This window comes from Gobius niger (genome assembly GCF_951799975.1).
Source record: "Gobius niger genome assembly, chromosome: 13".
Lineage (NCBI taxonomy): Eukaryota > Metazoa > Chordata > Actinopteri > Gobiiformes > Gobiidae > Gobius > Gobius niger.
Window position 1 is genome coordinate 10,794,121 of NC_136864.1, and position 115,746 is coordinate 10,909,866.

The 115,746-nt window shown below is 40.5% G+C and overlaps 4 protein-coding genes across 7 annotated transcripts; 1 reads left to right on the plus strand and 3 right to left on the minus strand.

The window, feature by feature from the left end:
* The first annotated feature begins 60,135 nt into the window (after window positions 1-60,135).
* On the plus strand, window positions 60,136-62,397 carry LOC306973191 (Krueppel-like factor 2). The gene is made up of 3 exons (XM_079570048.1): window positions 60,136-60,464; window positions 60,678-61,566; window positions 61,694-62,397. Exons 1-3 carry the CDS (start codon window positions 60,393-60,395, stop codon window positions 61,867-61,869), a joined length of 1,137 nt encoding a protein of 378 aa, XP_079426174.1. The 5' UTR covers window positions 60,136-60,392; the 3' UTR covers window positions 61,870-62,397.
* Window positions 62,398-66,889: 4,492 nt separating this feature from the next.
* On the minus strand, window positions 66,890-97,145 carry LOC306972961 (epidermal growth factor receptor substrate 15-like 1). Of its 4 annotated transcripts, none has more exons than XM_079569708.1 (24): window positions 97,100-97,145; window positions 96,678-96,719; window positions 96,503-96,592; window positions 96,390-96,437; window positions 96,210-96,305; window positions 96,058-96,123; window positions 95,827-95,952; window positions 95,680-95,739; window positions 95,222-95,488; window positions 92,645-92,802; window positions 91,850-92,012; window positions 91,188-91,250; window positions 88,094-88,179; window positions 85,548-85,620; window positions 83,556-83,717; window positions 82,601-82,798; window positions 81,509-81,673; window positions 81,110-81,227; window positions 80,672-80,811; window positions 79,598-79,661; window positions 75,835-75,917; window positions 74,564-74,624; window positions 70,325-70,392; window positions 66,890-67,045 (listed from the first exon to the last, which is right to left on the minus strand). In XM_079569708.1, exons 1-24 carry the CDS (start codon window positions 97,124-97,126, stop codon window positions 66,893-66,895), a joined length of 2,577 nt encoding a protein of 858 aa, XP_079425834.1. In that variant the 5' UTR covers window positions 97,127-97,145; the 3' UTR covers window positions 66,890-66,892. The 4 variants fall into 4 exon arrangements, with proteins under 4 accessions (XP_079425834.1, XP_079425833.1, XP_079425835.1 ...); XM_079569707.1 differs by having other exon boundaries at window positions 91,188-91,253; XM_079569709.1 differs by lacking the exon at window positions 91,188-91,250.
* Window positions 97,146-98,562: 1,417 nt separating this feature from the next.
* calr3b (calreticulin 3b) lies at window positions 98,563-101,926 on the minus strand. Its single transcript, XM_079569821.1, has 9 exons — window positions 101,744-101,926; window positions 101,386-101,487; window positions 100,928-101,131; window positions 100,751-100,845; window positions 100,403-100,612; window positions 99,850-99,963; window positions 99,623-99,766; window positions 99,451-99,543; window positions 98,563-99,311 (listed from the first exon to the last, which is right to left on the minus strand). Exons 1-9 carry the CDS (start codon window positions 101,829-101,831, stop codon window positions 99,108-99,110), a joined length of 1,254 nt encoding a protein of 417 aa, XP_079425947.1. The 5' UTR covers window positions 101,832-101,926; the 3' UTR covers window positions 98,563-99,107.
* A 7,166-nt stretch (window positions 101,927-109,092) lies between these two features.
* LOC306972368 (retinal homeobox protein Rx2-like) lies at window positions 109,093-111,475 on the minus strand (the record flags this gene model as incomplete). Its single annotated transcript, XM_079568958.1, has 3 exons — window positions 109,093-109,530; window positions 109,624-109,877; window positions 111,181-111,475. The coding sequence occupies 3 exons, from the start codon at window positions 111,473-111,475 to the stop codon at window positions 109,093-109,095; spliced, it is 987 nt and encodes a 328-aa protein (XP_079425084.1).
* Window positions 111,476-115,746: the final 4,271 nt, after the last annotated feature.

The following is a 115,746-nucleotide window of genomic DNA, read 5'->3' on the forward strand; positions in this document are numbered from 1 at the left end:
AGAGACTGCCCTGCCCACATACAGCCCACTAATGCGGCAGATTTTATTTTAGCTATTTAGCTATTAGCTATCAGCTATTTTAGCTGAAACAACCAAGTAACTTCCTTTAGTTTGGTTTATTTGAGCTGTTTACATTCTTGTTAGTTAATGCGGTCCCTGGACCAACAGCATCAAAACTTGGTCTCTAAAGATAAAACATTTTTTCTGATACCTGCTTTCAATACTTTTATTTTTTCCAATACCAGTAGTACGTAAACTACTGGTACTGTACAGGTATTGTTCAACTGTACCCAGACCTAATCAAACGTGCTCTTACGTGCACTTGGAAGAAAACAGAGATTTGTTATTTACAAAATACCAACTGAGTCTAGTCACTGATGCTGGTGAAGAGGAGGGTGAAAATCTGAAAGGGCTGATGGTTTTGCTGCAGTGGATGCACCACATTGTTGAAAGAGCAAGATGATGGAGTTAGTTCATATACAGTAGAGCACGGTGGGCGGCACAGTGGCGCAACTTGAAGGCCTGGATGTGTCTGCCGAGGTTTCCTCTAGCTTCTCCAGTTTCCCTTACCATTAAAAACATGTACAATAGGCCAGAATGAATGAGAGTGTGTTTGAGATTGCGATTATGGGACAACGGATGGAAATGAACCCAAGGCTCTAATCTGGCGTGGTTGTTTACATGCATGACACCCATGTATGTTCATTGACATGCATTGTCCCAACCAAATAAACAAATAAATCACTAAAATAGAGTTTAAATGCTTTCCATTGTGTGGCCTCCTGAGCTCAGAAAGACATCTCTGTACAAGTAGTTTCCCTGAACTGATTCTTGAATAATATGTTTTATGCATGGGAACATAATACAGCTTAAGCAAAACTTATTCTTTGCAGGCCACAAAGGCATGGATGTAGGTCACTCTGCTGTGGAAAAACTTGTTGGTCAGCTGTTCTTTTCCTCAAATAAAGTCGTTTACAAGAAAAGGGCCAAAGTCATTGTCGTGCAGCTTTGACTGAGTTCAAATTGCTTATTACTGTATTTTTGAAGAGCAAATCTAAAGAAGTGCTTATCTTCAAGGAAAGCTGACTTCTTCACAAAGTTTTGTTATGTCGCAAAGTAAATCTTTATTATTTTTATTTACTTGGTTAAGGTTAGAATCAGTGAATAGGGCAAATCCTTCTGCTTAAAATTACTGTCAAATACTGGATATTATTAATGGCTAAAGGGATGAGCAGTTTTAAGTTAATTTAAGAGACTTCATTGGCAATAAATTCTCTTAACTCATTTATGTCTTTTCTCTTTTCCCCAGTTGCCCAGCTCGATCCCTCAATCATCCTACAATTCCCTAAGGACCTAACCTCCCCTTGCTCCTAATGTGTATTTTTCATTCTTCTCTCGCTGTTGTATTTCCCACCACAGTCCCTCGCTCCGACCTCCAAACTGTTGTTATGACCTCCTTCGTGGCCGCTTCAAGGTTTGTCCATAAAGCCTACGTCTCCGGGTCGTCATGTGGTGAGTCCAGTCTCCATCATCCCCTCAAAAAGCTACTATTTTTTCCTTTTTTTCCCTCCTCTATCTCCTTTAACTGGGGTCGCGTAAACACCCGCGCCAGGCCTGAGTGGGATCAAAGTAGTCATTAGCGAAGCCCACAGCCCTGAAACATGGCAGACCAAATAGCAGACCAAATTGTGGCGGGCAAAAACTAAATTGGGAACAAGGGCACGCATTCACTTCTCAGGAATGGGGTGTCTTAGGCAATTCCCATTGAGCAACGACAGTGTTTCATAGCCGCAGTAACAAACACATTTAATGGACGCAGCAGAGCAAGTTGGTCCTGAAAACTAAAAAACAGGTTTGGAAAAAGCAGCCAGACTCAACGTCCTGCAGTTTGTACAGTGGGTACAGTATTGTAGTTTATGGTCAACATGATCCAAGATACAAGGGGATGTTTTGCAGAAGGACAATGGACACGAAAATGTCCAATGTTTGTAACTCTTTATGGTGGATTGCCTTTCAATTTCATGTCATTTGTTTATCAGGACATTTACTCTATTTAATCATACGGAGCTCAACAATCCAGGCTCTTCACTGGAAGTAAAAATACCATTCAAAATCCCCTTTTCAAATGAATATTAAGTGCTTAAAAGAATGAGTTGGAGCAATTAATCAGCTACAGTGTGTAGAAACTCATGGACATAAAACACACAATTTGAAAAAGATTTATCAAAAGCTTCAAAAAACAAGTTGTAGAAGCATTTCAGCGTATTTTCAAAGTGTTTGGTATTTTCTTTCTTTTAAGATATCTGTGCTATGGTCAGTAGAAACAAAAAAGGGACCAACAAGGAGGTATCTGGGCGAGACTCACGGCTAAGCCACACATGCCTGCTATTGTAATGGACGTTTACTGGAGAATAAAACAGATTACCTGCTAAACTCTTCCCAGAAGATGGTGAAAGACTGTTGTGGAGCTGAGGGAGCTGCAGTAGGAAGAGGAAGGAGGAGGTGAAGGAGCTGACCAGTGCAGGACACCACGCTCTGAAACAAGGACGAACCCAGAGGGCGCTGCACCGTTTTAGAGGATCAGAGGAGACTGAAGGCAGCCGGTCAGGTTTCCTCCGGGTGCTACGGTTTCCTCTACCTCCAAAAACATGCTGGTCAGGTTGGCCCACAATGGCAGAGCGGCTCAGTCGCAGCGGCTCAGGACTAAAGCCTCAACACTATTACTTTGTTTGCTTGTTCAATGACAAATAAAGCACTTACTTACTTACTTATTTACTTAGTTAGCATGTTTTTTTTTTTTTGTCTCCGTCCTTCATTTAAACTATTAATATTCTATGGAGTCTATGGAGAATGTGAATAGAATTTATATTTCTGGCACTGAGTAAACTGTTTAGCTCTATACGTAAGCCTGGAATAAACCGAATATGCTCACTCTGTCTTTAGGGCGTGTCCAGACAATATCCATCCATCCATCCATCCATTTTCTTCCACTTTTCCTTTGCCTTGTCGTGGGGGCAGCTGTCCGAGGATCATTCGGGTGCTCAAACCCCTCCACCACGTTAAGGTGGCGATACTCGGTGTCTGCTTCTCTGAGGGTTTCAATTTTCAACAATTATCTAAATATCTTATGTAATATCAATCAAATGGAATAATAAAAACCCCAATGTACAGTACAAAAGCTGTACATGTCATAAAATACAATCCGTTTTTGTTAAAAAGGTGCTGATTTGACGACATCTCACTTTTGGACGCTTTTTCATCCAATGTTGATCCAAAAGTCTAGCTGTTATCGTTCCCTAATCTCACAATAATTAAGTGCAAAGAACAATGTTGCAACAATTCCTTTTTATCGTTAACGTCATATAAATAGTGTGCTCGCCAGATGTTTTACGAAAGCAAGTGTCCCTAACCTTAAAGTGTGCAGTTAATCAGCCCTATCTGCTGCAAACCGAATCTTGTATCTTCCCTCTCCTTCTCTGAGTAAACCACGCATTAATTATGAACCTATCAAACACTTTAATTTCAGAGATGTCACTTTTACAAGCGCTTGGCGGTGAAGTATGTGACGTCAGTGAGGAACTTCTCTGAACTGGCGCCAGGACAAATACTGGGTTACAGTGTTGGAATCTGCATCAGGTGTTTTTGGCTTCACCGAGAGTGAAAGCATTTTTAGGACACATTCAAGACGGTACATGTCTCAAATCACATCTAAATAGTATCATTTTCTGTTTGTGTTTGTTGTTTATTAAAAGAACAACTGTTGGTAGATTTGTACATGGGGAGTTTTTTTTCCCCCTACAATGCACGATCTACTATCCTGTCCAAAATCTGCGGGCCTACGAAAGCTGCAGGTCCCGTATCTGCAGCGAACTAAAGTCATAGAGCACATGTGCATTTGCAAAGTTAGCAACTACACAAAAGTCTATTGTTAGAACATCTGCATGTATTAAGTTACTCAAAGGTTAAGTCTTTAATGACAATAAGAATGTGCTAAAGCAGGTTTAGTTCCACAAAACCTCATTCCACAGCACTTTGACACTTTGAAACGGTTCAGTAAGGTATAACAGTATCATTAGCTTATATATCACTTAAGCCTCTTTGCACAGGATAACCGAAGCCTGAGATTTTACAGGAAAAGTTTCAAAGTTTTAAAGTTGCTAGTTAAAGCAGAACCAAGTAACTCATACCCCTAGAGGCCATGAGCGCCACTGCAGGTGTCGTTGCATGTTGCATTTTTTTACTCATTAATTGTCCGTGAGAGTAAATACTACGCTGAAAGAAAAGACAAAGGGAGAGAGGGATATTGCATCCATTTACACAGTGGAGATCTTTTTTTTTCACTCAAACTTGGCTGTATATACCACTTTAAGTGGTGCTAGCCCGCAGTTAGCTTTGCCCGTTAGCCTGGTAGCTTCTTCTTCGTTCCATCAGTGTGTTTTGGTTGCTCCGACCCAGAAGCAGGAAAGTTGCAATTGTGGTTTTCTGACCAGAGACACCAGGAGGAGACAATCATCCCTTTAACACTTGTATCACCCCCAGAGGGACTACGGAAAGGATTTATTAAGGTAAACAGGTTACTTAGTACTGCTTTAAGTTTTTGAATTAACTTTCCCTTGAGTAATTTGTGAAGCCTATTTTAGTCTTTTACATTGAACAATTGTCCGTAAATTGTATTTGTATTAATGATATTAACAGTAGTAGTAGCATTACTCACAGTATAATAATCATCTTTCATTTAACTACTGGTTGGTTGCATACTTCATCAATCGACTCGAGGAATGAACCAGTGAGAGTTGATGCTAAAAGTATACTTAGCCCAGTGCTGTGTTACTGAGCCTACTGCCAGTGCTAGCCAGCTGTAAAACAGTAGGCTACAAACAAACAATGATTCCTACTACACACTTATATTGCTCCTTCTCTTCAGCCTTTTCTTTTTGTTGCCGTACGTTACGGCTGATAGGGTTTTGCTAGTCCGGGACCCAAAAGGTTTTCCAAACACTCCAATGCCGCGGATCTGTCCAAATCAAAGAGACGCCTGTTCGCATTGGATTAGTATTATCACACAAGGTAATGCCTTCTGCAGAATCCACGGGCCAGGTCCAGTCGACTGAAGAACAGTTTCATACTCCAAGCTATCAGGAAGCTGAACTCCCTCCTTTCCCTGCCCTCCCTGTGCTTCCACCCCTTACGCCCAACACCCTGCTCCTCAACAAGGACGAGAGAATGAACAATTTCCATTCATTGTGAAATGAATTGACAAAAAAAATCTTATCACAGGACCTCGGAGTTCATCAAAATATCAGCTGCACCCGTAGGCCATGCATAAAAGCAACAGATTAAAAACTAGAACAAAATCAATAAATAATAGACAGTATAGTGAAAGCAGCAAATAGTTTTCCCTATTTTTTGTGATCATTAAAACGAGGGCTGGGAGGAAGCCTGTGTCCGACGATAAACATTTTGTACAACTTTGTGTGACTTTTGACTTTCATTTTTCAAAACACCGTGCGCACAGGGGCTTACCAGCGCTCTCCTTTCACCCCTTTCTGCAGTTACAATAAAACAAACAGTAAAGATTTCACGGGTGGTCTGATTTTTATAAGTCGTGTGCAAGTATTTAATGCATTTTTCCACATCGCACCTGGAAACTGTGAGGCTACACGCGCATGATTGACATTCCTGCACTCGCTGCCCTTGTAACGGGGCATAAATATCTTAGCAACAGCGAGAAAAAAAGAAAAGAAAAAACAAAACCAGACCATTACAATTTACATTTACTCGTGTTTTTGTATGTTTGTCCCTATTTGGCTCCACCTGTGTCCACACTTTGCACCGTCCTTGAAAGTGGAAAAAGAAAAAGGCCTTCCTTTCATTGCACACGTCATACGCGAATCAACAGACTCATAAACAAGAGCGGTGGGTCAGCCGCAAAAACAACATACACATATATGGAAAGACGTGCATTAGCGCTCATTTTCATACCAGCGAGGTGTCATAGTTTCTGCTCATTTAACGGGTTTCCGCCAGCTGGGCCCGAAATAGAGGAGACAGAGGGGCTGGCGAACAGAGGGGAGTGTGTACTGCGCCCGCTTTCCCAAACAGCGGCCCGATTCACAGCTGATTGGTATCTGTATGTTTTTTCGCTCTTAGCGGCGTGCGACGTGCAGCGAAAACACCTTTGATGTGGCTCCCGTGAGCGAGGGTTTTCTAAAGGGCTCAATCACTGTAATGGTAACATTTGCTGGAAAAGGGGGGGACAATGGTTTCTCCAGTTCGGGCCGAATCCCGAAAAAAATGTGCGGCGTAAACAGACGCAAGTGAAACAATCTGGACTCTGGTGTTGATAGAGAGTCGGAGTGTTTGAAAGACATGGCCGCTACGATGAAATGAAGACTCGCTATGACATTATTGAATGGCAGTCAATATGTTTGTTAGGGATTCAAACCCTGCTCGTTCCACTGAGAATAGCTTGTTGTTGTGTCTTTAGGCAAGACATTTCTGTATATCAATGTCAACTCACGCATCTCCTCTTAAATTTCACAGTGATTCTGATTTTTTTTATTGTGTATTTTGTCTCTTCTCTGGGAACGAATAGCCCCGTTCTGTTCATATTTTTAGTTTCAAACATTGTGAAGGGGCACAGGGACGTGGTTAGACAAGTTGATGTGTACCTGTCTGGTCTTTGTGCGTGCCCGTGGAAGAGCTTTGTCGCTTCTAACTTCACCACGTTTGGAGCCATAGGAATATACAAGGAGAGGCCAAATGCTAACAACATCTTCTGTCTTTTTGTGTGACGGAGGGCACACAGTTGATCCATACTGTGATATGTTCTTACCTGAGCTTAGACGAGTTGATACGTACCTGTCTGGTCTTTGTGCGTGGCCATGGAAGAGTGTAGTAGCTTCCAACTTCACCCCCGTTTGGAGCTATAGGAACACACTGGGAGAGGCCATATGCTAACAACATCAACACACAGACAGGTACGCATCAACTCGTCTAAGAACATATCTCAGTATGTAAAAACGGTGGCCTTACCTCTTAGCCCCGGCTGAACCGAGCGCATTATCTCCCCTTCAGCTTTACCCAAATCAAAAAGCTTTTGGGCTGGAGAGTAACACTTCATTTGAAAGCGAAGACCGACAAAAGTGATAGGAACTTTGTTGTCACATTGTCGCCGTGTTTTTGTCACATTTTTTAGTTTTTGTTGAGCTTTTGTTACTAATTCATTGCTTTCTTGATGATTTTTTGTTGCATTGTTGTTGCTTTTCTTGCTGCGCTTTTGCTGCGTTTTCATCCTCGTTTTTCACTCAATTTTGATGCTTTTTTCCGAGAAGCTTTTAGATTTGGGGAAAGCCAAACTTGCTCGGTTGAGGTGGGTTCAAAAGGTTCAAAAGATAGAACAGCAATGCTTCCAGCTGTTTTTTCTTTATTGCATTGGTAACAGTTCTGAACAGCTGTAATCACGAATAGATCACAGAGGCCACGAAACAATTCTTCTCGATGTGGAGGAGTAGCGACTCTACTCTGAGCTCCTCTAATTAAGGCCTTCACTATATCTTTAAGGGAACGGCCTCCCACCAGTGAACATGCAACTCACTTTGCCAACTTGAAATCTCACTCAGTATCGCTTGTGACGGATCTGGACAGTCTAAGGAACCACCACAGTGAGTGCATGTGGAAGCAGAGGCATAGAGAGCAAGGAAGGGAGAGAGTTCAGCTTCCTGACAGCCCAGTGCATGACTCTGCACTTCAGTCTGCGCATTCACAAGGTCTAGTGATTAAGATAAGATAAGATATTCCTTATCCTTATCCTGATTGCACGATTATATTCAGAACCTAAGAAGCCATGCCTGATCTCGCTGAAAACATGGGCTGTTTGATTTATGAATGGAAATGGACCAGAGAGCGAGATAAAACCGGGAAATGCCAGACACCGCGAGGACATGTGACTGTCCGAATCACAACAGACAAATTAACAGAGAGTCAAATTATTCAAGGACACAGTGTAACCAGAGATGATATTACCGTTTCTCATGACCAAAACAAACAGCAGAGCACATGTTTACTTTGACGAGTGAAACAGCGATAAGAAGCTATAGGTAAACTTGTTCTATCATCTCACACATTGGATTTCAAGTTCGCCAAACATCCACAGGAGGCAAGCATTAAGATCTGATAAATACAGTATCTGGATCTTTCTTTCTCCTTTTTGCGGTGCATGACGTGATTCGAACAGTCCTCCCCGAGCCGAAAAACGCGTTTGATGTGGCTCTCGTGAGTGAAAGTTTTCTGAGGGGCTCAATCACTGTAATGGCAACATTTGCAAAACGGGGGGACAATGGTTTCTCCAAAAAGGTCTCAAGCATAAACAGTGGCAAGTGGAACAATCTGTGCCCATGTGTTGATACGGATTTCTATTTGTGTCTTTGTCATTATGGCTTCCCCGGCGCTCACTCGTAATTACAGGGCCACTCTCCGCTCCGCGCTGTACGGTTCTTGTTACAAATGCGGTTATCGACATGTGTGCCAGAAAAAGAGAAAGAGAGCGCACGAGGCAGCTCACTCCATTGTGGATAATCAAATATTAAAGCGCCATATTTCAGTCACAGAATAAAATACAAGCATTTATATATTTACGTCTGTTTTTATGGGGTGGAAAAATACATGTGTCTTTACTGTGAGTGGGCTCGCTTCTCCTCAAACCTGAGGAAGTGGGACCTCACATTTCTCCATGCCTTTGCTTTCACTACAGGTAGCCAAATATGAGCTTTGCTATACTATGTTCGATGAAGGTTCTTGAATCATCTTCTGTACTCTGTAGTTGAAGTGACGTTTCGACTCTCATCTGAAAGGCTTCGTCAGCAACATTAACGTTTCCAGCTCAGACTGCGGACTAGATGAAGACCAGTGGGCGGGGTTTAGCTTGGCACAGTCCCTCCTCTCTATTAACGCCTACTCTTACCTGTTGGTAAACATACTATATGGTTGGTTATTCCATACTGTATATTAGGTCCACTTCCAAATGGTTTACTGTGACGCAGCGGCTTGTGAAGGCTATTGACCATTTTAATGATCTTCCAATTTGGGGAGATTGCTCGATTTGTGTGAAATGCAGCTCGATGTGGTCGGCTCGTTTGATTCCCAGACAAAGCCTTTCTGTGTGGAGTTTGCCTCATGTCTACGTAGGTTTCCTCTGCGTAGTCTGGTTTCCCCAGCACTAAAAACATGTACAGTAGGTCAATCCTTCAGCCAGGTCATTTGAGCGCCTGCCTATAGGGAGGATCGCTGTTTTTGTTTATTTCCACAATTTTCACTTGATGTTTTGGTGACTGGTTGACAAATAGCTGATTTTTCCGAGCTTGAAGAGCTGTTTATTTAAATCACAGATCTTTTACAGCTTCCATCTTTTCACAGAAGCAATGCTCTGTTTGTGAACGATATTTTGACCCACCATAGAACTATTATTATCTATTAAATAAATTTGCTTTGCCCATCAGTGCCTCGGCCGTGACGACACGGCAATCCCCCTAATTGAAGTTGCCCTCTGCTACTACAGGTCGCCCCAGAGACATTGAAGGATGGGTCAAATGCAAACGAATTTCCCTATGAGGATCAGTAAAGTATGATTTAACTTAACTTATGCTCACAGAATCACAAAGACATGATGTCAACTTTTCCTCACTTCCTCCTCCTGTTGGTCAGCCTCCAACATGTGGATTTAACCAATCACAGTGAAGTGAAAGTCACGGATTAAAAACTGAAATTAGCATGTAAGAATCATATAGCATATAGTAGCATGTAAGAAAGTTCCAGTGGTGTTGGTTGGCCTATTTCACTTTTTATTTACCTAAAATAACACACACATCGAAAGAGGAAGAGAATTTCAGTCATACTTTCTTGGCACACAAAACAGCACAGCGAATCCTCTGCTGGAACAGAGGAAGTGAAACTAATATAGGGCTAAAAACAAGAGCTTTCCACTCATTAGCAAGACATGATTTGTAGCGGGCACCGTTTTGAGAGGTGAAACTATGAATCTGGTGAAGGTGTCTGGACCCAATCATCTCACATGGCGGAGGGAGGGCGTTTTGAGCTCTTACGAAGGAAACAGACTGAATATGAAGGATAAAGGCATACAGTAAATGGAAAAAACACAAGGAATAATAATATTCCTGATGCTTACAGTGTGTTAAAGTCTATTTATTCAAGACTTTGGGTGATGTATGGACCATGAGGTGATGACAAGGGAATTGTTTGTCTGGGTTGAACAATACATGGAGCACTTCATCAATGTCAGATTTAGACCAACTTCAAATTAGTCTCCAGGACCACAGACTATTACTACTGCAGCTATATGGGGACATGTACTGTGTGTTTAACCAAAGCACAACCGGTCCAAGACAATGGACAAAAGAGTGAAGAGAATGAACCATGATGGGAAATGGTAAGTAAAGGTTTCAGTATCTGGAGCACAATAATGCAATTGGATTGGACTAGTACTATTGCATGTGTTTTATGTCGCAATAATGGCCAAAATGTTGAGATTGTTCTTTAATTTTCTCCAAATGCTGCTGCATCTTTAGATATCTTGGCTCTGTTCTCACTTTTTTTTTTCCGATACTGGTACTTTAATGATACTTGATTAGGCTTTTTGATACCGACACCAGCCATTTAGAACCATAAAACATATATAATGTTAGTTCATTTCTTTTCTCCTTCCATTTAATTTCTTTTACATTTGTATCATTTGTTTGAGGTGAAACAACCAAGAAACTTCCTTTAACAACAAAAGGGCAGGGAAAAAACTTTCCAGTTTTTTTTCTTTTTTACCCCAAATTAAAAAAAAACAACAAATGTTCTAAATTTTACCCAATTTTTTTTTACGTGTGTTTTCCCCAATTTTCCCAAAATGTTCACATTTTTCCCAAATTTACCCCCAATTTGTTCATTTTTTTTCTCTCCAGTTTTTCCCCACATTATTTTTTTTCCCCCAAATTTGACCACATTTTTCCACTTGTTTTTTCCCAATTTTTTCATTGTTCATTTTTTAACCATTTTCACAATTTTTCTACAGGTTTTTTCCCCCCAATTTTCCAAAATTCGTTTTTTTGATTGACCAACAGCATCAAAACTTGAATATAAAGTCTTTATATTCCTTTTCAGTACCTGCTTTCGATACTTGGCCCTAGTTCTCAACCAATAAAAGGGCTTTTTTTATCATCAAGTCATCTTTATGAGGATTCCACAGAGTTGTTTTTTTCTCTATTTTCCCGAAAGTCCCTTATTACAACAAGGCGACATGATGTTAAACTGGCCTGCTGCTCCTCTCCCAGCTCTGCTCCGGCCGCTCTTTGGCAATTTAGAGAAAGATGATCCAGAAAAGTCCTCCAAGACCTGCCCACACATTCACCGTAAATATACTAATTAAAAACAGTTGTGATTATTATAAAAAAGAGGTTTTTCCAAACAATACGCCGACCCGTGTCTAAATTAATAATCTTGACATAGTTTATGGTCCTCAGGCGTCATTATTAGCATTTATGAAATAGAAAACAATGCATATAATGTTTTGATTTTACACGACTCTCAAAGAGGCACACTGACGATAGCATTAAATCACATAGTATGAAGTGTGATCTTTCTAGTATCCATAAGCAGTATATTCCTCTGTAGGTATTGTTGTCTCTGTAGCTTTGAAGGACGGGTCACATGTCAAGAACACATTAAACTTAGATGGTTGAGGTGTTCTGTACTATTCCTATAGGACGATTTATCATTTGACCTATCCTTCAACACCGCAGGGGAAACCTATCTGGCAATCGAGCTTGAAAAATTAGCCTGCATGTTTTAATTGAAGGGGGACACCGGAGTCTCTGGAGGAAACCCTGACATGGAGAGAACACACAAACTCCACACAGACAGTCCACATAGTATGTTCCGGGAATCGAACCATGAGCCAATTGCACCGACCCCTCAGCCGCCGCGCCGCCCCGTTCCTCCACATTGAACAAAACTAATCCAAACATTCATTCATGTTTCACTCAGAAACCACCGAAACCATTGCCATCGCTGCTGCACTGATTGTTGTGATAAATGTGTGTTCTCTTTCAAACATCACCACATTAGTCTGCGGCCTCGGTCACATTCGATTTGAGAATGGGGAATTGAAAAGTTTACAAATCTGAGAATTCAAAAAGACGATTTGTCAAGTTGTTCGGCTTGCTTACTTTTCATAAAACTAAAGGTCAGGCTCGGTTGAAAGATTAGCCCGAGCGCTCTTTCCAACTCAACACTGCCTTTTAGCTTCTCTCTCTTTTTTTTTTCTTTTTTAGGGAAAACCACATTTTTACTGTGGAATTTCAACTCTCCGGAGAAGTCATCCGTCAAACACAACTGAGCAGTGTTGTAGTTTTCGTAAAGCTCTCGAGATATTGCCAGCGACCGTTCATTTTAGGTGTAGATAGAGAAATTCCCCCGTTGGCTTTTGGACGTGCCTAACCCCAAATGATGAATTGGACCATTCAACCTTTGCGCCACACAGAACGGAGTGTGTTTTGTCACTGGAAAACATAGGGCTGCCTCTTGTGGCGCTGGACCAGAGCCGTATGTAAAAAAAAAAAAAAAGGAGAGAGGAAATAGCTGTAGAAAAAAGGTGTCATTTTTCTTCGGGAGCGTGTGCTGGCCGAGTGCGTGAGAAACACACAGAGGGAGAGCGAGCGTGGATTCGCTGATCTCAGCTGATTGTTTTCCCGTCCAGACAAGAGACATTCCTTCAACCTGCTGCACCACCGCGAGGCCCCTGGGTGCTGATTAGCATAAGGCAGAAAACCTCATACGGGCATTTGTTATTGTCAGAGCTACTCAAGTCAGATAAACACCTCAATAATTGCTCAAAGGGACGATACGGCGTTTAAAAATGTTAAAACTAAGTCTGTCCTAATGTGTAGAATCTCAGACCTGTTCACCACAACTGCCTCTAAAATCCTGCACTGTCACTCAAAAAGGTGTTAATTCGGGTCCGAAGTGCCGTCACGCACAAGCTTGATATAGAAGCTGCAGTTACGCGTGAGACCTGAGGTGGCAGTAGTGAGCGTAAAATGACCAACTTGCATCTAGTCCCTTTAACTAAGTGTAGAAATGTCGAGGATTTGGTCAAAATTCTGCTTAAAGGTGACATCATATATTTTTGATATGTCTGCTCATCAAAAACACATCCAAGAGTTGTGTTTTGAGCTTTAACACATGTTTGAGTACTCTTTGAATCTTTCTCCTGCGCAGTTTGAAGAGTGTGTTTGAAATTATTACCAAATACATGAATAAGCAGAATTCCTCCACTATTGAAACTTTGCTACTACACTTTCGGGCATAAAACGTTTAATTATGTTTCAGAAATAATCAAACTAACAGACAAAAACCTAGTTACTCTAATCTGACAACTTTTTTCAGTAGCGAGTAATCGAGCACAATACTTTTTAAAGACCAGCAATCATATTAACCCCTTAACCCCCACTTGAACTGAACCAAGCACGTTTTCTCCAGTTTGGCTTTGCCCAAATCTAAAAGCTTCTTGACAATAAGCATCAAAATAGCAACGAAAAAGTTACACAATAATAAAAGCATCCAAAAAGGGACAAAAAAACAAAATGCAACACACACACATACAATGAGGAAAAATGTTAGATATGTTTTGGTCTTAACTTTCAAATGAGGTGTTATAGGCTATAAGCTCTCCATACAAGAATCTTTTAGATTTGGGTAATGCGTAATTCGAGAAAATGTGCTTGGTTAAGGTGACGGTTAAGAGGTTTAAGTTACTTTTCCAAGTCACTCTGAGTGATGTATACTCTTTTTTCCTCCGTCTCGTGGAGTGAAGTAACATATGCAACAAGTCCCATTTTCAGCATGGAGGCAACTCACGACATAAACAACAGAGTTCGGGAAATTCCACTGTTACCATGGAGATCCGCCATCTTTGCAGCTGTTAGCATACATTTCCATTGACTAACGTTAGCCGTGGAACAACTCCGTTAGCTGCTGAGTTACTGCTGGTAAATACATCTGAGTCACTGTGGTGTCCAAGTGTTTTAATGTGAACAATAACTCCAGTATGTTAACTTTTAAAATCTCCATTAGTTTGCAATGGCTGCTAATCCCATAACGCTTAGCGACATGACATCACATATCCCGAACTCAATTCACCGTATTCCGCCCCGCCCACTTTTGCCACTTTTTGCCTTGTCTCTGCACTTCCGTTGTCCAGACACTTCCGGTCGAGCGTGAAGCCCGTTCATTTAAACGGAGAACGAGGGAAAATCTGATGTTTAGTCGATTGATTTGTGTAAAATGGCCAATGTTCATTTGCACCAACATGTCAACACTGCACCGTTTCTCTGCGTGGCCTGAAAACGGCTTTGTTTTCGTGTAGTGACTGATTTTATCTGGACTTCTCCAGTCCCATGTTAACACATAGGAGAAAAGGGGCGCGCACAATTCATGGCGGCGCCCGCGCGAGCCTCCGGAATAAGGTGAATAGAGGAGGAGATAGAAATACGTCACTATTCTGAATCTATGGCAGCATTGTTGATTAAAGCAGTACTAAGTAACTTGTTTACCTTAAAAAATCTTTTTCGTAGTCCCTCTGGGGTAATACAAGTGTTGATTACACACTATTAGAATCACAACGAAGAAGCTAACAGGCTAGCGGGCAAAGCTAACTGCGGGCTAGCACCACTTAAACAGTATATACTGCCAAATTTGAGTGAAAAAAATATTTCCATTGTATAATTTGATGTACAATATCCCTCTCTCCCTTTGTCTTTTCTGTCAGCGTAGTATTTACTCTCGAGAACAATTAATGAGTAAAAAAACGCAACGTGCTACGACACCTGCAGTGGTGCTTTTGGCCTCTAGGGGCATGAGTTACTTAGTACTGCTTTAAAATGCTCTTCCAATAACGCGTGTATTGGCAAAGCCGCGAGTAACTCATTTTGAGGGAAGGGGAGGTGACGTTGGCAGCTGATTTATGTAACTAATAAAGTAACTTGTAGTCTAGCTTTGTTACTTTTAAAATCAAGGAGAGGCAAAGGATCTGTGTGATGAAACAGTCAATGAACTTGAGTCAATGTTACTGCAAACCATTGGCACCAGACAGAGAGAAACCCAACAGTCTCACAGACAACCTTGTAGACAGGACAGGGCAGAGTGGAAGGGGCCATGAAAGCAGGTGGTGGGCGTCCCGAGGCAAAGGCGGTCGAGCGAACCCGAAGAAGAGGTTAGAACACATTGCAAATCCAAACCAAATGAATTCAGAGGGCTTCGTCTGCATGAGTTTCTGTAGCCAGTATTTTCTTAGACTGACAAAACTTCCCCAACGCGGTCAAGATTTCAAAAGAGAAGAAAATGTATCGGTTATGCTAATGAAGTCAAGGCTTTGGCTAAACCCGTCTGACCCCGTTCTGTAATTCAACCTGGAGAGACTTTACCAGACGCAGACAAATGTTGGAGCTGGAAATTGATGAAAAGACAAACTGAGGGTGCTTAGACTGATATGTCAGAGATGCAATCATGAAGGAAGGAATAGGTAAGGCACACTTTATAATCCCTGTATCGAAATTCCTTCTCTCCATTGACACATCCTTCAACGTCACTCAAGCAAACTGTCTGGAACAGGAAGCAGCCGGAGTAAAACGCTTTGGGACCCCTTACTCCGTAAGTTCATGGTCTGGAGGACCTTGTAGGGGAGAGGATATGGAGAGGTTGTGGTGGCTAAAGGTTCTACTGCTGCTGTAGTGGAGATGTGCTCATGTTGAAAGGGACGACAATGCATTATGTAAATCCACTCTCCCTCAGTCAGTTCATGATGGGTATAAGCTCAAACTATATAGACATATTAGTAGAAATAAACTGGATTTAGGTTAGATAATAGTGTGTCAGATCTTAAAACATTAAATCCATTATATCAGTTTATTGTAAGTATTATTGTTGTGTGTGTTTTGATTTATTGTGTTTTGTGAATGTAATGACCACATCTTCTGTCAGTGTCGTACGATATTAAACACATTTTGAAAATGGGAAGATGAGATGGGGTTGAAGGGGGAAGGTAGCAGATTGTGTTTGGCTGACAGTAACAGAGGCAGGAAAGACAAACTATTCAAATGTGGTATGTTTTTTTTTGGTGGATGTCTTTTCTTGAATGAAAACACTACAGGTTCTGTTCAAATTACTGTTGCTGACTTGCTTTGTAATTATATCAGCTTTATGTGGCTTATTTAATGCTTTTTCAACAATAATTTGTGGGAAAATTCCATATTTTACTTACTTACTTATAAATTACAAATTCAATTGGGTGTTGGAGGCAACATATGAGTGACAAAAATATATAACTTTTTTCAGTAACTAAGGAACATAACATATTACTGGAACAAAATACATGAATATATTAGTCATTACGATTCAAGTAGCTAATGTCGTCTAAACAAAACACGAGAGAATGGGGATAATCAGTATTTATTACTATTTTCAGTTTCTATTTCGCCAAAAGTAACTTAAATGTAACTCAAAGTAGTGTAACTCAGCTACATTTTGGAAACAGTAATATGTAAAGTTGTAACTACTAATATAGAATATATTACAATTTTAAAGTAACTTGGCCAACACTGGTTTTGAGTCATGGTTTGTAATCCTATTGTGATGGTGGGTCTCAACCAGTGTTGCCAACAGCAGATTACTAAAGTTTTCCACCACTGTAATTACATTACTTTTTAAGTAGTAGAATTGTTTTATCAAGTAACTATTGATTGCTTTGGTCCTGTCCCACCAGTTGAGGAAAACAACCCAAAACTACGACATCTGGCTGGAAATCTAGACATTGTTTTGAGTTTATCTTGTCTAAAGCAGAGGAGATTGGTGTCCATTGCCGGTTCGGTGAGAAACAAAATGTAGAAGGAGTAGTTAGTAATCAGTGAGATTACATTTATGGAGTAATCCCAACACAAGTTGAGAAACACTGCTCTAGTGCTTAAACCACAGTCATGCTTTTCTGTCAATACAGATTCAGCCCCAACATAAATGGAGAGGTTCAGAAAGGGCATCTGGCATTAAATGTGCAAAATACTGTAATAAAATATACAATCGTCACTGCACAGACAGCCAAAAAGGGGAAAAAGTAGGATTTTACTATTGTTACAAACTAACCAATGAAAACATGTGTCTGGCACCTTCCACATACTTCTCATATTTGTTTATTCTGGTCAGTGACTTGGCTTTATCCCGTCTTTCATTTGGTCGATCCGCAGTGCCCCTCCAAAACCACAGCATTGGGAGCATATTTCTCAAACTTCCCTCCATGTCTCTCACAGACAGACCCGGTGACTTCTGCTTCTTCTTCCCAGTGCGGTTCGGCGTGTTTACCCTCCTGTGAAAACTCCACACGGGCCGAGCCTCGCATGCGTCCGCTGCTCTAAACACCGGTTCGGGCGACGGGAGCGGATCTGTTCTCATCATCAAGAGGCGTGTGAAGAAAATGCCACTTGGTTTACACTCGAGGAGGCACGTCTACAAGCAAATCCCTGCTGTACACAAGGTTTACAGAGACGCGGGGAGGGAAGATTGGGTGTTTTCGAGAAGGGCTTTGATTTTGTTTTGCTTCGTAATTTGTATCTGACAAATATCTGAACAGAAGCGCAGAGAGAAGAGCTTCATGTTGCCAGCATTAGATCAGACATGGACTGAATTTTAAAGAAATAAAATAAGGAAATGTTTATATTACATGGCAGAGTTGGCTGAATTTATAATAACAAGATATAGAAATACACGTTTTTTGGTGAAAGTTTGGAGATGAACTCATGTTTTCCATCTGTTCATTTGACCTTTTATCAGCCCTTTTACGTGACTCATGTTCCTGTGCGTTGAATATAGCATGTTATCTGATAAAAAGAGGATTTCATTCATTTCAAGCGCCGTCAGAATGACCTTAAAAACATTAATGAGGTCATGCACTGATATTAAAGCGTGGGGGGGTTACGTTTTTTGCATGAACGTTTGGTTAACTGTTTATATGTTACATTTAGATTCCAGTCTAGATGTGTTTTAGTCTCAACGGGTCAAAAGTGTCAAATATAACTGGTGGATCAGTAACCAAGGGTTGGGACGTGGGGTCTTTGCCAAAAATAACTGGATTGTTTTGATAGTTTTCTATATCATCCGACCATGGCTCTATATGCTTTTATTAACCTCTTAAAGGAACAGGCCACCATTCTTCCATTATGAGATATGTTCTTATCCGAGCTTAGACGAGTTGATACGTACCTGTCTGGTCTTTGTGTGTGCCCTCAGTCACGCAAAACGACCAAAGATGTTGTTAGCATTTGGCCTCTCCCAGTATATTCCTATAGCTCCAAACAGGGCTGGAAGCAACCACACTTTTCCACGGGCACGCACAGACAGGTACGTATCAACTCGTCTAGAAAAATGGTGGCCTGTTCCTTTGTGTTGGCTGGAGAGCAATAGTGTAATGTCCCATTCGAAAGAAAACTGATTGTTGCTTTTTTGGCACACTGTTAATGCAGTTTTATCACGGTTTTGAAGCTTTTTTGTCATGTTTTTGTTTATTTTTATGTTGCGTTTTCGTAGTTTTTTTAGTTGTTTTTGTCTTGTTTTTGTCACTTTATTGTCATGTTTTTGTTGTGTGTTTGTCACTTTTTCTCATGTTTTTGTGTTTGTCATGTTTTTCTCACTTTTTTCTTGTGTTTTTGCTTTTCTGTCATGTTTTTGTCACTCTTTTGTTGCTGCTTTGTTGTTGTTTTTGTCACTTTTCTATTTTGTCAATGTCGCTTTTCCATTACGTTTTTGTCGGTCTTTTGTCGCTTTTTCGTCGCTTTTTTTTTCATCACTTTTTTGTCGCTCTTTTGTCACATTTTTGTTGCTTTTTCATCCTTGTTTTTGTCGCTATTTTTAAGCTTTTTTAAAGGGGCTAGATGCAAGTTAGCCAAACTCACTACTCACTACTGCCACCTCAGGTCATACATGTAACTGTAGCTTCTATATTAAGCTCGTGGATGCCGGCACTTCGGACACCTTTTTGAGAGTCACCTTAGGACATTGTTGGAAAATGTAGGGGGAGGAAAATACTTAATTTTAACATTTTTAAACTCTGTATAGTGTCTCTGTCTCTGTCCCTTTAAAGCTTTAAGATTTGGGGCAAAGCCAAACTAAAGAAAATACGCTCAGTTCACCTGGGGGTTAAGAGCTTCAGTCAAAGGACGGACATCATTAATGTACAGAGTCTTCCTCCTCCTCTGGGCCCGTCAAACAGGAAGCCGAAGCGTCCAGAGGGAATCCACTTAAACTCCATGGACAGCACGTGACAATAGTCCATTTAATCTTTGCCAGTGTTTCTCAAATGGTGTTGCTTCGGGACCCAAAGAAAATATGAATTTCCACTTTTATGTTTGGCCATTTTGTTTATTTACTAGCAATAGATTGTCATAATCCAAAAAATCATCATCAGGGCCAAAGATGTGGAGTCCCATTAGACGGTAGAGTGAGCATTGATGAGAGCTGCACACACACACAGGCAAACAAGCCGATATGTCCTGTTATTTTGTCTATTTTAATGAAACTGATGATTAAAATACATTGTTGCCTCTGTTCAAACAAATGAACCAGTATTAATCTTTAAACTGAATCCATCTCCTACTACAGAACACCGCTGAGCCTATTTGGTAGTGTCCACTCGAGGCGCTGCTCTCCGACTGACTCACACCAAAGTCACACAAAACAACACTGCAGTCAAAACAGTGAGGGCCGCCTCAGTTTTTCCTCCATCAGGGCCACATAGGTCAGACCCTCCTCCCCCTCTCACCCCTGTCCTCTCCCCCCGTCCACACTCTTACTCTATCATCAGGAAACATCTTTCACACTAAAGGAAGTCTCCCCATCTAATTGGCCTGTAGTGATCCGATGAGCCAAGCGCTCTCGGCCAATGGCGCCGCGGCTTATTTTAGGAGGCGGTATATAAACCCGCGAGGGCCTCTTCCAGCAGCATTCAGAGTCGGTTCTCACACACAGAAACGGATGACAAGCCAAAGTTTTTTCGCTGTAACTTCTGCAAAATACGGTGTTAAGGGCAGAGACGCATTAGTAAGCACATCTGGTTTCATTGTTGTTGCAAGAGTGCCATAAAACCGCGAAAGGAACGCGGGGGAAACCCAGAGTAAAGAAAAGGGGAGAAAAAAAAGTATTCAAATTCACTCATTATGATTCCTGAGTCTTGGCAAGCTCAACAGGACTGACAGTATTTGTGGAGAAATGAGAAAGAGGGATATACTGAGCGGGACGTATAGCTTTTGTGTGTTGCAAATGAAAATGAACGGCGTTTTGAGTTTGGGCTGTGGCCAAAATAACTAACCAGGAGTGAATGTGTTACTTCCACTTGGATTAAACACTGATGTAGCACTCACATCCTGGAATCGGACTCGTGACATCAAACTGAGGACTGTGGGACCAGGACAGACTTGGACTTAATTGATTTAGCTTTCAATTTACGGACTTCTGAATATGTTTTTAAAAGTGTCAGACCCTAAAATGTCAAAAGATTGCATTCATTTTTCACTAAGATCTTGTATTGATGATGGGTGAGTGCGACCACTGCGCAAATGCTTCTCCAGCACGTCCCAGAGTTTGTCAACATGGCTAAGATTTGGACTCTGTGATGGCCAGTCTACAGTATATGTGAAAATGATGTCTCATGCTCCCTGAGTCACTCTTTCAAAATGTGAGCCCGATGAATCCTGGCATTGTCATCTTGGATTATGCCCGTGCCATCAGGGACGAGGAAATCCATTGATGGAATAGCCTGGTCATTCAGGATGTTCAGGTCGTCGTCTGATCTCATTCTTTGAGCACATAGTGTTCTATGTTCAGCAACATAGACCTGAGATTAGAACAGTTGGTTAAATCCTGTATCAGAATTCATACGACCGTCTATTAAAAACCTTGGACTATGGATATTTAAAGACGTAAGATAAGACTTGGACTGGCCCTAAGTGACTTGAGAACACCTGTGCGGGATCTAACCTCTAAACCCTCACCGTAACCAATTTTCTCCAGCTTTGCCCAAATCTAAAAGCTTACAGCCTATAAGCCAGTGTAACATCTCATTTGAAAGCTAAGGCCTTCAAAACTGATCTAAATTGATCTTTTTCCTTGCGTTGTTGGTACTCTGGTTTCCCCTACCACTTAAAAACATGTACAATAGGTTCCCCTCTGGGGCCAGGACTCCACTGAAAAAGAGATTCTTAATCTTAGTGGGACTTTCCTGGTTAAATAAAGGTTACATAAATAAATAAAAATGTCATTGTCACTTTTTTGGACATTTCTTTTCATTGTTTTTTGTCACTTTTTTGTTACTTTTTCGTCACATTTTTGTCACTTTTTCATCATATTTTCGTCACTTTTTCATCATATTTTCGTCACTTTTTCATCATATTTTTGTTACTTTTTTATCATATTTTTGTCACTTTATCGTCACTTTTTCGTCACTTTTTTTATCATATTTTTGTCACTTTTTCGTCACTTTGTGTCACTTTTTCATCATATTTTTGTCACTTTTTTTCATGTTTTTGTCACTTTTTCGTCACATTTTCATGACTTTTTCATGACTCTTTTGTCATGTTTTTGTCATTTTCATCCTCGTCTTCGTCTCGTATCTGTCGCTATATTTTAAGAAGACTTTAGATTTGGGTAAAGCCGCACTGGAGAAAATGCGGGGGTGAAGAGGTGAAGATTAGATTAACATGGTGTGATGGACGCTGACTATGCTGAACACATGCTCCATATAGCAGACATTTTATTGACCACTAGCCGTGTTATTTCAAATCGTAAATCTTCTTACCGATAAATACTCAATCCAAACCAACATACGACCACACTTGCCTTACAGGAGTCGAGCAACACACTCAAATTGAACATATCAGCGGTGGTTTTGTTTTCGTAACCATAGACATTAGCCCGACAAAGATGTCTGCGAACATTTGTCATGCTTTTAATTACCAGCGTCAATGCCTTGTTACACACACTTACGTTTGCCGGGGTGGCGTGTCTGCTGACGTAAGAAGGGTGTAGCTGTCCTGAGAAATGGGGCCCTCGATGTGTCCCATGTAAGATAACATATCCCCAGAATAGGCAATGGAAGCTCGTGATCACTGAAATGACATACAGTATTATAGTAATGCACGTAATTCATCTCCATTAGAAAGACAAGACAAAACATTCCTTACAAGGCATTTAGAAATCCAAACATGGTGGCTGAGGATACACATTTTCAGGTTGAATTCCTTTGGTGAATTTATTGCCAACATTTTTGTGCATTGTCCTATTACTGTAACACAATGTCACCATTATGGATTTCAATTGCAGGTGCCATCCCTCTACACAATGTGAAACAGCTGTATCTTTGTATGGGGGAAGCCTTCTGCCTCACATCACCTCTCATTTTAGCCCCATACATACCAGCACTGATTGTTCTCTGCAACTTTTAGCATTTGTTTTTTTTTTTTTTTTTGTCCCTGCTTGCTTCATGCACGAGGCATGAGAGCACAGCCAGAAATACCATTGTTCGTAGTGACACTGTTAGACGAGGGGGGGCAACGATGACGAAGTTTGCTGATTAGTGACTTACCAGGCCTGGACAAAGGGGCTGAAATCACAGGAAGCAGAACAATCAAAGAGACTTTCCAAGAAAAGCAGGCGATAGAGGCTGAAGGAGTCTCCGTATCTGATCCGAAACGGACAGAACTATGGATTTATTAAAAAGAAAGTTCACCGCCAACCATTGAGAAATTAAGTGAAAGGTATGGAGTTGCGTCAGCAGGAGATGGTATCGGTGTGAGCAGATGTGGAGAACAGAAAATTGAAAGGATAAGGGAAGTTTGAACAAGCGTCGACCCTAATTACAAGCTCTGCGTAGAGGTTTTTGAGTGATACTGACAGGTAGATGACCAAAACCTCAAGGGAGAAAGTCAGTACCAAAAACCACTGACGTTTAAACAGGGAGAGTCAGCTGCTGCAGGGAATACAACTGATCATCTTATAAAATTGTGCCAATGACCAAAATGGATTAAAACGAAAAATAGTAACATAGCTTGAAAATTAAATGAGGTCATATAGTCAGGTAAGTTAAGATTTACACAAGAAAGGATCAGCAACCAGCCCTGGCTAGGTCTGATGTTAAAGTGCATTTGACACATTAGACACATTTTTTGCTAAAACATATAGTTAGCTCAATTATACTAAGATTTTGCTAAAAAATGTACCCAGTTTTGGTTAGTTCAACATTTCTTTGTGGCGCTTGTTTGCCTTCCTTATTGGACACTGACAGGAAGTGACATAAATAGATGTTAACAACTATAAACTGTTGCCGTACCAACCATATTAAACCAATGAGATATGAGTGAGTCAGAATTTGATGGAACTTTCCCTCAGATGGCATTGCGTCATAGAAGGGGGCGTGGCTTCGCCGAGGGGGAAAAGAGAATATTTTGGGAAACACAATTTTCCACTCTTTATAGCCATTTTCTGGTGGAATATGAACTTATTTATCACACATAAATAAAGTCAAGGCTAAATCAGGTCCATATGGATATTTTTTCACAGCAGATTGTTCAGCAGAAGCGAAAAAATGGCTGTCGTAGCTAGCACTAGCTAGCGTTAGCATTATAAAGCATAATGCTAGCATTCTCCGTTATTTATGTATTTATGGGCTGTTGAACCACTTTACTCTTCCTCATGACTTTGTATCTTTTGTATCCAGCTTTAGTAGAAAACTATGTTCATAATTCAGCATTTGCTAAAATACTTTTTGAATAATTAGAGAAAGTTTAGATTTTTCTCAAAATTGTTTTCCCCCTCAACTGTTTTCAAACATGACCATATATGGGCGATTCCAGAGATGCTGTCTGCATCTATAAGTTAAAAATGTCACTAAAAATAACTTTTCTTCCCTACTTTTCTTCATTAAATTGCTGCTTCACTGAAATAAAATTGAAATTATTATTACAAGAGATGTTATAAAGTGTTAAAACCGGTCATATGTACTTCAAAGAGGTAGCCTAATTGTGATTCACAATGAGATCCTGGTTCAAAATACATAAAAGAGAGATTGGTTTCTTTTTATTTAATATTTACAGAAAGAAAATGGTAGTACGTTTGTTCAAAATAATAGCAATTTCAATTTGATACCCAGACCAGGTAGGGCCTTCAGTCTGGAGGTTTTGTACGTATATGTTTCTTCCTGGTGCTTAATTTCCCCCCAACATAATATTCTGGTCATTTGAATTGAAAGTAAACTCCACATGTAGTAAATGACGTAAATGTGCCTCTGTTATCAGCTCATGGTATTTACATTAAGTGCATTGGCGACACAAACAGTCACATACTTCCGGGGGAAAACTTGTGTCACTGCAAAAACTTGAGTCACTGCAAAAACTTACACCACTATCGCTCTACAGTGCATGTATTTTAGAATAATTTCAACACGAGTTCGTCTTGCTTCTTTAACCTTCTGACAATGTCTTCTTTTACACTTACAAACCTCAAAACCTGTGGGGTCCCTCGCTCCCACCATCCCGCTCGCACCACACAGATCATTAGTCCTATTCTGGAGGAAATAACCATCTCCTTCCTCAGCCCCAAAATGGCCGTTGGGTTTCCACAGCGCTGGTTTGTTGGATTAGAACAATTCCCCACCAGCCCATAATTTGTGGGCTCCTTATAACTGCACCACGCCCTGCTATACATTTCTATTATAGCCCCATTCAGAGGATATTTAGGGATTTGAAGGACGTCGACCCTCTGCCATGAGGAGGCATGCTTTATAGGTTAAGATGGCGGATTTCTGCTCATTTGTCGGGGCAGGTGACGGCAGGGTATGAGGGGACGTGTGGTTGGAGAAATGCTGGTTCAGGCGCACATGAAAGATCTATTTTAAAGTGAAAAGTAATGTTTATGAGCAGTGGGGAGCCTCTTCCCTCCACAAACCAGGACCACTTCTCTAAACTGTGGCTCTGCGGCGACCAAAAGGATGCACATCACTGATTACACGGTTCAAAGTCAGCACACAGTCAGAGTAAGTATTCGAGATGAGTAAATGATAAGCAATGCAAGTGATACTCATTTTGAACTCCGGGGTACAAAGAAGCGGATCAAAACAAAACATGAAAATGAAATATAGCGGCTTTTGCTGTATCTGGGATTTCTGATCATTCGTTGGGATATACAGTACCGTCAAAAGACTTTTTTTTTTTCTTCACGGACAATCACACAATGTAAAAAGTGTTGAAAATGAAGAAAATGCGATACAATGAAAAACGTTTCTAAACATTTCGCGAGTACTGTACGGTTAAAGGAACAGGCCACCGTTTTTCCATACTGAGATATGTTCTTACCTGAGCTTAGACGAGTTGATGCGTACCTGCCTTTGTGCAGTTACATCTTCACTTTACTGCGCGGACATCAAAGTACTCATAAGGTATTATTACGCCTTACAATATAGTACCCCTTTTTAGCCGCTTAGAAAATAGACATGTTTATTGGATGGATGGATGGATGGATGGATGGATGGATGGATGGATGGATGGATGGATGGATGGATGGATGGATGGAGGATGGATGGATGGATGGATGGATGGATAGAAAGATAGATAGATAGATAGATAGATAGATAGATAGATAGATAGATAGATAGATAGATAGATAGATAGATAGATAGATAGATAGATAGATAGATAGATAGATAGATAGATAGATAGATAGATAGATAGATAGATAGATAGATAGATAGACTTCTAACTTACTTCACCCCCGTTTGGCCCCATAGAGGAGAGAAGGAGAGGCTAAATGCTAACGACATCTTTGTTCTTTTTGCGTGACTGAGCGCACGCACAAAGATCAGACAGGTACACATCAACTCGTCTAAGCTCAGGTAAAAACATATCTCAGTGTGGAAAAACCATGGCCTATTCCTTTAAGAGACGGGGTGTGATTGGGCATCACAAATGCTGATGTTTCCCGACATAGCAGGGGAACATGGCTGTGAATCTGCGTGTGTGACCTTGCTCTCCACCCCCTAATCTGGGTGAAGTGTATTGCCCAAGAACGGCATGCAGTTGGAGCTGGTATCAAGCCTCAAACCTTTGAGGGCGATCACTCACTGAGCCACTGACGCTTTGTTTTGTTGACTTCAGGCCTCTGCGATACGGCACAGACACTCCTCCCCATTTACTCCTCTTGTTGGTCAGTCTCAGAGTCATGCGCCGAGTGAGTGGCAGAGGGATTTAACCAATCACATTGCAGTGTTGGTTTAGTTAAATTACCTCTAAATGGATGGAATCAGACACATGCAGATAAATCGTGGCTGACTTGACTTCCTCCGAGACTTGTCGATATCTTAAGAGACATGTTCACTTGTTTATCTGCAGAGCCATATACACTATCAATGATTTATAGCTGTGCAACGATTGACAATAAGGTCCACTGTGGCTGAACGCTCTGCATAAAACTATGTGTCCCGTTTTTCTTACACAACTTTTGGTCCGAAACATGATCTGAAAGCATGCTATAGAGAACCAAACAGGCTGCGATTGCTCCGAATGTTTTTCCTAGGCTAACCTCATATCGCTTTGGTTGTGCAATGAAATAGGGCGAGGGGGGAAAAATGCCAGATGAGTATAAATCCTCGCGCGGCAGACCTCAGACTCTACAATAACAAATTAGCTCCTCTCTCTCTCTCTCTCTCCCTCTCCCTCTCAGACACACAGTGGATGCACAGAAGTGGCGTACATGTGTTTCTGTTAATCCCTGATTTGAAAGACAACATTGAAATGGTCAAGAATGTGCTATCTGTGCTGCAGACTGTGTGCGGTCCGAGGCTCCAGATCAGGGCCGAGATACTGTGAACTCCGTTTGACTCGAGAGGATGCTTCGATGCGCCGAGAGGTGACAGATTTAAAGAACAATAGAGATACTGAGAGATAGGACTCTAAGCAATAAAATAATAATGTAACTCTGTATTTGAGGGGGGCTTTGGTATGTCAATATGAGGCCCCTATTACAACACTTACAGCAACCAGACCAGACAAAACATTGCCTAAGGTCTAGAGCAAAACGAGGAATAGCCCCATGTCAAATACTCATCTTTTAACACATTTATGTATTTGAATTGTAGATACTGACTAATGTAGCTTTAGGACCCGCCTTTCAACTATTAAGACAAGCAGCGACCCAGTGACGTATCCAGACTTTTTTTCTGGGGTGGCCCGGGGGTGGCCCTTGTTTTTTTCTGGAGTGGCACAAAATGTCAGGTTATTTTACAGCTTTAGGTCCATTTTCATACATGTTGTGTTATGTGCTGAAGACAAACTTAAAACAACAAGCAGACAAAAGCAGCACAACAGAGTTTGGATCAAAGCCAACCAAACCCCAAGCTGCTAATGCTAACACCAAAACAAGATGGGTTGGATTTTGTTAGTAACAAAGTGCCAGTCAGCATTACTTTTTGCTTAGTAATAGTAATGTTCATTGTGCCGACTTGCACAATAGCATCAATATTCATTTTATTTTGTATTCTATAAAGAAACTATAGTCTTAACAATCAGTGATTAGTGCTGCCTAACAAAACTCTTCTTCTGATGAAACACTGCCACAAATATTCTTCCTCATGCTTCCTCAGCCCCCCTGAGTGGGGTCGCCCAGCAGAAATGGCCACCCCCAGACACGCCACTGCAGCTTTATATAAAAACTTAAATCATTCTCTTTCACAAAGTTCTGCTGTTGTAGTTCTGTTGATTCAAGCGTCGAGCACAAAGCTGACTTTTAACCATTAAACAATCAATAAACCTTTAGTTTTTGGCAAAGGCCTGTGACCTGCTTAAAGTTGCCTACTTTTGGGTCTCATCCCATAAGATGAGAAGCACTGCTCTAGATAGATATTAAGCCATTTCATTGATCAATTGAAAATATTAGATCTTACTATATCGTCAAGAATCAGGGGTTTGCCAGTCAAAAGTAGCATCTAAACTAAGATGTTTAGGGTTAAGCATTTTAGTTAGGCCATGCTAGTTTCATGTGGCTTTATTGGTCAGCATCTTCATTAAAACTATGCCAAACTTTAGTGCATTCTTTGAAGAACTTATACATAAGTATTGTACACCACATGTCCTTTATTGTGCACAGCCTGCCCTTCATAACATATATTTAAAAGTACTTGGAAAGCCATAAAACAATGCTTCAAGGCGCAGGTTGTTTGCATAACTGACAGAGGTCTTCCAACCCAACAGGTGCACTGCAACCCTCTTTCAAATGACAATACAGCAAGGCGAAAGATCAGTTAAACTCGCCCTGGCGCTCGCTGTGCCCTGGAGAAGAGAGAAACTGTGATTGTTGATTGCAAACATGAAAGCCGCGCTGGGTTTGCATTAACCGTATACACACATACACACGTGGCCGCAAACACACTCTGCAGGAAGCGCTGGCCAAACTGTGACAAGATTCACGCTTCGAAAAACAGGAAGTGGTTTGCAGCTGCATCAAACCAGAGAAATACTCACACACCAGGCCAGGCAAAAGCATTCAGCGAGAGCCCAGCAGCAAGAGCACGAGGCGGGAAGCAATGTATTTCATTCAAATTCAGTATAAGCTTTGAAAATATTGTGCTTTTCAAGTCGTACCTAAGCCATTACTTTTACTAGATGAACAAGAACTGTACTTAGTGCAATAACCCTTTCTGATTCTTATTAAGGATGTACTTTTTAAGTTGTATTCTGTACAATGACAATAAAGATCTATCTTTCTAATTTCTTGATCACTCAGTGCCACAGCTGCCCCTGGACAGACTGAAGAGATATGGCTTCTTTCACTTAACTAGTACATTACACATGTTTACCCACAATGTGTCTTTCCCAAAGAGGCTAAATCAACTTTAATTCAGCCTGGATGATAACCGCTATTTAAGCTTTGTTTCTTTCTGAACATATACATGCAACAATATGAGGGTGAAGTGAAGTGAAGTGACTCTTGAAAAGGCTCAAACTCCTCAGTCTAAACTTTATAGTCGCTTAGTGCGGAGGAAGGCTACCCAGATCACTGAAGATCCCTTACATCCAATCAATCAATTGGTTTGTATAACCCAATATCACAAGAGTCGCCTCACAGGACTGCACAAACATTAAAACAATGAAACAAAACAATAAACAAGACAATGTAAAGTTCAGACAAATGAAGTATCCACACATAATGTCCAAATAAGTGGGGTGGTGACGCGTGGGTGTACCTAAATAAAAACAACAACAACAATTACAACAGTGGGACAAAAAAGAAACCTCGGGGAGAACCACAAAAGGAGAGATCCATTCCCATGGACGGAAAGGCGATAGATAGACCCAGCACCGATGGGAGTCGCTCAGTAGACGGGCCAAGACAGCAGAATGTCCAGTCCTTGTTGGATCTTCAGTGCTTCTTGTCCTGTCCCTGTAGGCAGGGGTTCATCCACAGATAGGGCTGAAGACCAGGCAAACCATCCACTTCATAGCTCTTTCATGCTGCTCCCATGAGGTATAGGCGCTAAGTCCCTCTGGCCCAAAAAAACACACTTGAACAGCCACAAGTAAGTGTCCTGCTGTACACTTTTGTCACGTTCATTTTAAATGTTTTATGAATTTGTGCTTGAGTCTGTCACCTTGTTGGACAGACAATACATTTTATCTGTCTACTGCATCTCTGTCAGTAGCAGACCATTTAACTTGAACACCATCCAGTAAACACCTCTCTGTCCCTTTTAAGAGAAGAATGTCAAAACTGCATAATATGTCAGGCAGGTAGCTTAGCATTAGCGGCTTATTGTCCTGAGCTATGTCTGCCCGACTAATTGTTGTGCCTCTGGTAAAACATGCAGCTGTTTTTGAAGAATGCCATTCATGAGTGCAGGGAGGAGGGGCACTATTTTTAAATGAGCGGCCCTGAATTTGTGGATCAAGTTGTGTCTAAACCTCTTGGACGTTTGGAGATGAAGTGCGACGCTCAGGCATGTTAACGGCTTAGGCTTTCACAACAAAAACAACAACACGGTAGTTAAGGTGGTCATTTTGAGATTAGGAGCCAGTTCGCAACCTTACTTTGCGATGGCAGCGGTTCAGGAGCAAAAATGTGGTGGTGATCACAGCTGAAGTTGGCACAGATTGTCTGTTTATGTCATGGCAACTGTGGCCACCATTGGAGTTTACCACCACTTTCGGGGAGATGAATATTGTAGTATATGGTAGCTTGAGAACCCAAAAAGAATGATATTACAACTCTTATGTATTTATGTTTTGGAACAAACAATGTTTCCTCAGAAAATTGTAAATGTAATAATTTTACTACTAATCAGACATTGACACTAAAGTAACATCCACAATTTCTGGATGTAACTATTACTATAACTACCAGGCTATTACAATTACTGCCACCACTACTACTGTTGTTCCTACTACTACAACTACTACTTCTTCCTTTACTTCTTAACCCCCCCTCCCTCCCCCCTTGAACCGAGTACATTTTATTCAGTTTGGCAACAATATGAGCCAAGAACGAGGATGAAAACGCGACAAAAGAGCGACAAAAACATGGCGACAAAGTGACAAAAATGCAACAAAAAAAGCAACCAAAGAATAACAGAAAAGTGACAAAAATGTGTGACGACAAAAGCAACAAAAACACCATAAAAGAGCAATAAAAGTGACAAAAAACGCAAACAAAAAAGTGACAAAAAAGCAATAAAAAAAGTGACAAAAAATGACAAAAACGTGACAAATATGAACCCATACCATTAAAAGAAAAATACTGGTTTTCACTACTTTTTATATTATGTTGGCTAGTGTTTATAATGTAATCTATGGACATTGTTGTCATTGAACAACATTGAATTGATCCCCTCTCTGAACTCTACTCATATTTCTCATGTTGTTGTCTCGTCTATTGGACGGTCAATGGTATCTGTGAGTCAGCAAAAACTACAGCCTCACCTGTAGTGTCTTACCCTAATCCCGTCATTTACTCGGGACCAAGTGTCAAAGGCTCAAAGGACCAAGCAAACAAAGCTTGTGAAAACTGGCTCTGACAACTGGGTTAAGCCGAGATGGTGGAGATACAGACGGGGCAGTGAAGGTCAGTCAAGGTTAGGACTTCGGACTTAAAGGGGGGATTCAGAGTCGGCTTTTAGGGGCAGACACTCACCTTTAACCTGGAGTAGTGTCTCGAGTGGCCTGAAGATGTGAACAGAGAGATAGCAGGTAATAAGTGGGTATTTGGCTGAAGTGGTCTCAGTCTGTCTAGAGGTAATTTGAGAGGACGTGAAGCTACAACAAAAATAGCCATTAGCCATATAGGTTTTGGATTGTGGCCTAACAGACAGATTAAAACAATAACATTATGAGACCTGTGCAATGATATAATACTGAAATTTACTTCGCGCCAGCACAGAATAAGCAGCAAAGAGTGAGAGAACATTTAAGTACATGCATTTATCACATGTTTAGTGATATGATGTTTTGAGAGTTGCAGCATAATTCAGGGGGAGTCTAGGATTGAGTAAAGGTCAGACATACCAAAGCTGAACAGCCTTTTCGTGTCAGCTTAAAAAGAAAGAGAAAAAAAAGAAAGATACTGGTCTCTCACATACTTTAGTGAATATTATGCTTCATCAAAACAAACTCTATGTCCTAAAATAACACTCTAGCCCTATTTGGACAGTTGATTCTTACCAAAATACAGCCCTGCTTATGTACCATTTGGAAACATATCATCCAATTTTTGTGGAAGTTCTCAGTGGTACACAAGTTTACCAGTGTAGACAATGGTTCTCAAGCCGCCGTCTATACTTGGTTCTTTTAGTGCTGATGTTTCACCTCTCTCCTCAAGAGGCTTCATCAGCAACTAACGGTCATATATCAGCAGGTTGTATTGAAACACTGAATCTATTGGGGTAGGGGTTTACCTTGTTATCAGTAACACTTAAAAAATGGTAAATGGTCTCAATAGGCGATGGTGGCACAGACAGTAGAGTGGGTCGTCTTGTGATCGGAGGATCGGCGGTTCGAATCCTCGTTGTGTCCTTGGGCAAGATACTTCACCCACCTTTCTGTGCACACATGGTGTGTGAATGAGAGTGTGAATGGGTGACTGGTTCCTTGATGTAAAGCGCTCTGAGTGCCTAAAGCAGGTAGAAAAATGTGATAAATGTGTCCATTTATTTGGAGGTTTTCTACCTTCATTAGGCCTTTATAGGAAAGGAACTCACCAATACGAGCGATCGCTGTTATTGTTTACTTCCGCAATTTTCGCCGGATGTTTTGGGGAATGGTAGGCAACAGCTGATGCACACAGACCTCTAACTCGGTTTTATAAAATGATAGATCTGTTACAGCGCAAGAGAAGCAATGCACAGTTTATGGACATTGTTTTGGCTGATTATAGGATTTTAATAAAATGTTTATCAAATCTGAAAATGTAAAATGCCTACCACGGCCAACGGATGTGACGACATCGCGATCGCTCGTATTCCTACTCTCATTCATACACCAATATATGCAGACACTGGAGGAAAGGTGGGTGGACTGTCTTGCCCAAGGACACAACGACAGTGTGCATCTTCAGAAGATGGGAGTCGAACCCCCGACCTTCCGATCAGCTCTACCAACTGCACCACTGTCTTTTAGAAGAAAGCCCTTCCAAGTAGGTTTGTACAAGTCCAACCTGCTTGCTGAAAAAGCCTCTTGAGCTGAGACAAAACAACCCCTACAGATGACTAATAAAAATTGTCTATGATTATTCCACTATTACTCATTACGTCACTCAGTATTAACCGTTTAGTCTCTATAGATCAGAACATCCCGAAGACAAAGAAGCCACAGACGTTCGGGTCCGGCCTCTGCTCACTGCACTTGTCACTCGCACCTCAGTGACAACTCTAAACGGCCACATGCTTTACAAACAGCGGAGTGACGAACACCAAATATCCATCACACAGCACCACGGCGCAGTTACATCAACATTTCTGTCTGTAGCAATAACCTCAGCCACACGCAAATACGCCTAACCTTAACCCTATAGCACATTACAAAAACACCCAGGCCGGGACGGGACGCTAAACAGATCGCTAATAACGACCATTTCGATGCGTGTCGTCCCCACTGCATTTACGAGCCTGTGCATTTCTCGGCTGATGCAGTCCAGATCTTGTCTCTTGCTTTTTAAATTACAAAAAAAAAAAAGACCATGAATTACTACAGAGAACCCCCCCCCCCCCCCCTATTCAGGAAGTCTACGGAAAAGCCTGAGATTACAGCGGAGATAGGGAGGATTTGAAGGAGTTGAGGCAAGGGCCAGTTTGAAGCGAACCAGTCGGGTGAGGTATACCTAATTATACCCCTATAGCTGAAGTGTTAAGTGGTGCAGCAACCTGTGTTTTCGGAGGCCCTTTATGGAAGCCAGGTGTTGTAAATAAATCAATTAGGGTTAAAAGGAGGAGGGTAAAGACGGTCCCCCGGGGGCCGCGTGTCTCTTGTAATGTAGGAGATGTCTGCGTAGCTTCAGTTCTGGTCTGATGGTAGAATACACAGGCAAACGGTAACGTGCAACTATTTCAGATAATTGCGCAGCTAATTGGGCTCATAACAGACTGCAAAGTGTTATGTTATGGTTTAAAGAAAAAAAGAGTGTGGGTTTTATGCTAGTTGTTAACCAGTCGTGATGACTAGCTTACATTTTGTTGGTTAGAAAATGCTTTATTGAACTAAAATAGCTTCCATTGACTATCGTCCAGGTTTTGACCATAGACCTTCATTTGCTTTCTCAATGAATTATTCCTTTAGCCGTTAGCATTAGCCATTAAACATCGCAAATTCTGAATGATGTTTTCAGCTGTTGTCAACCCATTTAGGTGATATCAAAGCCTAGTTAGAAATCATTAAAGCAGTACTAAGTAACTCGTGCCCCTAGAGGCCATAAGCGCAACTGCAGGTGTCGTAGCAAATTGCGATCTTTTTAACATTATTAATTGCCCGTGAGAGTAAATACTACGCTGACAGAAAAGGCAAAGGGAGAGAGGGATATTATACATCCAATTACACAATGGAAGTTATTTTTTTCACTCAGACTTGGCTGTAAATACTGTTTAAAGTGACGATAGCCTGCAGTTAGCTTTGCCCGTTAGCCTGTTAGCTTCTTCTTCGTGATTCCATTAGTGTGTAGTGAAAGACCCACCCAATCATGCCATTAACACTTGCATTACTCCCAGAGGGACAACAAAAAATATTTATTAAGGTAAACAAGTAACTTAAAGGAATTGTATTGCTTTAAGGAATATAATGACCTTATGAGATCTTACTTTAAATTAGCGTAAATGTCCTCTGAGCAGACATTCAGTTGAGTTTTTGTTTTTTGTGGGCCACACTAAACATCATGTTTCAAACTGTAAATGATAGAAAAACCACAGACATTGTACTGTACTGGTGAAAAGATTGGAAAAGTACTTTTGGACACACTTTTTATGTTCTGGCTTTTTACATTGTGTGATTCTCACTGAAAGCAATGAATGAACACATGGAAGGAAAATGGGGTGAAAAAAGGGTGAAATAACTGCATTTTCTGAATGAGCTTCTTAAGGCAAGTCACCTGAAATGGTTTTCAACATTTCTGTGAAGTCAAAACCATTTCTGGAGATGACATCGTGAAGCCCTTTGAGGAAAAAGTCAAAAGTGTGCAAAGCAGTAATCAAAGCAAAAGGCTATTTTGAAGAATCTATTTCAACTTTTTTTTGTGTTTAAAACTATTCCACGTGTGTTCATTCATAAAAAAAAACAATACATAAATAATGTTTCAGAACTTTCAACCTGAAATATCATGAATCATGAAGCATTCCACGTCACACTTTAATATAAGGCCTGGCTTCTCCATTCACTTGTATGGGGATCGAGCGCTCAATTAAAACAGGTCCAGTACGCCGATGACTAACTAAAAACCGCCTCAGATAGATAAAGGTATGATTTATATGGTTTTGACATCATGCACCTGTGCACATTGTTCGCTAGTGGAGCATATAGATTTAAACTCACGTGCACTTTGTACCAATTTCAAATCAGGTTACACCGGTGGATTTTGCATGCAGCCACAAAAGAAACTGCAGAAAGTTGGGGAGGAAACCACTCTCTCCTCTGAGGTAGCACACACTTCACACATGAGCCATCTGTACTGGTTATACCCACCTGTTTAACCCTCTCCTCCCCGCGCAGCACCGCTTCACAGCTCTTTCGCACTGTTATATTATCTCAGAGTGAAACTATGGCCAGCTCAGAACCCGAATGCAGCGCGTGCCGCCCCATCAAAAAGACACAGGAACTCGTTTGTTTGTCGACCGCAGTTTGTAATCGGCTCAGTGTTTTTGTGACCAAACCCTCCAATCTAAATTACTCAGTGACAAGATACACCCCGTGCACCTGAACACTCCCTGTAACTGTCTGCAACGGTACAAAGAGGAGAACAGTCACACCCTGCGCCTCACGTGGGATTTGCATCACAAATGCCCTTATTAGCCATTATCATTATCACTAGTCTATGTTTCTTGTTGCAATCATCTCCTTCGCTTCTGCTATTTTGACCCCATAACATACCCAGTGCTGGCTGAATCTTACACTTGGGTAATCCTGAGCCAGATTCTGACTCTTGGAGCAAATGTTCTCAAAATTTTCAAACTAACATATCTGGAAGCCGGTGTGCAATGTAAAATTTCAGGTCCAAAACATGTTAAATCTAGCAAAAGAAGGTCCTTTGTTCTGAATCCTCTGGTTCCTCCAAAACATGTGCATCAGGTTGGCCCATCAGAGAGTTTTCCTTTTGAAATGACCTGTGTTGCAACATTAGGGCCCCAAATCTGATATGTAAATGAAAGAAAGGGAGTTCAAAATGTAAAAATCACTGATCAACCTTTGCTCGTTCTTTGCTCTTGTTTTGCACGTGAGCAAACGCTTGGTAAAGAACCCCCTCAATAAAGTTTTGCTGACATGAAATAAACAAGGAAATCAATGCATTTGCAGGCTTTTGTGCATGTTGGTACTGCAGTTGGGTGTGTTCCATTCAAACATAAACAACAAATGTTAAAGTAGGTTTTGCGGGTTTTCTTAGCAAGCAGCGAACCCACAGTTATTGATGTGGCTTTGGTTCTCGCTTGCTCGAGAGGAAAAAAAATATAAGCACAAGAGCTGTTTGCAAAGGACCGAGAGGAAGAGCGCGTATCTTGGTCTCAACAACATCATAAACAAAACGTAAGAAAAACATGTCTTTGAATATCGTGCAGATTCAAACAGTATTTGGCGAACGTTGCTTGAACATTTCTTTTGTCGACTTTGCCAGATTACTTCTTTCAACTTAATGCATTCTCAAGCAACAAAGTCTGCTGAGTTGATATACAGTAGAGGCGCTCACACTTTTCTCACCACGTCATAAAATACAGTATAGTTCCACCAGGCCTAGATCAAGACCAAATCCGGACTTAAAAGGATGTAAGATAGTTATAAAAACTGTCTAAATTGAGCATAAATCAGGTCTAAATGAGGAAAATTACCTAATTCAAAGCTGTGGTAGTAACTATTTTCCTGTAGTAGAGTCAAATTCATTTGGTACGGAAACTCATTGCTGCCAATGTGAGTGAAACATTTTTGACTGCGCTTTCTCGTTCGAACGTAATACCATCTCGTTCGAACGTAATACCATCTCGTTCGAATGTAATACCATCTCGTTCGAACGTAATACCATCTCGTTCTAACGAGTTGCCAATGTCGTTCGAACGAGTTGCCAATGTCGTTCGAACGAGTTGCCAAAAGCCCAACGCACACCAGAGCGCAGCGGCACATCATCTGACGCGCGTCCATTTCGGCACAGGCGGCGCGTCAGGGCACTTCAGTTCAGAGGCTTTTCCTCAAACCATGTGGTGCTTTAAACGCGTAGTTCATACATTTATCATTAATAAAATAAAACACGTATGTCCGTGTTGCGAGAGAGAGAGAGAGAGAAAACGTGGCTCTCTTTTGCAGGTTAATGGGGGCTGGTGAGTTTAACATGCTCCACCTGAGCCCTGATGATGGTTCTGTCTCCACTGCTTCTATCATCCCCTTAAACAAAGTGTACGGCGGTCTCCCTGTTTGTCACAGCCGAGACCCGTCTGTGCCTCTGCAGCAGGTCAAAAACGTAGGCCTAGGTGTTTACCCCGCGGCACCGCGTCTGAGGAAAAGCCTCTGAACTGAAGTGCCCTGACGCGCCGCCTGTGCCGAAATGGACGCGCGTCAGATGATGTGCCGCTGCGCTCTGGTGTGCGTTGGGCTTTTGGCAACTCGTTCGAACGACATTGGCAACTCGTTAGAACGACATTGGCAACTCGTTAGAACGACATTGGCAACTCGTTAGAACGACATTGGCAACTCGTTAGAACGAGATGGTATTACGTTAGAACGAGATGGTATTACGTTAGAACGACATTGGCAACTCGTTAGAACGAGATGGTATTACGTTCGAACGAGAAAGCGCAGTCAAAAAAGTTTCACTCACATTGGCAGCAATGAGTTTCCGTAATTTGGCACCATAGATCAACATTGTAAATTCAGAAAAACAGACCATGTGCGCTGTTGTGTGTCAAAATATACCACATTTTTCTCCAGCGTGAAGGAGGAAGTCAGAGGCTAAATTAGCACAGTGTTAGCATTGGTGCTCCGCTCTGTTCACATTTGGGATGTGTGGGAGGGTCTGTGAGAGATAGTAGCGCATGAAGGCAACAACTGAGAGATTCTACAGCTTAAAACATCAATCAAATACTCAACAGTACACGTCACACAAAACCACTGATATAGAGAAGTATTGAGTCCTACATTGTTTCTATGCTTTACTTTTTCTTATTTGGGGTCGCCACAGGAAAACCAGCTCACTGATTTGCATGTTTTGTGTTTGTTCTTTCTGGTCTCAGAAGTCACAGGGATTTTAAAATATCGTCAAATGGGGTGATTGAGTAGAGCTTCTCTCTCAAGAAACTCTCACAGTCTTATATTTGACAACAAGAGCTACAATTACGGTGTCCTCTATGTCTGTGTGCTCCCACAGATACTATCAACAATCGTCATCTCTCTGGCTCCTGGTTGTTTTACGGCTGTTTGACTTCTTTGCTGCTTTGAGATACAATCTCAAATTTAAACTATCTTCACCATCTATACCACCATCTCTGATGTGGGAAGGAACCAGGCTGACCTCCAGTCAACTCTACTGCTCTGTGTGTCTGTGCTTCAGGGCAGGGGTTCTCAACCTATGGCTTGTATGGTGGTATGTAGTCATTTTCTACTGGACTGACTCATGAGAGATATTTGCAGCTCAAGAACTAATCTAACTTGGGGCCGGAGTTGTGCTCAGTAACTGGAAAGTCGGTATGCTTCCCGGAGGGTTTTAGCATTTTTGGTCTGCATACCAAAAAGTACAGTATCGGTCAAAGGTTTAGAAACACTTTTTATCTTTCGGCTTTTTTCACATTGTGTGATTCTCATTGAAGACATTTAAACCTGGATAGACTCAAATAGACAAAGACAGTGATTAGAAAGATTTATTGACATATATATTTGTGTATATATTTGGCAGTAGACACTGATATATGGATTAAAGTTAGTGTGGATAGGTAGGTTAGCGTTCAGGACACTGGTGATGTGGGAGAACGGCGAACGATAGAGGAGATGGTGAAGTGGTGGAGGTGGGCTGTAGCACAGCTGGGAAGCGGACAAGTCATGAACACTGGAGGCTTAAATATGGGACCGAGGGCTATGATTGGCTACGGAGGTGTGGCTCTGCGCTGATAGGTTAAGGTCTAAGTGGGACCTTCGTAGGCACAATCATTGGCTGAAGGTAGGAGACGCTGAAATGGGTCTTCCAGCTTCATTAAACTATGAATAAACACATGGAATTATGTAGGAACTGTATATACTGTATATATAAATTTACATTGTATAGGGAGAACATGTAAAGTCCTCACATGAAAGGCAAGAGTGCTTGCTATTCAGCCACTGTGCCTCCATTTTAAACATAGGTCATGGTTTGATTAGAAGTTCAGTTTTTACAAAGATATTACACAATATATTCTTGGCTTTAAATCTGATTTAGTCTGATTCGTTTCTTGCTTATTTGCTTTCCAAGTTTTCAGCTCTTGAAAAGCCAAATGTTTTCAATTCTTGCTGGGAACCACTGCAGGGCACAAGACGGTGGAAAACTTCACCTGTGTGGACTTTATACTCAAATTACACTGTGCCGAATGGTATCCAAAGTACAAAAGTCAGCATTTCACTTCGTTTTAAACATAATTGCGCATCTTCATCTTAAGCTTCGACTCTCATAGTTTTATAATCCGGTCGTATTCCTGTCATACCAGACGGTCTCTTCATTCCCAGACACTTGAAGAGTTTTGACCCGAAAGTGACTCTACTTCTGCCTTTGTCACTTTCTTCAGAACTTTACAGAATTTCATCATTTTACATTGAGTAACTTAAATTAGGCTATCTATTCCATCTGCATATTATTACATGCAGTAAATAAAGTAAAGTAAAGAAAGAAAATGCTGACTGAAAAGTGTTGACTGAAGAGTATTTGTTTACATCTCGCTCATCCAGGTCACATACAGGTTAAGATGAAACATGTATCCTAATCCTTTTGACGTTTTTTCACTGATGAAAGACGTCTGAGGCCTATTGATGGGTTTCAGCGCATGACTTCATCCGTTATTAAATGAGTTTTGTTTAATAAACTTGTCATAGCTGAAAGACTTTTTGTTGTCTGGGAAGCTCCTTTAAAACACCTTCAAAATGATGTTAATAACAAGGCAGGGAAATAGGTGCAACTTTAACTGTTTCAACTTTTAATGCTGTTGCAGTGATGTGAGAAAAGTACATTTTGAGAGGGGGAAGGCCCTGATAGGACGTGCACCAGATTTAGTTTTTTACTCATAGTGAAATCAAATTTGTTTTGTCATCCTTTCATGTATTCAATATGCAGTGGTTTGTGGGAAAAAAGGCTGATTATGTAGTTTGTATTGATTGGCTAGTTTTTGTTATTAGTGTAATGCTAACTTCACTTCACATTTCTCATTGCTGAAAAGTGAACCAGTTGTGAAACATGTTGATAGAAAAGGGAGTTTAGAAATGTGTCAGGACAGGAAGATGAGTTTGGATTACAGCAAACAATTCAAAATGTTAACTGTAAACAAAAAAAAACAGGTATGGGGCCTTTACATTTTCTATCTCATAGTCATTTTGTATTGTTAAAATGGCAATAAGAGAAAACCAATGTGTTTCCTACAAAGCTTATTTTTACATGTGAGTTAGGCAATTTAGAATCCATGCAATTAAGCATCTTATTGTGAAGATTGGGCAATGCCTGTCCAGTTGAAGGTTGAAAGCCTGTAGTGTCACTTCTGTAAAACGACCGGTTTCCAGAGTCCGTCTTTCATGATTATATTGTTGTGGTGGAACCTTGCACATGGGCAAAACAATCACAAATGGTCGTTATAACTGGGCCAGCTGTAAAGTTCTTAAAGTGTGTTGGTAAGTATGGTATGGTATGGTATGGTAAGGTATGTTATGGTGCGGGAAGTTGAAACCATCATTCACCTGTGCTGATAGTCAATGTGTCCTTGGGCAAAAATACTGAGATAAACGGCTTTATCTTTAGGCCAACCCTTTAGACGAGTGATTTTACTGATAACAACGGGTTCTCATATGTTTCCTCCAGAACTCCATGAGGGAAAAGCATTAATTCGCTCAGAATAAAAGAAATGAACTTGAATGCTTAAAGGCACACTGTGTAACATTTTGGACTACACTGTTGCCATCAGCACAAAACCTGCTCCCAATGACCTGCTCGACACAGAAAATGCTGTTTTTGCAGTGGGTAATCAAAGAATGGATTTGCATGAGCACCTAAACTGTTTTAATCTCAAATTCTGCTGACTTTAGTCACATCTCCATGGAGACGAGCTGGAGACGTCCTGGTAAAGTTACAGTCATGTCTTAGGAGAGGTGAGCAAAGGTATGTGTTTGTACATTTATGAGGTATTTTACAATTATAAAAACATAGTTTAATAGTTTATTTATTCAGAAAAACAGGGACAGTGTACAATAAACATCAACCTCAATGGTAGAGATGCATTGTACCAGGTTATAGCTCAAGTGCTCAGTTCCACCCGCAGTCCCTGGGCAGGCTGATGTAATAGTAAAATACATAAAAACATCATGCATACATGGATAATGGCATTTACATTGACCAAGTTCATAATAGTAAAAGCAAAACTTTCACATACACAACAATCAGATAAAACACACACACATACATCCGGTCACATGTGGGCGCAAGTTTGATTTGACAAGAGCCATTTCTTTGCCAGGCGTGAGAACGTGTAAGAGTTTGTGCAACTTATTCCACTGATGAGCGGCCGCACAAGAAAAAGAGTTTCCAAATGCTGTCTTTCTGCCATGAAATAAATGCTTGTATTTCAATTATATTTATTGGGTAAAATTCTGCGCGGTGTGGCTTTAAAATAAGTAACTTGAAATGAAACCCAAAAAAAGTAAAAGACAAGACAAATCTGTAGTTAGTTAGTTAACAGCTCAAACCTACTCAAAATCAGAACAATTTCTGATCATTCAAGCATTTTTAAGTCATTTTTCTTAGATAGTCTTAGATAAGATTTCATTGTTGTGTTTTATTTTATGTATTTATCTATTTTTACTTAGGTAGGTTTGGACAGCCTTGAAATAAGATTGCCAATGGAAAAAGCATCAATTCTCCTAAAAACGAATATCATTCTTGCTCCATTGTAAAGAACATAGTCCACACTTGCTCAAAATCAGCACAAATTCCGATAATTCAAGCATTTTTGTCTAAAAGATGAGAGCATTTTTCCACTGAATATGAATGTGCTGTGTGGGTTGACACAGAATTGGTCTTTCTTGCTCCTTAACATAGTCACTTTTAGATACGAGATCAGATGGTTTACTGTCAGGAGGCAATTGCAGATCTCACAAAGCAAGTATTCAAGGATATATAGTCCTTTCAAGTGTCAAATGCTCTGACCTGCTCTAATGGATCCATGTTTTCGAGCTCATGCTTTTAGCCCCAAAACACAACACCATTGACTCTGTAGTACAGGAGCCGCCTGTGAAAGGGCAACGTTTGTGTGAAAAACAGAGCCGTGCACTCAAGGAATCGCGGGCCAGGTGCGCGGGAGGAAATACCGACAGCATTCCCGAGCTTCAAGAATGTTTTTATTAGGCCTTTTTACAAATGTGCCCATTTCGAGGTGTGTTCACTATAAAGCGCTGCAGCCCGGATCGGTCCATCAGGAGCAGTGCGTGGACTCAATGGAGAAGCTGTGTCCAGAGCGCTGTGGTATTTAAACAGCTGGCACAGTTTAGCCAGGCATGTTCGGATAGCGCAGGTATACAGAAAAAACACAGGCTTTAGAGGAGACTGCGCTGCTCTCGCTGTCACTTAGTCATTTTTGATACAGATATGGTGATGAGCAAAGGCTCGCCATTAGCTTTCTTTCAAATATTATCAGACAAATGGTGCTTTTACTAATGTGATCAAAGTCAGTGGTTTGAAAGAACTATTGGCTTTGGTTTGGTGTAGAAGATATCAAGTATTCCCTGTTTAATAATCTTGTATTCTATAAAGTGTGCACATGGTAAAATGTATATTTTTGAATTTTAGCTATAAATAAAACTCGCGGCTCGTGAGAGAAACAGAGTGACCTTAACTTCATACTACTAAATCCAGAACCAGGAGTTAACATCTAAAGCTGGTACGGTGACACTGTTTGATGTAGGGGTGATGTTGAGTTACTAAACTTGCCGGGTGCTGGGTCACACTTTGGCATTTGATTCTCAAATACACTCTCTTGCCTAAATACAGATAAAATGGCAACAACTACTACTACTGTGCGGGGTTTGGGCTTGGTTATGTCTGTGGGTCAGATAAGACGGGCCGACGTCTGATCTAAACAGGCAGCAACCTCCCTCACTCTGGTACAGCTGCATTTTTTTTTTGCATTTATTTGCGAACTGCATTGTTGGATGCTTTTGTACGTCTTGCCGTGTTTTTGTGAGGATTGGTGGATTTTGTCTCTGTAAAGAGTCCATAATGGTCCTGAAGAGAACACCTTTTTAAAAGTAAACAGCTAGCTTATCAGCTAAACCCTTTTGAGACCTACAAATTTCTTCTTCTGAGACACTGAAGAGGCACCAAGAGCCCTCCACCTGCTGAGGTATCCGGGCAAGACTCACAACTAAGCCACACATGCCTTATTGTTCTGGCTAATCGACGTTACCTGGAGAATAAAACAGATGAACTGCTACGCTCTTCTCAGAAGATGGCGAAAGACCGTTGTGGAGCGGAGGGAGCTGCGCAGGAGGAAGAGGAAGGAGGAGAAGCTGACCAGTGCAGGACACCACGCTCTGAAACAGGGACAAACCAAGGAGACGCTGCACCGTTTCATAAGAGCAGAGGAGCAACTGAAGGCAGCCAGCCAGCTTAGCTTTTTTTGGATTATGCTTATTCAAAAACCTTTTTTGGGGGGGAGGAAAAGACAATATTTAACAAGTCTACACAAAGTCATATTTGGGTGTGACGTGATCGTGGGTCCTCCAGGTGACAACCACTGATCTACCGGATGTAAACTGAAGTATGACTAACTTTATTGTGAAGGGTATATGTACAACGGGATCCAGAAAGTCACTTTGTATTGGGCATCAAACATGAGTCCTTTTCCCTGCCTCTCACAAACATTTAAAAAAGTAGCAACATGAACATTGTGGTAGGCGGACCTGCTCAATTATGGTGCCTTTCTGTGCAAACTGGCCAACTCACACCAACATTTCTTCAGCGGACATGGGCAGAAGTGCACACAACAACCGTACAAATTCAGAAGTGAACAGAATATAGAAGGGAATAAAATCTTGCAGTTGGAACTAGCAAGTAACTATGGCGTATTTGTGATTGGTATGCCTGTCTTTCTGTTTTATTCTGCACTTGCTTTGCTGTGATAAGCCATTATAAGGTGGTTAATGAAACGGAGACGATGGCCGATTGGTCTTCAGCCGACGTAGCCTATATGTTTCGTGATATATAGAAAGTATATGGAGAGGATACAAAGTTTGCACATGGCCCTGCTGGTCTGGGAGTTGAACTCGGGCTCTTCTTGCTCAGGCAGGAGTGATCACCGCTGCGCCACTGTGCCACAACACCGAAGGTAAAGGGGGGAGTGACACTACAGAGCGCAGAACGGAGGAAAACTTTAGCGCACAGACTTGTTGACCGTCACCAAAAGTAATTCTCACACTTGCGTCCAGCTGCTCAGAGCCAGATCCACAAACAGCTCGGACCTGCCAGCGCACGTTAAAGTTTAATTAAACAAAACACTGAAATTGCTCCATTTTCTGTTTCCCTTTGTACACGAAACGGCTGTCCAAAAAAATCCTCCCAAATGTAAAACTTTCCAGAGTGGTCCCCTTGAAGCCCCTAAGAGCCTGCCCGTTCTCATCTATCACACAAAAAGCACCTTTCTGAGCACTTTTGAGGGAAAAGAACAACATTTTCGCAGGCGCTGAAGTCGTGTGACGAGGGGGGGGGACTGCGCCGTGATTCCTGGTGTTAACAGCTAATAAATCTGGGCCCATCCCCCTTGTGCGGCGCTTTGGCTCGATTATATCCACATGTCGCCATTATCCTGCCATGTTCTGCCTTCAGAGCTGCATATTTGGAGAAGGTGGGTTTCCATAACACGGGCTGGTCGTCTGGATACAGGAGAGACCGGGTTTTTTTTAATGTAAATGTAAAGAGAGAGGGCTCCGGTCAACGCGGACCGAGATGTGTTTGGAAAGTCTCACCTTGAACATGAGACAATAAACAGATTAACAACATCGATAAGGCTCGCGTAGTTTATGATTCTGGCCTGGTTTACGGCGGGAAGGCGGAGGTAAAGTGAGTTCACCTGTAAAACATTTGGGGCACTTCAATTAGGTAACAAGATTGTATATTTGTTGTGCAATAAACGTATCTATTCTCAATTCTTCACATTAGTGACTTCGCAAATCTACTCGGAAACAGCAGATCAGAGATGTTTGCCCTCTGAAGGTTTCTAGGCCAAAACCTGCTTCATTGATTGAACCGTCAGGGCTGGGGTGTCCAGACTTGTTTCAATGGGCCACCCCACTCCATTCATATATTTAACACCATATATTTTAGCATTGTGGCATTAGTTTGCGCTTATTCAAAGCTACTAACACATTCATTTGATCTATTTTCTGATATATTTGATCAATGGAACAAGTGTCAATCCCACTTGAAATATTAACTTTTACATTTAAAGCAGAACTGAGTAACTCAAGGGAGGGATGGATATTGTACATTGTGCTACAACTCAATTACACAATGGAGATACATTTTTTTTCACTCAAACTTGGCTGTAAATATTGCCAAAGTGGTGCTAGCCCGTAATTAGCTTTGCCCGTTAGCCTGTTAGCTTCTTCTTCGTGATTCTATGAGTGTGTATTGCGCCTCAGACTCGGTGGCAGGGAAAGTTGCAAGTGTGTTTTTTTGGACAGTGACACCAGGGGAGGATGAAAGACCCCCCAATCATCCCATTAACACTTGTATTACCCCCAGAGGGACTACAAAAAGGATTTATTAAGGTAAACAAGTTACTTAGTTCTGCTTTAAACTTGATATTTGTGCGTATTTGACCTTGTAGTGACCCAGCAGCTGTATGAGTGGTCAGCATTACTTTCGATCACGGTGGTCTCTACAACGCTCCAGGATCAATTGTTCCGTAGGTTTTCTGGTGATAGGGTCTGTCAGCAGTGAAAACCTTCCAAACAATTGATCCTGGACTGTCCTAGCATTGTAGACACCACTGTGATGGAAAGTAAAGACGCCATGTTGACCACTCACACAGCTGCTGGGTCACTACAAGGTCAAATTTTTTCACACATAAAAAAAACACCTTTAAATGTGTGTATTTTTAACTGTTTGAGTCTCATAACTTATGTTCACAAAGACAATGTTCGTTCAAATCAAATTCTAGTGTAAATACAATATAGTTTCAATATTGCATGTCAGTGTGCATTTTAACATAAGCTTACATAACATGAGAAACGTGCAAAATCTTGTCTTTTCTCTGTCAGGTATGAAAAAAACACACTGGTCTGGCAGAAAGAAAAGGTCTGGCCAAGTTAAACGCTCTGAGTCCTATAGGCGGCCCATACTCGTGCATGACATGTTCAAAGGTATAGTCTCAGAGCAGCCCACTTTAAAAGCCCTGAGCTGCAGCGCTCTGTAATGACGTGGTTTGATTAAATGTTCCCTGTCCTTTCCACACAGGGGTCAGAGGCCACTCTCCAGACAGTCTCCTCTGGCTCTGCCCACTTCAATGTCCTGCACATGTATTTTCACTCGTCAAACTCCCCGTCTGCTGCTCCAAAAGGCAGACCCGGTCGAGCTGCTGAGCGTTTGGCAGAAGGGGAAGCTTTGAAATCGACCCGTTGGTCAAAGTGGACTCGTGGATGAGCAATATTTCCAGAGAAGCCTGTACGTAGCCTGCTTCCTTTTAATACGATGGGGCAACACAGAGCAGTGTTTCACAATTTCACTGTAGTTAATGACTGCTGTAGTGTTTCTGGCTTATCTGCGAGGCTGTGCTCCATTTATCAACAGGTTGTCAAGGGGCGAGAGAACCTATATTGTTGACATATTGTTGCAAGTCAAACAAAGGTACAAAATCTCTCGAAATGTTCTGTTTTCTTAGAGAGCACGCAAGCCAAAGTGAACCGCGACTTTCCCATGGGCTCGCGCAGTAATGCGATGAGTATTGGAGGTATCTTTGTGTTTTCATAATCGTGTTAAAATCGAGTGGCGCCTATGGGTGAACAAAGAAAGGTGTGTCCTCCGCTCAAAACATGTACAATACTCCAGGATGAATGAGATTGTGCTTACGAGTGCGAGACAACAGATCTGGGGTGTCCTGAGGTAAAAATGTGAAAAATCTGGAGGGGGATTTTTACTTTTTGCCTGAAGAAGGACTGCTGGAGTTTCCAAAACAAGTTTGACAGTTTGTGGGAGTTTTTTCACAGTTTTACACACAAGCTTTACGCATTACTTCAGCTGTGCACCTGCTGTAAGAAGCAGATGTGCAAAGTGTCGGCTCTTCACCTGTGTGGGTGTCGTAAGATCACATGGGAATGGAGGGTCCTGCTCCAACTAATCATGTTCTGCGGGCCGGATTGAAGTGCTAGGTGGGCCACATTTTGCCCCGGGGCCTTAGTTTGCCCACCTCTGCAATAGAGACTTCATAGAGTATTTATGATCAAATGACCAGTTTTGTTAATCCCGTTACTTAACAAGTAATCTGATTAGAGACTGTTGGTAGTCTGAGAAGCCCTTTTCTGTAGGTTATAATGTTTAAATGAATCCACAAAAGCCCAATATAGCACCATGAAAAAGTCATTTAAAAAGGATTAATCATTGTTTAAAAAAAAAAGATGTTTAGTCACTGGTCTAATGCTATGATACGTAATGATAGCAATGATAAGGCAAAATCGACACTATCATGGTGACTTCTAAAATCTCTAATCAATGAAAATGTGTCAGTTATATAGTTATATTAGTCACCAGTGGTTTAGTCGATATCAAAACTGTCATCTGGATCCACAACTATTCACCCTCCTTTTAATGACCTTCCCTGAGAACTTCATGGGAATAATGAAATTTTAAGAAATGTCATAAAAGCTACATATTTTTCCCACTTGGCCGCTCGAGCACATTGGCATTTACAGTACTGTGGGCGAGCGTAAAGACGAACATGCCCTGTGACATGTTTCCATGACAAAACGCGTGATTTAATTTGTTTTCACACCAGAGGCATGCATCATGTTTGTGTCAAGTTTCTCAGAGTTTCGTCATTGCGGTTCCACTCCGGGACAGCTCTGTTAGTAAGCAATCTGGAAAAAGCCAAAAGCGAGTGAATGTGTGTGTGTGTGTGTGGATATGTGTGTGTGTGTGTATGAGTGGACCCAGCGCTACAGGCCTTTCCGCGGGACGTCCTGCCTGAGCTGCACTGACTGAGGAGGAGCGGGAGAGAGCGAGAGCTTATATACCCCAGTTATTTTTAACCACCGCCCCTCGCCTGCTACACGGTTTCCCCCTCGGACCACTCAGGAAGCACGTTTTGGCCGCTCTTCCTGCTCGCACGCCGGGCCAGATTCAAACACAGCATCAGAGAATGATAGCATTGAGGGCCCCTCCGCCAGCCTCCCTCCCTCCCTCCCTCCCCCGTCTTTCTCCTCACCCCTGTCCTGTCGTGGAAAAAAGTGTGCGGGATAACAGAAAAGAAAGAGTTGGCACAGCACGGCTAAAGCAAGATGTTAGAACTACATTGGATCAGGGCCAGAAGTGAAGAGTAAAGGCCTCTTTTTAACCTCTTAACCCCCACCTGAACAGAGCACATGTTCTCCAGTTTGGCTTTACTCAAGTCTAAAAGCTTCTTGGGGGGAAAAAAAGCATCTAAATAGTGACAAAAACGAGACCTAAATGATGAAAATGTGACAAAAATGTGACTAAAAAGTGACAAAAATTAGACAAAAAAGTGACAAAAAAGTGACAAAAAAGTGACGAAAAAGTGACAAAAATGCAACAAAACAGTGACAAAAATTGGATGAAAAAATGACAAAAATACAACAAAAAATGACAAAAAAGTGACAAAAATGTGATAAAAATGTGATAAAAAGTGACGACAAATGCAACAAAAAATAACAAAAAGTGACGAAAAAAGTGACAAAAATAAGTTGAAAAAGTGAAAAAAATGAAACGAAAATGTGACTAAAAAGTGACAAAAATTATATGAAAAATTTACAAAAATGTGATGGAAAAAGTGACAAAAATTCAACAAAAATGTGACAAAAAAGTGACAAAAAAGTGACGAAAAAGTGACAAAAATGCAACAAAACAGTGACAAAAATTGGATGAAAAAATGACAAAAATACAACAAAAAATGACAAAAAAGTGATAAAAATGTGATAAAAATGTGATAAAAAGTGACGACAAATGCAACAAAAAATAACAAAAAGTGACGAAAAAAGTGACAAAAATAAGTTGAAAAAGTGAAAAAAATGAAACGAAAATGTGACTAAAAAGTGACAAAAATTATATGAAAAATTTACAAAAATGTGATGGAAAAAGTGACAAAAATTCAACAAAAATGTGACAAAAATGCAACAAAAACAAGCAACAAAAACAATGCGGGAAAAACTTTTAAAAAGTAATTGGAACAGTAAGGAAAAAGATCCATTTAGAGAAGTTCTGTAGGTCTTAGCTTTCAAATAAAGTGACATACAGGCTCCAGTCGAGAAGCTTTTCGATTTGTGTAAAGCTGAACTGGGCAAAATGCGCTCGGTTAAGGCAGAAGAACAGAAAATGTCAGTAAGTTACTACAGTGTTACAATGTTACATAATCAATGTTTTTGTTTTTCAGCGGAAAAAAATCTGAATCTTTCTCGATCAATTCTTCTCACATTTTAGGTTCACTGATACAAAAACAAACTTTTCCAGCAAAACTATTTCCCTTCACACCACTTTTCATAATATGGACTAAGAGTTGGCACCATCCGGTCCTAAATGCTATACTGGCATAATGTATATATTTTACATTCCTATTCTATTTGATATGTTTATACATATTTATCTTATTTTACATGTGATCTGCTCTTTAGACACTTGAATATTCTTCTTGTTTGCTATACGGAGACGAAAAGACATTGCACAACATATGCCTGCTCTTATCTTATCTTCGTGTCATTATAGTTTTCCATCGTCTAAAGCAGTCCAGCGACCAGAAATGAAGCAGTCCACATGACCATATCCAGACACTCAATAACCGTGTAATATCATATGTCGTGTTTTGTATTGTTTGCACATTTATCACGGTATTGTTTCATGGTCTGGTGATTTTCGTATTCGACGTAGTTGTAGAGGTTGTAGTCCAGCCGTGGCTCTTTCCCATAGCAGAGAAAATCATGTGGGATTGAAACGGGGATAGTTTAAGAGAGAAAATGTTGGCACGAGCCTCCGGTGCTTGACATTCTTAGTATATACCGGACTATATGGGCCTGCTCCGATTTCACCCAAACCTCAAACATTTGTGGGAATAAAACTGCAAGGCATTATAGAAGGTCTCTCACCTGACCGACATTAACATTTCTATACTTGGAGTTTCGATGGAGGGGATTGGTGAGTCTCTACATTCATAACACTGGGTAATGAGCTGCAAACGTTTGAATAATGAGCAGAGACGTTAACATGTGTAAACTGAGTGAAACTGCAGCACGAAAGAGACAGGTTCTGTCCACAGCGACTGGCTCTATAGTATGTTTCATTTAGTTCTTTTATTAATAATGGAATTTCTCATCCAGAAGGTTTTTTGTTGTTTTAAACTTTGGCATCTGTGAAAGAAAAGTCATTCTAAATACCAGGATACGGTGTTAACTTCTTAACCCCCACCTTAACCAAGCACATGTTCTTCAGTTTGGCAACAAGCATGAAAACACAACAAAAGAAGTGACAAAAATGTTACAAAAACATCACAAAAAGGAACAAAAAAGATACAAAAACATGGCAGAAAAGCAACAGAAAAGACAGAAAAACATGGCAAAAGAGCCACAATTTTTTTTTACAAAAACATGATTAAAAAAGCAACAGAAAAGATATAAAAGCAACGAAAAAGCCACAAAAATATGGCAAAAAAGCAACAAAAAAGAAGCAAAAACATGACAAAAAAGATACAAAAACATGACAAAAAAGATACAAAAACAGGGCAAAAAGCAACAGAAAACTGACAAAAAGGCAACTAAAAAGTTTCAAAAAAGCAACAAAAAGCATACAAAATAGGACAAAAAAGTGATGACATAGCAACAACGTAAGGAAAAATCCTATCTCAGTTTTACAGGTCTTAGCTTTTAAGATTTGGGTAAAGCCGAACTGATGAAAATGTGCTTGGTTACAGAGGGGGTTAAAACAGATTTCATTCCTTTATTTTAATAATGAATAAGAGAAAACCCTTAGTTGTCCATTTAAATTCTCACATCCCATGATTTAGCCTCGATAGTTTGTCTTGGTTTAGAGCATATTTCATCCTTGCTTTTGATTAACTTTAATCTGGCTTTAATTTGAATTAGTCCAGACACTGATTAGATTTAGGCCTAGTTTAGTTGTTGAGTTTCGTGGTAACTTCATGTGAAAAGAAAATCAACATCAGCAACCGTGTGGTCAGATTTCTCAACAGTTTTGAATGATCTCAATTAAACAGTATTTGTTTAATTGTGGCTGTGAATGTATACGAGTTAGTCCACAGTTAGTCAGACCCAGGAGGAGTCTTTCTCTGTCTGCTTCTGCAAAAGAGACTGGATTAAACTGGATTCAAACTGGCTCTTAAAGGAACAGGCCACCGTTTTTCCATTCTGAGATACACCTGAGCTTAGACAAGTTGATATGTACCTGTCTGGTCCCATGGAAGAGCGCTGTAGCTTCCAACTTCACCCCCGTTTGGAGCCATAGGAATATAATGGGAGAGGCCAAATGCTAACAACATCTTTGGTGTTTTTGTGTGACTGATCGCACGCAGACAGGTACGCATCAACTCGTCTAAGCTCAGGTAAGAACATATCACAGTATGGAAGAACTGTGTGCCCTCGGTCACACAAAAAGACCAAAGATGTTGTTAGCATTTAGCCTCTCCCACTATTCCTATGGCTCCAAACGGGGTGAAGCTAGAAGCGGCCAAGCTCTTCCACGGGCACGAACAAAGACCAGACAGGAACGCATCAACTCGTCTAAGCTCAGGTAAGAACATATCTCAGTATGGAAAAACGGTGGCCTGTTCCTTTAAATCAACATTCCTATGAAATGTATGATATTACGCAACAATTTCTACCATATAAGTTCATCGAAAGAAGGTAAACTATGGGCTAAAACATACTCAGCTTTTTTTTGCACAAAAGTTCCCCATTTTGTCCGATTCTGTTTCCTCTGATGAAATGTTTGCAAATCGTCATGTTAAAAGTTACTATTTGGGCTTTAAATATGGCATTATAAAGCCTGTGTAAACACTGCATTAGGTTCGGTGTATTCGCGCATTAGTTATGCCGTCATTTCCCCCAATTTCTAAAACTGCATGACGGCAAAATAACCTGCAACGACACGAAAACCTTTGTCACACTTAGTACACGCTGTTCACCTTTGTTAAGCCTTGCACTTTAATGTAATCACTTGGACTTACTTTCTTGTCCCCTGCCTGTACCTACACAAGAGCAACAGCTGTATGTTACCTTATTTTACACAGAGATAAGTCCTCTCATCTAAGTAGTAAATATATCAGTCTTAGCGGAGTGGTTAGTTAGTTAGAACCGAACAGTCCAAACACAACCATCCGTGGCTTCTCCGGCTCCGACCGTTCATCTCAAACGTCTCAGGCACAGACTTGCCTCCGTAATACGTCTTAATTCGGGCCTTGTTGAAAATCTTCCTTTTAACTCCCAGGTTCGGTTGCATCACGGCAGCACTTCAAAAAAAAAAAAAAAAAAAACGGCGGATGTGCAAACAATGGATGAAGCAGAAACGAAAATGCAGGAAAAAAAAAAAAAAAATTGTGATGCAAGAGACGGCCACTAAAAGGGGGATTTATTTATTTATTAATCACGGTATGACGTTAAAAGCAAAGCGATCTCTTTTTTTTTTATGTGTCTTGTGAAATAGAGAGAAGTAGTAGCGGCGGTTAAGCTTGGAGCCAGAACAAAAAAAAAAAAGGAGATGCCTATTAATGGGTGAGTTTGCGGTTCAATCCCTAAGTCCTTCCACATGGCGCCGGGCGTTTGAGCAAGGCACCGGACCTCAGACAAGATTGAACCAGCGTGCTGCCTTATAAATTGCATATTTACTACTTCGCCCTGGAATCCTACATAGACCAGAGCGTTTTCCAAAACCTAAAGAAGCGGCCGATGCGTTTTGATTAAAGACCAGAAAACCATCATAATAACAATGGCTAAGATGTTCTCCAACCTGCAGCACATGTGGCTCGCTCTCAAAGCTTTTTTTTTTATTTATAAAAGCCTTTACATGTATTTCACAATGTTTTCCTGGAAAAGTAGCAACCATAATTCTCCGTACCCCTGGTTGAGAAACACCGGTGTAATTCAGTGTTTGCTAACAAAGACTTAGCAGGGGGTTGTGGGAACTAATTCAGCTTGGGGGAAAAAAAAGAAAAAAGTAGAAACTGCACATGATTTTGAAATAAAATGTTGTATTTTTAGAATAGAATGTGCATTTGAGTTTATTCTGAACACATTGTCTTTTCACTGACAAATACTGCTTTTAACCTCTTACACAAGCGCATTATCTCCTGTTCAGCTTTACCCAATCTTAAAGCTTACAGCCTACAGGCCAGAGTAATGCCTCATTTGAAAGCTAAGACCTACAAAACTTATCATGACTTTGTTGTGTTTTCGCCACGTTTTTGTCTCATTATTGGAGCATTTTTGGATGTGCTCGGTTCAGATTAAGTGATTGCTTTCTAAATAAACTGCAACAACTCTTGAGTCTTGAGGTAAGGGGGTCCACAGAGTACCACTGAAGCGTCTGAGGGTTGGGAACCACTGGTTGAATTAACCAAATACGAATTGAAAGTTAGTTCATAAAGACTAAAATTCTATTCAATAAAAGCAAAAAATGGCCACTGTATCAATTTCAGTGTCTTGATAACAACACCGTGCCGTTGGAAGTAGCTCGCAAACCAAAAGTGTTGAGCAGAACCAATATTATATACAGTTGTGCTCTAAAGTGTACATACCCAGGCAGAAATTTTGACGATTTTTTTTCAAAATTTTTCAAAGATCATGAAAGATGATACAAAAGGTTTTTCTTCCGCTCATAGTTAGTGCTTGTGTGAAGCCATTCATGGTGAAACAACTGAGTTCGCTCTTTTTAAATCACGATGAATAAAGAAAGCACCAAAATGACCCTGATCCAAATACTCAGTCTTTTGTGGTAGTTGTGGAGCAGGTTCTGTATATCAGTGGTTCCCAAAATGGGGGTCGGGACCCCTCGGTGGGTCGCGAGGCCTTGGGTGGGGGTCCCCAGATGATTTCAGGATAAAATGAAAAGGAAAATGCTCCTGTTTTTGGTAAATTTTTGAGTGTAAAACACATGTAATTTGTGGAAAAAAAACATTCAAATGCTTAAAACAAACATCTTAAACATGTTTCAGTCCCATAAAATGTAATAACTTTAAACAGGTGGGTCCTGAGTTGTTTTCGTGTCCATTTTTGGGGTCACAGTCAAAAAAGTTTGGGAACCCCTACTGTATATAACCTAATGGTAAAGCGGCCCATTCTTCTTGTCATTTTTGGTACTTTCTTTTTTCATTATGATTTAAAAAGAGCAAACTCAGCTTTTTCACCACAAATGTCTTCACACACTAATTATGAATGAAAAAATACTTTTTGTGTTATCTTTCATATTCTTACAGGGCATGTACACTTTTGAGCACAACTGTATTAGTGTATAAGCCAAAATATTGTTTATATTAACATAAAAACATAAAGGCTAAACACATGACTGAGGAGGGTGAAGCAGTTTACAATAAAAGTAAAGAAGCTACTGTATTATCTCTCAGCAAATAAATCCTATATCAGAGAGGCAGATCTGAGATGACCTGACTGAACATGATGAAACTTTTTCCACTACGGGGGAAAAAACAGAAGCACCACCTACACAAGTGTTTTGAGCTTTTGAAACAGAGATGGGCTGAATATGCAGGATTGCTCAAACATGACACAATAATGACACGGGAGCGTATAATTAAATGCAAGCGCGCGGGGGGGGCTTGGAGATCTTGTCAGTGCACTGCATCCTGCCTGACTTCTGTGCCTCCTCGTAGAACTCGTGTTATTAGACAGCGCTTAAAGACGCTGCAGAGGTGAGGACGAGGCCGTAACAGCTCCTTCAGCAGCAGCTTCGTGACCGTGACTGACAAGAGTTCATAAACAGTTCACCCGAGTGTCAGAGTTGAGGAGCGAGAGAGAGAGAGGAGTGAAAGAGGGAGAGCCAAACCCACAGGTCACGGCCGGGGTCACGGGGTCAACCATCAAACCAGTCACACAAAACAAACTTCCTTCTTTACTTTCCACTGAAAACATTACAAAATATGATCAGAAAAACAGAGAACAAAGGGGTGTACTTCATGTCCTCTTGCACAACTTTTACAACTGTCTATTGTAAAGGACTGTTGAAACAATAACACGTGTACATTAATTTGACTATTACACTGCTCGTGCTGCATGTTGGTGCTGGTTACCATTCACAAGTTGTATCTTACCATATAAAAAAAGGCTTTTACGAATCATGAGTCTCAGAGCTTTAAAAAATGAGATCCAAACAGAATTATAATGAAGGAAAAGCATTTTATATTGACTGTTGTTCTGGAATATCTTTATTAACCATTAACCATGACTTCCGGTGTAGCCTAGGGGTAGTTCGTACTTGTATTGCTCCTCCTGGCACATCCATGTTCGTCAGGACTAATAAAAAGATCTCTTAAAATATAGAAGGAGAAGGAGGAGGAGGAGGAGGAGGAGGAGGAGGAGGAGGAGAAGAAGAAGAAGAAGAAGAAGAAGAAGAAGAAGAAGAAGAAGAAGAAGAAGAAGAAGAAGAAGAAGAAGAAGAAGAAGAAGAAGAAGAAGAAGAAGAAGAAGAAGAAGAAGAAGAAGAAGAAGAAGAAGAAGAAGAAGAAGAAGAAGAAGAAGGAGCAGGAGAAGGAGAAGGAGAAGGAGGAGAAGGAGAAGGAGAAGGAGAAGGAGAAAAGAAAGAAAGGAATATGAGAAGGAGAAGAAGAAGAAGAAGAAGAGAAGAACAAGAACAAAAAGGAGGAGATGAAGAACAAGAACAAGGAGAAGAAAAAGAGGAAGAAGAAGAAGAAGAAGAAGAAGAAGAAAGAGGAGAAGAGGATGATGAAGAAGAAGAAGAAGAAGAAGAAGAAGAACAACAACAACAACAACAACAACAACAACAACAAGAAAGTTGAGAAGAACAAGAACAAAAAGGAGGAGATGAGGAACAAGAACAAGAACAAGAAAGTTGAGAAGAACAAGAACAAAAAGGAGGAGAAGAAGAACAAGAACAAGGAGAAGAAAAAGAGGAAGAAGAAGAACAACAACAACAAGAAAGTTGAGAAGAACAAGAACAAAAAGGAGGAGATGAAGAACAAGAACAAGGAGAAGAAAAAGAGGAAGAAGAAGAAGAGGAAGAAGAAGAAGAAGAAGAAAGAGGAGAAGAGGATGAAGAAGAAGAAGAACAACAACAAGAAAGTTGAGAAGAACAAGAACAAAAAGGAGGAGAAGAAGAAGAAGAACAAAGAGAAGAAAAAGAGGAAGAAGAAGAGGAAGAAGAAGCAGAAAGAGGAGAAGAGGATGAAGAAGAAGAAGAACAAGAAGAACAAGAAGAAGAAGAACAAGAACAAGAACAAGAAAGTTGAGAAGAACAAGAACAAAAAGGAGGAGAAGAAGAACAAGAACAAGGAGAAGAAAAAGAGGAAGAAGAAGAAGAAGAAGAGGAAAATGAAGAAGAAAGAGAAGAGGATGAAGAAGAAGAAGAAGAAGAAGAAGAAGAAGAAGAAGAGGATGAAGAGGATGAAGAAGAAGAGGATGAAGAGGATGAAGAAGAAGAAGAGAAGAACAAGAAAGATGAGAACAAGAACAAAAAGGAGGAAAAGAAGAAAAAGCAGAAAAAGCAGAAGAAGGAAAGAAAGAAAGAAAGAAAGAAAGAAAGAAAGAAAGAAAGAAAGAAAGAAAGAAAGAAAGAAAGAAAGAAAGAAAGAAAGAAAGAAAGAAAGAAAGAAAGAAAGAAAGAAAGAAAGAAAGAAAGAAAGAAAGAAAGAAAGCGAGCTTTGTTTATATAGCGCCTTTCAGAGACATGGTCACAACGCGCTTTACATAAATCACTTAAACTTTCCTGTCTGAACAATTCTCTGGCAAAGCAAGACTTTGAGGGGAAAAGGTTGAGAATCCCTGTCATTCACTTGAGGAAAACTTTGAGTTATTTTCCATCACTGTCTTTGGCAACTGGTGATCTCCGGTCAAACCAGCCAAACTACCAATTACTTCCATGGCCAGTACTTGTCCACTTGTCATTGAAATACTCTGTAGGATTTCCACATCTCTTTTCCTTAATCTATCGCTCCCAGTTATCTCAGAATACGATTAGTTCTGAAAATCCACAAGTAAAGGACTGTTTTTCATCAGCGAGCAGACAGTTCTTTAAAAAAAAAAACCCTCTCCGTCCCTGATTGAAGAAATCCTTCAGCTGCCGCTCTGTCAGGCTGTTGTCCATTACGCTGCTCGTCATGTGTGTTTCTTATTTGCTTAATGTGGCTCGTGTGTCTCGGGGTCGGTGGTGAGCAAATGACAAGGTGAAGCTAAAGCCCCGGTTCGTGACTCCGCATGAGGAAAACCGATGGGGAATAATGCAGGGGATCGAGAGGTGTCGGGTCTCTAATTAAGTCCAGGACCCCCCAAATGACACCATGGGGCTGATTATAAACCGTGCAAGTGCCACGACCGGGGCAAAAGCTGTGGGGGGTACGCACCGACGGCTAAATATAGACCCGGCCACGCATTTGAAGTTTTAATTAGCCACAAGAAATACACTTCTGCTCATACGGGGATTCAAGTGGATGTTTGGGTTGAGGATAGTGCAATTATTTCAAGTTCTTAATTAAACCTAAGCTTATTTTAGGACCTCATTGTGTCACGATCAATCTGTGCTTTTACAAAGGCCTTTTTGTAATGTCACAAAAATATGAAACAAGAACTAATGGGTTAAACAATTCACCTTAAAATATTTCATTTCCTCATGATCCAAAATGTGCATGCAGCTTCTCGACTGACCGTGTAATGCCTCATTTGAAGCTAAGACCTACAAAACTAATCTAACCGGATGTTGTTGCTGTGTTGTCACTTTTTTCCCGTTATTGCTTTTTTTTGTGGCTTTGTTATTGCATTTTAGTAACTTTTTTGCTGGGCTTTTCATCACTTTTGTGCTCCGTTTTTGCCACATTTTTGCTGCTCTTTTGATGCTTATTCCTCGCTCCTTTGTTGGCTTTTCGTGGGTTTTTTCCATTGTGCTTTCGTCACTCTTTTGCTGCGCTTTTATTGCTTTATTTGTCGCTATTTTGACACTTTTTTCCTAAGGAGCTTTTAGATTTGGGTAGTGCCAAACGTGGATTGTTGATTATTTTTGAACAAAAAACATTAAAGGAACAGGCCACCGTTTTGCCATAATGAGATATGTTCTTACCTGAGCTTAGACGAGTTTGGAGCCATAGGAATATAATGGGAGAGGCCAAATGCTAACAACATCTTTGGTATTTTTGTGTGACTGAGGGCACACAGTTCTTCCATACTGTGATATGTTCTTACCTGAGCTTAGACGAGTTTGGAGCCATAGGAATATAATGGGAGAGGCCAAATGCTAACAACATCTTTGGTATTTTTGTGTGACTGAGGGCACACAGTTCTTCCATACTGTGATATGTTCTTGCCTGAGCTTAGACGAGTTGATGCGTACCTGTCTGGTCTTTGTGCGTGCCCTCAGTCACGCCAAACCACCAAAGATGATGTTAAAATTTGGCCTCTCCCAATGTATTCCTATGGCTCCAAATGGGGGTGAAGTTGGAAGCTACCACGTTCTTCCACAGGCACGCATTAAGACCAGACAGGTACGTATCAACTCGTCTAAGCTAAGAACATATCACAGTATGGAAGAACGGTGGCCTGTTCCTTTAATCTCTGGGCCGCTGTGAATTTGGTTAGCCTTTTTAAATGTGAATGTCCAGTCTGTTCAAACAAGGACCGAAAAAGATTTGCTTATTTTGTGAATTACCTGCAGTTTTATTCACAGTTGCAAAATGAGTCCTAAACCGTGCCTTTCAAATGCCAAACTTTAAATTTCCTCTCATCTCATAACCATAACGGCGTCATTTCATGTTCAAACAGTCTCTAAACGACCGAGCCTGGCTTTGCATTGCACAAGGCTTTGCTCTGCTCCCAGTCTGAGAACGTCTATTAAAAAGCGTCTCCACATAATTGATCCCAATACTGAGGCAGCCCCGCGTTGTCCTAATGCGCGCCGGAGCCGGAGCCGTGGCCCCCGCTGCGCCCCCCGTCTTCTCCACAGAAACCTCTCCATGCACCAGCGACAGCCGCGGGCGCTTGTCATGTTAATGCGGCTCTCGGGATCCCCATTTACACCTGAATGAGACGTTAGTCAAAATCATGTTTACATCACGCGCTTGAAAGGCTTGAAAAACGCAATAAGACGAGCCGTGGCGCCTGTTTAGACAAGCCTGCCGTGAGAGAACAATAAAAGGTTCAGGGTTTGAAGCGAGACCGAAAGACGCGCCTGGAGCAGAGAGAGAGGCAGGTGGAAGAGCCCGCGCGGTGCGCACCAACACAGACCTGTACGCGGAAAAAGTCCCGGTGAATGGTACAAAGTGCGTCTTGGGTGACAGGCGCCACAGCAATTCACGTGATCTGAACACATCTTTATTGAGGCAATAGTCTAAATATGATATGTTAATTGCACCGCATTATATGGGCTCTGGATTGTTATAACAACTTTGGCAACGTTAACTGCACTATAAGTCTCCCGCGTCAGAGCCATGTTTTGCATCGTAATTACATAACAATAGTCGTGTTTATTATTGCTGTACAGTCGCGCTTGAATTGGAGGTGTCGCTGCGGTTTTCCCTTGGGGCACTTTTCTCATTCGGCCTGTTCTGTTGGCTGAATTACGTAAGTATCTATGGTTGCTATATTGTGCTCAAGTGTTTGTGATCGCAACCCTCCGCTCCTCTCGGGGGCGGGGAGCCGTGTTAACGTCACTGTAAAAAGGAGGGGCCTTGCTTTAAAGTCTCCTCTGCAGCGCACAGTGTGCCACAGAGCGCAACTGAGCACAAGCCGTCCGCTGCAACCTCTTATAAAGTGCTAAATTTACCGGACTCGACGCTGTTTCCTGAGCTCTCTCAATTGGCCAGGAGCGAGCGGAGGTCTTAGTTATAAAGTTTGAGAGGACGTCCTATAGCTTAAACTTGTTCATGTCTTCAGGCGGAGAGGACGCACGGACATAGTCGCACTAATTCTAGCGCGGCTCATCAGAGAAAGACAATAGTTTGTTTTTCGCATTAATTCACAGAAACGATGGCTTTATCCGGGGTGATGCTACCGTCATTTGCTACTTTCTCAAACCAAAGAGAAAAACCCTGGGAAAACGTAAGTTTGACTTTTGTCAATGCTTTTTCAAAAAGTTGCCTTAACTTTTGGAGTTCGACTCCGCTTCACCTGTTGCCGGGACGATCCTGAAGGACAGGTTTCTGTGCATGGCAGGAAAAGACTTTAATATTCAGTGTAGAGTGTAGAGAGTCATGTCTTCTCAGTTTTTAACTTTTTGCTGCAATTCTAACGGACTTTGTGTTTCTTTTCCAGAGGTGGAAGTCGGAGATGGACAAGCCTGCCGCCAGCTGCGCAATGTTCGAGCTGTCACACTGTGACAGCAAGAAGGACGACGAGGATCTCAGTAACTACTTAGATCTGGATTTTATTTTGGCGAACACCGCAGGATCAGACAGCACAGCGGAGTTTGTTGGCACCGCTGTGGACCAGAGCATGTTCCACGGGAGTACCCCTGTCCCGTCCTACAGCCCCACATCCGTGCAGTCTGCAGTGGAGGAGCGCTCCCCACCTCCTCCGTATGGCAGCCTCATGACAGAGCTTCTGCGCTCCGAGCCCCTCACAGGCAGCTACGGCATTCAGGGCAGGTTTTACATCAACACTGCGCCCTTCCCGCGCCCGGACATCAAAGTGGAGCCCCCTATGGACAGTTACGGCCCCGTGATGGGAATGGTGCCTCAGAGCTGCAGCAAAATCAAACAAGAAGGGAATGTTTCGTGCATGATGACATTCGAGCAGCCACGCGTGGCCATCTCTCCACGCGCTGCGAGCAGCATGACCCCTCCCCTCAGCCCCGATGACCAGGGCACCTCGGACTGCCAGCCCGCTCTGTGCCAGACCATGAGCTTCCAGCACAAGTTCCACGCCACGCCGCAGTTCCCCCCGCAGATGCAAATGCAGTATCACGCTCCTCACGCGCCCTACGCCATGTACGATGAGGGTATGGGTCTGCAGCCAGGCGCGCAGAGGGTGATGCTCACACCGCCCTCTTCTCCTCTCGAGCTGCTGCACGACACCAAGCCCAAGAGAGGCCGCCGCACGTGGCCCAGGAAGCGCACTGCCACGCACACCTGCACGTTCGCTGGATGTGGCAAGACTTATACAAAAAGTTCTCATCTGAAGGCTCATCTCCGCACTCACACTGGTAAGAATAGTCACATAATGTACTGAACATAATGAACTTTAGGCCTGCCAGGCACTGTGTTTCTCCCTGACCTGTGTTTGACCCGTGCGCATCGATCTAAATGTCTCTCTCTCTCCCTCTCTCTCAGGTGAGAAGCCCTATCACTGCAGCTGGGAGGGATGTGGATGGAAATTCGCTCGTTCTGATGAATTGACGCGTCATTTCCGCAAACACACCGGCCACAGGCCTTTCCAGTGCCATTTGTGCGAAAGGGCTTTCTCCAGGTCTGACCATCTCGCCCTGCACATGAAACGGCACATGTGAACTGGACTCTTGACAGGGCTCATATTTGTGTGACTCATCTGATGTATTTTTATTTAAATTGTTCTTGAAGCGACCAAAGCCTTTTATATATTGAATTAAACTATTTGTGTTTATTTTCTAAAAATGTAGCTGGTACTACTTTGGTATAGAGCTTTAGAGAAGCTGAGGGGCTGGCCCTGTAGATACTACTCTCTTTGGACACAACTGGACCTGTGTTTGACACAGAAGTGCCTTTCTGCCTGTGCTACTGTACTTCACAGAACCCCACTATTCAGCAGATTAGTGTCGACTGGACCAAAGTGCACATAGAGTTTGTGCGGAAGACAATGTTTTATTTAACTGCCTCACTCTTAATGTTAAGCCAATCTTTTACTCGGGTGAAATGTCTCTTCCACGTGAACCAGCCCCTCTCTACACTATCAGGGCTTGACGTCCTGTGCATTATTTTGTACTTAAATTTATATAAATATGTACATGGATTTTATACTGTAAAACTGTATTTATTGTAAATATTAAACCAATGAAATTGACCTCCTGCTCCTGTCTTTACTGCATGAACACACCCACAGTGCTCTGACTCAGAGAGGACCTGCTCTGTGTCACTTCAGTTACACTAAACGGGTCAAACATGCCGCGGGTCTATCCCCAATTTGATTGTAAAACACGGCCGCTTGATTTTCTCTGTGATGCCTTGCAGCTGCAGCACGGGGCTTGTGGGCTTAGCCTATAAATACAAACAGTCTATTTCCATAATTACAGAGTGAACAGCAGTCGTCTGGACAGAGGGGCACAGCACTCCCTCATCAGCCGCCCGAGACTCCCTTAGACTCCCTTTCTGATGGCTCCAAATTATAGTCGCACATCAAAGGGCCTTAATACTACAATTACACAGAGTGGCAGCGCTGCAGTTTCAAAAGCAGCTCTGTCTGTGCAGCACTGTCTGTGTGGTGTCATTCAGCATTTGTTTCAGCTGCACCAAACCACCAGGGACGAGGCATATCAGAACCAGATGGCATCGAGAGCATATATTAAAATATCACTCACATAATGCATATTGGAACGGCAGGAGCTGGAATACAAATACACGCACGCCTGGATGCGTTTAGGCGAATGATTTATCCGTGCACTTAAATACATAGGTATCCTTTTGAGGCACATTGTCGGAGCTTAAGAAAACATACAGAAAGTTTCACAAAGACTTTATCCAATAATGCTGGTTCATATAAATGGTACTTGTGATCATAGTGGTAATAGTAGTTGTATCAAGTCGTATTGGAGCATTTTGACATACTGTATCAATTCTATAGGACAAAATACTTGTTAGAGTCGCAGCTCATCATCCTGGGGAACAATGGGCTGCTGTAAGTTCAGAACCACCAGCTTAAAGCATTGTTAGTGGAAGAAGATGATGCACTCAGCCACAGCCTTACTATTTTGCATAATCATTAGTCGTGCCTGTAGAAATCCTCAAAGTCAGTGGTTCTTAAACTTTTCCACCTAAAAAAAGGAACCATTCCAGATAATAACTTGGGATGAAACCAAGACTAAACCATCACTGAAGCAGTTCTGAGCAAAGAAAACCTGCCAGGAGACAAATACACTATTACAGAAGAGCTTGAGTACCACCTGGAGTTTCAGTGGTCACTGCAAGTATTTTTGTTGAATGCTTTCCAACTTCTACCTCAGTGATACAGTTTAAAAAATAAATTAAAAAAAAGCTACAGTACTCGTATCTAGAGTCCTTTATGCCACTTCTGCCCCGAAGCGTTCCTCAACACAACTTTTTTCAAACCAAATAATAAAAGGGGAAGTGCACTGTAGGTCAAAAATATCTTCGGTACTTGATGCAAATAGTTGGTTTTTCATTTCACTTTTTTCCCAATCGAATTGCAGAACTCGCGGACACATGAAATCAACCTTACTTTACAATGTACAGCTTTAAATAGCCGTTCTCACTGGGAATTAAAGGGCTGAATCAGATCCTCCCAACACTGTGAGTAATTAGCAAAGCATTGAGGAGCTATTGTAACGCCATCTATTTTTACACCAGGACAAAAATGACAAATTACACCTTTCGTTCCTCGTGATTCATTAGGTGAGTCAATGCATTTTTTTTTTTTACAGTCATTTAAAAATGTTTTATTCAATTATACTTCATAATCACATACATACTGTGCGAGATATGTTACAAACGCTGATAAATAAGGCCAGTATCGCCCTCAAAACAGCGCAGATATTATGTGTCAGTTACGCCTTTAAGCTTAAGAATCTGATTGTCCAGAATTAAAGTCATTTGAATATCCACTCTAAATTTGTCATATGCCGTTATTAAAATACAATATAAAAATAAAGACTAATCCCGTGTTTGACAGACGCAAAAAGAAAAAAGTGAAATACCTACAAGTCTTGACATCTATGTATAGCACCTAAATAAACAAGTTTGGTTCACACACGCCTATTTTTACGTTTTTTTGGAGTGCAAGCCCAACGGGTGTCACGACGCAAATCGCTCAAGACGACTCATCTAACAGGAATGTTGATAAAGGCGACTAATCCAAGCTTAATGCAGCAAATGAAAATTTCTAAGGGATTCCCAACACCCTTTTGTTCACAATGATTGAAGTAAACAAAACAAAAATGACATAGATACAAGCCAGGTGTAACATCAGACGCCCATGCCTTTAATAATGCGAGTTATCTGTAATTGTTAGGTTGGCCTTCGCATCTATAGTTCCTCGCCTCGATCACGAGCTTTAGACGCTCTGACCAGACAAATCTTTGGCATTCATTCATATTTGTATAGATTCTGTTCAAGAAGTCAACCTTATAGCTCGTATTATCTTCACAAAGAGGTAAATACGCCTGAGACTTGCAGCTCGACCTTTTGAAATACCGGGTGCCACAATTTTTAGAACAAAAAGCTTCCTATTCTGTTGTTGCACTAATAAATATATATATAATCCATTTCCAACCGTTCACATTAACCTCTTAACCCCTGCCTTAAAGGAATAGGCCACCATTTTTACATACTGAGATATATTCTTACCTGAGCTTAGACGAGTTGATGCGTACTTGTCTGGTCATTGTGCGTGCGCTCAGTCACGCAAATGTCGGTAGCATTTTTCCTCTCCCAGCAAAGGTATAGCTCCAAACGATCCAAGTATAGTTAAACAAAATCAAACATGTCGATTTTCTAAGAGGATAAAAAGGGGCACTATATTGTAAGGCGTAATAATATTAAGAGCACTTTGGCTTGACTGCGTGGAGTGCTTCTAAGGTATCATTACGCCTCACAAAATAGTGCCCCTTTTTCCGCTTCTTAAATCGGCACGTTTAATTTTGTGTAACTATACTTGGATCGTGTAACTTTTCACGTAACTGTATTTGAATACAGAAAACATGGAAGAGTTTGGTAGCGTCTAACTTCACCCCTATATCTATACTGCTAAATGCTAACAACATTTGTGTAACTGAGCACACGCATAGAGACCAGACAGGTACACATCAACTCGTCTAAGCTCAGGTAAGAACATATCTCAGTATGGGAAAACGGTGGCCTGTTCCTTTAACCGAGCGCATTTTCTCCAGTTCAGTTTTACCCAAATCTTAATGTAAGAGTAATGCCTCATTTGAAAGCTAAGACCTACAAAACTGATTGTAACTTGTTTGTATTTTTGTTTAGTTTTCGTATTTTTATAGGTCATGCTTTGGTCCCTTTTTTGCTGATATTTTGTTTTAGTTGCTTTTTCATCACTCTGTTTTTGTTACATTTTGGACGTGTTTTTGTTGTGTTTTCATCACTTTTCGATCTCATTGTTGTCTTTTCTTTTTTTTTGCTTTTTCGTCACTGCATAGTTGTGTTTTTGTTGCTTTTTTATTGTGTTTTTGTAGCTTTTCCGGCTCTTTTTTTGCTTTTAGTTTTTGAGTAAAACCAAACTGGAGAAAATGTGCTCAGTTCACGTGGGGGTGAGAGGCTGATAAACAATGGCTAACCGAGTCGTCTTTTACAATTCATCCCTCGTCAAACAAACTCTTGCATTTGTCGGTTTTTCCGCTTCAAACCGATCATCTTTGAGGAAGCCAGGCCGTGATGAAGACACACTCATCCTCAGTGGTCTCGATGTTACACCTGGTAAGTGTCCTTTCCCTCTGCAAAACATAATACTAAAGTTGCTAAAATAAAACTGGCCCACACCTAACTCAGCTTTGTACAGTTGACCTTCTACACAAATGGGAGTTATTAAAAAAAGTCGCTATAAAACATACAGCATGTAGTGCATTTTACAAGTCCTTCATAGACCACAGAGTCCATGCTTGTGTTAAAATAAAAAATAGTTAAAAGGTTTTTAACGGCTATATTTCGACATACAGTACTGTGCCAAAGTTTAAACGAGACGTAATGGGGGAAATGCTAATCTGTAGTGCTATATGTCTTTTCGAAGTAAGGGGAAAGTAGGGGGCTTAGTCCAAAATGAGCTCCAAGAAAGATTTCTGCATCATTTTGAGATGTAAGTTATTAATTTATCAGGTACGATTATTTTAAAGCCAGACGTTCTTATTTTATAGACATTTTGACCTTCTAGATGCTCCCCTTTTTCTTGTACATACCATCTCCTTCACTCAAAGTCTTTCATCCCTCAGACTTTCGCACAGTACTGTAACAATTTCAGGCTGAAAGACGACGTGATGAACCATTATGGCCGTACAGCGTAGTGTTAGACGGAGTTTGCTGTAGGTGGGGTTGCGTTTGAATCCCAGTGTTTTCCAAAGGCAGCTTTTCAATCAGCTGGCTCCATATTGTCTTTGATTACGGTTGCCATGTACTTTGGGGAGCAATGACGCTTAAGTAGTAGCTAAAACGCAGCAGAGGTTTGCCATCAGTCCGGTGGCACGGCTGGAGAAACACAGGTCTTTTGCACAAATTGGTAACAGCGGCCGACGGTTAAGTGGAGCCAGTGTCTGTGGACCTCGAGTCGTGAGGAGGAGCAGAATGAGGAATGGGGGACCCATTGTGTTGCAGAAGTCAGGATTTGGTGATGGGGATGTCGGCTCTGCTCAAAGCCAGGGCCAGTTCTAGGTCTTGCTGCTCCTGGAGCCTCAGCCGCCTCAGCCTCTCCTGCTCCTCACGCTCGCTCTCCCGCTTGGCCCACTCCAGCTGAGCGCCTTCATTTCCGAACTGTGAGAGCACAAAGAGACGAGAAAACCGCATTACAAATACACCTTAATACAGACAGTAAATCTATGAAGTCAAACACTAAATAAGATATGATGAGAAAGTATGGCGATAATTGAATATTGTCATTGATCAATGCTTAATAAGACACTAAGGAAAATGCAGAAAATTAGGACTGAAATATATCCAATTATCTTTAGATACCGATTTATGCAATATAATCGTGCAGCCCTATCTCTATGATGATTGGCAAACATATCAGAATGATTTTTGATATGTACAAGAACCACAAGGCTGATTCTTTAGTGAGGGATTTAGTTAAAAGTAGTAATTTTACAGTGCACACAGGATAGTTGCTGTATCTAACACTAGCCTGGCAAGACAGGTTCATGTCATTTCAACTAAGATGTGTTTAACCCGCTTAAAGCACATTTTCTCCAGTTTGGGATTATCTGAATCTAAAAAGCTTCTTGAAAAAAAAGTGTCACAGTAGGGATGAAAACGAGGATGAAAATGCAACAAGAGTGACGAAAATATGAGAGAAAAAGAATGAAAAAGTGACCAAATCGACAAAAAAGCAATGAAAAAGTGACACAAAAGCAACGGAAAAGTGACCGAAAAGCATTGAAAAAGTGACAAAAAAGTGATGAAAAAGTTATGAAAAAGTGATTAAAAAGTAACAAAAAAGTGACAAAAAAGCGATGAAAAAGTGATTAAAAAGCAACGAAAAGGTGATGAAAAGTGATGAAAAAGTGACAAAAACGTGATTAAAGAGTGACGAAAAAGTGATGAAAAGTGATGAAAAAGTGACAAAAACGTGATTAAAGAGTGACGAAAAAGTGATGAAACAGTGATGAAAAAGTGATTTGAAAGTAACAAAAAAGTGACAAAAAAGCAATGAAAAAGTGATTAAAAAGTGCTGAAAAAGTGATGAAAAAGTGATTAAAAAGTAACGAAAAAGTGACAAAAAGTGACAAAAAGTGACAAAAGAGTGATGAAAAAGCTATGAGAAAGTAAAAAAGTAATGAAAAAGTGACAAAAAATGTGTGACGAAGATGGAACAAAAACGCAATGGAAAAAAAATGTACAAAAAGTGACGACAACGCTCGGAAAAAGATCCGTTTGTAGGCCTTAGCTTTCAAATGCAGCCTTACACTGGCCTATAGGCTGTAACCTTATGGATTTGGGTAAAGCTGAACTGGAGAAAAAGCACTCGGATAAGACGGGGGGGTTACGAGGATTAACTACTTGAAGCCATTTCAGACGAATTCCCTCCGGGTAACTAATGACAGTAATGATAAATAGTAAGAATGGCTGGCCAGGCTAGACGCAAATAGCTAAGAATCGGAGTTGCTAAAGCGAACATTAATGCTTCCGTAGCACGAGAAACTAACATTAAGAGGAGAATTTGAAAGTAATGTCCCGTCATTTCCTTAAATTATGTGTGAGCCGCCATAGACTTGAGTGCGTGGATTTGCAATGACTGGCATATTGAATAGATCGGCGCTTATGATTCATTGTCTTCGTATTAACCGAGTGCAGACGGCTCGTTCACATGCAAAGGATTTCAAAGTGGACCACACCACACCCTCGTACGCTCTTACCTCGACATGCTCGGATCCTGGCAGAGAAACAAGAATTACAATAAAAGAGAGCTGCATATGAGAAGCATAAATCCCCCCCTTCCCCCTCCCCCTCTTTTTTGCACAATGCTGGCACAAGTTAAACACAACTTCAACGTCAAATGGCACAAAACAGACACAAAAAGCCGCCATGCAAAACATCCACTCCACTCTTGCGGTTAGAACATGGCAGACTAAACGGGGAATTAAAATCGGCAATGGGCTGCTTCGAGGCATATCAAAGTTTGACAGCGGATAAGCTCTAAGTATCTCCAAGAACTTGAAGACACGGAAAAATGCTGGCGGAGCGCTACCTGACGGGACAAGTTCAGCGACTGCGGGCCCTAATCCTGGCTTCCTACGAACAGGCGAGACAACAGGAAGCATGCAAGACCCTTTCCCAAACGTGAGCGCTACGGCGAGGACATGCAAACGTGGGTTTCACAAGGGAAAGGCAGCTGGACATCGATATAAAGCAGTGGAGTAAAGACGACGAAGAGGGAGCCCCAGCCAAGATTTACAGAATCGTCTTTATGTTGGATTAATGAGGTGGAATCAGTTTGGGAAGGATCCTGGCCCTTTCTGAGATATGGGCCGTCCAGACTTCTATGAGCTATACATTAAGTTGATAGCTCATGGTCAAATTAAGTTCTATATTGAAAAAAAGTTGATATATTAGTAAATCTTTATATAATTTGGAAAAATTACAACATGTAAAATCATTTCTTTAAGGGATGCACCGATCTGATACTGATGTTGGATATTGGAGCCGACACTGGAAAAAATGCAGTATCGGGTATAGGCTACAAATATCTGATACTGAACCGATACCAGTTTTGACTCTCAACGCCTTAAAAACACAACTTTCACCAACTAAACCTAAGTGAATATGGGCAAGCCGATTTGAAGCTCAGAACCTGGAGAATTCAATCACAGAGTTAGATTTAGTCATCACAAATGTATTTTGATTGCTGCACAAAATGCCGCAGCTAGCATCAGTATGCTAAAGCTAGCATTAGCATTCTAATGCTAACGAAAACTAATCATGGCTAGGTCAGAAGCTATGTTAGAAATACCTAAAGTAGCTTCATAAAATAAAGTTGGCCACTGCTGAAGCCTAGTGTTTGTATTTTAGTAATGATCAGATCACTTCATGTGAGTTGTTTATATTAATGTAACCTAAAGCCTGTCATATACCCAATGACATGTAGTGTAGAAAAGTCCAGTGATCCTTGTTAAATGTTTATCCAAGAGTTTATCAATAGATATAATTGATATCATGACAATAAAATATGACTTTATTGATCTTAAAATGGAGAAAACAGTAAATTCAATATTTCACTCAGAGAAAGCCACTTTTAAGAAAGTCTATTGGTATCGGTTAGTATCAGATATCGGCAGATACTCAAACCCCAGTATCGGTATCTGTATCAAAAAAGCTGGATCGGTGCATCTCTAGTTTCTTCCCACTGAAAGGCAGAAAGGACACAGTTAACTCACTGATAAATCCAGTGTTTAGTTTTGTGATGGGGCCCCTCCACCAGCACCACCTCGCTGAGCTCCGGGGAGGAAGGCTGCCGTGCGCGGGGACTGACAGGACATCGAAGCCGTAATATCAGCAGCTCATGCGACAACAAAAGTACGGACGCGCTACACTTACAAAATCTGCACGAGCCAGATCGGATACAGTACTCGAATGTGGGGAGTCTTGATGTGTATTGAACAAACCTGACAGAGAAGGAAGACATTTTATTTCAAGGTTAAGACAAGGGTTTGTGGAAACTTTCAAAAGGAGTGGGTTGCTTATGCCTCATTGTGAAACATATTTCAAATACAAGCTTGATTTTGGAAGAGGATATTCCTTTTAAGAATATCTTTTTAACATTAATATACAACAGCAAAGACGGTTAGTGTTTAGAATGAGTCCTCGGATCCAAAGATCAATGGTTTGAAGTGAGTTATAAGTGCATACTGTTGTTGTGTTTTTGTGCAAGACACATCCTGTCTTTGTCTATGCATGAATCTGGTGTTAAAGACAGTGAGCGGATTGTGAGCGCAGATGAGCAGTTCACACCCCCATCAGTTTATCCCAGGCAAATGTATGCTTTTCCCAGTGGGTTCCCAGTCAAACAAAACCAGGAGTGTCAGGCTCGATCTCATAACCTATTGCTTGTAAGTCGGGTGCTCACCTAACTGAGCTAAACAAGCATTACCTCCACATTTATATTAACTTCTTACTACTCGACTTACTAACCCAACGCATTTCCTTCAGTTCAGCTTTCCCAAATCTAAAAGGTTACAGCCTACAGACCAGTGTCACGCCTCATTTGAAAGCTAAGGCGTACAAAACTGATCCAAACTGATCTCTTTCTTTTCATCACGGTGTTGCTGTCACTTTTTGAACGTTCTTTTTCCATCTCATTGTTGCCATTGTTGTTGTTTGTCACACTTCCATCGCTTCGGTAGTCACATTTTTGCTGCTTTTTTGTTGAGTTTTTGTCACTTTTTGTGTCTGTTTTGTGGCTATTTCATCACTTTTTCGTTGCACTTTCATCGGTGTATTTTGACACTTTTCATTTTCATCCTCAAACTGGTGTGAAGAGTGAATGAATAATGCAAGTTTAAGAGTCTTTGTGCATCCAAAAGACACTGTAAGAAACCGATCCTATCATTCTTTAAGAGTTTGAACAGTAGCAATAAAGCAACACAAAAATGTCCGTATAATCTGCAACATAATATTTACTAAATCATGTTGAAAGTCAAGACCAACATTGACAAACACCTGCCCATAAAATGTAATATAATAGCCCTTAATTCCATACAATTAAGTCAAATAGACCTTTAAGTCCTTGGGAATACCCTGAGAATACCAAAGCGCTCAGCCTATTGCCGCGTCTATCTCATGGGAAAATGTACTGTCAAGTTAAAAAGCCTATTACTGCATTTGCTAAATTTACACAGGAAACCAGCGCGAGCATATGGTGCGCTACGTGCCCATGGGAACGAGATATTGGTCAAAGAGAGGTGTTAACCACATTCTGAGTAGCATGCAGTGAAGCAGAGCCGCGCACTAAAGGGCAGCCACACCCAGAAACACTCCATCAAGGCCTTTGTAATTTACATACAATTATTACCGATCCCTAGAGTGACGCTTGTGCCAAGAACATCTCAAACTCTTTTAAACAAAACCAACAGGCGTAAAAAGCAGAACACCGTGTTATGTAACCGTTCAATTTTGAGAACACTGTTGGCAAATGGAGTACAAATAAACCATCTTTTTTTCGACACTGCATATTATTTAAAAGGCACTAGAATTTGCAGCAGAATTTGCACTTTATTTTGTTGTAGAAAGTCTAAGCTGCCAAATCAATACGTTTTTGGTGCATGTATGAGAACACAAATAAGCCTCTATTGAGTTTTCTCTCAAAAAGTTGATGGGACATGCCAACTACTAACTAAAACATTTTGAATCTGAATGACATGATCTAAAACAAGAGGTCTGGCCTCTTATTGATACTGTATTTTGCCCTGAGAATTGTTTTTTTGCTTCAATTGAACAAAAAAAGCAACATCTATCTGCTCTGAAATGGTTGACCAGAAAAGCCATAATTTCATGCCCAAACCCTCTCGCACCATAAATAAATAAAGAATAAGGTGATCTGTGTGTTGCATCTCACTTCCTCATGCGTTCGATGTGGCCCGGTGGCTGATGGTAAAAACCTCAAACTCTGAGTGGCAGCGTGAAGGGGAACATGAACTTTCTCACGCTGTGGCTTCTGCTTACAGCGCAGCCCAGGTCACACCGGAAGGGCACCGGGGTGGCAGGGCCCGCGGGTTGTGTGAGAACCAAGAGCACGCAAATAACAAGATAAACTGCGGCTAAAAGCGTCTCTGCGGCAAAGAATAGGACGGGTTCAGTTTTGAACTCAGAGCCGTACCAAAGAAAAGGCGGGGCCAGTTTAAATACAGCTGCAACATTAAAAAAAATAAACATCCTATGGAAAGGGTAATGCAAAATAAAAATACAAAAAAATGATGCAATATGTGGATACACTAAAGCTGAAGTGTTCCTACTTGTCAAATATAGCACCAAAACATGTGCAATAACACATTCTGGGGGTGATTTACGAAGACTTTGTTCATGTGCAAAAAGAGGAGGAGCGTGTACAAAAGTGGATAAGTTTGTTACGAAGCATTATCTCATTTACATATCAGATATGGGGCCCTAAAACTGTAATGCATGCGATTTCAAATGGTAAATTTGGTGCAGCATGACCCCTCTGAGTTGCATTCATATTTTTTTCTATTTTATTACCAAATAATAAACCGCAAAATGCATGCAGCCCTGTGGATTGTCTTCAACATAAAAACTGGCATACAGGATTAATTCATATTTTCTCATTTTAAAGAAACTTAAAGGGATGTTTCAGGATTTTTGACATAGGGCCTTATTCCCTAGTTATCCAGAGTGTGGCTGTTTTTTTTGTAATTCATGCAGTTCTTATATTTGAAGAGTTACATGGCGCTAGGCTAGTGCAAGGCTAACACATTTCTATGGTAGCCTGCATTAAAAACAGTCTGACACACTCCACAGTGCATCCAAGGCAAATCACTTATAACACCAGACTAACAATATAAATGTATGTGTCGATAAAATAATTGTAACAAATTTGCATTTATACGAACTTATATTTGAGCAGCATCAGCTCCGTGGTTGTATAAGCTAAGTGATCTGCTAGAAAATAGTCCCTCAAAATGCGATCATTCATAGGATGCAAGGTCATGTATATTCCAAAAATCATTCTATTGACACAGGCATTTATTTTGTTACTCTGGCGTAATAAGTGATTTGCCTCAGGTGCACTGTGGAGCGGGTCCGACTGTTTTTAATGCAGGCTAGAAATGCTAGCCTTGCACTAGCCTAGCGCCAAGGAACTTTTCAAATATAAGAACTGCATGAATTACAAAAAAAGATATCTCCAGAAATCAGCAACACTCTGGATAACTAGGAAATGAGGCCCTATGTCAAAAATCCTGAAATTATTTCTATAATAAGAGCTCCCCGCTATGAGAATAGAACATTTTACTAAAATACAACATTACACCAGTCGAAAGCAAAACAAAACGGGCCTGAAATGGAACCAAGTCAGGAACATTCTGACTGAAACCTTTCGTTTTTGGTTGCATTTGTGTAAATCTTAGTCAGATGAAACACCTCTGTGATGATGCAATTTGGATTTTGCGTCATCATAATATAATAATTTGCCGATATGTTGTGCAAACTTACTTTTTACCAATATTGGCTGTGGGTGTGTTTACTTGCATTTGCTGGTATTTGAGATTGGAAATAAGTTGATGAAAAAAACACATTCATCTCAGTTTCAGTTTGAGGCTTGGGGACTGTGTAGGTGTCGCATATTCCCCTGCAAAATCCGGAAACATCCACATCCTAAGTTTATCTATAGCTCTGCACTTACATGGCTTGTCTCGCTGTTTTCAGATGCAAGTTTTGCCTTTGTCTTCTTGACTCCTCTAAGGTCGCAACACTTTGAACTTTCCGTTGAACAGCGCCTCTACCAGCCGCTTTCCTGTTTACAAGTTCAAAAGAAGAAACGACTTTCTCTTCCTTGCCCCCTCAACGTGCAGAAAAAGGGAAGCTATACTTTTTTTTTTTTGAGCTAAACTCCCAGGGCACTGAGAATATCTCTGGTGGAATAACAGGCAATTAAAAATATGCACAAAAGAACGTTGGTGGGTGCAATATTTGAGAAGAGCTGGCAGCAAATAAAGCAGCTTCTTATTAAAAACCATACCATATAAAAAGAACAAAAGCCACACACGCCACAAGCACAAACACACACACACACTCACACACACACACACAGAGGAGGGGGCTTACCATAGGGAGGCGCAGGGCGAGTAGGAACGTTCTTCTTTGGGACCGCTGGGTTTTCTGACTTCTGTTTGAAAAGAAGAAACTTCATCACATCTATCACAAGTATCATAAACTCAAAAGAAGGAGTTGACAAAGTTAGTAGCACTAGATGGTATTGTGTGAAAACAGTTTGAATTCAGCAAGACTGTCCAACATGACTCTGTAGTAAAATCCTGAATAGTAGATAGTAGATAGATAATAGTAGACAAAGAATGGTTTAATGTACAGTATTCACTCGCAGTATTACTTCGTAGCCTCCATTTCAGTCTAATTTGTTTTTTAAATGTTTATTTTTAGAGCGGAGCATGTCAAAAAACCTGCTGTAATCACTAAACAAATGAAATACTGAAATCACTTTAGTCCAGGTATCACGAAAATTACTACATCAACTTATTGCTCAATAAATGACAGATAAATTGTACATTTTTGGCCTTTTTTTGTCACACTTCTCTCATACAATACTTTTTATACATTTCATACCCTAAGTAGGCTGTAGTTCATGTATTGTGGGATATTTTCAGATTAAGTACTTTTCAAACAAAGCTTTACCATAGTTTTTAGGCTTTATAATTAGTTTTTATGGTATTAAAAGGTCTTATATATTAATATTGTTTATCGCAGTATCAATATATCGATCTTCAAATTCTGTTATGGGAAAGCTTTTTGATACAAGAGTCACATTGGGATTTTGAACTTGTCAGAGGGGCCAGTTTCGGGCGTTTCGGAAAAGTATAATTCTAAATAGAATCTTCAATGAAGGTTCTTGAGTCATCTTTATTAGAGTTTAAATGTATTTTCGAGGACTTGAAGTTGGTTCTGACAATGGAGCGGTGTGTTTGCAAGATGTACACGCAACTACTTCTTAAATTTGTTTTCATAAAAGTTAAATTCATAGAAAATAGTATGTATGTGTTGTTATTGTGGGACTGCATACCACCCTTATGTTGTCTTATAAGTTAACATATAACCCTGGTCTGAGCAATAACTAACATTTTTGGTCATTTTGCGTGTAAACAGTTGAGAAATGATTATTTATATGCTTAAACAGTGTCATATTTAAAATTCTGGGGGGGGGGGGACACTGGCATTAAACATTAAAATCTCTCCAAAAAGTTTAGGCAAAACCATGACATACTGTTGCAGTGACTTTATGTGGGAACTAATAATTGGAAGTGGAACTTTTCAGTTTCTTTATGGGCAACAACATCTCTACAAAAGTCCTCCCTGGAGCTTACCTTTGACAGTTGACTAAAGTCCGCAAATCCTCCTTTACTCCCAAAACCGCTGCCAGCAAAGGGGTCCATTGTCCCGAACACGTCTGCGGGACAAAAGACACAGGAGCGACTGTCATTTGGGAAACATTTGAGCGTGTTTATGGAAAGACCCTGTAAAAATCTAATGAAGTAGGGCTTTTATAACACAGACTATTTTAAGGCAAGGCAATGTGGCGTGACCGTTTTATTTTCCGTGACATTCAGGGAGAGAAGAGAAAAAAAGTAAAGTCGGGGTCTTGCGTAAGTGACGTATGCAGCCAATCAGTTAATTAAAGGTGTCAGCTGCAGGACTGTGTGGCCGCTCTGTCCCGCCGCTGTTTTGAGCCAGAGCAAGTATGCAAGAGTTAATGAAGAAACGGGGCAATGGCTACAGTGGAAAAACAAAACATTGTAACAGAATATGTTTGTTGTGAATGTGACGCCACAAAAGGGTCCATTCACGGCCGGCGCGCTCTGTTTTCCTTTTACGCACAGAGCTACAGTCAGCTCTATGTGCCTGGTATGGAGGTGTGTAAATAAAGTACCACCTTACCTTGTAGCATCGGTCGGACTTATAACAACTTCCTCCCTCCGTGAATGCCGGAGTTCAGAGGTTCTCAAACACTGGGATTCCTCTACGGGCCGCGTCGGGGTCTTTTACAGTTCAAGAAATGAATAGGTTGACGTCATATCTTTCTAAAGAGTCAATAGTTTTTGAGGTCAGAGTTTGTTTCATAGAATTTTCCTTTAAAACTGGCACATTGTCTAGTTTTTTTCCAGTTAGGGTGCAGTTGTTGTCAGCTGAAAGGACTTAAAGTCAGTTTCATGGACCCAATCCCTGACAAAAAATACTATGTTTCATGGATATTTCTTTCTAAAACACTGACACAATATAAAACGTCCGAGTTAAGATCTAAATTTAACACTTTGATCAGGTCTTGGTTGTTGCTTTGTTATGGTTTTACCTTAATGCTCGTTTGTTAAGCCGTGGTTTAGGTGCGGTCTAGTCCTCTTTACAACTGGTTAGCTCTACAAATAACGATCCCTTACATTTTAATTACAACTACACCTCATATTTTATGTCTTCATGTGTTAATGTTTATGTGAACCTGTACCTGGACTGTGAGTAACTGAGTAACTGTGTGAGCGGAACGGTCCGATTTATTTTCAATGGCGCCATAAATTGTGTGAAACAAAACTTAAAATAATGTGGAAATTGTTATATTTCCAAAGAGAACTCCAAGAGAATGGCATAAAAATACAGAAACACACACTTGGTCCTTTTCACTATCAGTGAAAGGGACCAAGGTATGGGACAGCATCCCAGCAGACAGTAGAGACTGTACCACATTCATAGTATTTAAAACTAAACTTAAAGGTTGGCTGAAGGGGAATCAGACATGTGGCCACTGACCATTATCCTTATGTTTTATGTCTCAAGTTTAATTGTGTGGTGATCTTTTGTCTTTAATGTGGTACACTGGTCTTTGTATTTTCTTGATCTGTCAGGAACTACAGATGGAAAGTAGCAGTTCATTAATATGCATTGTCCCTTCAAATGAATAAATGAAGAACAAAGTGCATGCGACACACTACATCTACTTTATGTTAACTTAAATATATACTCAGTGGAAAAAGTAATCATTATTTTTACTCAAGTAAGAGCACAGATACCTCATTATAATTTTACTCAAGTAGAAGTAAAAAGTACTACCCCCCTCGGCTTGTTTGTAAGCACTCTCCAGGGGACAAACATTGCAAATGAGTCTTGGCAACAAATACTGTCACATTTAATGTGTAAACATGTCCCTATTAAAATAAAGAAATAATAAAGAAGGAAAGTAAAACATAAATGGTTTAGTCTTAGTTTGTAATAAACATACACCTAGTTGGTTGACTCCTACTTTAGAGTAAACACAGTTGCTAAATAAAGTGGGTTTCGTCCTGGTTTAGACCACTTTGCCCCCATTGTCTTTCTTTCTACCACTTCATATAGTTTTTCTTTGTTGTTTGTCCAAGTAGGTCCGATATAAAGACAAATATCATACATGGTGTAAAAAGCTAGATATTTACCACACTCATTTAATGGCCAAAGATGAATCAGAAACGAACTACTTCATAAAAAGAAGCTGCGTCTTGTACGAGCCCCGCACTCACACAGACTTTGTTATGTTTGGCTCCAGCCGCTCCGTTTTTTTCCAAGGAGAGAGTGGCACTGGTGGTAGTGGTGGGGGGTTGGGATATTTTTAGTTTGGTTAAATGCGTAGGTACCGGGGCTAAAAATAGCTCCAAACCACAGGAAAAATTGAAGCCACAGAAAGTTAAAAATTGTTTGCCCCTCATGCCCCCGAATTATAATTTAGATCCAACACGTCACCCAGGGCAGCAATAAAAAGCTCTTTGAGAAACGTTGCACAACTGACTGTTCCCTCACCTTTAGAAAAAACGGCATCATGACGAGCTGGGAAAAAGTAATCCAGCTTGTATTAAGTGCAAATGTGACTGTACAACATACTTGAAAGAAGGAAAGACCTTAAATGAACCTCAAGCGTTATCCCTATATCAAGTATGATAAACTAAACCCGTCTACAAAATAACACGGCTTAATGTGGCATCTGAGTTCGTTTTGTTAAGACCTGTAGAAATAATAAATGTATCTAGAGCAGAAAAAACAGGTTTGTCCTTTTTATGTTAGATGCAAGAAAAAGCCTAGGTAAGTAGATTTGTGCTTAGTTTCCAGGGGGCAAAACAAGAGACTTAAAGCAGAACTAAGTAACTCCCTAGGGGCCATAAGCAACACTGCAGGTGTCGTAGCATGTTGCGTTTTTTTCTTTACTCATTAATTGTCCGTGAGAGTAAATACTACACTGACAGAAAAGACAAAGGGAGAAAGGGATATTGTACAGTACAATGTGCCACAACTCAATGACACAATGGGGATAATTGTTTTCACTCAAGCTTGGCTGTAAATACTGCCAAAGAGGCACATGCCCACAGTTAGCTTTACCCGCTAGCCTGTTAGCTTCTTCTTCGTGATTCTATTAGTGTGTATTGTTCCTCCGACCCGTAGGCAGGGCAGTTGCAAGGGTGGTTTTCTGGCCAGAGACACCAGGGGAAGATGAAAGACCCACCAATCATCCCATTAACACTTGTATTACCCCCAGAGGAACTATGAAAAGGATTTGCCATACTACTGGAGTTAAGATGCATTTTTGTGTGCATTGTGTACACAAATAAGTGAACACTCAGGATATTCTTTGCTTTGATGAGGAAGAACCCAAATAGGACGTTTAAACCAAGTACAAACTTTTCTCAGGCGTCAAATGTAGCCAAAGAACCTGTATTTAATTACTCTCAGAAATCCTGTTGAGTTGGCCAAAAGCTGCCAAAAGTAGGACTTTTAACGCCAAGTTTGAGAAACCAAACCGTTGTAATCTGAGAAAAGGGCCCACCGTAAAATCTCTTAGATGCAACAGTCAGATTTGACTTAAAATAAGCAGAAACAGTCAGTTTGTGGCCATCCGGTTCCGATCATGTTTTCTTAAAGGCATTCGGTGACAAAGGCTGGCACTGATCCAATCCTTCTAATGGGATATACTACAGTCGCCAGAAAGCACTTCTCATTTCATTTCTGAGGGGTTTTTGCAAAAAAAATTCAAGTCAAACTAGGATCGGGCTAATCTCCCCCTTGAACCCTCTGTCTCTTTTAACCATCACCACATGATGTTTCTGACAGCTTTAATACCTGAAGAGTCCTTTGCTCTGGGGCTGTTGGATCTGAATGGATCACTGCTGCTGAAGGCACCGGGCTGAAAAAGAGCAGACAACATGTAAACAGGCAACTCAAAAGATCGTGTTTACAAACAAACAAAAATGCAAATTTGTTAGCATTTCTTACCACTATTGAATACAAATGGTCTATAGGTTACTAACAATTTTGCTTTGCATATTTCTTTCTTTTTAAAAAGCGCTGAGGGCTCTTGTCTCATTTAGTTTCCAGACCAGAGAATGATAAAAGCTAATGTGAGACTTGGTGGATATTATTTTGCTATATAACAGTCCAGATTACTTCTTTTTGAAATCTTTTGCAACAACAGAAAATTGGCTTTACAATTAGGTTTTAGTTAACCTCTTAGCCCCCACCTTAACCGAGCGCATTTTCTCCAGTTCAGCTTTACTCAAAGCTAAAAACTTCAACACTGAAGAGTTTACAGCCAGAGTGACACTTCATTTGAAAAGCTAAGACCTTTACAACCCGCCACTTTTTATAAAAAAAACTTTTTCATCATTTTTTGGCCACTATTTTTGAATCACTTTTTCTGCATTTTTTTCATAATTCTTGTCATTTATTGTCACTTTTTTATAACTTTTTCAGCACTTTTTTGTCACTATTTGTCATGGTTTTTGTCATTTTTTGTCACTTTGGTGTAACTTTTAAATAACTTTTAAATCATTTTTATCACTTTTTCATAATTTTTTGTCATCTTTTTGTCACTCTTTTATAACTTTTTTTTATCTATAACTTTTTAATAATTTTAATAACTTTTTCATCATTATTTTATCACTTTTTTCTTCCTCGTTTTCGTCTATTTTCCGTTGCTATTTTGACACTTTTTTCAAGAAGCCTTTAGATTTGGTTAAAGTCGAACTGGAGAAAGAGGTTAAATGATGCAGATTTTTAGGCTAATTTGTTCTTGTGTGGAAGGGTATTCAGAATTAACCGTCTTTAATACAACCCAAGTGAGAAGTCTCCATTTAGTCGTTTACATGAGCGTCGCCTTTCCACTCTCTCCGCGGCGCTCAAAAGGCTTAGCAGTACCTTGGCCGGTGGCGTGGGCTTTCGACTGAAGGGGTCTGCAGATGCGAAGGGGTCTGACTTGTTGGCCCTCTTAAAGAAGTCCTCTGAGGAGGCGCCTTTGAAGGGATAACTCTCTTTAAAAGGATCTCCGCCAAAAGGGTCTAAGAAAAAAAAAATTAAAACAGGACAGAGGGGACAGTGTTTAGCAGCGAGCAGCTACAGACGTGTCCAGGAATCATCTGAAGATCTTAAAACCACATAATCCTCGCTTTATTGTACTGTTCCGTCGTATAAATTCAAACGGACTGGAAAGTAACAACAAGCATTTCCATTCATAATAAGTGGGAACGCAACGAGCAGGTTAAGCTTTGGGGAAATGCTTAGTCACACAGTGGGAGATTAGTCAGCAAAGAAGTGGACGGGGCAGGACGGGCATGTGAGAGAGCAAATAACACGTACCGTCTAACAGGCCGGACTTGAAGGGGTCTTCTGTCTGGAAAGGGTCGGCCGGAGGGTCCTTGCCGACGCTGCTGCTGCTGCTGTTGAACATGGCGATCCTGGATTTCAAAGAGCTGTTCTGTTTGAAGAGGGCGATGGTCAAATATTTACACAGCATCAAAAACAGAATACAAAAAGATGGGTGCGGGGGGAGTTGACACTTGCACCTTAAATAATAGAGATCAAATTGGGGAAGAGTCACGTTTCACACTTTCAAAACAATGATCGAAATGTATAAATAAAAGCTCACAAACCATGTGCATTTGAAATCGATTACACACTTACTTACTTACTTAGGGATCTAATGGGGCGACAGTTATTAGCACTTCTTATTCTGGATGTTGTGTCGTATTTACTAACCACAATTCCAAGCCCTCTGTTTTCCTTCTCTGCAAATCCATCTGTCACGTCATCAAAGTCTGTGTAGTTTCCTCCGTTGAGTTCTTTTAGCGTGCTGTTGTACTGCTCTATGGTCTTCGACACCTCCTTTTGGTTTTCCTGGATCATTGACAGTTTACTGCGAGCCTGAAAGACGAAATGAAAAACTATTATTATACACAAGATTTATAATAAGTTACTTCTTCGCCTCAAATAATTTATTTTTCTGGCCACCAACTCATAATTCATCATCTTAGAAAAGTGTGAATTAACGAGAGCTTAACCGGACACTGAAAGCGAGGCGGATGAAGATGCCAATAGCCGATATATAAGCTAATACAAGAAAATTATGTTAAAGGGATATTTCAGGATTTTGGACATAGGACCTCATTTCCTAGTTATCCAAAGTGTTGTTGATTTCTGGAGATAAATATATATTTAAATTTTAATTCATGCTCTCCTTATATCTGAAGAGTTTAGTGGTGCTAGGCTAGTGCTAGGCTAGCGCATGTCTATGGTAACTAGTAGCCTGCATTAAAAACAGTCTGACCCAAGCACAGTGCACCTGAGGCAAATCACTTATAACACCAGACTACCAATATAAATGTCTCTGTTGACTGAATCATTTTTGAAATATAACCATTTTGCATTTAAAAGACTATTTGAGCAGCATCAGCTTCCTGGTTGTAAGATACGCAGCGGCAGAGTGTTCTGCTAGGTTACCGGATCTACAGTGGTTTGTTTACCTGTGGCCTGTGGTTTTTAATGCAGGCTACCAGTTACCATAGCCTAGCACTAGCCTAGCACTAGCCTAGCACTAGCACCACTAAACCCTTCAAATATAAGGACTGCATGAATTAAAAAATATATCTCCAGAAATCAACAACACTCTGGACAACAAGGAAATGAAGCTCTATGTCAAAAAACCTGAAATATCCCTTTAAGGAGTCATTCTGTGTCATGTTTACATCTTCTTCTCATGTCTGTGTAGGTTTGCGTGAATGACATTTCACTGGATTTATGATCATATGTCATTTGTTTTGTTTTTTTAAATATGCTGTTGTTTGTCCAGACCTGATTGAGTTCGTCATGAGTGCCTTTCATAGACTTGAGGATGCTGTCCAGCTGCACGCGCCCCGTCAGCAGACTCTGCTCCAGTGTGTTCTCCTCGTCCAGCAGTCGGCCCAGCTCGCCTTTGGTCCGGGACATGTCCTCCTCCTGACTGCGTATGCCGCTCTCCTGAGAACGGATCTGACTCTGAAGGGACGAAATCTGGACGAAAAATATAATAAGCAAGGTAAAACGTTTTTTTAGTAAGCTTTCTGGCAAACCTTCTAAGACATGATCATTTAAAGACCAAATGCTCTTCTTTCTTCACTGAATATACTTTACAGGGCTTTACAGGCAGCCAATCAATCATTCAACTAGAGATATCTGAAAAATAATGGCTATGTGTAGCAAGGGGGAAGGAAGGATGTTTATTTTTTTCACTCTTTATTCTGGCAAACTATATACATATTTAGCACATGCCAATCAAGTCAAGTCAAAATTGGATCCATATGGATGTTTTGACTCAGCAACTTGTCTGGCAGAAGTGAAAAAAACCGGCACATGAAGCTAGCGCTAGCATGTAGCATGAAGCTAACATTAGGATTATGGTTAGCATTCCCTGTTATATGTACAAATTTGGGCCTTTGAACCACTTTATCCTTCTCTGTGTCTCTGTTTCTGTATTTAGTAGAATTGGTGAAAGAGTTATTTTTCCCCACTTTGCCATCTGTATCGACTACTCATCTACAAACCCAATACTTGTCCTTTCTCTTTTTCTCTAGCCGATGCATTCGTGTAAACATAATATCATTTTTCTGATTATGACCAACCCTCTTAACTTGATCCATATGTAAAAAGTGGGAACACGTGTTTTTGTGAGCATGGTCCTGGATTAGATTGAGTCCACATGCGCATTACCATGGCACCTGAAGGGAAACTCGGCTATAAACATGTTATTTTTATTAGGGAGCTTTCTGACCATCTGGCTCTCTTCTTGGCACTTCTGTTTGACGTCACTGAGCATTCCCTCCAGCCTCGTGCGCTGCTGCTCCATCTCCTCTAGCCGACCGTGGGCGTCCTGTTTCTGCGTCTCCAGGTCCTTCTGCCCGACGCTCTCGCGCTCAAAGTTGCTTTGCATGTCCTGAACACAGCCACGCATCATCAGCTGGTTATACATCTATATCTGCAGTTTCTTTCCAAATAATGGGCGTTATGGCTGTTACAAAGTGCATGTAGTTCGCTAAAGGCCAACTTGTCCTGATTGGGAAGTTTGCCTTTGCTTTTGCCCAATCTTCAAAGCTATCAGGGCAAAATGCAAAGCAGTGCAAAGAGTTATAACATCCTCTCTCAGGTGTTAAGCCAGTGTCCCAGTATCAAGCCGCAGGGGGGTGTTCTATGCATGTTTTAGATTTATAGAGAAAAAAAATGGTGCACCCTGCGGAAACCCACCCAGATACAAAGGAAATGTGCAAACACCAGACACCATAAGTGTTATGCCACATTGCTGCCGTGTAGTGTTTACTTTGGCAACATATTTGAATTTAATGCTTCATAAAGCTTCTTCCACATGAACAAGGTGCAGACCTGTTCCTTTGGCAGTGAATTTAAAGATGGGGTATAATGCTTTTTGCAGGTATTTGGTATTAATCTGCAACACATCTTTATCGCTATCTTACACTTTGTTAGTCAGAAAATGAATTATTGACCTAAAACAGTTGAAACAAAATATTCAGTAGTTTCTCTTCCTGATTTTCATGTGATCTGCCCATAAGCTCCTCCCACCGAACCTCCACCTGCTCCCCTTCTCTGCGCGCTGTTTCAATACAGAAAAATATATATGAAATATGAACAGAAAAAAATGCTCAGCGAGTGTGGCTGTAGTGAAGCTATGGCGAGCGTTTAGATCAAAATAAATGGATTAAAGCTGCATTTTGCAACTTTTGTTGCAAACAAAAATGTTGATGTTTGTGCATATTTGACCTTGTAGTGACCCAGTGGCTGTCTGAGTAGTTAGCATGGTGCCTTTACTTTCCATCACAGTCGTCTATGGGACGCTCCAGAATCAATGATTTGGAAGGTTTTCACCGCTGACAGACCTTCTCACCAGAAAACCTACAAAACAATTGATCCTGGAGTGTTGAGACCACTGTGATCGGAAGTGAAGGTGACATACTAAACACCCATACAGCCACTGGGTCACTACAAGGTGAAATACGCACAAACATCAACAATTCTTTCCGCAACAAAAGTTGCAAAATGCAGCTTTAATCCATTTATTTTGATCTAAACGCTCGCCATAGCTTCACTACAGCCACACTCGCTGAGCATTTTTTTCTGTTCATATTTCATATATATTTTTCTGTATTGAAACAGCGCGCAGAGAAGGGGAGCAGGTGGAGGTTCGGTGGGAGGAGCTTATGGGCAGATCACATGAAAATCAGGAAGAGAAATGCTGAATATTTTGTTTCAACTGTTGTGTTTTTTTCGAATAAAAAGTTGCATAGTGCACCTTTAAGCTTACTGTAGCAAGAGATCGAGAGGTGAGGAAAGCATTTCCTGGGTATGTACGTCTTAGCGCTGCTAAGACTACCCAGTAGAGAAGATCCCAAGATTGTGCAAAGATGCGCTAGCGGCTCTTAAGATAACTCTTGGTATGTTTTTGATGAGTAAAGAACTTTGTAACATGGTTTTAGTCCATTCTTTTCATTTTCTACTGGTTTTTAACAAAAGTTGACATAAAATATCTGGAAATTTTAGAGTTTTAGTCTCATCAGTCTCATTTAGTCTCTCTTTTACTTTAGTTTTGATCTAATAAAAACTGGTCTAACTCAAATGTACTACAAGCAGATAGTCATGCATTTGTATCATGCTGTTACAAAGGGCTGATGTTGGGACATGAAGATATTTTGGGCAATGTCACTTTAAGTCGAGATTACTTCTAACGTGACTCCATATTTCACTGTGACCTTACCTGAACCTCGCTGTTCTGTCTTCTGAGGCTGTCCTCCTTCTCCCTGATCTCCTGCTCCAAAATGAACTTCTCTCTGGAAAAACAAGCAAGAAGGGAGAAGATGAGGCGCAGGCATTTATGTTTTTTATTACAAAACTTAAGCAACTCCTCGCACTTGACATTAACATTTGGCAGTAATCTGAATAATGTGGTAATATTTAACATGCTTGGAGAGAGGAGACGGGGTTTTCCGACGCACAACAGAGCGGTTCAAAGCCTGGATAGTATACGGTTTGTTTTTTTGTTTCCTGAAATTAATGAGCATATAGGAGAAGTTTTACGACGTGTTACTTCTGTGATGCAAACATTAATGCCGGGTTTACAGTAGCCAACCAATAAAGCGGTGTCAAAATGTAGCTTGAGGCTTTAGGGGGAGGTATGTGGCAGTGCTTAATCAAATCATGTCATAAGGTTGAGTGCAACTAAACCAGAATTTTGATTACAATGGGCTTGTTACTATGTCAGAGACAAAAACAAGGTCCTTTTAAAGATTTAACCCCGCCTTAACCGAGTAACCTGGCTAACACCATGCTGCTGTGTGCGCTCGAATTATTTCGAACTGCACAACAGCCTGGGGACCATGGCCGACATCTCCGGTGGATTTGGGAACCAATCACAGAGCGAGGAGGGACGGCAAGACGATGACGCGCTATTCGATATATGGAAGCTTGTAGTTTATTTACGGATAATAATAAAAAAAGTTTATTTACGGATCCAACGTGACAGCAGCAGACACAATGGTATTTTTTGATCAAGCTTTAGACCTTGTTCTAAATAGTTTATATTCAAAAGTTTACAGCGGGTACGTCGTACGTCATCTCATACGATGATACGATTGGCCATGGCTACGTGCAGACGCAAGAGACTTTTTTTTTTTTTTTTCGTATCGCCCAATAAACGAGTATGGACGATCGTAAACCACACCTCTCCTACGAGAAAATGAATTGGTGGTCCCCAGACTAAATATCACTTGTGATTTTAGTCTGGTGTTAGCCAGGCTATTAACCGAGTGCATTTTCTCCAGTTCGGCTTTACATTTGAAAGCTAAGGCCGACAAAACTGATCTGAGCTTTTTCCTAGTTATGATCACGTTTTGGTCCTTATTGGTTGTGTTTTCATCACAGTCTTGTTGCTTTTTTTAATATCTTTTGGTCACATTTTTGCAGCTACATTACACTAAAAAACAAAACAAATTGTAAAAAATTTTGACAAAAAACAGACAAAAATATGGCAGAAAAACATGACAAAAAGTAATTTAAAAAAACGCAACAAAACGACTAAAACATAACACAAACAAGGAAGAAGCTTAGATGAGTTTTGTAGGTCTTAGCTTTCAAATTAGTCGTGACACTGGCCTAGGCTGTAAGCTCCAGTCAAGAAGCTTTTAGATTTGAGTATAACAGGAGAAAATGTGCTCAGTTAAGGTGGGGGTTAAGGAGTTAAAAACACAAACATATTGAACAACATCTAAGACAATGGGATTAACTAATGTAACAATGGGGCAGTGCCCGCCCACCTCAGGTTCTAGCAGTAAGTTTTTCTTTCATTTTCTCCACAGACTTTTCAAACAATTCAAATATTACGGTTTATTGTTACTTTTTTAGATAAACATTTCGAGTAACATTGCATATTTTATGGTCAAGGGTTATATCGGATTAGCCCCGTCATGCCTTTTTAAACTCATAACATCGGATCCCTGGGAAAAATGAAAGGTAATTTTACTTCAGGAACGAAAAATACTGCTCGATGTAGAAGATGACTCTGTGCACCAACTTTCCTAGGTTAAAATCATTTAAATTATTGGTTTTAGTAGATTCATTCCAGCATCTACTAACATATTCCTGTGGTGCATTGAGACAACAATAGCTGGAGTAGGTCATACATACTGATGTGGTTCACAGGAAGAGACAAGGACGACTCAATATCCTCAAAAGACTTAAGAATGTTAAGATGCGGTTCATTGCTAGACGTGATTGTTTTATAATTCCAAATTTAGCATTTCTGAAAGGTTAGCTGAGGGAACGGGGATAGCAGAGACGAGATGTTTTAGAAGCCAAAACTGTATAATGGGTTTGGAGGATCTAATTCTGACTTGCAACACTACACAAACACGGACTACATAATTTTGAAAGAAAGCAATGAATGCTGGTCAGTTCACTGCAGGACTGAGACCCAGGGGAACCCTTTTGGCTTTACTGCTTTGCTCCCCACAGCTCAGCCAAGGAAGATTTCAAAATATTGACATTATCACTAAAAAAAAAAAACGTATGAAATAGTGTAGCAGCTTTAGTGGGCATGTGTTTCGCATTGACTCTATGTGCTTTTGTAACAATTGAATAAAAAACACACTTCATAGGATGATCCACAATTCCACTATGATTGAGCCTCTAGATTAGAAGTATATTTTATGGAGTTAAGACTTTGAAATTGTGCAAAAACAGGCCCCTGTTAACCTCGGGAGCACAAAACCAAACACAGGTCGACTGCTGTGACTGTGGAAGGCTCACCTCTGCAGCCGAGCTATTTCCTGGCTGAGGTCATCCAGCTCTTTGTTCCCCGTCAGCTCCACTGGTCCCGTGGAGATGGTGCTTTCCTGAGGCACATTCACAAACAGCAGTGAGCATCGGGCCGCAACAGGCAGTGAAGTTATGCACGGTGGGAAAATGGGAATTCATGCAATACAGGCAGTGGTGGGTTAACACATGGAGCTGAAAGGTGACAGTGATGTTAGTGTGTGAGGAGTGTCTCAATAATAAAAGATGTTATGCTGTCACGCCTGCAAGGATCAATCTTATTTTCAAGGCCTTTTTTTCTCTTGAGTTCATGTTTAACAACAAAGAAGCAGTTCTGGCAGACGCACAACAGAAAGCACTGCTTTGTTTCAAACTGTTTCAATCTGAGGAAGCGGTGAATTGAGGCATCATTCAGTAAGAAACCATCACCAATGCAAAATATTACAATAAAAACTTGTCAAAAGCGAATACATGCAAATCACGACCAACTCAATGCACCAATCCCAAGCCGGAATAAAAGCTTATTTTGCATGTGCTCAGGTCAAAAGATATATAACCACGACACAACATCTTTGTTTTTCCACTTCCTTCACTCCTTCTCTCAATCCCGCCCACCCCCCACCCCCATACCACACGTCTCCAAACACAGACGACAACAACAACAATATCCATAAACAATAAAAGAGGCTTTTTGAGTCACAGAGGACGTCTGTCTATATGTGGCCCACAGAAAGAACAATCCAGTGGAAGATGAAAAATCGAGTCAAGAGGTTTCATTTCTTGTTTCTGTTTAATGAGGGTCAAGCATTGTAAGATTTGTGTCTGTGGGCCACATGGCTGCACGATATTGGAAGACCTTCTACCTTAAATTCTTCTGTCAAATGTTGCAATTGACTCTGTGCATAACTTCAAATCAGAACAACGCCACCCAAGAAGTGACATCTTATTCATTAGTTCAGCAGTTCATTAGTTCAACTTTCTTTCGGTCTATTAACAGACAAAACACTTAAAATGTGTGTATTTAATTATGTTCTTGTAATTTGGCAAGTACCTGCTGATCTAATCAATAAGACGAGCTGTGTGCTTTTAGTTTGGTGTGCTGGATCGAAACAGGAAGTCACTTCTTGGGCGGCGCTGTTATGATTTGAAGTTATGCACAAAGTCAATTGCGATTAGATATGCAATTTATCGATTAAAAAAAAAAAGTGAAAACTTCGAAACAATTACAAGAATCATGCATTTCAGAACACAGTTAGGAGAGCTGAAATACAAACATAGAAGACTAGATATTTTGTTGGTTGCGAAGGAACTTGTCCTGCCAAAAAAACTACAGGCAGCCTTTGTGATTTACAAATTGCAATCATTCATATTCAGCCAAGGGTGGGTAAATCCCTAATGTTTTCTTTTCAAATCTAGGAGATTAACAAACACACACAGAAACTTGGTGATTCCACTGACCCTCAGAGACCGTTTTTCTCATGCATGTGGGAACAAAAGGCACAGGAAGGAAACCTAAACACCTCGCACGACTCGAGAGCCACAGACACAATGGAAGACACAGCACATGAAGAAGGAGATAAATATGTCAAACAATGCAGGAGAATTTAATGCCGCAAAATAAGGTCATTTTGTAAAATTAGGCACGTGAGAACTCAAGAGGGGGGTTATAACAATTAGATCACACACGCGACAGCATGATATAGGTATTCAAAGTATTTTAAAGCATTGTTGACGCTAAAGTGAACAGCATGTATTCTAAGTTTGGCCCACATGATGACAATAGAATGTGTTAGTACAGGTGGCAGTACATTTGGTTGGGCATTAAAAAAAACTAAGGGTACTCAATAAGTGAACTTACATTGATTGAGTGCCCTTACTTTGTCTGACCAAAGAGAAAGTCACCACCAAAAAGGTCAATATTTGGTTTAAAAATATCCAGTGTTGCATTTATTTTTACCAAGTTCTTGTATTGATGATGGGAGAGTGTGACCATTGCGCAAATCATTCTCCAGCACATCCCAAAGATTCTCATTGGGGTTAAGATCTGGACTCTAGAGTTTCCATTCCATGTGTGAAAATGAGGTCTCATGCTCCCTGAACCACCTCTTTCACAATGTGAGCCTGATGAATCCTAGCATTGTCATCTTGGAATACGCCCATGCTTCACAGCTAGATAGTCGCAGGTTCGATTCCCACCTGGACGGGGCTTTTCTGTGTTGAGTTTGCATGTTCTCCCCGGTTCTCTCCGGTTTCCCCTACCACTAAAAAGATGTACAATAGGCCAGAAAGAATGAGTGTGCATGGGGGACGACAAATGGAAAATAGGCTATGATCCAGTGGGGCTTGTTTACATGCATGAGATCCATGTATGTTCATGAACATGCATTGTCCCGACCAAATAAACAAATAAATCAAGGAAGAAGCTGGAATAACCTGGTCATTCTGGATGTTCAGCTGATCCCATTCTTTGGGCTCAAAGTGTTGCTGAATCTAAACCTGACCAATTCAAGATCACAACAGTGAGTTAAATCCAGGTGGCGACTTTCTTTTTGGTCAGACAGTTTATTTAGCAGAATTAGTAGTATACAATAGTTTTAAAAGTGAAAAGAATTGTATTGTAGTTAGTCAGTATTGTCATTTCTGGGCATACAAAATATCGATAACGATTTGGATTGATGACTTTCTGAGCAAAATGCAAAATGTTTGACTACTTCTATCTGCTGATGCATGTAAGCAACATTTTTGAGTTTTTTATGTTTCACTTCTTGGTAAAGCATTAGAGTGTATAATATAAGGAGGAGGACTATGGGTTTAACACTACAGCAGATGGCAGTATTTTCCTCACAGAGCTACAGCTCGGGAAACTTAGGGAATTTCCAGCCAAATGAAATTGATTGCAAATGGTAAACATAATTTAGGACTTTTACATTTCCTTCGGCGGAAGCACATAAATAGTGAAGTGTAATGAAGAAAAAAAAAAACTGGAACAGCTCACGAACAAAAAAGTGAATAAAAATGAGATCGGAATATGAGACATGCAGTATAGCAAGAGGAATAAGGTGGACAATGGCGCCCCCTGGTGACTCACTCTGCGTAAATTAGAAAGGGTAGCAAGTTCAGGCCTCATGGCAGACATAAGCCCAGTAAAACCCTGCTTGACAGGATAAAAAAGAACAGCACACAACAGCAAAATCATTTTACTTAACCACCAGAATATAAGAGATTTACAGAACTCAGAGTTTCTGCAGGTAGCAGCAAGTCAAATGTAATGCTTTTAAATGCCATTTTTAATGCCCTGCCCCTCATATATTTTTCAATGCTGCAAATGCAAAACATCTTGGCATATTCTATTTCGCAACATTTGTGAACATTCAATAAAACAGAGGAATGAGGGGAATTGTATTGACTTGTAATGCCCCACAGAAATTCTGAGAACTGTGCAAATGTCTTTTGAGCACATGACTGAAGATACAACTGAAGAAATGGTGAGTAATTTGGCTGAAGCACAGTGGCTGTTTCAAAAAGATAAATAAAGACTTGGTAAGTTGCTCCACAAAGCCACTAAACTAAAACTTAAAGCTATCCATGTGAACCCCAAATCTGATCATTACAAATGTTTTTAATTAATACAGGCACCTCCATATTTAGCATTCATTCACAGCTCACTAAAACATTTGCAAAGATTATATGATTTTATATCTCAGCAGTAGCAGAAAAAGGAGAAATCGGCACATAACAGACAGTACTCACTATGGCGGCGCCGGCGCCCGTCCGCTCTGAGGGAGGGATCATGTCTGGAGTCAGAGTCGTCGGAGGGTCGATATCTTTGGTGATTTTCTGTTGGATCAGGTACATGGCCAAAGAGAATTGCTCTCGGTTCAGCTTCCCAGTTTGTTTAGTGTCAGCAAGGCCCCTTCAGATACAATGAGCAGCAACAACATATCATGGTTTTGGTAATTACAGAAACTTCAGTTGTTATTTTACTTAGTAAACAAGTAACAAAAGCATGAATAAACTCATTCTATATACATTAGCCATTGGATATGTTACCATTTGTGACAATATTATAGTATTTACAGTGAAAAAGCATCTTCCGCTTTTGAGCCAGAATAAAAGCAGTTTTTAAATTTGCCACCAGATGGCAGTAAAGGATTTGCAAAATCTTGCTGTCCATTCACGGTGACATGAAAACCTGACTTCAATATACAGTTAATTTGACAAAAGGAAAATGTTTGAAATGCATTCAGTTACAGTGATCTTTGATGTAGATATACATTAGATAGATTTACCTTTGGAAAGGTAACGCACAAATGCACAAAGACATTTCTTACATTCCCCCATAAATTAACTGGTCTCATCATTTATTGCTGTTGAATCTGATAGCAATCCACTTCAAGTGGCCTCTGGGAAAAGTGTTTCACTTATCCAGCTGTTTCAGGAAATACAATCTCTACTCCACCGACACCTCAGTAACCCATCCCGGAGGCTTTTGTAGCAGAAGAGAAAAGGAACAGATCGTATGCCACTAGTGAACGGTGCTCTCACCAGATCTGAGCCAGCATGGTCTGAGTCAGAGTGGACTGCATGAAGATCTCAATGACCTCAGCCCCGTTGATCAGCCCATCTCCATCTTCGTCTGTTTTTTTGAACAGCTCATTGTACCGCTCCCTGTCCGCTAACGGGACAACCCAGTTTACAGTCGGCTAAAGACAAAATGAAAAAACATTTATTTCATTCTCATATAAAAAAAGTAGCATCTGCAGACAGCTGCATAAGCAAGAGGATTGCTAAAAATGCAAATACATATAAGTACTTTTCAAACCAAGGTGTCACTTTTAAATAGGGCAGAATGTAAAAAGGTCAAGATTGAAAGTCAGATTTTTCAGAGAAACCTGTTCTTTCAACTGTCACAGTTGGGAGATCCTTGTAGCAATAACAATTCACAAACTGGCCAGGCCCCAATGACCAACAATGTGGCAAAACAAGTCCTTCTTTTGAACACTGACGGGAACAAATCCTGGATTTAAGTTACAATTTAAATCTCTCCTAGAAAAAACAGTCGTGCAGCAAGAACCTTTCAGCATGTGACCTTCCTAAGGGAATTATGGATCTATTTTTGGGACCATACAAATTTGATCGCAATATGTTTCAACAATAATATTAATTTCAAAATATGTGAACGTTACCAACTTTGTAATTTTTCTTCCATGACACATTCCAGTTACTGGGAGTATGTAAACTCACTGCAGCTACAGACACCAGGACAGCTCCATTTACATATCCATATAATCTCATCATTGCAAATAAGGTGCTCCTGCTCCTGGGGCTTTTCTGTGTGGAGTTTGCATGTTCTCCCCATGTTTATGTAGGTTTTCTCCAGGTACTCCAGTTTCCCCTACTGCACAGAGTCGCAGCAGCTCAGGACTAACCCAACATCTGCAATTACTTGTGCATTTTTCCATTCATTTTAAATACTTGACAAAGTGCCCAATACTAATATGAGGTGTATATGAAAACCTGACAGTAGCATACGCACTGTTATGTGATTGCTGCCTTTGGGAGGGCAGTAGTTGGACAACATGACAAACTAACAAAACATTCTGTTACTTGATTTGAAAACGCCTTTTACAAATAACTACTCAATATGAAATCAACAAAAAAAAAAACTGTTGTTGACCCTAAAACTTAAGGCATCACTTGTTTCATTTGACTGTTAATCTTTTCTCATATATTGACGCAAGGCATCAGGCCAGTTTAATCCTAATTCTTTACACCAACAGTGGATTATGTTTAGTAGCTGCATTTTTGTATAATGTCACAGCTCACTTCAGCATTCGCACAGTAAAGATATTACTGCGCGGATTTCGAACTACTCCTGGTATTATTACCAACCATCCATCCATCTTCTTCCACTTGTCCGTTGCCGGGTCGTGGGGGCAGCTGTTGGAGCCCAAATCACATTGCACCAGCCCCTTATGGCTCCTCCTGCAGGTGGTGGGTCCACAGAAGGACGGCCTCAAGGTTGTAACCCGGGCCTGTTGGTCTCTCATAAGGCGCTTCTGAACCACTCTTTGTCTGACCCGTCACCTAGGACCTGTTTGCCATGGGAGACCCTACCAGGGGCACGAAGCCCCCGACAACAGAGCTCCCAGGATCATTCGGGTTCTCAAACCCCTCTACCACGTTAAGGTGGCAGTTCCAGGAGGGGTGGTATTATTATGCCTTACAATATAGTTCCCCCTTTTATCCACTTAGAAAATCCACATTGTTTAATTTTGTGTAATTATACTTTGTAGTGTAACACTTTACATAACCATATTTAAATAGGGAAAACGTGGAAGAGTCTTGTAGCTTCTATCTTGACCTCGTTTGGAGCTATAGTGGAGAGGAGGAGAGGCTAAATGCTAACAGCGTCTGCGCTGTGTTTACGTGATTGAAGGCACGGGTGAAGACCAGACAGGTACTAAAGAACTCGTCTAAGGTAAGGTAAGAACATATCTCAGTATGTAAAAACGGTGGCCTATTCCTTTAATGCATCAGCGTGCACAAATGTTGAAGGCTTAATGTGCTTAATGTGCTTAATGTGCTTAGTGTGTTTTGCCCAAGAGTGGGGGATGAAAAAATATTTTTTGTTGGTATTGTACTTGAAAATGAGCTACTATGAGCTACTTGCAGAGCTCTTGTGTTAAGAGTGGTACAAGTGGCTCTTGGTGAATGTATGTTCCGTTCAGTGATGCAGACACACCATCTCATTTGAGGGTCTTCGCTCAGTGTAAAACCACATCTGCCCCACATTTTGTTTATGTTTCACTTTTCTCTGAATGGTTAAGGTGTGCATTATACTTGAGACATGCCGTGAAAATATCTGCATTTCTACTGCTAAAAAACTCAAGACTTAACTTTAGTTCAATTAGCTTTGAGTTGTTAGCACCCACACAAATAAATTGTGATCATCCATTCAGCAGGTGCTCTTCTTATGTTCATACGCAAAACCACTGACGTTTTTGACATGTATGTCAAAGCCACAGCAGGAAGACAGCTGTCTACAGCAGCTTGAGATCAGCCATGCGCACTGTTTGTTAAGGGCTTTATGTTTGTGGCCACAGCTTTAGGGGGCATTACCTGTGGGGAGGCCCTGAAGGAGTGTTTCGGTGAGATGTTGACAGTGGTGGGCGGTGGAGTCTTGACCAAAGGAGAAGTGGGGCGCCGTGAGTCTTTGAGAGGGGTCAATCCAGGTGTGAATCCAGCGAAACCAGGCAACACAGCCACTGCCCCTGCTAACGCCCCTGGAGTCTTTTTCTGGGGTCTTTTTGATGGAGGGATGAGAGAATGTGGTAATGTCGTGGGAACAGGCTCTTTCTCCATTGCCCGATACACGAGATGCATGGCCTAAAACACAAAAATGTCTCATTTCTCAAAACAATACTGTTGGTTCAGCTCGCAAAACAAGCACCATTTGTACAACTTCATAGATACATAGTTACAAGTCCTTGTGCAATTTAGCAACTTGGAAGAAATACAATTTTGGAATCAGTTCAGCAACAGGCAAAAGCAACAATTCTTCAAACTCAAAAGCTTACCACAATAAATTCATCCTTGTCCAAGCTTCCATCTTTATCGACATCACTTAGATCCCAAATCTGCAAAAGCACATCAAAGGGAACAAACTAAAGTACAAACTTTTGTATTGACACAACTATAGTGTAAAGAATGAAGGTCACACTCACTTTTCCCAACACGTCAAGAGGTAGTTTAGAATTTATTAAAACGGGCTTCACTTTGTCTCCGGAAAGCAAACCATTAACAGGGGACAGGCTCTCGAAAATGCCCTCAAACTTTCCTTTCTCATCAGGCTAAAACAAAACAAAACAAAACAAAACAAAACAAAACAAAACAAAACAAACATCTTATTAAATTATATTTCATTTAATTTCTTAAGTAATGCAGTGTGAACTTACCTTTATTGACCACTGTGAATCTGCTGATGATGATGACACGGTTAGTAAAGGGCTGCTTGTGTCTCTCTGTAACAATGGATCATAGTTTTTGTAACAAATACGTTATTAAACTAGCAATAAATATGACTACATTATCACTAGAATTGTCTTACAAATGTAGGTGCCGCCAGTGGACGATTGAGGTTGTTGAGACTGATTTCATTTCCCCCTTGAGCTGAAGCCACAAGTCTTAAAGCTATGAAAAATCCCTGAAGGATGAGATAGAGCATGAACAAAAGAACCTGGGGCAAAACAATCACTGTCAAATTCAAATAAGTAATACTACACCATACCCTCTTATCCAAATAGCCTTTCCGTTCCGAGTCTGCGAGATCCCATATCTAAAGAGAATACTTATGGTTAGAATAGTGTTACAATGCTTTGTGGCCTTACAACTAGTTTATACCTTTCCCAATGTACTGTCAGAAAGTCCTGATTTCTTTAAAAACTGTGCAGCATCGCCGGCTGAGATTTTGCCTGTGTTTAATGGGTCCAGCTTCACACAAATAAGTAAACAAAAAAAGTTTATTACCATGCACGTTTATACATTTCAAGTCAGCCAAAAAGGACGAGTTTTCTACCTGTCTGTAGTAGTTTTCATAAGCCGGATTCCCACTTGAAAGCTGTAGAAGAGGAAGAGGCACTTATTTTAATACCCCAACATTATGGATTTAAGATGTAACTAATGCTATAACGTCACATTCATGTCAACAACAGTAAACGGCCTGGCAGACACCAAACCAGAGTCATTTAAGTAGTTTTGGGTGATGTTTAAAGATATTACACCTGTCTCCACTGTTTCTGAGTGACATCATTTGACTTAGAGTAACTTTAGGCTAATGTCAACTTCAGCGAAACCTAACTTTAACGCTCCAGTTTAGCTCTGATCGGCGAGGATCCAGCACCGACGCTGCTCTTACAGTACACACTGCACATACGGGAAGTTTGCGTTTCATTAAAAGTTGAGAATATACATTTATTTCGATGTGGTGTAAGTTGTTACCTGGCTGAGTGTCATGAGCGCCGCCATATTTCCTGGTGTGTCGGGAGCGCGCACACGCCTCTTAACTGACGGGCACGAGCGGCGACAGGCTGAGGCCGAGATGTCACGAGCCGAGAGGGTGAGGAGATAACGTGCAACGCTGACGCTTTTAAACAGCTTTTCTTCACTTTAACTTCGGTTCAGATCAACTTTATTATCAGAGGCGGCTGCTAGTAGTTGTTGCAATTCAGTTTGCTATATAATATTCTATGAAAAGAAAAATACTACTTCAGGGGTACAGGCAATGTCAGGCCCGGGGGCAAAATCCGGCCATCCAGCAGAGGACCTCTGGCCCCCAAGATGATTATGAGACATTTTAAATAGACAACTCAAGCATCTGTTAAAGTGCCCTAAAAATGCTGAAAATACTGGCAATTTCTTCCAAGTTCCCAATCCTCATATTAGGACAGATACAGTATGCGACACTGGGATTAGAAGACATTGACTTTAGAAAAGGAAGAAATTTGACCCGCCACAAAGCTTACTTGCTTAGCTATAGCCTACTTATATGAGTAGTTTATTTGTTTATTTGTTTATTTGTAAGGAGCCCCATTAGCTACCACCGTAGTGGTTGCTAGTCTTCCTGGGGTCCAGGATTAAAAAGCATTTACAATAAAATAACATGCATTAAAACAAACAAGGCACAACAGTAATACAGGACAAGATATAATTACTGAAACCAGACCAAAGATTTTAGTGTGTTTTTGAAAACATGTAAACTGGATGAATCTCTCAAATTCACAGGCAGCTTATTCCACAATTGCGACGATCTAAATTCAACAGTTTTTAGCAGCAGACTTGTTCTAGGTCGATTTATCGCCACGTCGTCACTGCAAGCACGGCGTGTGGAATAAGAGTGTGTTTTTCAACAGTCTTTTCACTTTTATCATTTTTAAGTATCAGCACTCTTTACTATTTGAGTAGCCTAATAAATAAATAAAAAAGGAGTATTTGTTGAGCTGACATCAAAACAATGAAGCCCAAGATTTGCATTTCTTGTACTTCATAAAATTATTTAATTCATTAATCACTTAGATCACACTAAAACTAGAATCAGATTACTGTAGGCTCTCGGTCGTACAGGAGTTGTCCATCTTCAATGACTCAAGTACCTTCATTGTAGAATCAGATTAGAAATAGAGTTGAAGTATCTCGAAGTTCCATTACTCTTACTTCAAAAAGTATTTGGTTCTACTTTCTCCACAGAGGGGAGTTTTATTAAGCTAATAGAAGCATCTTTATCAGAAGACTCGTTTGGGTATACTGTGATGTAGAAATAGTAATTACAACTTAAAACTTTTCTCAAAACAGTCCAATTCCTTGTAAGCATTTGTACTAAAGAGTGAGCAACAGGTATGGTTATAATCTTTTAATAAAAACTTTGGTATTGACATTCTGTCCAATAAAAAAAACGTGACTTGTGTTGTCAAAAGTCACATTAGGGGCAAACCAACAATTTCCATAACAATGAGTTTGAAAAACATTCAAGCAGCTTTATTCTAGACATACAATCTCTTTTAGCACTCGAGAAAAAATCTTTTTTCGTTTCAGTATGGAAGAGGTCAGTGCCAGAACCAAAAGAACTTATCGAAGTGTGATCTTCCATAACAATAACTGCATTTGATAAAGCAGGGTCAATGCACTGAACATTTATTATTCAAAATAGTTAAACTACCTTGTCAGGTGAACCAGTGTGAAAAACAGCAAACATTGGAGACTTGAGATTGTTAGTGGCTTAAATCATTCAAGATTTAACTGATTGACATTTCTTCTCAGAACAGGGACAGGGACAACTTCAAGAAATCAACTCACAACAATGACATCCACGTCCTTATATTATTTTCACCCCCCCAAAGTAGTTTTGTGCCCCATTCCCAGAGAAAGGATGCACAGCAGCCACAAAATGCCTGGGAATAGAGGACAGAGGTTCTCTAGAAGGGAATGACAAAACATTTCTTTCACATTAGACTCAGAGCTCATCTTTTTGTTTTGCGGCTTCATCCGATTCTGAAAGTTCCTCCTCAGCCTCGTCTTTTGTATCCTCTTCCTCCTCTTCTTCCTCTTCCTCCTCTTCCTCCTCATCGGCATCTTCCGTCTCCTGTGCCTTGTTTCTCTCCTCCTCCTCTTTGCGTTTAATGTCATCTTGTTCCTGCTTCATTTTCTTCTCTGGCTCCTGTTGAAAGTTGACGACAATAAAACAATTAAAACACTGGTAAAAAAACAAAAAGCTTGAATATTTTTGTACAAATCTAGTATTTGTGGAAGATTTGGCTCATTGGTCCCAAATCCCTGGACTGGTTCAACTGCATTACCTTTGTAACACCCCACGTCTCATTTCCAATTTCCTCGGCTTCTTTCGCATCGTCAGTGATCACGAAGTTGTCGAAGATGGTGCCAGATTTCACCTGAAGGGAAACGCAACTGTGAGTTTCCAATTTGGCCATAAGAAGAACAACACATGGACATTTTGTGTTGCCTGTTTACCTGCCACAAGTCAAGTCCAAGGATACCGAAGTTGTCAAACTTGTAAATGTTGGCGTCGGGGCTGTACTCCGGGTTGTCGATCTCTGGATGCACCCAGGCTCCTTTGTAGTCGGGGTTGTCTTTTTGTTTGGGTTTCCATTCGCCCTGTAATACACAAAGTGATTATTATAGCAACGTAAAGCTCATATCTATGCATATTAAAAGAAGGGTAAGAAAAGACGGCTCACCTTGTACTCTGGGTTGGGAATCATGGGTGGTTCCCACTCTCCATCCATATCCTCATCCCAGTCGTCAGGTTTCTTCGCATCAGGGTCAGGGATGTTCTCAGCCTTGTCCCAATCCTATTCAAAACAACAATCACAGCAATGTTAAGTGATGTCAGGCTTGTTCCCTTTTGGCTGAGCAAGTAAATCAGACAAAATATATTGAATGTTTTCAGTCTTGAAATTGGCGTCATTTGAAAGTAGCCTATAGTTGTGCATTACTGTTTTATTATTACTATTCTTATTGATGTGCACTGTGGGGCATTATCCCAGCGTGATTTTGACTCCTAACTACAAATGAAAGCCTTTCCCTTGTTGTTCACCCCTTTCGCAATTTACCTGTATAAACAGTTGCAAAAGCTCAAACCAAAATCATTCATTGCACAACACAAATGAAAAGATTTTGTCCCCATCCCAGTTTGAGAGGTGGAGGAACTGGTTACCTGGTTATGAATAGAATCTAAAGTATACTAATAATACTTAATGTACACTTTATGATCATCATTTCGATTTTTACCTCAGGCTTGACGTCCTCGGGGTCATCGATCTGGGCGCGGTCATCCCAGTCCTCGGGCTTCTTGGCCTCTGGATCCTTAATTTTCTTGGGAGGCAGGAAGTCCCAGTCTTCCTCCAGCGTGCCAGATTCTACCTTCTCATTGTCAATTTTCACTTCATAAGTCTGATCTGGGTTCAAGATCAGCGTGTACAGGTGAGACAGCTCATCATCCTGAGGGGGAAAAAAAAAGTTATTATTATAATTATAATTATTATTATAATTATTATTATTATTATTATGATGTTTTGGTCCCATTGTACTTTCAAAATTATTATTTTTTTGGTGTGGGGTGGGCGGAGCAGAAAGTACCTTGCATTTAATTTCCTTCTTGATCAGGTGATTCTTGCCCTTGTAGTTAAAGATCACATGGACTTTCTTGGTGCTGTAGCCGCAGATGTCAGGACCTGAAAATGAAAAATGAAATGCAAATCCAATTCAAACCGCGTGGTTACCCTTCAGTGCGGTTACGTTTAGTATATATCTTACCAAACATCAGGTAGTAAGAAGACTCTCCATGCATATCGGCCTGGTCCAAGTCAGCAGGGAAGACTTTTATGTAGCCACCACCGCAGTCGATCTTCTGCTCATGCTTTACTGTAAACTGAAACACCACGGATTTGCCTTCGTTGCTAAAAGGCTCAAAACGGGCAGATGTTGCATAGAAACGGGCATCCTGACTTGTCTGCAGACCTGGAATGAAAAGTGCAAACAGTCAGAGAAGTCGTTTTATAATTTCAAAAACAGAGCGTAAAAAAATAAACAATAAATTACAGCTTCTTGGCATATGGCTAGAACTGGATTTCACAAAAGGTCACATGACTTAAAAGAATAAGCAGCTTTCATTTTGTTTCACTTTTAGCTGCAAATTTGTTTCACTTTCAGTTTTAAGACGGGGATTACTAGTTTTCCTTTATCAAATGATAGATGTCCATGTGAGAATTCACCTTTATCTTTCTCTGCATCTCCATAAAAAGCTCCAGCGGTGAGTTTCAGCTCCCCATAGTCAGACTTGTGTTTGGAGTCCACCCATCGACTTCTCCATTCATCTAGGGGGGGAAAAAAAGAAACATTTTGGTTTACACTCGGGCCTGCTAGCCGATTGGACCTTGACAAGCTAATGCATAGATCAATAGTAAACACAGAAAAACAATCACATCGATGTTTTCAGGAGGAATACATTGTCAAAATCTATAGGTAAAAAAAAAAAAAAAGCAAAATGGTCGTTTACAGTAAAGCATCAGGACACATGATGAAGTCGCTGCACGTTTGATAAAAGCCATTACGCGCATAAACCTCACTCACCTCCGTCTAAAAACTCCTCCCGAAAGTACACCTTTGCGTGCACACTGCATACTGCCACCACCGCCGCGACCACAGTAAAAATCTGCATTTTCACCCCGAAATGCAGCCTTCACCCCTCAAAAACGCAGCCTTTCACGATGCCCTTTCCGAGTTGTGAATGAGCACACGGAAGAGGACGGTATATTTCAGAGTGGCTCCGGTGAACAGATGTCTCCTTCCCATTGGGCCGCGTGGTGCCAAGTCTGCGCCAATGGCAGTGCACCACGAGACACACGCTCGCCCTTTTGGCTGGTCTCGGATCAGTCTTTCCTCGTTTGCCTCACCAGCGTTGTGTTGAAATCATGTCTGCCTCCTCTGTTGGGACATTTGCATCCCCTTTTGCTTGGCCTAACACGCCCCGCTGCTTTACAACCTGTGGGGCTTGCGGAGTGTCATTTTCTAAACCATGGGGAAATCGGCGTAATATGACTCCGACTAATGCTTTTTTTCCAAGACTGAATACTTAGTGAGTCCCTGTCATAGAACCATAATGTAATATTTGGTTGTGTGAATGGCCACTGATGTTGGCAGCTCAAATGTTTGGCAGTACTGACCATACTTTCATGAGACAAACTTTACAGTAGGAGCTTTACCTGATTTTACTTCTAGAAATGGAATGACATATAACCTTTATTGTCTTGTGTACCCCTTGGGCCTTTCAATGGTCTTCCGTGTGCCCCCTACCTCAGGGGTGTTGCAGTTTATTTAGAAAGTAATACATTTAAAGTGGTATTTGTAAGAAAAAGGACAATGTTGCGGTCAAAATAAACCTAAAATTCTAAAACATATTTTACTGAAAAATATAGCTTTTCTTATAAAAAATTATGTTCAATGTCCCTCTTTTTTCAATCTAAAATTGTTTCAAGTACCCCCTGCTAGGTCCTCGAGTACCCCTGGTTGGGAAACACTGCTTTAGAATATCATAAAAACAAACGTTTGCGAGGAAAACAGCGTATATCAAGTGACAAAACATTTGTTTACATTTTATGAACTTTCAGGTTATTTTCCTTGTATTTTTGTGACGGTGATCCTAAAAAGTGACACTGCAAATATTGTGAAATGTGCCTAGAAACTTGTCCCAGGAAAGAATTTGGATGCTACAAATATATTAGGAAAGTTACAAATGAGTTTTGACCCCCACTATTTTAATTTAGTGGCTTCCCCTTTCATTGTCTACAATAAAAAAAATAAAAAAAATAAAAACAGGTATAGGGCCTTTAAAGTGATAGTCTGGAAGTTTAAATGTTTTACAAATTTTATAAAATGTGCAAAATCGACCACCTGTTTTGTAAAGTCCCACCTTCCCAGATTACTGCAGCTAATCAGAGTCTATCATCCTCCCACGTTGACCAATGAGAGGAGCTTTTCCTGGGAACCAGCCTGTCAGGTCCAATCAGGAGGGAGGAGGAGGAGCTGATCGTTCACTCTAAAATTCTGTTCCTGCTCTCCTCATTTTGCAAAAACTAAGAAGGGCTTTCTGGTCCAAGAGGGGAGGCGTTTACTTTCACATTTCACCTTCTGTCTCCTCACTCCATCACTTTAATGTAGTTAAATGCTGCACATTTTATAAAGAAGCGTTATCAAAGTGCTACACAAGATCGATAATAGGAATCAAAAATAAAATCCAAATGAACAATCAACAAAAAAAAACTTAAATTATTAAAAACATTACATTCTTAAAAGCTATATAGCTATATAGCCTAAGCAAAAACAATTAAAACCATAAACTACAATGAGAAAAAAAGTTCAATACAAAAATGAAATCCAATTCTTCCTTGTTCTTCTTCCTGGTTGAACAAGGCCGTATCCATAAGCCTCCACTCCCCTTCATATCAAGCCTCCATAGTTAGGACCAGTCCACAAAAGTATCAGAGCGAGCTGCCCTGTGTTTCTTAGTAATATGGACCAGAAATATATACTGAAATATAGAGAAATCCATGCCATACATCCAAGAATGTAAGAACTAATTTTATAACACAAAGGCCAGCTTTCATATTCAACGTGTATTGAGGGCCCCAGTGAGGTTGTGTGGTCATGTCATTGAGCAACAAAACTGCATGTGAGCAGGAGGAAGACGTCTCACATCCAGCTTTGGTTATTGTGGTTCTTTGAGGTCGCCGTTTTTAACACAAGGTGGCGCCAAATGTCTTTTTAAACTTTGAAAGTTAGCAAGCAATTATCACTCCACTTCATGTCATTCTTTTTTTTCCTATATTCATTTATTTCAGGCAGCAGCACTAGAATATAAGGCAGACAACAGTCACATGTAACACAATGAACAATTCTGCCTAAAATGGAGTGGGAAGAAGATCGACTATTTAATCCCACCCCCAATTCTCAGTTAATAATTGACATTTTGATCATCTACTACTCTTCTCTACTTTGTTCTTAGATTTTCACAGGTAACAAATACTTACTACATTGTAGCAACAATGTATACCAACAATGGTGGAGAGTGAAAAAAAACGAGCAATGGTAAAGACAGGATTTGGTGATGTTTAACTGCTCTGACCAGATGGACTACAATGGGCTGTGCAGGATTTACAAAGGCATTAGTTAAAGCTAGTGCACAGTATATACAGAATAGGGGTCTTTAAGTTCACATGTTAAGATAATTCTCTCCTTTTTGTGATCAGGCCTTGCCGAGTCTGGCTCCTGGGGCTTTGTAAACCTTAACAGAACAACTTACAAAACTGCTGTTTGGTAAGTCCATTATGATTTTGGGGTGAGGAACTTTTAGTCAGTATTGCGAGCCCTTGGTGCCAGTCAAAAAGTCAGGTCCGATGAGACAGAGTGCAACTTTGTGATGAGTCACTGTGGTCTGTCTCTTATCTGCAAATGCACACAAACACGTGGCTATAATTGCGTTATAGATGGATGAGGACGTCCTCTCTGTCTCAGTCTCATTATTAGTTGTTTCCTCGTATCCAACTGGATGGGGGCACTTATGTTGAGCTGCAAGCTGATGTACACAAGTTAAGCTTGCTGGTCTTGTCAACCACCCCCCACGAAACCTCAAGCTGGTACAGGTCGCCGTCCGTCTTTAGCTCTTGGGGCCCCTTAAGGCGGTATTAGCTTTTGAATTCAATCTGTGACAGTTTCTTCTAATCAGCGTGGTATGTAGATAGTACATTTTACAGTTAAACGCTATTAGTAGTATTTAAAGCATTACTATTATTTACAGCTTTAGGAACTGTCACAACATGGTCTGATGGGCCAAAGTAGTGCCAGTAAAACTACTGTCATCCACTTTCTAATGAAGGCCATGAGCATGAACGCCAAAGCTATAACAGTGTCAATGGACTACTCATGTAAGACAGTACACTTAACCAATGTGCCAGATTATGCCTCCATTATTGTGCCTCATGTGCATAACAGAAGAACCTCCTTTTTTTTTTTTTTTCTCAAGCTGTGATCACTTTAAACAAGGCACTTTGAACAAGGCACTTCTATTTATTTATCTGTATGGACTTTTATTGTACAGTGTTTTTTACAGTGTGCTTTTAATGTGGCATTGTTTGTTCTGTTTGTTCTAATTTTTTATATTGTGTCTTTTTACGTGTTTTACATATCGCACTTTGAGCTCTTTGCACATTTTTTTCCAATGTGCTGAAAACCATTGCAAAACATCAAAAGGTCACAGTTTTTCAATCAATCAATCAATCAAACCTTATTTATAAAGCGCTTTTCATACCAAAAGGTGTCACAATGTGCTTTACAGATTGCAATATTTAAAACAATACACCTGGCAAAACCGCCCATATATATATTTTATATATTTGGATTAAATAAATGGATTAGTCAGTTAAAAGCTAAGCTAAAAAGGTGGGTCTTGAGCCTGCTCTTAAAAACATGAACGTTCCCTGCAGCCCTGAGCTCCTCCTCAGGTCGTTCCAGAGGCGAGGGCCGTAATATTGGAAAGACGCCTCACCATGAGTCTTTTTGTTGACTTTAGGAATAACTTAAAACTACTTTAGGAATAACTTGAAAGTACTTTTTAAGTAGCACAAATGAATGCACTATCTGTGTTTTTTTGTTTTGTTTCTTTAGGCCGTGGTGCTGATAGGAGAGCAAGGAACAGCCATGACAGTGAGGATCCTGAGACTTACCTGTCCAAGTCTGTAAGTCCCTGCTGTTTTACTATTGTGACTGTGCTTTCAGCAGAGCGAACTAAACACAGCCAAAGCTCAGCGCAAAGAGAAGCAGGCAGAACCTCATGCAGTGAAAGCCAAGTTAGATGCTATGAAGGAGAAGCAGGTTTCCTCTTAGTTTACCCAGGTTTACCGTCATTTGTGAAAGTATGAATAAAATGATACGTAACTGAGTAATAATAAAATGCAGGCTGCGTCTGTTCTTGTTGATGGTTTCAGTGGAGAACAGATCTGATAAAGCAGCAAAGAGTCTGAATTGCATACATATCAACAGGTACAGTACAACAGTATCTCTTACTGTATATCTTCATACTGTACTGACTTGTAGGTGTTGTACTCCAGGTTTCTGTCCTACTGTGGCCCATTTAACCAAAGCTTTCGTGACATGTTGATAAGGAGATCTGCGAGACCGAGCTCAGGATCAATAAAATCTCTTTTACAGAAAAACCCTTAATCTCATTTCTGCTTTGGTTGACCCTCCTACCATTAGTGTATAAAGTTACTGACTTTATTCAGCATTCCCTGCCACTTGAAGTAATACATATGTCTCGCTTTTTCTTAAATCTGTTTGAGATAAGTGAATGGAATCTCCGAGGTTTACTGTATTAGGAGATTATTTATCTGTGCAAAACGGCATTATTGTCACAAAGGCAATAAGACATCCCCTGCTGATAGATCCCCCGAACACAAGGAAAAGCCTGGATTAAGAAAAAGGAACAGGCCAATTCACTTTAAGAATGGCTTACATGGAGTTTTGCTAACAGCTTTATCAAATCAGCGACAGTTTCAACAGTGGTATTTAATAATAGTGTGAGTTTTGTTCCAGGTGATGCTTCCGTTCACATTTGGAAGACTGCAGTGCTTAAACTTTGGATGTCGTGCTTATTGAAGATGTCCATGAGGAGCGTGACCCGCGCCCATGACAGTGTTCTTGAGAGAAAACATTGTCAAAAGAGGTAATACTGTAGTTACATGGAATAATAAATAATGCAACCCCTCATTCCTCACTCTCACTCTACGTTCGGCTCGTAGGATAGATTTACAGAACAACCAAATTGAACATAGCAAGTTTCAGACACTTATTAAAGTCTCTTCTTTGAGCATAAATATTTTTCTTTTGTTTTAATTCTTATCGCCATCAAAACTGTTTCAAAGTTTCAAAACAAACTACGCTCTATTGAAAAGACAAGTGAACCAGTTTGCTCTGACCCCCAATTATGTCAGGGGCAAAATGGTGTCCCATTGAAAAGTGTTCTTTATCAAATCCAATTATTTCCGCTCCTTTACCTTATTATTTCCACCGAGGACCACATCCCAATCGTCAGCCTGTTAACTAGAGCCTGGGCCCCAACCAGGGTCACGCTTGACCAAGCAAAAGAACGTAATGTGTGTAATTCACTACTCATTCTGAATTCATGTGTAGCAAATGATGTTATCTATTGTCTCCACGTTGAGAATGATGGTGACTGATAAAGAACAAATATATGTAAACAAGTTAATTAACTAGACAATCAAAACAATCTTCTTTGTGTAATTTCATCATATGTGTGTATCTAAGTTGGAATTGAGTCATTTTTTGCAGCTTGCTAATATACGTTTTTTTCCTAATTATTTAATTTGATACACAACTGTGCAACAGGCAAAGTCGAGAACATTATTCAGTCGTAATCTCAAACAAACCCTGCTTCCACGTAAAATAAGCCTGAGAGTCTGCTGGGGGCTTATAGCTGTGTCCCTCCGGGGCAGGAGCTGGTGGGGCCTCAGACCTGATTGAGTGGAGCCTCATCTGCCTAACGGCCTGGCATCTTTCCATTGGCCCAAAAACACATGCGGCTCCATCAGGCCAGTTTGTCCTGTCACAGCTTACACAGCCTTTTGTAAAGCAGCGCTCATTAACAGCACTAAGTCATGTTTGTCCCTTGAAAGGAAAACGAGATCAGCAGCAGCAATTGTTTTAAAATAGTACAGCAGTATTGCTTTATTACAGAAAATGAAAAATACATTCCTTCATACTATGTAAAATACATCAAATGACTTGTCGTATTAATGCAAATGGAGATACAAAATACATTTTATCAATCAAATGTTAATATTTGTTATACATTTTTAGTTCTTTGGCTTTTTTTTACCACCGTTTTTAACAGGGACAATGACAAATTTACAAAAAAGGGGAGTTCTAAAGGTCTTTAAAAATCTTTATAAGAAGTAATACAAACTCCATCGGTTTTGAAGAACTTCTCGACTCATTGGAAAGAGTCTGGCTGATGATGATTTAAAATCTGATAACACCCTCACAAACTAGCTTCTGGTTGTAATTCACTGAATACAAATACATTTGTGTTGTACTTTAAATGCTTCTCTGAGCGCTACAGACACATACAAATACTGTATGCTTTTTTGCAAACACTGCTTTGTGGCACAACAAAAATATGATTGATGCAAGAGAGGCTGCCAGCACTAATTACCTTTCTCTCTTGAATTCATCGTCTTGGGTTAACACTTGTTTAGCTGTGCACGGTTGCATCTTTTTTAAAGAATTGAAATTAAGACATCACTTTAAAAAACAACTCTTGAAAAATGTGAATTTGTCAGTTCTTTGTGGGATACTCGGGTTTTTGAGGGCATTCTGTTTGTGACTGAGGATCCAGGGTTAATCGCTTTAAAAGCATTAATTAGGTGTTAAGAGGTCTGCTTGTCTGCTCAAATTAGACTCTGAGGCAGACTACGCAGTGTGACTTCCGATGGCTCACCCTACAGATCCCAGTGCCCTCCAAGATGTTAAATGTGTTTCAAACACAATGTTGTAAAGGTTTTCTGCCATGCTTGAAAAGTAAAAAAGAAAAAAGTTTAATATACACCATGTAGAGAAGCAACATCTTGTGCCTTGTTGCAAAATGCTGTTGTGCTAAGTGACGATGTGAATTAGATTTTAGGAACGTGTGGTGTGATGTCAATTTTAGTGTTAATTCCTATTTGTGTATTGTCTGTATTTCTTTTTCTATAAAAATGAAGTATCCAGCATAAACACAAAATAGATTTTTTTTGCAAAATCTTTGTTGTGGCAGTGTTGTGTCCAACAGAGAGTAATTGCACACCAGTCTCACTGGATGACACCATCTGTAATTCTTGACCGGCATTCAGCTGCATGTCTTCAGTGTGTCACATATGTTGCCAGGTTTTGTCCATGGACTGAATGTGCTCTTTGGCCTTCATTCTGAGTGCTGCGATACTAGAGCTTCGATCATCCTCCATTGGGTATTTGTCATTGAAGTTGGGGGTGCACTGATACGGAGGTGGGCCCATCGGCTGCATGCTTTGAACCATGCCAGGAGCAGAGTTTAGAAAGCCGTGATTGGGATAGGCCGGTTGCAGGCTTTGAGGTGACCCGATGAAACCTGGTATACTGTGCATGGGTGTGGCACTGGAGATGGGAGAGGTGAGCCATGGGTCCAGCGGCATCGGGTTGACGACAGGCCCCACAGTGGGAGGCATCGGTGGTCGGTTGAATGAGAGCATGGGAGAGTCATGGAGTTTCATTGTGCTGGTGTCCATCTTTTCTTGACGCCTCCATTTGGCTCTTCGGTTTTGGAACCACACCTGAACAGATTGATGAAATTAGACTCTTGATAATCACTTTGCCAACTGTTAGCTCAAAATTGACAATAGCATCATTAAAAAACTGTAGCATACCTGGACTCGGACCTCTGGCAGATTGACCTTCATGGCCAGCTCTTCACGACTGTAGACGTCAGGGTAGTGGGACTTCTCGAAGGCTCGTTCCAGTTCGTGGAGCTGATAAGTGGTGAAGGTGGTGCGGTTTCTTCTGTGCTTCTTTTTTGAGTGTGGTTCTTCCTTACATGGGTCCGGGGAGTCTTCTGTATCTGTCTCCTTGTGCAGACTGGTCATCTCTGATTCACTGTTGTCTCCATGGAAGATGGAAGAGTCTAAAACAAGAAAGTACTATTTATTTCAAAGCAATACTGAATACAATTGTTTCAATATTTACTGTACAGTTAGAGAACTCCCTGCTGAGATTTGTGTCTCTTTTGCTGGGAGGTCATAGAAAAGTGACCCTATTGTATGTGTTTTAGAGGAAGAAGGAGCAAGTGGTCACGCAGATACAAGGAGTAAACAGATTGACCCCTACCCTTGTCAAGGAATTGAACCTGAGATATTCCTGCTGTGTGGTACAAACACACAAATAATGTGCATCATTTCTTCTTATTGCCATCATTAACGCCGAGTTTTACTGGAAAATTAGGGTTAATAACAAAACAATTTGTGAATCAGCCTTGATTATGATTCCAAATGATTAATGATTAAGAGCCATACTTCCCATACCGTGGTGTGAGTATCACTGGGCTACTGGGCATACACTGGGTAGTTATTAAGGCCAAATTAAAAGTATGTAAAGTATTAAAAACATTAAAAATGCTAACAAAAAAAAGACTAATTCCATAAAATGGATACAGAAAATAAGTCCAAGGATTATACTCATATTGATGTACACATACCCTTTAGTGTTTTGCAGATTTGTAAAACCACATGTTATTCTAAAAATGTGGTTATATTTTAATGAAAAAGATTATGAAGAGTTTGGTGAGCGCATGTAATTGGCAGGGCATATAAAGTGTAAAGATTGCAATGTTGAGTTAAGAAAATCCAAATGTATTTATTTCTAACTTTAATATAGAGTGAGGCACTCTTGTACTTTAATAACGTCTACATTCAGCCTTGAATGATCATCGAGTCACAGCCGAACCTTACTTGCGTGACTGCTCATTATGTAGAGTGACTGGGAGCATCTGATCACGGTCTTATCAAAAGTGAAATCCTCGCCTCTTCCCCAGATAAAAACAGCTTAATGACTACTTTATACTTGTGAACACCAGGGGTTAGGGCAGGTCCACTCCACATTATGTCTTTCACTGAATTCTTCCCTTGGAATAATCCCATAGTAACAGATGCTACCAGTTAATGCTCATAGTCCCTGCCTCTTCCAATCTGACAGACTTCACATGGCTTCAGCGAGCCAAGTATCAGTCCAGGTCCAGGCTGTGATCTCTCTATAGAGCAAATTTGTGTGACTCAACAAAGCTTACGAGGCAAAACAGACTAACTGTTACTGTTGCCTTTTTGAGACTCATGGATAAATAATCCTAGACTTACAGTAATTATGTTAAAGAAAGTAATGTGTAGAGTGAGGACCTGGTTGGTATTTTGGTGCCTGAGCACGGAGACACTCACCACTGTATGTTGGGTGCTGAGCACCATTGCCCAGCTCTGGGAGGTGTCTGTAGGGGTCTTGTACTCCCCGTTTGTCCACGTTGTTCTGCTCATGCTGTTGATTTCCGAGACTTGCTTTTTGAATGCCGTCTTCTCCTACTGTGTGAAGTAAAGAGTCCTGATCCTTTGTGAATCCCAAAATGACATCAATGCTGTGAACTCTGCCTCCACTACTTGAGCCGGCACCTTTAGCCATATCATAGCTGTCCAAGCATCCATCATCCACAATTCCCAGGCTATCCATTGACAAATGCATTCGAGATGTTTGGGAAAAGCTCGAGCTACTTTGCAAGCAAAACACGGAGATGTTTCTTCTGTTTCAACTATGCTTCTTTAAATGTGAAGGAATGGGACATATCCTTTCTTAACTCGAGAACATCTACAGAAAATTATTTGTCTGTCTGAAAAACAAAAGAGTGGAAAAGAACACACATTTAATCAGAGTTTTATGTAGAAAGGCTGCAGGTGTGATAATAGTAATGATAATTGTTTTCACTTGAGCATAAGTTATCTGGGACTATCCGGGTTAAAAAAAAATACATACATAAATAAATAAATAAATATCTAACAATAGCAGTAAAGACACAATTTCTCCTATTACATTAAATATAGAGATAAAGCAGTATGATTTTAAAAAAGACTTACCATCAATCCAGTCCCTCTGAGAGTGTTCACTGTGCACATCCTGTCTCCATGGGCCATAAGCACACAAATGACACTTGAGAGTATCTACTGCTGCTACTTGTTGCTCACTGCTAAGTCCTTACAATCCCCTGCAAAGAAGTGAAGCCACTGTTGAAGTCCTGTGCAACAAGCATGTATAATGCGCTGTGTCTTTCCTGACAGAGCTGCTCCTAACCACTGCGGACATTAAAGCCTGCAGCGCAACAGTAGTAAAACCATGGCTTTAAGAGCTTTATTAATTGGGAGTCCTTCCCCTTTAAGAATGAATGACAGTTGTTTTCTGGTCAAGTAATTGCTCCAAATGTGTCCTGCTTTCAGACCACAGAGGGAGGCCATTGCTAATGATGCCTTGACAAAACTTTCTTTCAAAATGCTATTGTCTGAAAGATAATGGCGTGTACTGAGAGTTTTCACTAATCCCTTCATTACAGACAATGTAGAAGAGAGAGGGCACATGTGATGCATTTTTAACTTGGATAGCTACACACTGGAAAGGCCTGTATTCATATTTCCTTTCTTTCTTTCTTTTTTTTTTTTTTTTACAAATGATTTATTGATTTATTTCAAGTTTATGTTAAATTTATGTTATCAGGAACTGAGATAAGGAAACACACAAACAAATCCAACTTTTTGTTGGACTGACCTTAATGTTTTTGTTACTGTGCTGTTTGAGAAATAATTGTAATAATTGTTGTTGCAATTATGAACCTATTCCAGTTTTTGTCTGCACACACATGCCGAGGAAGCTGGAGGTGCATGTCGAGATCAATCCTATTTTTAAATATTTCCTCTGACGTCACAACTCCCCTCTCAATATGTGTTTAGCAAAGCAGGCATTGGCCACTTCTTGAATGATAATGTCCTTTTTTTTGTACTTTTTGTGCTCAAGAAATACTAACTGTAAAATATGTAATCGTTAATATTGATTTCATGAAACAGGTGCACAGGTGCCGGTTCTGTACGTGAGCTGCTCAGTCCTTCAGGGATTCCTAGAACTCCTCTAAGTCTAAGCAGATGAGTCAAAAGCAACAAGCTGAAAACCATCTGGACACTGGACCATAGCTGTGTTTTAAGTGAGCAGAAGTGTGACTTAAGTGGCCTTTTGACGCATGGGTTCAAAGAAGGTGAAGGGAAAGCTCAGTTTTAATATTTAAAGTAATGGAATAAGTTTTACAGGATATAAGTTAATTGACTTATGGTGACCAATAACTGAGTTCTGCACTTGATCTGCACACTGATCTAAAGTGCCGTGACCCACTTCTCATGCTTTTATTTCTATTTGATAATTCATACTTAGTCTTTCTAGTAAATAAACAATGGACACATATACCTCTAATTTAATACTTTATTCCATATTGCAGGATTTTTTAAACATTGGCTACACATAAACATATTAATAAAAAAATATAAATATATTATTATTCACCACATTTTACAATATATTCTGAGAGTACATTTTGAAAAAAATGCATTTGCTACAAATGTGCTGCAGCTTTATCACACCTGTCATTGTTTTTTGCAGGCAAAAAAACACAGCCTAAGTCACAGCACTGTTGTAATAGCGTATTAGTCACGATCACCAACTCATATCAAACCCATGAAATACTTCTAATGCTGGCCTATGCCTATGGACATTGATAATCATTTTATCACATTAGATTAAAGCTGCCCGTCTTCGCTAGTTTCCACATTATCGTAATTGAGAACAAATTGGTTAAGAGGGTGCAACATGGCGATCAAGCTCCTTAGTTTTATCAGATGACGATTTAAGCTTGGGAGATCCTATTAGTAAGAAAGCAGCTAATGTTTTAAAGGCGCTGTGTCAGCTTAGAGAGGGACTGGGGGATGGGTGGCAGCAGATGACACTCAATTAATGGCAAAAGAAGGGTAATATATGTCCACTTCAGATCCACTTTGCGTCAAATTATTGGACACCAACTGTATGTAGATGAATGTAGTGATGACCATGCTACTATTCATCAGTCTAAAACGTGAACAAGTTCATTCATTAAATCGAACAATAATGTGCTACGTTTGAATATTCTGTGTTGTGATAAGTTGACTTAAGTAGACTTTGATTAATTTTGCAAAAAAAAAAAAGATTAATTTTCACTTTTGCATTGATGGTTTTGCATCACAGTGCTTCAACATTCACATAGAAGGTGTAAGGGCATAATTCGAGTCCACGGAAGAATAAGTTTGTCACAGGCGCAGCAACATTTCCACGTCCATGGACCAGACGTCCTCATGTCCGACTGATGTCCAGTAAGTGCAGCTGTCAATTTGTTAACACAAAAGTTGGCATTTTAGATCAAGACTTGAAATGTTTTAAATACACAATAAATACACTTAATTTTCTATTTAAATACACTTGTCCGCCCACAGTGATCAAGTTCTAAATAAAACTCCATATAATTGTTACTTAGATCTGGTATGAAAAGGTTTTTACACAAAATTGCACTCTTACACTTGTCTTTTGTATCATTAGTTTGTCATTGATCTATCTCGATTTCCTATTATGTTTAATTTTTTTTTTCCATTTAAAGGGGCTAGATGCAAGTTTGCCATTTTATACTCACTACTGCCACCTCAGGTCACACGTGTAGCTGCATCTTCTATATTAAGCAGGACGGCACTTCGACCCGAATTCACACCTTTTTGAGCGACAATGCAGGATTTTAGAGGCAGTTGTGGTGAACAGGTCTGGGCTCATTCTACACATTAGGACATTGTTGGAACGTGTAGGGGGAGGAAAATACTTACTTTTGACATTTTTAAACTCTGTAAAGTCCCTTTAAAAAAAGAACTTGTAGCTATTCATGAACTTAGACACAAATTACACCTTTTATACAAACCTCAGGTCTATTCAGCAAATGCTCCAGCTTTCATTTAACACACAAAAGTCTTCCATTGTCTCCAAAACTAGGTGGTGTTTCTGCCAAAGAAATGACTGTAAACCTCATGCTTATTGAGATTGACCAAAGTAGAGATTGTAATATAGATTAAATTTCGATCAATTGCCCAGCCCTATTATTAATTATTCTATTAACCTACGTCAAGAAGTCGGTATTTATCTGTACGTAAAAGTCTCAGTTTGGTCCGCTAGTTGCTCGGCCCTCAGAATCAGAATCCGAGGCACTCGAGTCTATGAATAAATGTAAAAGTCCTTTATTAAGTCTTGGACCAGCCTATGCGTTTCGACCCAGAGTTGTACATTATTACAGGTGTGAAATTTAAAAGGATCATGTGACCAATAACAATTCACATACTAAGTTGTTCTGGCAGGTGTAACTATATCGACAGAGAGAAGAGATAAGAAGAGTTGCATGAGGACAAAATGTACCTACGACTGGACACTGGAGGCAAAATAAGTGTTCATGCATCATCATAAAATCACACATGACCGACATCATGACATCCAATTCAAAGAGTACACATAGATAAGGATCACCCACAAATTAAGTCATAATGTCATTTTATAATTTTGTCATTTTGTTTCTTCATTTAGACCAGGCAGACATGTGCTCCCAAAGTGTCAATCCAGTATGTTCCTCGCTGCAGACGTTTTTCTAGTCTTTTTTTTTTTTGTGTGTGCTGCCTCCCCGGAGGAACTGGCTTTGTTGCCATTGTCAGTGAACAGGTTCACAAACTAGGAATTTTCTTCCGTGCAATCGTGCCACATGAAAACATAAAACTTTAAAACTATAAGGGCATGCATAAACTAAATTAAAATAATAAACACAGTAAGGAACAACAATAACAATTGACACAGAACAACAGCGTGAATGTATTTACAGACGTGAGGTGCATTAAAGGGACTGTACGGAGTTTAAAAATGTTAAA

What these genes read in the sequence shown, in the direction of transcription:
- LOC306973191 (XM_079570048.1), top strand. Translation starts at nt 60,393, where the DNA reads ATGGCTTTATCCGGGGTGATGCTACCGTCATTTGCTACTTTCTCAAAC. An exon ending in GAGAAAAACCCTGGGAAAAC is followed by an intron (nt 60,465 to 60,677) that starts GTAAGTTTGACT and finishes TTTCTTTTCCAG; the next exon opens with AGGTGGAAGTCGGAGATGGA. An exon ending in TCATCTCCGCACTCACACTG is followed by an intron (nt 61,567 to 61,693) that starts GTAAGAATAGTC and finishes CCTCTCTCTCAG; the next exon opens with GTGAGAAGCCCTATCACTGC.
- LOC306972961 (XM_079569707.1), bottom strand. Translation starts at nt 97,126, where the DNA reads ATGGCGGCGCTCATGACACTCAGCCAG. An exon ending in CCTTCAGGGCCTCCCCACAG is followed by an intron (nt 92,803 to 95,221) that starts GTAATGCCCCCT and finishes TTTTGTCTTTAG; the next exon opens with CCGACTGTAAACTGGGTTGT. An exon ending in ATCTGGCTCGTGCAGATTTT is followed by an intron (nt 67,046 to 70,324) that starts GTAAGTGTAGCG and finishes GTGCTCTCACAG; the next exon opens with TTCGGAAATGAAGGCGCTCA.
- calr3b (XM_079569821.1), bottom strand. Translation starts at nt 101,831, where the DNA reads ATGCAGATTTTTACTGTGGTCGCGGCGGTGGTGGCAGTATGCAGTGTG. An exon ending in TTCCCAACCCAGAGTACAAG is followed by an intron (nt 99,767 to 99,849) that starts GTGAGCCGTCTT and finishes TGTGTATTACAG; the next exon opens with GGCGAATGGAAACCCAAACA. An exon ending in TTGGACTTGACTTGTGGCAG is followed by an intron (nt 99,544 to 99,622) that starts GTAAACAGGCAA and finishes GTTTCCCTTCAG; the next exon opens with GTGAAATCTGGCACCATCTT.